This window comes from Pleurodeles waltl, chromosome 3_1 (genome assembly GCF_031143425.1).
Source record: "Pleurodeles waltl isolate 20211129_DDA chromosome 3_1, aPleWal1.hap1.20221129, whole genome shotgun sequence".
NCBI classification, from domain to species: domain Eukaryota; kingdom Metazoa; phylum Chordata; class Amphibia; order Caudata; family Salamandridae; genus Pleurodeles; species Pleurodeles waltl.
In genome coordinates, this window is record NC_090440.1 from 1,395,789,135 (window position 1) to 1,395,933,313 (window position 144,179).

A 144,179-nucleotide genomic window follows, 5' to 3' on the forward strand; every position below is an offset into this window, starting at 1 on the left:
CTTGGTGGGTATTTCCTAGCGTCCAGTTTAGATGCTAGACTCTGGGCTTGAGCAATTCCTTCTCAATCTGAGAAATTGTTCAAACTGTAGGTTCTCTCTTAAATGGCAGGGGTGAGCACTATCAAATAGGAGTAAACAGTTCTTGGCTGTTGGTTTTTCATGGGTGGTTGTTTTAGGAGCACCATTGCTGGCTATAATGTTTAAATCCAGGAAGACCAAATGCTCCTTGCTTATTGTGTGAGTGAATTTCAAGAACTGGTGCTGTCTGTTTAACCACTCTAAAAATGTCACCACTTGTGTCTCATCCCCTTTCCAGATAACCAATATGTTATCAATGTATCTTTTCCACAATACTATGTTGTCTCTGTATGTATTGGTGTCCTTTAGGATTCTCTCTTTCGCTAGATGATGGACATAGAGACATGCTTGTATACACCCGCCCACGCAATCTTCAAGGCAAACCAGAAGATATCAGCTACCTACCACTACCCAATGGACATTATCATTGTGGGAACTGTAGTGTGTGCTGTCTAACAAAGGTCACTAAACATGTCACCTTTAACAACAGCACAACATGGGATATTAGAGACTTCTCCAATTGTAACACTCAGTGAGCAGTATACATGATCACTTGTCCATGCAACCTACATTATGTGGGATGACCACCGCAAGGTTAAGACTCGCATCTGCAAACACCGTAGTAACCTGAGATGTAGACGGGCTACGACTAAAATGTCCACTCATTTTCAAAGAAAAGCACACACAGTGGAGGATTGCCAGTGGGTTATCCTAGAACACCATAAAGAGATTAATTCTGAGTCTACACTGTTCGAAAAAGAACAATAATGGGTTTATAAAATGAGTGGACATTTTAGTTGTAGCCTGTCCACATCTCAGGTTACTAAGGTGTTTGCAGATGCAAGTATTAACCTTGCGGGTGGTCATCCCTACGTAATGTCGGTTGCACGTATAAGTGATCATGTATACTGCTCGCTGAGTGTTACAACTGGAGAAGTCTCTGATGTCCCATGTTGTGCTGTTGTTAAAGGTGACATGTTTAGTGACTTTTGTTAGATGACACACACTACGGTACCCACATGGATAATGTCCATTGGGTAGTGGTAGGTAGTTGATATTTTCTGGTTTACTATGATGATGGTGTGGGCGGGTGTGTACAAGCATATCTCTAAGACTCTTTCCCCGTTTATGTGAAAACATGGGTTTGGGAATATTTAATGAGCCACTATTGAGGATGCGCCAATGTTTGTTGATGATCTTGCTTACTTGATAGGAGGCTATGTTAAATGTTGTGGTACATATCTGTCTTTCTCCTCTTTTTGGGGAGGGGTGTCCAGAAGCGCTTCTCTGTTGTTATTGAGAGATCGCTTCATGGCTTGTTTGATTATTCTTGGTGGGTATTTCCTAGCGTCCAGTTTAGTTGCTAGACTCTGGGCTTGAGCAATTCCTTCTCAATCTGAGAAATTGTTCAAACTGTAGGTTCTCTCTTAAATGGCAGGGGTGAGCACTATCAAATAGGAGTAAACAGTTCTTGGCTGTTGGTTTTTCATGGGTGGTTGTTTTAGGAGCACCATTGCTGGCTATAATGTTTAAATCCAGGAAGACCAAATGCTCCTTGCTTATTGTGTGAGTGAATTTCAAGAACTGGTGCTGTCTGTTTAACCACTCTAAAAATGTCACCACTTGTGTCTCATCCCCTTTCCAGATAACCAATATGTTATCAATGTATCTTTTCCACAATACTATGTTGTCTCTGTATGTATTGGTGTCCTTTAGGATTCTCTCTTTCGCTAGATGATGGACATAGAGACATGCTTGTACACACCCGCCCACGCAATCTTCAAGGCAAACCAGAAGATATCAGCTACCTACCACTACCCAATGGACATTATCATTGTGGGAACTGTAGTGTGTGCTGTCTAACAAAGGTCACTAAACATGTCACCTTTAACAACAGCACAACATGGGATATTAGAGACTTCTCCAATTGTAACACTCAGTGAGCAGTATACATGATCACTTGTCCATGCAACCTACATTATGTGGGATGACCACCGCAAGGTTAAGACTCGCATCTGCAAACACCGTAGTAACCTGAGATGTAGACGGGCTACGACTAAAATGTCCACTCATTTTCAAAGAAAAGCACACACAGTGGAGGATTGCCAGTGGGTTATCCTAGAACACCATAAAGAGATTAATTCTGAGTCTACACTGTTCGAAAAAGAACAATAATGGGTTTATAAAATGAGTGGACATTTTTGTTGTAGCCTGTCCACATCTCAGGTTACTAAGGTGTTTGCAGATGCAAGTATTAACCTTGCGGGTGGTCATCCCTACGTAATGTCGGTTGCACGTATAAGTGATCATGTATACTGCTCGCTGAGTGTTACAACTGGAGAAGTCTCTGATGTCCCATGTTGTGCTGTTGTTAAAGGTGACATGTTTAGTGACTTTTGTTAGATGACACACACTACGGTACCCACATGGATAATGTCCATTGGGTAGTGGTAGGTAGTTGATATTTTCTGGTTTACTATGATGATGGTGTGGGCGGGTGTGTACAAGCATATCTCTAAGACTCTTTCCCCGTTTATGTGAAAACATGGGTTTGGGAATATTTAATGAGCCACTATTGAGGATGCGCCAATGTTTGTTGATGATCTTGTTTACTTGATAGGAGGCTATGTTAAATGTTGTGGTACATATCTGTCTTTCTCCTCTTTTTGGGGAGGGGTGTCCAGAAGCGCTTCTCTGTTGTTATTGAGAGCTCGCTTCATGGCTTGTTTGATTATTCTTGGTGGGTATTTCCTAGCGTCCAGTTTAGATGCTAGACTCTGGGCTTGAGCAATTCCTTCTCAATCTGAGAAATTGTTCAAACGGTAGGTTCTCTCTTAAATGGCAGGGGTGAGCACTATCAAATAGGAGTAAACAGTTCTTGGCTGTTGGTTTTTCATGGGTGGTTGTTTTAGGAGCACCATTGGTGGCTATAATGTTTAAATCCAGGAAGACCAAATGCTCCTTGCTTATTGTGTGAGTGAATTTCAAGAACTGGTGCTGTCTGTTTAACCACTCTAAAAATGTCACCACTTGTGTCTCATCCCCTTTCCAGATAACCAATATGTTATCAATTTATCTTTTCCACAATACTATGTTGTCTCTGTATGTATTGGTGTCCTTTAGGATTCTCTCTTTCGCTAGATGATGGACATAGAGACTGGCCAGACTCGGAGCGAAGGTGCTTCTCATGCTGGTCCCATGTTTCTGAAGGTAAAACAAATTCTCAAATTCAAAAAAGGTTTTGGTTAGGGTTCAGAAACAGCATTCCATAACCACATTCCGGGGTGTTTGGTGGTCCCAATCGAAGTCAAAGATAACCTCCTCAATTATGTGTAATGTGTCAGGGTGAGGATGACTTGTTTGTAGCCTTTCCACATCCAGTCCTATTAGTATCTCATTTGCTGGATCAAAAGGCCTGTCTTTCAAAAGTCACAGTACGTCCTTTGTATCTTTAAGGTAGGTATATGTGTTTTGGACTATGGGTCTTAAAAATGCAGCTGCAAAGCCAGACAGAGGTTCCAAAACAGAATTGATACGATGGGTCTTCCAGGAGACGATTCAAGGTTTTTGTGAATTTTGGGGATAGTGTAGAAATACGAAGTTACTCGATTTTTATTAATTAGGAAATCTCCTTCTTTCTAGGAAATCCAGTTGTACACTGAAGCTTCCTCCACCATTGTGTGGATCTTCATCTTTAGGAAATCAAGAGGGTCCTCCCTGAGTTTTTCATAGTTACCTGTGTCACCCAATAGCCTTAAACATTCTTTACGATAGTTTTCTAAGTTCTGGATTACGATAGCGCCTCCCTTATCTGCTGGTTTTATTACTATCTTGTTGTTAGCTAGTTCCTGTAAGGCATTTTTCCCGTTCTTGGTTTTGTTAACCTTCAAAGTGTTAGGCTTAATCTCACAGCTATCCTTCAGAACTGCTTTTTCAAAGGTGAGGATTTCTGTTGGGATAGAAGTGTTGGGAGATGTGAAGGACTATTTTTTCCATAGACCTGTGTCCCCAGTGGTAGGTTGTCTGTTGGTGGCTGACCTTCAAAAATGAATCTTAGCTTGATCTTCCTAATCAAATCATTTACTTCAATGCACAATCTGAATTTGTCCAGGGGGGCCATTGGGACAAAACCCTAACACTTCTCAAGGACGCCTATCTGTGCGTCAGTCAATGGCACGTCACTGAGATTTACTACTAGACTGTGCCACTGCTTGGGCCTGCTAGGCAAGACCCCAGTTCTCATAGTATGTGTATGTGTTCCCTGTGTGATGCCTAACTGTATCACTGAGGCTCTGCTAACCAGAAACTCAGTGTTTATGCTCTCTCTGCTTTCCAAATTTGTCACTGCAGGCTAGTGACTAAAGTTACCAATTCTCATTGGCACACTGGTACACCCATATAATTCCCTTGTATATGGTACTTAGGTATATAGGGGGTTCCAGGAGATTCCTATGGTCTGCAGCATTTCTTTTGCCACCCATAGGGAGCTCAGACAATTCTTACACAGGCCTGCCACTGCAGCCTGAGTGAAATAACGTCCACGTTATTTCACAGCCATTTTTCACTGCACATAAGTAACTTATAAGTCACGTATATGTCTAACCTTCACCTGGTGAAGGTTGGGTGCCAAGTTACTTAATGTGTGGGCACCCTGGCCCTAGCCAAGGTGCCCCCACATCGTTCAGGGCAAATTCCCCGGACTTTGTGGGTGCGGGGACATCATTACACGTGTGCACTATACAGAGGTCACTACCTAGGTATAGCGTCACAATGGTAACTCCGAACACGGCCATGTAACATGTCTAAGACCATGGAATTGTCACCCCAATACCAATCTGGTATTGGGGGGACAATTCCATGATCCCCCAGGTCTCTAGCACAGAACCTGGGTGCTGCCAAACTGCCTTTCCGGGGTTTCCACTGCAGCTGCTGCCAACCCCTCAGACAGGATTCTGCCCTCCTGGGGTCCAGGCAGCCCAGGCCCAGGAAGGCAGAACAAAGGATTTCCTCTGAGAGAGGGTGTTACACCCTCTACCTTTGGAAATAGGTGTGAAGGGCTGGGGAGGAGTAGCCTCCCCCAGCCTCTGGAAATGCTTTGATGGGTACAGATGGTGCCCATCTCTGCATAAGCCAGTCTACACCGGTTCAGGGATCCCCCAGCCCTGCTCTGGCGCAAAACTGGACAAAGGAAAGGGGAGTGACCACTCCCCTGACCAGTACCTCCCAGGGGAGGTGCCCAGAGCTCCTCCAGTGTGTCCCAGACCTCTGCCATCTTGGAAACAGAGGTGTTGGGGGCACATTGGACTGCTCTGAGTGGCCAGTGCCAGCAGGTGATGTAAGAGACCCCCTCTGATAGGCTCTTAACTCTCTTGGTAGCCAATCCTCCTTTCTTGGTAGCCAAACCTCCTTTTCTCGCTATTTAGGATCTCTCCTCTGGGGAACTCTTTAGATAACGAATGCAAGAGCTCACCAGAGTTCCTCTGCACTTCCCTCTTCGACTTCTGCCAAGGATCGACCGCTGACTGCTCCAGGACGCCTTAAAAACCGCAACAAAGTAGCAAGACGACTACCAGCAACATTGTAGCGCCTCATCCTGCCGGCTTTCCCAACTGTTTCCTGGTGGTGCATGCTCTGGGGGTCACCTGCCTTCACCCTGCACTGGAAGCCAAGAAGAAATCTCCTGTGGGTCGACGGAATCTTCCCCCTGCTAATGCAGGCACCAAAAGACTGCATCACCAGTCCGCTGGGTCCCCTCTCATCCTGACAAGCGTGGTCCCTAGAACACAGGAAGTCTATCCAAGTGACTCCCACAGTCCAGTGATCCTTCAGTCCAAGTTTGGTGGAGGTAAGTCCTTGCCTCCCTACGCTAGACTGCAAACCTGTGTACTGCATGATTTGCAGCTGCTCTGGCTCCTGTGCTCTCTTCCAGGATTTCCTTCATGCACAGCCTAACCTGGGTCCCCAGCACTCCGTCCTGCAGTGCTCAACCCTCTGAGTTGGCATTCGGCGTCGTGGGACCCTCCTTTGTGACTCTGAGCCAGCACCGGTTCACAAATCTTCTAAGTGCCTGTTTGGGTACTTCTGCGGGTGCTGCCTGCTTCTGTGGGGGCTCTCTGAGTTGCTGAGCGCCCCCTCTGTCTTCTTCTCCAAGGGGTGACACCCTGGTCCTTCCTGGTCTCCAGCAGCACCCAAAAATCTCCACTGCATCCCTTGCAGCTAGCAAGGCTTGTTTGCGGTATTTCTGCATGGGAACACTTTTGCAACCTTCAGCACGCCGTGGGACATCTTCCATCCAAAGGAGAAGTTCCTAGCTCTCTTAGTTGTTGCAGAATTCGAAGCTTCTTCCATCCAGAGGCAGCTTCCTTGCACCTTCATCCCGGGTTTCCTGGGCCCCTTCCCCCCCCCCCCCCCGGACACTATCGCGACTCTTGGACTTGGTCCCCTTGCCTTGCAGGTCCTCAGGTCCAGGAATCCGTCTTCAGTGCTTTGCTGATGTTTGTGGTTCTTGCAGAATCCCCCTATTATGACCATTGTGTCCTTTTGGGGGTAGTAGGTGTACTTTACTCCTATTTTTCAGGGTCTTGGGGTGGGGTATCTTGGACACCCTGACTGTTTTCTTACAGTCCCAGTGACCCTCTACAAGCTCCCATAGGTCTGGGGACCATTTGTGATTCACATTCCACTTTTGGAGTATATGGTTTGTGTTGACCCTAGACCTATGTTTGCCTATTGCATCCTATTGTAATTCTAGACTGTTTGCATTACTTTTCTGACTCCTACTTACCTGTTTTGGGTTTGTGTACATATAACTTGTGTATATTACTTACCTTCTTACTGAGGGTACTCACTGAGATACTTGTGGCATATTGTCATAAAAATAAAGTACCTTTATTTTTAGTAACTCTGAGTATTGTGTTTTCTTATGATATTGTGCATATGGTATAAGTGCTATAGTAGGAGCTTTGCATGTCCCCTAGTTCAGCCTAAGCTGCTTTGCCATAGCTACCTTCTATCAGCCTAAGCTGCTAGAAACACCTCTATTCTACTAATAAGGGATAACTGGACCTGGCACAGGGTGTAAGTACCACAGAGTACCCACTATAAGCCAGGCCAGCCTCCTACATTGGTGGTGCAGCGGTGGGATAAGTACTTGCAACTGCTTTACCACTTTGTCATTTTGTACTTTTCATAAGAGAATCATATACCAAACAGTTCAGTATATGTACACTTAACCAAAAAAGTTTACTTTTCTATTCTAACACTTTTACAACGTTCTGAAAAGTTTCTTAAAACTTCTAAAAGTTTTCTCAAAGTTAGAAAAAGGGGTTTTTCTGTGTTTTCAAAAATTCTAAAACTTTTTCTTATTTCACTATCCTTAAACCTTTACTATCATGTCTGTTGTAGAATCCACTCTCAAGACTGTTAATGCAACATATGAGAGTTTGAACTATAAAAGTTTGAGGGGTCTCTGCGTGGATAGAGGTTTGAGTATAGGAAAGAACCCTACAAAAGAGTTTCTCTTTAATATACTTGTTGTAGATGACCAGAACCAGCCTGGACCATCAAATGAGAGGTTAGAAAAGGGAGAAGCTTCCCAGTCTGATTCAGAGGAGTCCCCTGGAGAATCTGGGGAGGGTTCTGACAAGGATCTGCCCCCTAGCAGGGCACCTAGTGATGATGGCAGTGATAGAGGTTCCCATAACAGTAGGGCATCCTTTCTTTCCTAGAGGCCAGGTTACCAGGGTCCAAACAGTTAGGGACAGGTCCCCCTCTGAAACTTCCCATATCTCATCTGTGTCAAAGCATTCCCAACCCACCCACCCTGAGGATAACTTGTTAGAAAGGGAACTCAAAAAGTTGAGGGTTGAAGAGACCAGACTGAAGCTGAAACAGCAGCAGCTGGACTTATATAGGGAATCCCTAGACATAGAGAAGGAAAGACAGAGGTTGGGGTTAGTTCCCCATGGTGGCAGCAGCAGTATTCCTGATAGCAATCCTGTTAGAGAGCAAGATTCCAGGAACCTGCACAAGATGGTCCCCCCTTACAAGGAGGGGGAGGACATTAATAAGTGGTTTGCTGCAATTGAGAGCGCCTGTATGGTACAGTTGGTCCCTCAAAGGCAGTGGGCTGCCATTTTGTGGCTATCTTTCACTGGAAAGGGTAGGGATAGGCTCCTTACTGTTATAGAAAGTGAAGCCAACAACTACAAAGTTTTGAAAGATGCACTCTTGGATGGATTTGGCTTAACTACTGAACAATACAGGATTAAGTTCAGAGACACAAGAAAAGAGTCTTCTCAAGAATGGACAGATTTTGTTGACTGTTCAGTGAAGGCCTTGGAAGTGTGGTTATATGGCAGTAAGGTATCTGACTATGAAAGCCTGTACAATCTTATTCTGAGAGAGCATATTCTGAACAACTGTGTGTCTGACTTGTTGCACCAATACGTGGTGGACTCAAATCTGACCTCTCCCCAAGAATTGGGAAAGAAGGCAGACAAGTGGGTCAGAACAAGGGTGAACAGAAAAGTTCATACAGGGGGTGACAAGGATGGCAAGAAGAACGATAGTAAGTCTTCTGAGAAGGGTGGGGACAAAAGTAAACATTCTGAGTCTTCATCAGGCCCACAAAAATCCTCTGGGGGAGGTGGCTCCAAATCCTCTTATAATAATCAACCTAAAAAGCCTTGGCGTTATTTGTGTAAAGTCAAAGGCCATTGGGCAACTGATTCCAGTTGTCCAAAGAAAAACACCAAACCTCCCACCACCACAACCCTTGCTGCAAATTCTAGTGCCCCTAGTAATAGCAGTGGTGATGGGAAATCTACTACTAATAGCCAATCCAAGGGTGTAGCTGGGCTCACTATTGGCAATGTAGTTGGGGTTGGTCTTGTTAGGGAGACCACAGAGGCTGTTTTAGTCTCTGATGGTGGCATGGATTTTGCCACCTTGGTTGCTTGTCCCCTTAATATGGATAAGTACAAGCAACTTCCCCTAATAAATGGTGTTGAGGTTCAGGCCTACAGGGACACAGGAGCCAGTGTAACTATGGTGATAGAAAAACTGGTCCACCCTGATCAACACCTACTTGGTCAGCAGTACCAAGTGACAGACGCTCATAACAACACTCTTAGCCACCCCATGGCTGTTGTGAATCTCAACTGGGGGAGGGGGGATACTAGTATAAAGAAAGTTGTGGTTGCCTCAGATTTACCTGTAGACTGTCTACTAGGGAATGATTTGGAGACATCAGCTTGGGCAGAAGTGGAGTTGGAGGCCCATGCAGCAATGCTGGGCATTCCTGGGCATGTTTTTGCTTTAACCAGGGCTCAGGCCAAAAAGCAAAAAGGACAGGGTGACTTGGATCCTGGAACAATGGACCAAGTGCTCCCTAAAGCTAGGGGTAAAAAGGGTAAATCCCTACCCATTATCCCTCCCTCTACAGATGATTCCCCTTCTGAAGAAGAGGAATTTGCCTCCCTGTTCAGAACCTACACCAGAGGAGCTGGCAGCAGACACTGCTGAGCTTTTGGATGGAGATGGGCCTGCCAGGGAAGAGCTGAGTGTGGCACAGCAAACCTGTCCCACATTAGTGTGTTTCAGACAGCAAGCTGTCAAGCAGCAAAATTGGGATGTCAGTGACAGTCATAGAGTATACTGGGAAGATAACCTCTTGTACACAGAGTCAAGGGACCCAAAACCTGGAGCAGCCAGGAGATTGGTCATTCCCCTGCAGTACAGAGAGTTTCTTCTCACTCTAGCACATGACATTCCTTTGGCTGGGCATTTGGGCCAGACAGAAACTTGGGAAAGACTGACCCCTTGTTTCACTGGCCTCACATGTCAGAGGACACCAAAGATTTTTGCAAATCTTGTGTGACCTGCCAAGCCAGTGGCAGGACTGGTGGCACTCCAAAGGCTCCTCTAATTCCACTTCCAGTGGTTGTGGTGCCCTTTGAAAGGGTAGGGGTTGACATAGTTGGTCCCCTTGACCCTCCTACTGCTTCAGGCAATAAGTTTATCTTGGTGGTAGTGGACCATACCACAAGATATCCTGAAGCCATACCCTTAAGGACCACAACAGCTCCTGCAGTGGCAAAGGCCCTCCTGGGAATCTTTTCCAGGGTGGGTTTTCCTAAAGAGGTAGTATCAGACAGAGCTAGCAACGTCATGTCTGCATACTTAAAAGCAATGTGGAAGGAGTCTGGTGTTACCTACAAGTTCACCACCCACTACCATCCACAAACAAATGGTCTGGTTGAGAGGTTTAATAAAACTCTCAAAGGAATGATAATGGGACTCCCCGAAAAACTCAGGAGGAGATGGGATGTCCTGTTACCTTGCCTCCTTTTTGCTTACAGGGAGGTACCCCAAAAAGGAGTGGGATTCAGCCCCTTTGAACTCCTCTTTGGGCACCCTGTAAGAGGTCCATTTACTCTTGTAAAGGAGGGTTGGGAACAACCTGTAAAAGCTCCTAAACAGTACATAGTGGATTATGTACTTAGCCTAAGATCCAGAATGGCTGAGTACATGAAAACGTCCAGTAAAAACCCTCAGGCCAGCCAGGAGCTGCAAAAGCAATGGCATGACCAGAAGGCTGTTCTGATCCAGTACCAACCAGGTCAGAAGGTGTGGGTATTGGAGCCTGTGGCCCCAAGAGCACTCTAAGACAAATGGAGTGGACCCCATCTAATTGTTGAGAAGAAGGGTGAGGTTACCTATTTGGTAGACCTGGGCACTGCCAGGAGTCCCCTTAGGGTGATTCATGTCAACCGCCTGAAACCCTACTATGACAGGGCTGATCTCACCCTGCTCATGGCAACAGATGAGGGACAGGAAGAAGAGAGTGACGCTCTCCCTGATCTCTTCTCCACCACTGATGCAGATGCCTTAGTGGAAGGAGTAGTTTTAGCAGATTGTCTCACTGCAGAACAAAAAGACAATTGCATCAATCTCCTAAGCCAATTTCAGACCTCTTTTCACTTGTACCAGGTACAACATCCTGGTGTGAACACACAATTGACACTGGAGACACTAGACCTATGTTTGCCTATTGCATCCTATTGTAATTCTACACTGTTTGCATTACTTTTCTGACTCTTACTTACCTGTTTTGGGTTTGTGTACATATAACTTGTGTTTATTACTTACCTTCTTACTGAGGGTACTCACTGAGATACTTGTGGCATATTGTCATAAAAATAAAGTACCTTTATTTTTAGTAACTCTGAGTATTGTGTTTTCTTATGATATTGTGCATTTGATATAAGTGGTATAGTAGGAGCTTTGCTTGTCTCCTAGTTCAGCCTAAGCTGCTTTGCCATAGCCACCTTCTATCAGCCTAAGCTGCAAGAAACACCTCTATTCTACTAAAAAGGGATAACTGGACCTGGCACAGGGTGTAACTCCCACAGGGTACCCATTATAAGCCAGGCCAGCCTCCTACAACCCCCTACTCCCCAAATGACCAACTTCTAAAAAGAGTTTAGTAGCCCTCGAATCACAAGGTTGTAGGGGGTGTATGAGTTGTAACTCAGCATTCACATGCCTTTGTAGCAATGAAGGCTACATTTCAGTCACCAGTCTGAAAGACCTTCATCAAAAGTAATGTCTTATACTTAACCTCTTACCTGCTTTTTCCAACGTCTGGGAAAATCACTTTCCCTGTCTAAGGGCTACTTCAATAGTTTAACAACTGTTGCATTTTGTGAACATATACTTGATGGTGGGATTGACGTATCTTGGCATGTCCGTATTTTGGCTTCAAAATGTGTGTAGTGGTAAGTTGTTTGTGTAGCTAAGGCTTTGTGAAAGAATAGATCGATTGGTTTTATGTATGCATCATAACAGGCTAGTGTTCCCCTCTGCCAGAACACTTTTTAGGTTGAAGCCAACCAGACAGGGACATGCTGAAAGCTGACCGCAGAAATTCATTTCGCCCATTGCTTACCTGTGACAGGTAAGGTGAGATGCAAGGATGTATCGCCACTTGTACCCCTTACTCTAAATAACCTTCACACCAGTAGGGGAAGATTGCTTGATGTTTGGATTTTATTTATTCTCCTCTGTACTGTCCTCTTATCCAATAAGTGTATATAATGTGAATTAACTCCAAGATCTTTAGTTTATGTAGTAGTAATAATCTCTTCTTCTCCTTGTTTCTGGTCTCTGATTTAGGTTTCTTCTCGTTCTTCTTCCCAGGTAGGTTGTCGTAGTTTCCGGAATCCTCGTCCGAACCCAGAGAGGGAGAGAAGATATGAAGCCTTTCAGGTAAGTGGACAAGTTTGGTACTGTTTCTACTTCTATTCTCCCCCCCCTTTCCCTGTGGTTCTTTCCTATTTCTTTTTTTTCCGTGAGGATGTCGATTAGTAGGCAGTAGCTCTTCTGTACTTATCTCGTTAGTGGGGTGGCTCTTTTTATATATATTTTTTTCTTTTCACTGTGGTTGGTGCTTCACCTCCTTTTTTCTTCCCTCCACCCTGTGCTGCTCTTCTCATAATTTTTTTTTATTTTTTTTTATTTCAATTAAGTTAGTGCCCAGCATGCCGATATCCCTCTCCAGTATTTTCCTCCTTCATCCTTCCTCCCACCTCCCCTTGTATGTGTTCTCTCCTCCTCCCCTGCCCGGTTCCGTACCTGTGTGAGCCACGCTCCTCCAGGAACGTGGCTGGCTTCCTCTTTCCCTCGCCTTCTCCGAGGTCGCTCTCCTCTCCGCGCTCTGTCCTGGGCTCGTCTTCTTCTCTGAAGGCGATCTCCACTCCTTGTCCTGGGCTTGTCGTTGAGAGAGTGTAACATATAATCTATATTAACATGAAATGTTTATGAATTAATGTGTGATAATGCTGCATAGAAACAATAATAATAATTTTGCTTAAATGTGCACCTGAAATGTGACCACAGGAGTGGTCGCCAATGTATACGTAGACTAATAATAGTGACAAAAATGTTTATATTCCGTTTAAATAAGTTCATACTAATGATTGCGTTATTGAATCTGTGCTGAAATCCTCATAGGCCTTAAGTTAGCATGAGCCGAAGCTTAGTAGCTTGGCTCTCATATTAAATGTATTTTCCTATTTTGCAGTGTGCTGACTCATAAAAGGACACAACCCTGCATGTTTTTTTTCCTTCAAGACGAATGTAACCATGTTAGATCTGTTCTCACAGCCTTTTCCTGTTTGCAGAATAAATGTTAAAAACAAACTGAAACAGTGTATATTAATGTAATGTACAAGGTCATTCAAACCACTGAAGACAATGGAACTGCTGACCAAAAGATGTGCAAAGAATTACAGAAAGATGAAATCATACCGGACGTGCCACCTCTGAAGACGTCAATTATGAAGACCAATCAAAGACTTGTAAAATAATATGGGGTGAAGAACTAGGTTACCTAATGTATTTTCTGATAGGTTAAAGATAGTGGCGTATAGCAAATGTCCAATAGAATTTTGGGGGAATGTGCAATGGAAAAGGGATAAAAACCCATGTCACAAGGAGCCAGAGAGGTGGGTTAGGGAATGATATTGATTATATCCAGAAACTCTGTCACTCTGTTTGGTGACTTGTTTTACTTAAAACCATCCTCGCCCTTAGATTTGTCCATGTTACACTTTACCTCCTTATGTGCCCTTTTGCCCCTGAAGTTGAGTTTTGACTGATGGCGAATTGACAGATGTCCTGAAGACGAAGACTGAACTTGTGCGCTGATCTAAACCTTGGAGGGTAAATATGACAATACAATTGTAATTTGTCAGTTTGCTTTTCCTTTCTAGGTACCAACTGCTTACTTTTGACAGAGACCTTAGATAGATGTTTTCCAAATTAGTGTTCTAATTTTTTTTGCATGAAGCCCAACATGCGAATGCTAATTAGTGGTTAGGACAGGTTTTCACTAAACTGACGCAAATAGACAAACGACCGAATCTATGCTTTGTTGAACTGACGCGTTATTGACACTCTGCTAAATTGATCTATGTTTGCGCCGTGTCATGTTCTGATGTTTGTGATTCTTGCTTTAATGAAATCTTACCAAAGTTGCCATATTGTGACTATGCTATTATGTTTCTTGGTTTTGAGATTGACGTATCTAACATTAGAATTGTAAGCAATAGGGAATAAGACTCACAAAATTCTGCTAAGCAAGGTGTGGTTATTCATGGCTGAAAGGTCATGGTTGCGTCTTTGAATTGATTAATGACTTTGACTAAAGTGAAATACATTGTCGTGATTAATATTGATAACATTATTGATGTATTGATTGACACACTGATTAGTTATCTCGTCCTAAGGTGTCTCTCAACTGGGTCAAAAGATGCATTGGCCTAAAACGAGTCCTGATGGATAATAAATTATCATAAAGGGACGCGTTAACATCGTCTTCTCCTCGCGCTGTCTCCTCTTCTTCCCGCAAAGCTCTCCGTCCTCTCTCCTCACCGACTGTTTTTATTTCCTTCCTGGCGTCGTTTTCTGTTCCTCCCACATTGCCACGTACGTCGGGCCGCCCAACCGGGAAGTGCAGATGTCCACTCTTCAGAGTGCCCCCGGGGCACTCCATGTCCACCCCCGTTAGTCCCAGCCGCCGTGCCCCATCACATTACCACTGGCTTTGTGTTTTGTCACTCACAGTTGCTTGCTTTCTATTCATTGGTTATATTTCTTTTAGCCCGTCCAGCATGTGTTTTCGCCCTCTAGTGGAGAATAGCCTTTTTCCCACCTCTCTGATTGGCTCCTTCTGTTCTTCCAAGAGTGCTTGCTATTCAGGAACTCTATTTTTCTTTTCCCTCAAGCAATCAATGAGAGTGCATGTGTTTTTGAGTTGTCTTCCTTGTGTGCTTTTCTTTCCACACCTGCACCATGTTCCTCCCAAGCACAGTGTGATTTTCTGTAACCTCCACTACGTTAGTGTTGGCCTGTGTGCATCTTGAATGTTTTTGGTGCTCATGTTTTGGGACTGGGTGATATATGGGCTGTTTTGATGACCCTATTGCAATGCTTTGAAGAAGTAGGCTACAGTTATGGCTCCCTAATGAAAATAAACATAACAAACCGAAGAAGTTTTTTTGAGTTCCTCTTATCTCTCTGTCTCAGTAAAAGAGGCTGCTGTCTCCATACAGTGCCATTTCAGAACGTCTCCACTCTAATTACCGTTTCCACATATTTCTGTAGTGCTTCATATCCATTTATGGAAGCCTGGGCCCTTCATGTAGATTAATTTATTGTGCTTGTGTGTGAGTGTTAGAAATTGGGTTTATGGTTGACTGGGGTGTGAGCCCTGGTCAAGCAGCACCACAATCCTAGTCAGGGTAAGGCACAATCAAATAACAAATTAACTTGTGCTCACCCTCTCATAGCTTGGCACAGAGCAGCCAGGCTTAACTTAGAGGCAACGGGTGAAGTAGTTGTGCAGCACTTCAAACAGTAAAACAGTGAAAGCACCACACAAAGCAATCCCACATCAGGTTAGAAATAGAGCTTAATTTGATAAATAAAACAAGAACAAAATGTCAAAAATCCAATCAGTAGAACTGGAGTTATAAATTGTTAAAGGATAAACTGTAAAATAGTGCCTAAAGCATAAAGTGCCAACTGCATAAATAGGTCACACTGGACCAGGTGAAGTCGAAAATTCAGACTGGCCTCGATGGAGCACGAGTTAGATACAGTCCCTGATTACTCTCACTTAATTTTTACTATCTCATGTTTTGTGTAAAGAGTCTAGTTTGTATTGGAGAGGCTCACCAGGACCAAGGAAAGCATTGCAGGCGGCGTGATGCAAAGAGCTGGCTTGGTGTAGTGAGCGGGCAGGCTGGAGCTTTGCATTTTCAGTCCTCTGTGGGCTATTGATACTGTTGTGCAAAGAGGCGGGCTGGCAGCAGCTTGCACTGATTTTCAAAGCAAGCAGAGCAGTTCTGCTACGAAGTGGAACTTTTGTGGTCGTGAAGAGCCCAAAAGCTTGATATCAAGAGCTCGAGAGCCACAGCGAGGATCCAGGACCTGAGAAGCACAATTTCAGGGTCAATAACTTGCGGAAGACAGGAGACATTTCTAGTATGTTTTAAGCAGAGAGTACAAGCACTTTAGCACTGGTTAGCAGAATTTTAAAGCCAACAAAAAGTAATTCAGCAAAAAGTGGAGGGCAAATGCAAAATGTTTGGGGATGACCCTGCAGAAGGGGCCAGGTCCAACAGTGATATTTACAGGCATGTGGTTCTTTTGAATGCCAGCGCATGACGCTCTTTTGTTGGTTTCACAAGCTTGTCTTTGGAGGTTTTCAACAGACAAGGCCCATTGGTGGCTTTACAACATCATTAGTATGTCTCTAGGAGCCTCAGAAGCCTTCAATTTGTTTACATGGGACAGTCGCCTGGGGCACTAGAGGACTCTAAGCTTTGCTTTCTCCTCGGTTGCTTAGGTGGTGATGGACTCAGAGGCCCTTCACCCCTTCAAGACCCAGCCCATTTCACACAGTAAAATTATATTCAAAGTTAGCAAGTCTGCACTCGAAAAAGCATCTTTTATGTGACTTAAATCGGCCTTGAGAGCAGCACCCAACAGGCTAAAGGGAGGTGACACTGCCAGCTGACCCTGCACCCAGCAGAGGATATAAGAATATTCCAATGTTGAACTGACACCCCTGATACCCTTTGAAGATGAGGAAAGGCATATCTATGTTTGTATTGTATGTAGGTCCTGGCAGCCCTATAAGTACAACAGCTGCCTATTAATCAGTTTAAGAGTAAACACGCACCCACACACTGCACGTATCACATGAATCACTCCAAACAATACCCTCTGTGCCATTTTACTCCTGTCTATAGCTCTCTACTCTACACTACACCACTCCACTCTATGCCAATCTACTCTATGCTACTCCACTCTATGACACTACTCCACTCTATGACACTCCACTTTACTCCACTTTATGCCACTCTACTGTACTCAGTACCACTCTACTCTAGACCACTCCACTCCACTCTATGATACTCCACTCCATTCCACTCGCTCCACAATCATCCACTCTATGACACTCAACTCTACAGCACTTTACTTCACTCTACGCCACTCCACTCTATGCCACACCACTCTCCTCTTTTCTACTCCACTCCATTGTATGCCACTCTAATCCACTCTATGCCAATGTACATCACTTTACTCTTCTTCACTCTATTCCACTCTCCACAATTCCACTCTCCACTATACTCCACTCTACAACACTATATATCTCTTTACTTCACTCTCCACCACTCACGCTACTCCACTCACTCCAATGTTTCACACTTCACTCGACTTCAATCTACAGCACTGTGCTCCAATCTACACCACTCCACTCCACTATACACTGCTTCACTCTAGGACGCCCCACACTATGACACGCAACTCCACAACACTCTACATCACTCCACTCTACTTTACAAAACTCTGCTCTATGCCACTCCTTTAAGACACTCCACTCCATTACACTCCACTCTACTCCACCCCACCCCACACTACTCTCCTCTACCCCACTAACTTTTACCCATGCTGAACAGCAGCCACTGGTAAACATGGGTAAACACATTGCCAAAATTCAATAGCTCCTGCACAGGTGAGATCTCCTGACTTTGCAAATACTTGTTCTTCTTCCCTTACTTTGTCTCCCCAGATTTCCCCCATCCCGTCCAACCACAATCCACAGAGAAGCTCTGCTCCCATTCCCCACCTGTTCAGAGCAGGTGGTAGATGAGGGCTGAAGCATTAACATTTCACAGGTGGTTGGTGTGGTTGGTTCCTTTCGAAACGACCAGAAGGAAACGCTCATGATCAGAAGAACGACAAGCGCATTTGCACTAAATAATATTAAAATGGAGTCTGTTTGTTACAGTTTTTATGGATTAATCAAGTGTGAGATCAACCTGCGTGTATCAGATTAGCAATGCTAATTCACATTACAGCAGTACGCAGTCATCTCTGAAGGAGAGAACTCCCAGCTGGAGAGAGCATGTCGCAGCTCTCCGCTCCAGTGAAGGCATTGGAATATTTGAATATTAATCTTTTTTATTGACACCACAGTAGGGAATTGTCTGTAATATTTGAGAAAATATTCAGGATATGAGGTGGTGCTACAAATCACCTTTTCTGCTTGCGGTACTGATGTGAGGTAGCCAAGGCCCTGAAGTGTAGTTTATAGTCAGCAGCAGTTTTTTTACTGTTCTTCTATTGGACCGCAAGGGGGTCAGTAGGAGTGCCGCATTCTCATTTACAAACCAGCCCTCCTCCATGTGTGCTACCTCTTTCGGAGTTACCCCAATTGGCCGTATTTCAGAAATTGTATTCTTCGAATTCTTGTGGTGCACATTTCATTGAGGTTTTCAGCACTGCATCCACTGCGGTGAGAGCAGGGCGCTGTGTGGCAATAATCTTAGCTGGAAGGGAGATTACTGTTTAATCTTTCCTCACAGATGGCATCAAGTCAGGCCTATTTCTTGAATGTGTGCCATTTTTTAGGTCTCGCATTTGACTGTGCATGCTCTCTTGCTTGCAAGAAAAATTGGGCCAGATTTACAAGGCTCAAGCGCCTCTTAGCACCACACTAGCATAATTTATTTACGCTAATGTGGCATTAAGGAAGACATTCCCCTTTGCCCTATTTACAAAGTGGTGCAATGCTTGCATTGCGCCCCCTTGCGCCACATTATGCCGGCACCAGGCATGATGTATGCAAGGGGTCATTTCCGTATAGAGGCCTGTAAAAATGGCGCAGTGAAATTCACATTTCACTGCACCATTTTTAGCGTCATTTTTAACTCCTGCTAAGAGCAGGCGTTAAAATGGCCTCCCTTTGCTTTGCAGGATTAGTGCCACGATTTATGGTGCTAATTCTGCAATGTACTACAATAGTGTAATAAATTATGACGCTATTGTCCTAACGTGCACCGTATTGTAAATCTGGCGCACACATGGTGTTGTTAGGGGGTTGCAAGAAAAAAAGAGTGTCACAGCAGCACAGCATCAGTAAATCTGACCCATTGTTTTGCAAGAAGGGACTGGGAGCCCAGCCCTTGTTTACCATTTGTTGGCTTCATTGTCACTGTTATTTACTACCTCATAATTAGCCAGTCTGGTCGGATTCACTTCCTATTCTTTCGTTTGGCGCATGAACCAAGTACTGGTTGCTTCATCTTGATTACAGCTGCTTGGGCTGTGATTGAGGTACTATTTTTCTTTCTTCCCCTGTTGATCTTGTTGATTAGCCCTCTCCCCTAGTTATCCATATTGCTTCTTTCCCTCCCACCCACCTTGTCCATGTTGCTGCTTACCCCAGGCCCCCTTGTCAGGTTTGCTTCTTCCCTCCTACCTTTCCATTGTCCATGTAGTTTTTCCCTCCTACCTCCACACTCCCGCTGCCCATGTTGCCTCTTGCCAACCCTCATCCTCCTGGCGTCCATGTTGCCTCTTCTCTCCCCTCACCCTCCAATTGTCTGCGTTGCCAATCTCCCTTGCCATGACAGGGCAACCAACCGGGTGCGTCATAGCGTTTTGTTTAGCTTCATGTTCCCCTTCCACCCTCCTGTCATTCAGACAACATCTTCTGCAAACACAGGCACACTCGTAGCCCAGGCACACTTTCATATTTAGATTAGCATGGACTCGTGCCTCTGCAGCAAAGGGCCTTGAATAATGCCTGCCTCTCTCCTTATGCTATTGCACTTCAGTGTTTAAAGGCCCTCAGAAGCAGGGCAGGATTTGACTCGGTGTTCTGCTTTGTCTTCTGGACTTCAAAGTAGCCCTCGCTAGTGTACACAGTGTAAAACCCTGCTTACAAGGGCAGCCACAATCCCCGTAATTACAGTTATCTCATCAACACAGGCAACAATGAATTTGTGAAAAAGTTACAACGTTAGTTCAAATTACATTTCACAAAAAAACATGTTGAGGCAAGCATTTTCAACGCCAATATGTCTTTGCAAGTGCTTTTAGCCCTCTGCACAGCTGTGTGAGTGATGTGCAGCATGGCTAAAAGTTATTAAAAAGTGCTAGACATCGTATTGATTTTTTTTAGTAACAGTATCGTAGCGCTTTTTCCTCTTTACTTTCAGCCCTGCTGCACAGCATAGCTAAACACAACTTTGACAAAGCAAATATTCCTTAGCAAAACCGCTCCTGAGTTGCTCGGATTTCGGTTCAGAGAGGATTTGGGCATGCGGCCTGAGAGTATTACTGGTGGCTGAAATTAATGCAAGCATTCCATGCGTCAATTTCTTGTATTATTTAATTAGCAAACATAAGACATTTATGTCTGTGTGTTTATTTTATAGTTCATTAGAGGAAATCATGTTACATATTTTGATCATAGTTGTTTTATGAAAGCGGCTGACTTACACTGCTCTAATGTTTGTATAGCAAACAACTAGCTGTATAAACGTGGGTCTGACTTTGTGCTGCAGATTTCACATTATCTCTCGAAATTTGCAACCACATTATCTTTTTTTTAGGAAAGAGCAAGCGAGCCATGATTTAAGCTCCTTGGGGAATGGACTGGTGCATTACGAGGAATACAATACCCTTTGTTGTATATTGAAAGGATAATGTTAATCACTCCACATTTCGTTGACCCTATCAGGGCTTCAGCCTTCAGGCTCCTTATCTACATGGTCACAAAACTACATAGTGAGATCCATATAAAGTAAGGTAGAGAGTATTTTATTCAATGTATTGGCGCCCTTGCCTTCTTTCTCAAATTAGGCACGCCTTTTTAGTCCCATTAATGCTTTCCACTACTACTAAACTATACCCATTTTCAGGTTTTCAGCCACGTGTAGCACCTCTTGAAACATTGCGGGAAGTGGGAAAACATAGCTTCTGTGAGAAAAATATATTGGCCTCACTGCTGTGCTTAATTTCATGCAGTGTTGGGCTACTAAATTAAACTTAAATGAACGATCCCACTTCAGTGACTTCATCTTGGAAATTAGCTAGAATCCTCAACTCATGCAGGATTACGTGCAGGCAACAGGCTGGGCTCAGTGACTCAAAACATATCAGAAAAGAACAAAATAGATTTCCCATGATAATGTGCACACTTGTGCAGCCCTTTACCAAAGACTTTCTCCTTAGACAGAATCAATATACAGACAAGAGTAAGGAAAATCACATTTCTGGCGCGTGTGGTGTGGTATTTTATGCGATTTGTAATGTTGTGCGGAACACAGGCTTTGCTGTATGTTGACATAGTCGCTGTTTATACATTGATTGCATTGGTGTATATGATGAAAGCATTAGGCCAAGGAAACAGGCCTATTTATTTTTCTATCTACATCCATTCAAGTTGTGCAGACTAATAAAATATTAGGTTTAGTTGTCACAGTTTCTGAGACTCATGTTACCTGGCCAGTAAAGAAAAACATTTATTTACTGAAACTCGTAAGTAAACTTTTAGGATGGACAACCTTCCAAGTTCTGTTTTGAAGGGAGGAGAAGTGATATCAGAGCAGTAGGCTTCTGTGTACCAGAACTTGAACTAGAATATTGTTCACTGTCCTGTGTAGCAAAACGAAGCCAAGCTTGGGCTGCCCTCTTCTCGCTGCATAGAGCACTGTGTATAAGTAAAGGTATGTAAGATGCTGGTGTTTAGGGTGGGGTTAGGTACATAGGCTGGTAAGTGGAGTGGGAACCTATCGAGCTGTTCACAAGTCACACTATGAGCATTGCTTAAAAGAACCAGAAATCTTCCACCCTGTCTTGGGCTATTCTATTATGTGGTCCTGAGTCTTCCTACAAACTCTAGCCCTCTAAAATCCAATTAAGCACATTTTAGTTCCACTAATTGCAGTCTCATAAGCGTATTACTGCACCCGTTGATTTTTATACCTCTAGGATGAGATTCATTACCCCACACATTGATTGTTACACCTCTAGGATGAGATTCATTACCGCACACATTGATTGGTATACCTCTAGAATGAGTTTCATTACTGCACACATTGTTATACCTCTGGGCCTGCAGTTTGATTAGGGGTAGTTGCATTCTGCAAGCTTTGGTTCTGTTACTGGCAGCCATTCAAACAACATCTCCAAGCATCACTATTCATGGTCAAGTTCTGCAAGCTTTGGATCGGTTACCTCCAGTCCTGCCCCCTTCAGCCCTGCAACCTTAAATCTTGATGGTCACATTCTGCAAGGTTTATTTCAATTACCTTCAGCCCCTTTCCCTGCAGTGAATGGCTCAGTGTTGATGGTCACATTCTGCAAGCGTTGGTTCCATCACCTCCTGTCCTCTATAATATAGACCTACAAAGGTTCTGTATTGATGGACACATTCTGCTAGCGTTGGTCCTATTACTGGCAGCTCTTCAGGTTTCAGTACTGCAAGCTTCATCATTAATGATCACATTCTGCAAGCTTTGGTTACATTACCTCCAGTTCTCTAAACTGCAGACCTACAGGATTCCATATTGACCGTCACATTCTGCAGATCTGGCCCCATTACTTCCAGTCATGCATGCTGCAGGCCTGCCAACATCAGTTTTGAGGGTCACCTCCTGCATGCTTCGGTTCCATTACTTCAATTGCCGTATACTCCAGCCCTGTGTTCCTTAGCATTGATAGTCTCATCCAGTAATCATTAGTTCCTGCAACAGCAGTCCTGCAAGATTCAGGGTTGATGGTTGCACTGTGTAAACTTTGATTCTGTTTATTCCACATCTGCTTTACATTCAGTGCTGTGTCTGCTGTTCATTCAGTGTTTGATTTGTAAAAGAATGAGTACCGGTGCCAAAATGTCTGCTCCAGCAGTGCTATTTAAAATCGGTGCACCCAATGCTAAGGCTGGGTAGTGTTAAATTCACCTCAGCCCTCTTTAATCCACCACCAGGCACTGCTGCCTCGTTACCTCACTCTTACAGGTCCCTGCTTTATCCCTTTCTGTCTGTTGTCCTCCCTTCTCTTCCTCCTTCTTTACAGTTTGCATGTTTTTCTCTGAATGCAGCAATGGATACCTACTACATCGAGGGAATTCATCTCAGTAAGGGGAAGGGTGTGACAGTACATCATTTCTATAAACCTCGCATGAGTGTAGCTAGTGCGACCTCGCACGGCTGCTGCTCGCGCTGTGGGATGATGTGCGAGGAAGGCCTGCCAGGCTCAACTCCGGTCAAAAAGCAGCCATGGGAATAGACTTCAATATTTCATGCCAGTTTCACTGCACCAAGGTAACGAAGGCAGCAGCTGACTTTAGTTTCCCTATGTGTTTTTGTGTGTGCTATATACATCAACATTTTCTAAATTTATTGCAAAAAAGCATACGTTTTACGGGCAATTCTGAAGGTGAAATAAAAAATAACTTGATATGTCAGTTCACAGGAGTATATATTTCTTAGTAGCATAAATCATACATGTTCTTGTAATACATTTATATTCCTCAAATAAAACAATGGATGCAAAACAAGGAAATTGATGTGCCTGAGGAGAAGCAATGCCTATCGAATATAGTGAACCTCTCTCAAACACAATTAAAAACGTACCCAGAAGAAATTATGCACGTTTATGGCGCTTGTTTAATTATTCTTTGTACAGTGTTTGGGCCTAAGTGCTATGTAAAAAAATAAAATGAATTGAAATTAAAATTTAATGAAATGCTGCTTGGCAAGACACAGTGGGTATCATTGTATTTAAAAGTACATCAATATTTATGTATTACGATATAAAATACCATCTGAACTGATTCTCTCCTATGCAAAGCTGCTGCCAGAATATTTTACACTAAGTAAGAACAGTAATTATCTTAGCATTACTCAAATATTTCAGTGTGCGGCTTGTAATATTACCCCATATCTACCAGCCTTTTATTTTAAGGCTACTTTTAAGTACTCTAGATTTCTGATCACCACCTGTCAGACCCCAGGAGAAGGCTTCACTCTGAGGCCTTCTCCTGTGATCCAGTGGCTGCAAGATGTAGTATCCAGCGTGGACATTGATATGTACTTCTAGTGACAAAGGGCCACAGGGCATGGACGCTCCAGCTTGATAGTTAAGTTAATCACTTCTTGCACTTTACATTCTCAGGTTAATGAGGCTAAGCACTCCAAGCTTCCGCTTGGAGTTCAAGGAGGCCACAACCTCAGATCCATCAATAAATCAATAAACAATATGAAAATCACCATTGCCATTTTGGTTCCAGCTTGGTACAACGGGATTAGAAACGCCGTTGTCATACCACTAGAACACATGTTACAAGTGCACAGTCACAGCTCAGTTCCCCCCACTCCCCGAGTTTTCTACCTGAGTATTATGGGAAAAATATTGTTAAACGAAAACAAGTAGCTAAGTACTAAGAATAAAAATAATGTGAATGTTGGGGCAGCTCCAAAAAATAGCCCTGCAAGAATTCCAGGGACTTGAGATTTATACCTAAAAACATAAACATTCTGTCAGTCAAAATGGCGCCAGGCTGCAGCGAAGGTGCCAGATCCTACCTAGTTCAAAAAGGAAGATCTCCCTGGAGTCATTCTAAAGCCATCTGATGACTCCATCATGTCTATTTCAGTAATGATCTGGTGAAGTTATTCGAAATCATCCTCAAGTATGTGTATAATATTTGCATGAGATGGCTCCAGAGTCATCACAACGACTACTCCAAGATGATGTGTTCTGATCACTTTATTTGAATATGCATGATGATTGCTTACTACTCTAGGAATACTAACGGACAACTTCATCATAAGTAGCGACTACTCTAGGATGATTCTGAGACAGCATCAGGATAAGTGTGAATTACAGTAGGATGATTCCAGGACAACTTCAGGATAAATTCAGATTACTCTTAGATGATTCTTTGATAACTTCACAATGAGGATGAATTACAATGGGATTATTCCAGCACAACATCAGGATGAGTGCAGATTACTCTTGCATGATTCTGTGACAACCACAGGATAAGTGGGAGTTACTCTAAGATGATTGCAGGGCAATCTACGGATAAGCACACATTACTCTGACATGATTCTGTGACATCTTCAGAATGTGTTTCAATTATTCCATGATGATTCAATAGAAACTTCTGGATGTATGAGTGCTATTCCATGATGATTCTGTTATATTAGGATAAGTGATGCTTACTCATTGAAGATTCCAATGTAACCTTAGGATAGAGTTTAACTATTCCACGATGATTCAACAACTGTTTGTGGAGACTGTCAATTACTTTATCCCTTCCATTCCAGGTCTTCTAAGTGCATTGCAATCACCAACTCCAACCTTCCCAATTAACTCACTCATGTCACACCTTTGCACTGCCAATATTTGGAAGGCACCTCTTTTCCACTTAGAAGAGAACCAGGTTTGAGGATATGGTCAGTGGTGATGAGGCAAGAGGCTATCAAGTTATATTATAATAATTCACATGGATGCTTTAAGCAGCTTTGAGTGGTAGATGTTTGGGGAGAAGCTGTGGAAATATAGGTCTAGATAAACTAAGAATGTGGTTGCAAAAATGAATTGCAATTTGAGAAACAACCTTTTGAGACCCAACCTATGTATGACGATGTTAGTTCACAAAACAAGGAATCTGAGTGCGTAATGATCAAATCTGTCACCTGAATATTAAAGAGATAGTTGACAAATTGTGTCTCACTCCTATTAGTGGCCTTCACTGGTATTGTGGCCTGCTAGGATCAGCAGATCGCCATGTTCAGGATCCCCTCTAAATGAAGAAATCTTTTTTTTAATCTAACGCAGCTAATTTTCCTTCAAAGAAATAGGGCTGCATTTTCAGAAAAACAAGTTCAACTTTTTGTTTGAAAGTTAGTTTAAGTGTTGCCAGTGTTCCCTGTGACCGCTGACTGTTACCCAACACACCTTTTTTTATTTCAGTGTGGACCCCTTTCCTTTTGGCAATGGGTTACCACCCCAATTCGGGACACTGTAACTTGCCAATGTTTTTAAACATGGTTACCACTGCAAAACACTGGTACACTGCTTACTAAAATAGTATTTGGACGCCCCCCCCACAGCAATCCCCTTCAAAATAACTATTCGGTTTTTGGTGTAGCAATCTTATTTTGGGAGTCAGTAAAAGTTTACCAGCTCCTAAAGTGTGATTAGTAAATCGGAAAAAACATTTTTTGCAGCTGTGAATTCACAATCAGAGTATTTGTGGCCATAAAAATAATTTGTACAGCTGATCTACAGTGTGCCAGGAAATAGTGTGTAAGTAGTTGAGATTTAGGGAACTGTAAATGCATGGGCGTAGGTGAACATTTGCAAACAGGGGTAGCTGTGAGTAGCAAGGTGACTATAGGTGATTGACTGTGGAATGCTGTGATTGGTGGACTGTCAGTAGGTAAGTTGTTGAGGGTGGTGGAGGCTGGGGTTCTATGGATGACAGATGGAGTGACAGGAAGCTATGATTGTTTGTTTGACGAGCAGAAATACCTACTTCCTGGGAAGTTGTGAGGAAATGGTTATGTTAATAAGGGAGCAGTTTGAATAAGAGATCTGAGTGAGTGATTCCAAATCAAATATGATTGAGATCGGTGAAAGGAGGAAGCTGAGAGTCACAGTCTGTTGATCAGAAGGTGTGATAAGCTACAAGCAGTTATAAAAAAGTATGCATGAGTAAGGACTGCTATGAGTGAGTGCATTTAAGATGGGGAAAGCTTTATCTGGCTGGGCAATTGAGAGGATTGATGTTGTAAATGACTATGTAAGTAAACATATGTAAATAAGTAAATAACTGGTTGAAGGTGAGTTGCTCAGGGTAAGGAAAACATTTAATTCAGGAAAAGTACATGATGCTGTAAATGAATTAATATTCTTATGTGAGCGTTTGAGGGTAAGCAAATCTATAATTTAGATTAGACAGAGGACTGAGGAAAGGAAACCTAAGTTAGTGGCCACATGTCTGTGGGTTAGGCAATCTAGGGTTAAGAGCTCTGAAAAGATGAGGAGCTATATGTGAGCAGGTCACAGGAGTGGAATTTGTGAGCAAATTCCTGCTGAATAGGTTGGTGATTGATGGCAGTAGAAGATGCAGGTAGATGAATGTCACTAGAGGGCAATTTAGGATAAGGGAAGCTGGGAGTTCCTGTGGTCAGGTGCTAGTAATTCAATACACTGATATTTGCATTTTGATTACTATTGATGTTTAATCCATTATAAAACAAGGCTTCAAATATCACAAAGAAAAGAAACACATCCTTTTCAGAACTGACATTAAATAACCTGGTAACTCTGTATTTGAGAACAGGGAATGTTGTGAGTGGACTAGTGTCAATACTAGGTGCATGAGCAAAGTGGCCCCCTGATTGCCTGCCCAGGCCTTGCTTGGGTTCATGTACGGTCCTGATCCAAATGTATGGATTTTCAAGTTGTGAGCAAGTATCTGTTGTCTGTGTGCAGGGTGCGTAAAAGTCAGGCCTTGGTTGGAAGTCTTGTTTGGGGCAAGGGCAGGGTCCTTGTAGGATGAGGCATAGTTTCAGATGACAGCATTGAGGTTTATCTTTTTGGACCGAGGTGTTTGGATTTATAATCTGGGCTCAGTTTGAAGGAGAGTGAGCCCAATGTCAGGAGATTGTAAATTACGGTCTCAATTGTGTGCTAAGTTTGGGAGTTCAGTGCCTCTGTGGTTGGACAGGGAGGAAATGCAATTCCTGTATTGTGTACCACTACAGAGTCTCCACGTCATGTTTTGAGTGTGGAGAGTGAAAGTTCAGAGCCTGTGTTCTGTACCAGGGTGAGGGTGCAGAGACACTGTTCAGTGTTAGGAGTAGTAGTTCACAGCTTGTGCTATGCATAGGGATGAGTGTCCAGCATCTGGGTTGAGTGTCAGTACTGCGAGACACTGTGTTGTACGGAAGGGTTTGGAGTCTATGACCTGTGTAGTTTATTGGAGTCCAGGTCTGGTTTTTTAATGCCATGGTGTGTGCCCAGGTGTTTTGTTTTCTGCAGGGTGGATGTATGGGAACATTGCTGTGTGTAAGAGTTTGGTTTCAGGGACTATCTATAGCTGAAAGTCCAGAGGCTGTACTGTGTCCTGGGTTGACAGTCCAGGGTATAGGTTGAGCAGCATGGATGGGAGTCAATGACTTTTGTTGTGTGCTGGGGAGTGTTAGTCCAAGGCTGGTGTAGTGTTAGGGTGAGAGTCGAGATCCAGTGCAGCATGTTGCAGTTAGTATTCATAGTCAGTTTTGTGTGCCTGGCCAGTGTTATATAGCATGTGAAAGAGTAATGGCCATGTAGTGTGTCAAGTGCAAGAGTGCAAAGCCCTTGTATTGAGAATACAGCACAGTCATCTGAGTGAAAAGTGTACTTGAGGAATTGCTTCAAGCAAAATAGCTAGAGCTATTGGCTTTGCCAATGTTTTTCAGCCATGTTCAGGGTCACTGGAATTATGCAGAAGGAGAGGGCCAAATTATGAGGCAGGGTTGAATAAATTATGCGTCAAGAAAAGGCAAATTATGCAGCATAATGCAATACATTTTAAGATAGTATTATTTTATTATTTTGACTTTTCTACACTTGCTATTGCTGTCTGAACATTGGTTGCACCAGTTTAAAACCCAAATATAGCAATAAGCTACAGAAAGGTGACAAGTTAAGCTTTGCAAAGGGCCTTCCACTGGGTGGCAACATGTGTTGCTGCATGTTTAGTAGCTTTTGAACCATTTGAGTTAGAAACATTTTTTTTTTGTTAAAATCTGCAGGTTAAGCAGCAGATGATGGCTTATGTGTCAAATGCGGCAAATCCATAATTATGTGATAAATGCTGCAGCCCCACAATTGCAGAATTCTAGTGGCCCAGGCCATGTTGTACACCAGCGTGGCTGCTGTTCAGCATGGCTAAATGTTTGTGGTATGGCATAGAATGGAGTGTCATAGAGTGGTGTTGAGTACAGTGTTGTAGAGTGGAGTACAGTGTTGTAGAAAAGAGTACAGTACCACAGAGTGGAATGTCGTGGAGTAGAGGGGAGTGGAGTGTTGTGGAGTGTTGTGTTGTGGAGTGGAGAGATGTGGAGTGGCTTAGTATGAATTAACTCAGAGTGTCATGCAGTGGAGCAGTGTCAGAGTGGAGTGGTGTGGAGTTGAGTGCCATGGAGTAGAGTGGAGTGGAATACAGTGGGGTAGGGTGGAGTGGGTGATTAGAGTGGCATAGAGTGGTGTAGAATGCAAGAGTGGAATAGAGTGGTGTAGAGTGAAGAGGCATACAGTGGAGTAGAGACATGCCGAGTGGCGTAGAGTAGAGTGTCAAAGAGAAGAGTAGTGTGAAGTGGCATGGAGTGATGTAGAGTGGAGTGCAGTAGAGTGGACTGGCATAGAGTGGAGTAGAGCATTGTAGAGTGGATTAGAGTATCGTAGAATGGAGGGAAGTGTCATAGAGTGGAGTGACATAGAGTGAAGTAAACTGGTGTGGAGTAGCCTAGATTGGAGTATTGTAAATTGGTAGAGTGAAGAACTGTATAAACTGCAGCCTATATGCTAATATATCTGGCTTGCTCAAAAACAATCACCCAGCTCATTAGTACATTGTGCACTGAAGGGGTAACACGACAATTTCACGTCCTTTGTGGTGCCGCATCCCTGCTTGTTTCCAGCATCATCTCTTCATGACCGTGCACAGCTTTCCTGAAAAGCGCTGTTGCATAATTTCCTTTTCGGGAACTAGATCATTCTGTTAGTCGAGGATTTTTTTTTTTTACCAGATATAGCCCTTTGTGTGAACAAGAAGGGAAGGAAACGCTGGTTCTTTTGGATGTCTCTCGTTGCTTTCCCATCATCCGATATGGTTGGCCTTGGTTCAACGATTACCCTCAGTTTTCAGAAAAGGATACTAATACTAAACGCCTTTCTAATTTTTGTATAGTGTTCCGGCATCCGAGCTAAGGGTCAAGAAGCTCCTATAAAAAAAGAAAAATAAAAAAAAAAAAACAGGATTACTCCATATCTCCCTTGTCCTTTTGTAAACTGAACCACAATTTTCTGCATACGCTAGGTAGTTATAATGTACCAATCCGGGCCTATTGTTATTCCACATATTTCATGATTTTTCCTGAGCATTTGAGTGTGACATTTGGCATTGAATGATCGATATAAATATAATTTACAGTAAAAAAAATCAAAAATAAAACTTTTTTTTTTCTTTTCTAAGATTAAGCCCTCCAATGGACGTGAACGATCAGTCCTATGCTCATCCATGCACCCAACTGTTCTCAGCCTTTTCTTGGACACGTTTCCACGAACTATTTTGATTATTGCACAATTCATATCCTTAAAAAATGTTGCTATTTATTTGTTTTCAGGTTCTAGTAGATATGTTTTTCAGCGTTTTTAGTTTGGGGATTCGTTTATCTGTAACATTTCACTTTATTTTTTTCGTTATGTCCTTCTAGGTGCAAATATTGAAATACACTGTAAACCATACATCTACCTCCAGGGCACGGCTCTGCAGCGATTGTACCATTTTTTTTAGCATTCTTGTATGCTGTCACAGACGCTAGTTAAATTGATCAATTCCTGCCACCCGTAAGGACAAGATAATGGCAATCTCTGTAGGGCGTTCATCCATTGCCATATGTCCAATGTACTAGAGTTTCTCCTCGAATTTTTCCTTGTCTCGGTTCAGTTTGAGAGACCTCTTTTCTCTTGATACTCCAACCCACAAATCTGAAGTTCCCTAGCAACACACGTGGCGTACTATACGCCAATTATTCCCACCCTGTAGCCTCGAGAGAGTACTCCTACCTACATTAATCCAGGGACTCAATGGAGGCAGCATGATAAAGGGTTTTTGGTTACAGAAGATGTATCTTGGCATGTAAAATAAGTTCAGTGGCCGGCAGAAAATGGGGCATATTCAAGTTGGTATTATATCAATGTGGATGATCCCAAACATTATGTGCATTGTTTTTGTAACAATCATACACAACAGAGCAATAGTGGACAGAAGACTGGTCGATTTCACTGCTTGTATACTTTTTAATAAGATTGTTCTTAGGTGATGACAGAAACCTTTTGGTATTTAACGATGAATGCAAGCTGTAGGTTGACTACATCTAAAGGATCAGGAAGAGAAGCTCTGCTCCTCTCTTCTTCCTCCTCTCTCAGCATCTGTTGTCTCCAAGTCCTGGTTGCAGGGAATTGACAAGGTTTCTACCACAAGACGCCTGTGAAGAAGCTACTAACTCAATGTCTGAAGTATATAAAAAAGAGTGATAGATAGAATGCTTGAATTAATCTCAGTCACTGGCAATTACTTGAGGTTGCATGCCATTCCATCACATTTTACCACACTATGCCACCTCAGTTGGGACCCACCCACTTCCAAATCAGTCTTGACTCTGGTAATGTATGAACAGCTCAGCCCAAACTGCCAGACCAGGTCCTTCCTGAACTGGAACATTAGCAACCCGAGACCAGTTTCAAACTTATTATGGCTCATCAGTCGGGTATAGCTTAGTTCCAGTGATAAAGTGTGCACAGGATTTATGTCTGGTCATACTTGTTACACTTACAGCGTTGCGCTGAAGTATACGGAAAAGTGATGGATGGAATGCTTTAATTAATCTCCATCACTGCAGTGGAGGCCGGCAGCTTTGGGAGGAGGGCGGGCGGGGCACACACACACACACACACACACAGACACAAACACACACACACACATACAGACTCATTCTTTCACACACAGACACGCACGCACGCTCATCCATTAACAACACTCATTCCATTCAAACATGCACACACGCACCAAACATTAATTTTACAAGATCACACACATTCATTGTTTCACACACGCACGCATGCATATCCATTAACAATACTCATTCCATTCAAACATGCACGCACGCACTAAACATTCATTTTACAAGATCACACACATTCACTCTTTCACACACACACACGCACGCACATCCATTAACAACACTCATAACACTCAAACATGCATGCACGCACCAAACATTCAATGTAATACATAACACACATACATACACACACACATACACGCACACTTACCTTTAGCCTCCAGGTCCCATGAGGGTTGGGACTGCTGCCTTCCCTCATTGGCTGACCTGAGGTCAGCCAATGAGGGAAGGCAGCAGTCCCAGCCTCGTCACAGAGTGGGATGGGGTCAGTGAGACTGCTGACCCCACCCCACTCTTAGACGAAGTGTCACTGATTGACACTCACCCTGGGCGCTTCAGGGCTTAAACTGAAGCACCCAGGGAGAGTGTCAATTAGTGACGCTTTCCTCGTCACCCTGGGGAGGGCCTCGAGGCACCTTTGCTGGGCCGAGGAGGTGATGCCCATAGGAGCTGTGATCTCCTCAGCCCAGCAAAGTTCAGCTCAGGCAGCTAGGAGTCTGCGCAAATCGCGCATGTCTGCTCCTGGCTGCCTGACCTGAACATGAAGAGTGTCTGTCAGGCTTCATGGGGTGGGGAGGGCGTGGCCCCTCCGCCCTAAAGGACGGGCCGCCACTGCATCACTGGGAATTACTTGGGCTGCATCTCAGTCCATTGTTATTGTGAGAGCATGGCACCTTAGTTGGACCCCCCTTGCCTCAGTGTCTACAACACACCTGATATTACATTACTTGTCAGCAGGTCTGCTCAACCAGAATCCTCTGAGGAGGTAAGATCTTCTCCAACCTCATTACTGAGATTTCAGGCTTTGTTGATGCATTGGCACTGCACTACTGCCAATGATTGTGAAAGTAAGCTAAACCTCAGCTCCACTCTATTGAACACCGACATGCATAGATTGTACTGTGGGCTTCTTGAACGTGGAGCTATTTGTTACCTGTTTTTCAAGACTAGTGCTGAGCCTGATATCACGCTACCCTTGCAGTGTGGAAGGCTTGTGCCTGTCCATTTAGGTCAGAGATGTGTTGAAGGAGTGTCAAGAAAACCTTTATACTCTTCACCAGGAATGTGTGAGGGTCACCCAAACAACCATCAATCTTCAATTGCTTTAATAGATCTCCTCCCTATATCGGAAGGAATTATGGGAACATAAACATCAGAAAAACCACAATCTCTGGGCAAAAGCCCTTTTCCTTTGTAAAAAAAACAGAATACTCAGGGTTTTTGGAAAATGGTGAACAATTTGAATAAGGCCCGATCACTCTGACTAGCTCTAACATCTCGGAAGCCGCCTTGATGAACCAAAGCTAGTTGACAAAATTTTAGAAGTAGCCACAAAAAAATCAAGTTCAGAAAAAACGAAATTAAAACCCCTTTACCCCCAAAAGGAAACCAAAGAAATAACTTTTGCAGCAACCAAAGTTATTAATTCAATTAAAAATAGTAGAAGTGGGGGCGCTCCTGGGCCCAACGGGATCCCGAATGATCTACTCAAGCTAGATTCTACTCATTGGGGTGAAAATCTGGCCCCTATTTTTAATCATTGTATAACGTCAGGAAGTATTCCGAAAATCCTGGAATGGAGCGATAATCCACCCAATATTTAAAGGAGGCAATAAAACAAAACCCGAGAGTTACCGATTAATCACCTTAATAGACGTAGAAGCTAAATACTACACCAGTCTTTTATTGGAACACCTCCGCGGCTGGGCAACTGAAAACAGTATTATCCCTCCTAATCAGACAGGCTTTGTGAAGGGCCTAGGCACTGCTGCAAACATACTAACCTTATCTACAGTCATTGACAAATGTAAACAAAAAAAAACAACCCTTGTATCTGTGTTTTGTGGGCTTTTGAATTTGTCTTGCAACATCTTCTAGTGGAGAAATTAGCCTCCTGGGGAATACCTGAGAATTTATTAAAAGCCATTAAGCAGTTACACACAGACATGTGGGTAAGAGTCAAGGTAGGGGATGGCTCTCTCCTTTCAAAGGAAATCACGACAAAACAGGGACTGAAACAGGGCTGCGTGTTGGCACCATATCTTTTTAATCTTTTTCTATCTGATTTGACTCTGGAATTGAACAAGGTTAACACCCACTCTCCTAAGCTCGGCGACATGACCATTTCAAACCTGCTACATGCCGACGATGTAGTTCTCCTGAGTCAGACCAAAGTAGGGCTACAGCGGCTTATCGTTAAGATATTTGAATATGCAGAGCAGAATGGAATGGAAAATAACAATGAAAAAACCAAAGTAATGAGAATTAGCAAAAAAAAAAAAAATACAAGGACCTCACCAAGAGGCCCCTTGGATCAAGTAAACCAGTATAAGTATCTTGGTGTGCTTTTTGATGAACGTGGCTCCTTTCTCCCCCAGAAGCAGGAGCTTTATAGAAAGGGTCATGCGTTATTGTTCGCTTTCCGCACCCTAAAAAGATTCTTTACTGGCCCTAGCTATCGGCCCCTGCTTCAAGTCATTGCAGCCAAACTAATTCCAACACTTGAATATGGAAACAAAGCTTTGTGCGGACAAGATGCCACCATCCTAAATAAAATCACAGGAAAAGTCTTCAGGTCCCTATTTCAGCTACCGGAGCACACCTCATTAGCACAACTTAGGCTGGAGTTTGGTTATGCAAACCAATGCATAGGTAGGGAAGCCAGTTATATCAAAGTTTGGAAACAGATACAGCTAGCAAAGGAAAATCTGCTCTGTCGTGCCCTTTGGAAAGAGATCACCTCAAATACCACAGCTACATGTCGACGGTACCTAGATCAGGCATTAACCAATCTGGAGGCAGAGGAGCTATGGGAATCAAACCTTTCCTACATCGTCTTTAATTTTTGTTTTAATCGGATAGTAAAAAAAAGATCAGCAATCATGGACAAAGGTTTACTAGCCACCAGATCGCACTCCTGGATGACAATTAATGACTATAAACTCTTGAAGTGTCAGTCATACCTGGAGGCGGGGTGGACCAAGTCAGATAAAGACCTTTCATCAAACATCGATTTGGGATTATCCCCGGAAACGCACATTTAGCATCATGGGAACGCCCTGCAATAACTTCACAGTGTAGGCTATGCGGCAATGGCAAAGAAGACATTGGGGGTCATTACAACCCTGGCGGATGACGGAGAACCTGCGGTAAGACTGCCAACAGGCTGGCGGTCTTACCTTGGTGTATTATGACCATGGCGGTTACCGCCATGGTCATCCGCCGGTTCTCCGTCCCGCCAGCCAGGGCGGAGAAGACCGCCGGGCTGGAGACCTGGGTCTCCAGCCCGGCGGCCATCAGTATACTGCTGGCGGTATTTGGACCAGGCTTACCGCCGTGGATTTCCAGCGGTTTCAACCGCCATGAAATCCATGGCGGTAAGCACTATCAGTGCCAGGGAATTCCTTCCCTGGCACTGATAGGGGTCTCCCCCACCCCGACTCCCTCCCCTACACCCCCCACCACCCCTGCCACCCCCCAAAGGTGGCAGGGCCCCCCTCCCCACCCCGACCCCCAACATAACATTCCTCACACACACCCGACACGCATGCAGGCACCACCAACACACACACACACACACCCCGACATACATGCCTACATCCACACACACAGTCAGACACGCACACCCACATTCAAACATACACGCACACATCCATACACACATACCCACAGCCATACATGCACTCATTCCCATACACACAACACCCCGCAAGCATACACGCACTCACACACCCCCTCTACATACACACACGCACACCCCCATGCACGCACACAACACCCAACACCCCCCCACCCCCTCCCCTAACGGACGATCGACTTACCTGGTCTGTCGATCCTCCGGGAGGGGACGGGAGTCATGTGGGCAGCTCCGCCGACACCACACCGCCAACAGAACACCGCCACGACGAATCACAGGACGTGATTCGCTGGGCGGTGTTCTGTTGGCGTGGAGGTGGAGCAACCTCCACTTCCCCACCGCCCGCAAGTATGGCTGTTGGCGGCTCTCCGTCGGAATAACGACGGAGAGCAGCCAACAGTCATAATACGCTGAGCGGCAAACCGCCTGCACAGACGGTCTTCCGCACGGCGGTCCCTCAGCGGTCTTGCAAAAAGACCGCCGAGGTCGTACTGACCCCCATAATCCATTTGATCTGTATTTGCAATAATTTAAGAACTGAACACAAACTTTTACTGAAGTCACTATTTAATCAGAGGGGATTACGGACTTGCCGGCAAGCGGTGATTGCCTGCTTCAACCCCTTTGATGTTATCTTGTATGCTAAATTTACGAGGTTTTTACGCTTAGTATCACAAAAGTTTTTAATGAAGGAGCATAATTAGTACACTAAATATCTGCATAGAAGTAAGGAGCTTTTTTTAGATTCTAGTTTAAAAAAATATATATAATATGAGCACACGCATAGCTTTTTAAATTATTATACGCACAGCAGAATGTAAGATTGATATTCTGAACTGCATAGTTCCGCCTTTCATTTTAAACAGAATGATAAGATGTATTGATGTATTGATTTTTATTAATTACGCATCTAGAATAAACTTGAACTAGATCTCCTCCCTTCCCTCACTCTCATATGTGGAGCCATGAATTGCTAATACCCAGAGTGGATGAAATATACGTTTCTCTAGGTTCTGGCTAGTGGTGGCTGGTGAATTTATAACTAGTTGATGCACTAACATGCAGTTAAGCAAACACATTCTAGTGCACTCTTATTCACATAAGCACATGCTGTTAAGCACAAGTGCACACTTAAATAAGGAGCCACACTTAAATATTCACCATTGCTTCCCTTGCCCCAAATCTGCACCTTCCTCTCTAGTTGCTCGGCTCCTCCATGATGGCAGCATTAGTGTGAATTGGCAGAGGATGCCGGGGCTGCAAGGGGCATAAGGAAGGAGCTGCGAGTCACTGTGAGCATGAGCTCCAGGTCCAGGAGTGCAAGCCACATGTGCTAGTGCTCTGCAGCTCCGGAAGAGAGGTAGCTGATGACTACAGTCCCCTGCCTTCTGAGCCCGGAAGAGTTTGAGCAGCCTAACATCAGGAAAGTGTTTTCTAGGAGGCTGGCTCAGTATATGGTGTACACTCATAGGTGAGGCACCCTTTACTGAGTCCAGGCATCCCTTAATGATAGTGTACGTGGTTCTAGATAAACAGAGCTCTCATAAGAGTAGCTGTGACGAGCAGCTAAGCCTTATCCATGAGGGTTGCAAATACCACAGGTAAGTCAGTGATATACACACAGAAAAGAACCACACCAGTGTTAGAAAAATATTTTATATTGATTGTAACACACACTCTAGAACTAACTTTGGTATATCTCCTAACCGGAGATATGAACTGTGGGAAAATACCATCTTTTTGGCATGGTTGCCCCCACCTTTTGCCTGCTGTCAGTGTGTTTTGACTGTGTTCACTAGCATCCTGCTAACCAGGACCCCAGTGACTGTCCTCTCCCTCTCTACATTTGGTTGCTTAGGACTTTGCACACCCCACAATTGGCATAGTGGTACCCCCATATTAATCCCTAAAATATGATAACTAGGTACCCAGGGCATTGGTGCACCAGGGGTTCCCCATGGAGTGCAGCATGTATTGTGCGACCCATGGGAGCCCATGCTAAATGTGTCTGTAGGCCTGCCATTGCAGCCTGCCTGAAAAGGTGCATGCAGACTTTCTCTACATGTCACTGCACCAGATCACCGTAAGTCACCCCTATGGTAGGTCCTCCTAGCCCAGAGGACACGGTGCAAGTACATGTGTATGAGGGCACCCCTGCATGAGCAGAGGTGCCCCTACAAACTCCAGCTCCATTACTCTGGACTTCGTAAGTGCTGGGAAGCCATTTTACCAGTGTACTGGACATAGGTCACTACCCTGAGATCCTCCAGGTGGCCACTTGATTCTGCCATCTTGGATCCAAGGTGGGTAGAGGCCCCTGGGAGCATCTGAGTGGCCAGGTGAGGTAAGTGATGTCACAGCCCCCTTCTGATGTGTGGTCAGCCTGCTAGGTGACCAATCCCCCTTCCTAGGCTATTTAGGGTCTCTCTCTGGGGTGGGTCCTCAGATTCAATGTGCAAGATTCCAGCAGAAATCCTCTGCATCGTTTACTTCATATTCTGGCCACTGGGACTGCAACTGGACCCTCCAGGAACCGACAATCTGCAACTTCAGCAACTGCTCCCCTCTGCAACATTGTTTCTCCAGCTCCTTCCATCAACTACAACATTTCCTCGGCTTTGCATCCTCTGAGGGCAATGAGCCTTGAGCCTGCAAAAGAAGTAAGAAGAAATCTCCATTGGAGTGAAGGAGTCACTCCTCTGCATCCACAGGCACCAACTGCAATGACGACCAGCTGTGTGGATCTTCTCTCCTCCAGAGATGTGTGGATCCTGCATCAAAGGTGGTGGTTTAAAGTGGTCCACTTTGTCTTCTCTATGAGCTGTCCAACTTTGGAGATGGTAAATTCTTGCCTCTCATTGCAGGACAGTACCCCTGTGCACCATCGCTCTTGCAGCACTGCTGACCTTCTTCGTCCACCATCAACCTGGTCCTGCGTCCACAGAAGGGTGGGTAGTGGCTCCTGCTGCAACCGAACACTCAAACTCGAACTGGACTTGGTTCCCTTCCTTTGCAGGTCCTTTTCTGCCAGGATCCACCTTTGGGTTCTTCCAGTCTTGTCTTGGTCTTCCACAATCATTTTCCAGAGTCCTCCTGTTGGTTTTGCTGTACTTACTTCTGCTCTCCTGGTCGCTAGTGGTCGCTTTAACACTCATCTCTTGGGGTTCCTAGTTCCTCCAGCTCCGTTCTACTGATTCCACTTCCTTGGGTTGGGGGCTGCCTTTCATATTCCACTTTTTAGTATATGGTTTGGCCTTCCCCTAGGGCCCTCACTTTTGTTATTGCTTTTAACAATGCCTACTGCTTTCTATGCTATTTTCTGTTTGCTAATGTATATATAATAGTGTGTTTACTTACCTCCAGTTGGGGTATTGCCTATACAGTATTTTAGTATTTATTTTACTACAATAAAGTACTTTTATTTTTATAACGCTGTGTGGCTCTTTCATGTGTGTAAGTGCTGTGTGACTGTAGTGCTATTGCATAAGCTTTGCATGTCTCCTAGATAAGCCCTGTCTGCACATCCACAGCTACCTCTAGAGAGCACTGGCTTCTTACGCATTGCCTACACTTCACTAATAGGGGATACCTGGACCAGCTATAAGGTGATAACACCATAGGTGCTCACCACACACCAAGCCAGCTTCCTACATGAACATAAAAAATATACTTAGCAACAGATAAGTAAAGACATAAAATAACATTGGCCCTTTAGTGGGGAGGCAAACCATATATACTAATAAAATGGAATGCGAAGATCACTCCCAAACCACACTACCACCCAAGAACCCTTAGGACTGGGGAAATACTAAAACCCTAAAGGTAACTAGGTAGGATTCCCCAGTTGTCCGTGTGAAGAGCTGTAATCCTGGGTCAGTGTCCATAGGATAACATGGGGAAGTCACAGTTAGAGTTTTTGCGTTTTAGGACCCTACCTAGAGGACCCAAAGGAAACTATTTGGGACAAGGGAGGTTAGATAGTGCCACTACCCGTGGATACCCAAAACAGTGGAGTACCTACACCAGGGAGCCCAGGTGCATAGGGGTGATGTTGTGTCGGAACCTCCCTTTGAAGTCAATGGAGACCTCCATTGTCCACCTGCTGTTGTGACTCATGGACCAGGTCGGTGGAACCCAGGCTTGGATTCCTTAAGAAGAGGACCTAAGGAAAGAGGGGACAGAGTCCAGACCACCCGGCGGTGCCAAGGCGGTGCAGGAGGGCAATGCCCACCCTTCTCAGAGATGCTTTCTTGTTGGACGGTGGATGAAGAAGTGCAGCTGTGGAGTCCAGGCGATGCAGGAAGATCCCAGAAGTCGTCTGTAAGCTGTCCCACACCAGTCGTCGAACTGCATAGGGGTCAGTAGTCTGCAAGACAACCAAAAAGCCTTGCTAAATGCAGGGAAACATTGCATAGAGTTTGCAGGATTTGTGGGTATCAGCAAGGTCCAGGTGACCCAGCCTTTGCAGGTAGGTCAGAGTCAACCCTCAGCTTGATGGAGAGCCAGCAGGAATCAATGGTGCCCCCAGCAGGAGCCTCTGGCAGCAGACACCAGAAGTTGCAGGAAGGCCACAGCAGCACAGCAAAAGGGAATGCTCACGTCACAGAAGTTGTAGAGAGGACATCTGTCATGGAGCTGGGGCCTTTTAGAGCAAGGAGGTATTTGGACTTAGTATTGGTATTTGGAAGAGCCAACAAGCTTTGGCAACAACAAGTAGATGTAGTGCACAGGGGTTCCAGACAAGCAGCTCTGTTGAGGGACCACAGACTTCTCAATTGCAAAGAAGACAGGTCAGACCTCTGAAGAGCAATAGAGCCACCAGCTGTGTTGCAGAGCCTTGAAGAGTCCGTGGGACAGCATGATCAACAACCAGATACCGTCATTGAGGTGCCTGCGTGTAGGAAGTTGGCTCTGTATGCACTATTTCAAAGTAAGGAATAGTATGCACAGAGTCCAAGGGTTCCCCTTAGAGGTAAGATAGTGGCAAAAAGAGTTAATACTAATGCTCTATTTTGTGGTAGTGTGGTCGAGCAGTAGGCTTATCAAAGGAGTAGTATTAAGCATTTGTTGTACACACACCAACAATAAATGAGGAACACACACTCAGAGACAATTCCAGGCCAATAGGTTTTTGTATAGAAAAATATATTTTCTTAGTTTATTTTAAGAACCACAGGTTATAGCATATATACTTTTCACATAAATCACATATAGCTATTTTAAAACTAGACACAGTGCAATTTTCAACAGTTCCTGGGGGGAGTAAGAGTTTGTTAGTTTTTGCAGGTAAGTAAACCACCTACGGGGTTCAAGTTTGGGTCCAAGGTAGCCCACCATTGGGGGTTCAGAGCAACCCCAAAGTTACCACACCAGCAGCTCAGGGCCGGTCAGGTGCAGAGGTCAAAGTGGTGCCCAAAACACATAGGCTCCAATGGAGAAGGGGGTGCCCCATTTCCAGTCTGCCAGCAGGTAAGTACCTGCGTCTTCGGAGGGCAGACCAGGGGGGTTTTGTAGGGCACCGGGGGGGACACAAGTCCACACAGAAAGTACACCCTCAGCGGCACGGGGGCGGCTGGGTGCAGTGTGCAAACAAGCATCGGGTTTTCAATAGAAAGCAATGGGAGACCAAGGGGTCTCTTCAGCGATGCAGGCAGGCGAGGGGGGGGCTCCTCGGGGTAGCCCCCACCTGGGCATGGGAGAGGGCCTCCTGGGGGTCACTCCTGCACTGGAGTTCGGATCCTTCAGGTCCTGGGGACTGCGGGTGCAGAGTCTTTACCAGGCGTCGGGATCTGAGGAACAGGCAGTCGCGGTCAGGGGGAGCCTCTGGATTCCCTCTGCAGGTGTCGCTGTGGGGGCTCAGGGGGGGCAACTCTGGCTACTCACGGTCTCGCAGTCGCCGGGGAGTCCTCCCTGAAGTGATTGTTCTCCACAAGTCGAGCCGGGGGCGTCGGGTGCAGAGTAGCAAGTCTCACGCTTCCGGCGGGAAACGCAAGTTGTTTCAAAGTTACTGCTTTGTTTCAAAGTTGCAGTCTTTGGTGAACAGGGCCGCTGTCCTCTGGAGTTCTTGGTCCTTCTAGAGCAGGGCAGTCCTCTGAGGATTCAGAGGTCGCTGGTCCCTGGGGAAAGCGTAGCTGGAGCAGTGTCTTTAGAAGTGGGGAGACAGGCCGGTAGAGCTGGGGCCAAAGAAGTTGGTGTCGCCGTCTTCTCTGCAGGGTTTTCAGCTTAGCAGTCCTCTTCTTCTTAGGTTGCAGGAATCTGAGTTCCTAGGTTCTGGGGAGCCCCTAAATACTGAATTTAGGGGTGTGTTTAGGTCTGGGGGGGTTAGTAGCCAATGGCTACTATCCCTGAGGGTGGCTACACCCTCTTTGTGCCTCCTCCCTGAGGGGAGGGGGGCACATCCCTAATCCTATTGGGGGAATCCTCCATCTGCAAGATGGAGGATTTCTAAAAGTCAGAGTCACCTCAGCTCGGGACACCTTAGGGGCTGTCCTGACTGGCCAGTGACTCCTCCTTGTTTTTCTCATTATCTCTCCTGGACTTGCTGCCAAAAGTGGGGGCTGTGTCCAGTGGGCGGGCATCTCCACTAGCTGGAGTGCCCTGGGGCATTGTAACACGAAGCCTGAGCCTTTGAGGCTCACTGCTAGGTGTTACAGTTCCTGCAGGGGGGAGGTGTGAAGCACCTCCACCCAGAGCAGGCTTTTGTTTCTGTCCTCAGAGAGCACAAAGGCCCTCACCACATGGGGTCGGAAACTCATCTCTCAGCAGCAGGCTGGCACAGACCAGTCAGTCCTGCACTGAACAATTGGGTAAAATACAGGGAGCATCTCTAAGATGCCCTCTGTGAGCATTTTTTAATAAATCCAACACTGGCATCAGTGTGGGTTTATTATTCTGAGAAGTTTGATACCAAACTTCCCAATATTCAGTGTAGCCATTATGGACCTGTGGAGTTTGTTTTTGACAGACTCCCAGACCATATACTCTTATGGCTACCCTGCACTTACAATGTCTAAGGTTTTGCTTAGACACTGTAGGGGCATAGTGCTCATGCACCTATGCCCTCACCTGTGGTATAGTGCACCCTGCCTTAGGGCTGTAAGGCCTGCTAGAGGGGTGACTTACCTATGCAACAGGCAGTGTGAGGTTGGCATGGCACCCTGAGGGGAGTGCCATGTGGACTTAGTCATTTTCTCCCCACCAGCACACACAAGCTGGCAAGCAGTGTATCTGTGCTGAGTGAGGGGTCCCTAGGGTGGCATAAGACATGCTGCAGCCCTTAGAGACCTTCCCTGGCATCAGGGCCCTTGCTACCAGGGGTACCAGTTACAAGGGACTTACCTGGATGCCAGGGTTGTGCCAGTTGTGGAGACAATGGTACATTTTAGGTGAAAGAACACTGGTGCTGGGGCCTGGTTAGCAGGGTCCCAGCACACTTCTCAGTCAAGTCAGCATCAGTATCAGGCAAAAAGTGGGGGGTAACTGCAACAGGGAGCCATTTCTTTACATAGCGGATGCAGGGGAGGACTCCACTCTAAGTGAGATTTCTTCCTGCTTTCCCAAGTGCAGGTAGTGTCCCTGTGACTCTGGACGATGCACAGCAATGGGAGTTTTCACAAGTCTTGCAGAACTTGGAAACAAAGTTGCAGTAGGAGCCCTCCTACTGGGTAAGTTTTGCTCTCAGTTCCAGCGAAAGAACAACTGTAGTTCCTGTGTGCAGGTTGCAGAAGTGTCTTGCAGAGGAGACTTGGAGATGGTTCCTTAATTCTTGCAGATGAATCTGGGGTCCCACCCTCAGGGGAGCCCTTAAGTAACCCAGGAAAGAGATTGGACACTTACTGCAGTGACCCACCTATCAGGGGTCAGAGACAACACCCAGCTGGAATAAACAGTCGGATGCTCCAAGGGGCTTCTGCCCATCTTATTTTCAAGATGGCAAAATCAAGTGGCCACCTGGCAGAGCTCTGTGCACCTCCCTAGGGGAGGAGCTGGACAGGGGGGGTGGTCACTCCCCTGTTGTAGGAAGTTGGCTCTGTATGTGCTATCTCAAAGTAAGGAATAGCATGCACAGAGTCCAAGGGTTCCCCTTAGAGGTAAAATAGTGGTAAAAAGAGATAATACTAATGCTCTATTTTGTGGTAGTGTGGTCGAGCAGTAGGCTTATCCAAGGAGTAGTGTTAAGCATTTGTTGTACATACACATAGACAATAAATGAGGTACACACACTCAGAGACAAATCCAGCCAATAGGTTTTGTTATAGAAAAATATATTTTCTTAGTTTATTTTAAGAACCACAGGTTCAAAGTTAACATGTAATATCTTGTTTGAAAGGTATTGCAGGTAAGTACATTAGGAACTTTGAATCATTTCAATTGCATGTATACTTTTCAAGTTATTCACAAATAGCTATTTCAAAAGTGGACACAGTGCAATTTTCACAGTTCCTGGGGGAGGTAAGTTTTTGTTAGTTTTACCAGGTAAGTAAGACACTTACAGGGTTCAGTTCTTGGTCCAAGGTAGCCCACCGTTGGGGGTTCAGAGCAACCCCAAAGTTACCACACCAGCAGCTCAGGGCCGGTCAGGTGCAGAGTTCAAAGTGGTGCCCAAAACGCATAGGCTTCAATGGAGAGAAGGGGGTGCCCCGGTTCCAGTCTGCCAGCAGGTAAGTACCCGCGTCCTCGGGGGCAGACCAGGGGGGTTTTGTAGGGCACCGGGGGGGACACAAGCCCACACAGAAATTTCACCCTCAGCGGCGCGGGGGCGGCCGGGTGCAGTGTTAGAACAAGCGTCGGGTTCGCAATGGAAGTCAATGAGAGATCAAGGGATCTCTTCAGCGCTGCAGGCAGGCAAGGGGGGGCTTCCTCGGGGAAACCTCCACTTGGGCAAGGGAGAGGGACTCCTGGGGGTCACTTCTGCAGTGAAAGTCCGGTCCTTCAGGTCCTGGGGGCTGCGGGTGCAGGGTCTTTTCCAGGCGTCAGGACTTAGGTTTCAGAGAGTCGCGGTCAGGGGAAGCCTCGGGATTCCCTCTGCAGGCGGCGCTGTGGGGGCTTAGGGGGGACAGGTTTTGGTACTCACAGTCGTAGAGTAGTCCGGGGGTCCTCCCTGAGGTGTTGGTTCTCCACCAGCCGAGTCGGGGTCGCCGGGTGCAGTGTTGCAAGTCTCACGCTTCTTGCGGGGAGATTGCAGGGTTCTTTAAAGCTGCTCCTTTGGATAAAGTTGCAGTCTTTTTGAAGCAGGTCCGCTGTCCTCGGGAGTTTCTTGTCGTCGTCGAAGCAGGGCAGTCCTCAGAGGATGCAGAGGTCGCTGGTCCCTTTGGAAGGCGTCGCTGGAGCAGAGTTCTTTGGAAGGCAGGAGACAGGCCGGTGAGTTTCTGGAGCCAAGGCAGTTGTTGTCTTCTGGTCTTCCTCTGCAGGGGTTTTCAGCTAGGCAGTCCTTCTTGTTGTTGTTGCAGGAATCTAGTTTCTAGGTTCAGGGAGAGCCCTTAAATACTAAATTTAAGGGCGTGTTTAGGTCTGGGGGGTTAGTAGCCAATGGCTACTAGCCCTGAGGGTGAGTACACCCTCTTTGTGCCTCCTCCCAAGGGGAGGGGGTCACATCCCTAATCCTATTGGGGGAATCCTCCATCTGCAAGATGGAGGATTTCTAAAAGTTAGAGTCACCTCAGCTCAGGACACCTTAGGGGCTGTCCTGACTGGCCAGTGACTCCTCCTTGTTATTCTCATTATTTTCTCCGGCCTTGCCGCCAAAAGTGGGGGCCGGGGCCGGAGGGGGCGGGCAACTCCACTAGCTGGAGTGTCCTGCGGTGCTGTGACAAAGGGGTGAGCCTTTGAGGCTCACCGCCAGGTGTTACAGCTCCTGCCTGGGGGAGGTGTTAGCATCTCCACCCAGTGCAGGCTTTGTTACTGGCCTCAGAGTGACAAAGGCACTCTCCTCATGGGGCCAGCAACATGTCTCTAGTGTGGCAGGCTGCTGGAACCAGTCAGCCTACACAGATAGTTGGTTAAGTTTCAGGGGGCACCTCTAAGGTGCCCTCTGTGGTGCATTTTACAATAAAATGTACACTGGCATCAGTGTGCATTTATTGTGCTGAGAAGTTTGATACCAAACTTCCCAGTTTTCAGTGTAGCCATTATGGTGCTGTGGAGTTCGTGTAAAACAGACTCCCAGACCATATACTCTTATGGCTACCCTGCACTTACAATGTCTAAGGTTTTGCTTAGACACTGTAGGGGCACAGTGCTCATGCACTGGTACCCTCACCTATGGTATATTGCACCCTGCCTTAGGGCTGTAAGGCCTGCTAGAGGGGTGTCTTATCTATACCGCATAGGCAGTGAGAGGCTGGCATGGCACCCTGAGGGGAGCGCCATGTCGACTTACTCATTTTGTTCTCACTAGCACACACAAGCTGGTAAGCAGTGCGTCTGTGCTGAGTGAGGGGTCTCTTAGGGTGGCATAATACATGCTGCAGCCCTTAGAGACCTTCCCTGGCATCAGGGCCCTTGGTACCAGAGGTACCAGTTACAAGGGACTTATCTGGATGCCAGGGTGTGCCAATTGTGGAATCAAAAGTACAGGTTAGGGAAAGAACACTGGTGCTGGGGCCTGGTTAGCAGGCCTCAGCACACTTTCAATTCAAAACATAGCATCAGCAAAGGCAAAAAGTCAGGGGGTAACCATGCCAAGGAGGCATTTCCTTACACAACCCCCCCCAAACGAAAGAGGATGAGACTAACCTTTCCCAAGAGAGTCTTCATTTTCTAAGTGGAAGAACCTGGAAAGGCCATCTGCATTGGCATGGGCAGTCCCAGGTCTGTGTTCCACTATAAAGTCCATTCCCTGTAGGGAGATGGACCACCTCAACAGTTTTGGATTTTCACCTTTCATTTGCATCAGCCATCTGAGAGGTCTGTGGTCAGTCTGAATTAGGAAGTGAGTACCAAAGAGGTATGGTCTCAGCTTCTTCAGGGACCAAACCACAGCAAAGGCCTCCCTCTCAATGGCACTCCAACGCTGCTCCCTGGGGAGTAACCTCCTGCTAATGAAAGCAACAGGCTGGTCAAGGCCATCATCATTTGTTTGGGACAAAACTGCCCCTATCCCATGTTCAGAGGCATCTGTTTGCACAATGAACTGCTTGGAGTAATCTGGAGCTTTTAGAACTGGTGCTGTGCACATAGCTTGTTTCAGGGTGTCAAAGGCCTGTTGGCATTCTACAGTCCAGTTTACTTTCTTGGGCATTTTCTTGGAGGTGAGTTCTGTGAGGGCTGTCACAATGGATCCATATCCCTTCACAAACCTCCTGTAGTACCCAGTCAAGCCAAGGAATGCCCTGACTTGAGTCTGGGTTTTTGGAGCTGCCCAGTCCAGAATAGTCTGGATCTTAGGCTGGAGTGGCTGAACTTGGCCTCCACCTACAAGGTGTCCCAAGTAAACCACAGTTCCCTGCCCTATCTGGCATTTGGATGCCTTGATAGAGAGGCCTGCAGATTGCAGAGCCTTCAAAACCTTCTTCAGGTGGACCAGGTGATCCTGCCAGGTGGAGCTAAAGACAGCAATATCATCAAGATAAGCTGCACTAAAGGATTCCAGCCCAGCAAGGACTTGATTCACCAACCTTTGGAAGGTGGCAGGGGCATTCTTTAAACCAAAGGGCATAACAGTGAACTGATAATGCCCATCAGGTGTGGAGAATGCTGTCTTTTCTTTTGCTCCAGGGGCCATTTTGATTTGCCAGTACCCTGCTGTTAAGTCAAAGGTACTTAAGAATTTGGCAGCCCCTAATTTGTCTATTAGCTCATCAGCTCTAGGAATGGGATGAGCATCTGTCTTGGTGACAGAATTGAGACCTCTGTAGTCCACACAAAACCTCATCTCTCTCTTTCCTTCTTTGGTGTGAGGTTTGGGGACTAAGACCACTGGGCTAGCCCAGGGGCTGTCAGAGTACTCAATTACTCCCAATTCCAGCATCTTGTGGACTTCCACCTTGATGCTTTCCTTAACTTGGTCAGACTGTCTAAATATTTTGTTTTTGACAGGCATGCTGTCTCCTGTGTCCACATCATGGGTACACAGGTGTGTCTGACCAGGGGTTAGGGAAAAGAGTTCAGCAAACTGCTGCAGGACCTTCCTACAGTCAGACTGCTGTTGGCTAGAGAGGGTGTCTGAGTAGAGCACTCCATCTACAGAGCCATCTTTAGGGTCTGATGAGAGGAGATCAGGGAGAGGTTCACTCTCAGCTTCCTGGTCCTCATCTGTCACCATCAACAGATTTACATCAGCCCTGTCATGGAAGAGCTTAAGGCGGTTCACATGGATCACCCTCTTGGGGGTCCTGCTTGTGCCCAGGTCCACCAGGTAGGTGACCTGACTCTTCCTTTCTAGTACTGGGTAAGGGCCACTCCATTTGTCCTGGAGTGCCCTGGGAGCCACAGGCTCCAGAACCCAGACTTTCTGCCCTGGTTGAAATTCAACCAGTGCAGCCTTTTGGTCATACCACAACTTCTGGAGTTGTTGGCTGGCCTCAAGGTTTTTACTTGCCTTTTCCATGTACTCTGCCATCCTTGAGCGAAGGCCAAGTACATAGTCCACTATGGCCTCATTATGACCCTGGCGGGCGGCGGAGGCCGCCCGCCAGGATTCCGCCCTCCATTATACCGCTCCGCGGTCAGAAGACCGCGGAGGGTATTATGAGTTTTTCCCTGGGCTGGCGGGCGGTCTCCAAAAGACCGCCCGCCAGCCCAGGGAAAAACTCCCTTCCCATGAGGATGCCGGCTCGTAATCGAGCCGGCGGAGTGGGAAGGTGCGACGGGTGCTACTGCACCCGTCGCGTATTTCACTGTCTGCTACGCAGACAGTGAAATACTAGCGGGGCCCTCTTACGGGGGCCCCTGCAGTGCCCATGCCATTGGCATGGGCACTGCAGGGGCCCCCAGGGGCCCCACGACAATCCCTACCGCCATCCTGTTCCTGGCAGGCGAGCCGCCAGGAACAGGATGGCGGTAGGGATTGTCAGAATCCCCTCGGTGGCGCAGCGAGCTGCGCCGCCTTGGAGGATTCTTACGGGCAGTGGAAAACCGGCGGGAGACCGCCGGTTTTCCCATTCTGACCGCGGCCAAAGCGCCGCGGTCAGAATGCCCAAGGGGGCACCGCCGGCCTGTCGGCGGTGCTCCCGCCCCCGTTGGCCCTGGTGGTAGAGAACCACCAGGGTCAGAATGAGGGCCTATGTCTTGTTTAGGCTCATGAAGAGGTCTCTCCCAGCCTTCTTTAACAAGAGCAAGTGGTCCCCTTACAGGGTGGCCAAACAGAAGTTCAAAGGGTGAGAACCCTACTCCCTTCTGAGGCACCTCTCTGTAAGCGAAAAGCAGACATGGCAGGAGGACATCCCATCTCCTTTTGAGTTTTTCTGGGAGCCCCATGATCATGCCCTTTAATGTCTTGTTGAATCTCTCAACAAGGCCATTAGTTTGTGGATGATATGGTGTAGTGAATTTATAAGTCACTCCACACTCATTCCACATGTGTTTTAGGTAAGCTGACATGAAGTTGGTACCTCTGTCAGAAACCACCTCCTTAGGGAAACCCACTCTGGTAAAGATACCAATGAGGGCCTTGGCTACTGCAGGGGCAGTAGTCGACCTAAGGGGAATAGCTTCAGGATACCTAGTAGCATGATCCACTACTACTAGGATGTACATATTTCCTGAGGCTGTGGGAGGTTCTAGTGGACCAACTATGTCCACACCCACTCTTTCAAAGGGGACCCCCACCACTGGAAGTGGAATGAGGGGGGCCTTTGGATGCCCACCTGTCTTACCACTGGCTTGACAGGTGGGGCAGGAGAGGCAAAACTCCTTAACCTTCTGGGACATATTGGGCCAGTAGAAGTGGTTGACTAACCTCTCCCACGTCTTGGTTTGTCCTAAATGCCCAGCAAGGGGAATATCATGGGCTAAGGTCAGAATAAACTCTCTGAAACCCTGAGGCACTACCACTCTCCTAGTGGCACCAGGTTTGGGATCTCTTGCCTCAGTGTACAGGAGTCCATCTTCCCAATAGACCCTATGTGTTCCATTTTTCTTGCCTTTGGACTCTTCAGCAGCTTGCTGCCTAAGGCCTTCAAGAGAGGGACAGGTTTCTTGTCCCTTACACAACTCTTCCCTTGAGGGTCCCCCTGGGCCCAAGAGCTCAACCTGATAAGTTTCCAGCTCCATAGGCTCAGTTCCCTCAGAGGGCAGAACTTCTTCCTGAGAAGAGAGGTTCTCTTTTTGGTGTTGTGTTGCAGCTGGTTTCCCAGCTGACTTTCCTTTTCTCTTGGTAGGCTGGGCCATTCTTCCAGACTCCAGCTCTACTTTTTCACCCTGTGCCTTGCACTGTGCCCTCGTCTTGACACACACCAGTTCAGGGATACCCAGCATGGCTGCATGGGTTTTCAGTTCTACCTCAGCCCATGCTGAGGACTCCAGGTCATTTCCAAGCAAACAGTCTACTGGGATATTTGAGGAGACCACCACCTGTTTCAGGCCATTGACCCCTCCCCACTCTAAAGTTACCATTGCCATGGGATGTACTTTAGTCTGATTGTCAGCATTGGTGACTGGATAAGTTTGTCCAGTCAGGTATTGGCCAGGGGAAACCAGTTTCTCTGTCACCATAGTGACACTGGCACCTGTATCCCTCAGGCCCTCTACACTTGTCCCATTAATTAAGAGCTGCTGCCTGTATTTTTGCATGTTAGGGGGCCAGGCAGCCAGTGTGGCTAAATCCACCCCACCCTCAGAGACTAATGTAGCTTCAGTGTGACACCTGATTTGCTCTGGGCACACTGTTGATCCCACTTGGAGACTGGCCATTCCAGTTTTAGCTGGATGGGAGTTAGAAGTGGTATCTTTCTTGGGACAGGCCTTGTCTCCAGTTTGGTGTCCAGACTGACTACAGTTTCGACACCAGGCCTTTTTGGGATCAAAGTTTTTACCCTTGTACCCAGGATTGTTTTGTGAAGAGGCTCTGGGCCCACCCTCCTGTGCAGGTTTTTGGGGACCTGTAGAAGACTCTTTACTATTTTTATTTTTGGCTGTCTCACCACCTTTCCCCTGGGGAGGTTTTGTGACCCCTTTCTTTTGGTCACCCCCTGTGGAAGTTTTGGACACCCTAGTCTTGACCCAATGGTCCGCCTTCTTTCCCAATTCTTGGGGAGAAATTGGTCCTAGGTCCACCAGATGCTGATGCAGTTTGTCATTGAAACAATTACTTAACAGGTGTTCTTTCACAAATAAATTGTACAGCCCATCATAATTACTTACACCACTGCCTTGAATCCAACCATCTAGTGTTTTTACTGAGTAGTCTACAAAGTCAACCCAGGTCTGGCTCGAGGATTTTTGAGCCCCCCTGAATCTAATCCTATACTCCTCAGTGGAGAATCCAAAGCCCTCAATCAGGGTACCCTTCATGAGGTCATAAGATTCTGTATCTTTTCCAGAGAGTGTGAGGAGTCTATCCCTACACTTTCCTGTGAACATTTCCCAAAGGAGAGCACCCCAGTGAGATTTGTTCACTTTTCTGGTTACACAAGCCCTCTCAAAAGCTGTGAACCATTTGGTGATGTCATCACCATCTTCATATTTAGTTACAATCCCTTTAGGGATTTTCAACATGTCAGGAGAATCTCTGACCCTATTTATGTTGCTGCCACCATTGATGGGTCCTAGGCCCATCTCTTGTCTTTCCCTTTCTATGGCTAGGATCTGTCTTTCCAAAGCCAATCTTTTGGCCATCCTGGCTAACTGGATGTCCTCTTCACTGGAGTTATCCTCAGTGATTTCAGAGTTGTTGGTCCCTCCTGTGAGGGAACCTGCATCTCTGACTATTATTTGTGGAGTCAGGGCTTGAGAAGCCCTGTTCTCCCTAAGTAGGACTGGAGGGGGGGAATTTCCCTCCAAGTCACTATCTTCATCCTCTGTGTTGCCATCCTCAGAGGGGTTGGCTTTTTCAAACTCTGCCAAAAGCTCCTGGAGCTGTACTTTGGTAGGTTTGGAGCCCATTGCTATTTTCTTTAGTTTACAGAGTGACCTTAGCTCTCTCATCTGTAGATGGAGGTAAGGTGTGGTGTCGAGTTCCACCACATTCACATCTGTGCTAGACATTATGCTTCTAAAAGTTGGAATACTTTTTAAGAAACTAAACTGGTTCTAGAATCTAATTCAAACTTTTAACAAACTTTTAAACTCTAAAAGAAATGCTAACAGGGACTAACACAAGGCCCTAGCAGGACTTTTAAGAATTTAGAAAACTTTTCAAATTGCAAAAAATCAATTTCTAATGACAATTTTGGAATTTGTCGTGTGATCAGGTATTGGCTGAGTAGTCCAGCAAATGCAAAGTCTTGTACCCCACCGCTGATCCACCAATGTAGGAAGTTGGCTCTGTATGTGCTATCTCAAAGTAAGGAATAGCATTCACAGAGTCCAAGGGTTCCCCTTAGAGGTAAAATAGTGGTAAAAAGAGATAATACTAATGCTCTATTTTGTGGTAGTGTGGTCGAGCAGTAGGCTTATCCAAGGAGTAGTGTTAAGCATTTGTTGTACATACACATAGACAATAAATGAGGTACACACACTCAGAGACAAATCCAGCCAATAGGTTTTGTTATAGAAAAATATCTTTTCTTAGTTTATTTTAAGAACCACAGGTTCAAAGTTAACATGTAATATCTTGTTTGAAAGGTATTGCAGGTAAGTACATTAGGAACTTTGAATCATTTCAATTGCATGTATACTTTTCAAGTTATTCACAAATAGCTATTTCAAAAGTGGACACAGTGCAATTTTCACAGTTCCTGGGGGAGGTAAGTTTTTGTTAGTTTTACCAGGTAAGTAAGACACTTACAGGGTTCAGTTCTTGGTCCAAGGTAGCCCACCGTTGGGGGTTCAGAGCAACCCCAAAGTTACCACACCAGCAGCTCAGGGCCGGTCAGGTGCAGAGTTCAAAGTGGTGCCCAAAACGCATAGGCTTCAATGGAGAGAAGGGGGTGCCCCGGTTCCAGTCTGCCAGCAGGTAAGTACCCGCGTCCTCGGGGGGCAGACCAGGGGGGTTTTGTAGGGCACCGGGGGGGACACAAGCCCACACAGAAATTTCACCCTCAGCGGCGCGGGGGCGGCCGGGTGCAGTGTTAGAACAAGCGTCGGGTTCGCAATGGAAGTCAATGAGAGATCAAGGGATCTCTTCAGCGCTGCAGGCAGGCAAGGGGGGGCTTCCTCGGGGAAACCTCCACTTGGGCAAGGGAGAGGGACTCCTGGGGGTCACTTCTGCAGTGAAAGTCCGGTCCTTCAGGTCCTGGGGGCTGCGGGTGCAGGGTCTTTTCCAGGCGTCAGGACTTAGGTTTCAGAGAGTCGCGGTCAGGGGAAGCCTCGGGATTCCCTCTGCAGGCGGCGCTGTGGGGGCTCAGGGGGGACAGGTTTTGGTACTCACAGTCGTAGAGTAGTCCGGGGGTCCTCCCTGAGGTGTTGGTTCTCCACCAGCCGAGTCGGGGTCGCCGGGTACAGTGTTGCAAGTCTCACGCTTCTTGCGGGGAGATTGCAGGGTTCTTTAAAGCTGCTCCTTTGGATAAAGTTGCAGTCTTTTTGGAGCAGGTCCGCTGTCCTCGGGAGTTTCTTGTCGTCGTCGAAGCAGGGCAGTCCTCAGAGGATGCAGAGGTCGCTGGTCCCTTTGGAAGGCGTCGCTGGAGCAGAGTTCTTTGGAAGGCAGGAGACAGGCCGGTGAGTTTCTGGAGCCAAGGCAGTTGTTGTCTTCTGGTCTTCCTCTGCAGGGGTTTTCAGCTAGGCAGTCCTTCTTCTTGTTGTTGCAGGAATCTAGTTTCTAGGTTCAGGGAGAGCCCTTAAATACTAAATTTAAGGGCGTGTTTAGGTCTGGGGGGTTAGTAGCCAATGGCTACTAGCCCTGAGGGTGAGTACACCCTCTTTGTGCCTCCTCCCAAGGGGAGGGGGTCACATCCCTAATCCTATTGGGGGAATCCTCCATCTGCAAGATGGAGGATTTCTAAAAGTTAGAGTCACCTCAGGTCAGGACACCTTAGGGGCTGTCCTGACTGGCCAGTGACTCCTCCTTGTTATTCTCATTATTTTCTCCGGCCTTGCCGCCAAAAGTGGGGGCCGGGGCCGGAGGGGGCGGGCAACTCCACTAGCTGGAGTGTCCTGCGGTGCTGTGACAAAGGGGTGAGCCTTTGAGGCTCAACGCCAGGTGTTACAGCTCCTGCCTGGGGGAGGTGTTAGCATCTCCACCCAGTGCAGGCTTTGTTACTGGCCTCAGAGTGACAAAGGCACTCTCCTCATGGGGCCAGCAACATGTCTCTAGTGTGGCAGGCTGCTGGAACCAGTCAGCCTACACAGATAGTTGGTTAAGTTTCAGGGGGCACCTCTAAGGTGCCCTCTGTGGTGCATTTTACAATAAAATGTACACTGGCATCAGTGTGCATTTATTGTGCTGAGAAGTTTGATACCAAACTTCCCAGTTTTCAGTGTAGCCATTATGGTGCTGTGGAGTTCGTGTAAAACAGACTCCCAGACCATATACTCTTATGGCTACCCTGCACTTACAATGTCTAAGGTTTTGCTTAGACACTGTAGGGGCACAGTGCTCATGCACTGGTACCCTCACCTATGGTATAGTGCACCCTGCCTTAGGGCTGTAAGGCCTGCTAGAGGGGTGTCTTATCTATACTGCATAGGCAGTGAGAGGCTGGCATGGCACCCTGAGGGGAGCGCCATGTCGACTTACTCATTTTGTTCTCACTAGCACACACAAGCTGGTAAGCAGTGCGTCTGTGCTGAGTGAGGGGTCTCTTAGGGTGGCATAATACATGCTGCAGCCCTTAGAGACCTTCCCTGGCATCAGGGCCCTTGGTACCAGAGGTACCAGTTACAAGGGACTTATCTGGATGCCAGGGTGTGCCAATTGTGGAATCAAAAGTACAGGTTAGGGAAAGAACACTGGTGCTGGGGCCTGGTTAGCAGGCCTCAGCACACTTTCAATTCAAAACATAGCATCAGCAAAGGCAAAAAGTCAGGGGGTAACCATGCCAAGGAGGCATTTCCTTACACCTGTTCTTTGTCTGGTTTCTTGCCAGAGTGGGAGCCAGGGGCTCCTGCACTGGAGTGAACCAGTTTATGCAAGGAGGACACCAAATGTGCCTATCAAAGCAGCCTGGTGGCACTTAGAGGCACCCCCACCCCATCCCAGTGACATCTATTACTAAAGGAGAGGTGGTCACAACTCTTTCTTATAGGAAATCCTTTGTTTTGCCTTCCCCTGCCCGAGTTGAGCTCAGCAGCAGGAGGGCTGAACAGTGTCTTGGGTTGGCAGCAGCACAGGCTGGCAGCAGACCTTGCAAGGCTGTCCAGGCAGATATGGGGGATCCCCTAGGGAACCCCCAGAGTACATGGGATCATGCAACTAACACTGGAATCGGTATCAAGTTCACTGAAGCAAAGCCATGTTTCACCAGTACCCAATCACACTCTTAGGAAACATGTCGCAAAAAGCAGTACTTTCTTTTACACACGTGAAAAATTTGTAAACATTTGCATTATGAGTATTTCACTTAAATAAAAAGAGTGGTTTCTTTATTTTGACCAGGCTAGGCGTAAAGTGGTCCTGGCAACCACACGAGGCCCTCCAGTCCATTCTTGTGGTTTTGCTGTTTCATTAGGTCTAGCTTCCTCAATTTTCTGTGTTATGGTTTTTAAAATTCTAAAATTTGAGTGTGGAATGTGAGAGATTTCACACCCTCATGGTCTACGTACTTGGAGATCATTGTTAGGTGGGGAAGCTTTTATTATTGTTGTTAATAATATTATTGTTATTATTATTATTAGTAGTAGTAGTACTAGTAGTAGAAGTAGTAGTAATAGTACAGCATGGTCTTAGAACTTGGGGAACATTATGAAATAGCAAAGCTATTATTATTATTACTATTATTATTGGTATAATAATAAACAGGTTTATACCTGCACCTCAAAGATTTAAATTAAAATAGGGTCAAATATTAACCAGCAGTCTTTGTTTTATTAGCATTTGAAGGATAAAGGTTTGAGCTACTAGGTCACTTTATGGATCTCGTCCACACAACAGCCTCTCATCCAATGCCAATGGTGTCTGCAGTGGCCCCCAACTGCACCCCGATGCAGGGCATCAGGCAATAAGATGCACAAACATGCTGTGGTTCCTTCTAGCCATGAGTGAGCACCTGTAACTTGAGGAAGACTACTTTTTATGCAGTGTGTTTTCTGGCTTTACTTAATTGGATCCCAAAGATTGTGCATTTTAAAATATCTTCCATTGTTAAGGACCCTACTACAGAGTTATTCTAAGGTACTAAACACTGTTGCTATGAATAGTAATACATTCATATTAGTATATACAACCCCAACTACTGTGTTACGGTCTAAATCCTGACTTTATGTTTTTCCACACTAAGCATTCGTAAAACACAATGCCTAGCAGTATGGATTACATGTGAATCCAACACCTTGCATCCCTCATTGTCTCACACAAAGGGGCATATTTAAGAGCCCCTAGCTCCACTGGAGTATCACTTTTTGTGACGCTCCAGTGGCGCTATGCCCGGCACTGTATTCACAAGCCATTTTATGTGCCTTAACACTACCTTGTGGATACGGCCCCTTCACATGCAGCACTTTGCATGAAAAGGGCATGCAATGGGTGTTGCTGTGGGCGTGTCACAGCAACACCCATTGCATTTTGACGCTGCCCCAGATTTATGAGTTTTCGTAAACCTGATGCAGCGCCAAAATCTAACGCCACCCCAGAGGTGGCGTTAGAGTGGCTCAACAAGGAGAAATGCTTTCATTTCTTCTCGTTTTTTGCTCTATCTATGTGTGCTGCATTTCGCATCACACGTAGAAAGAGCAAATCACAATTTAAGATTGTTTTTGTGCAGGAAGGTCTTCCTTCCTGCACAAAAACAATCTCCACCTCAATGCAGCCATCCTTGCATTATGGTGCAAAGGTGTCTGCTTTGGCGCACAGCAGCAAATTTAGAACCGGTGCAGGGGGAAATTCAGGGGTGCGTTGTATTCAATTAAATATGGTGCATCCCTGCCTTGTGAAAATGATGGTGCACAACGCTGCCAAATATGGCACAGTGCCATGCACCGTCATTTTCCATTAAATCTGGCCCAAAAGTTCCTATACATTGGTTTACACACTTGTATCAATCATTGTCTGTGCATAAAACATGTGTGTCATGTAAAGCGCTCTGACAGGGCTAAGTAGAAATCAAGGGAACCCATGGAGGATTGTAATGTGGGAATTAGTGCAGAAGGAAGTAGTGTTGGGGCGCCAGCAAACATTGGGGCAGATTAAAGAGCCCCTAGCGCCACTGAAGTGTAAATTTTAGTGACGCTCAGGTGGCGCTATGCCCTGCACAATATTTGCTAGGTGGCGTTAAGCCACTTTTTGTGGCTTAACGCCCCATTGTAAATATGGCCTCTTCACACGCAGCCATTTGAGTGGAAGGGGCGTGCAAAGGGTATTGCTGTGGGCTTGCCACAGCAACACCCATTGCGTATTGACGCTGCCTCAGATTTACGAGATTTTTTAAACCTGAGGCAGTGCAAGGCGCAACGAGGAGTAATACTTTTATCCCTTCTCGTTTCTTGTTTTCTCTGCAAGGGATGGAAGTACCATTCTGCAGCACACATAGAAAGAGAAAAATGTCAGACATAATTGTTTATGTGCGGAAAGGTGTCCCTTCCTGCACATAAACAATCATTTCAATATGACACTTTTGCACTTCTGTGTGTGTTGCATTTGTCGTAGTTTGACTCTTGCTTTAGGCAAGACTGCTGGTTTTAAGAAAGACAGTACTTATGTTTGTAGGCGACTATGCCAATCCTACAACAAGTCTCAACTGCCGTTCCAGCCCTCCCAGCTCACAAGCAGCACCTCACCAAGAACCCAAACAGTAAAAGGTGATTTTTGGCAGCCTTTACACATGGATTTAAGAGTGTGACATCTCAGGGAGTGTTGTGGTTAAACGAAGATTACCCCTTTCTCACATGAACAACATGTCTCAATCAGACACAGGCAATGAAGAAGATGCAGTAAAGTTTCAATAGATTTTATTTAGCAAAACTGCAATCTGCAATAAGTTGTATTGACTGGAATGATTAGGATAATGAATAATGCAAGAAACAGAATTGTAAAGACAAGAGTCATTAATACAAAGACCCTCACCATCTTGCAATGACGTGAAATGACATGAGATGTGAAATATGTCCTCATACCCTAATAATGTGAACCTAATCTCTAACCTAAAGAGAGCTAGGTATGTTAAACCTAATCTGCAAATGCCATGTCCATGAGAAGAGCCCCCCCCAAACCCTCGTTACCTTGGAATTAGGTCTCTAGCTCAGACTATGTAGGAACACAAAGACTGGGTCAGCGTCAAGACGAAGTGCAGAATCGATAGCAGCGATAGGATCTGGTCGGAATCACTCTATCTGTCTAAGTGAGGTGCATTTATACAGATCTGCTCTTACTCCTGACGTAGGTATATTCCCAAACAATAGATAATAAGACATGCTTGGGATGGCAATTTATGTAAACAATTCCCTCAAAGGTGTGAAGAGTTAACCCCTTCGCTGCCAGGCCTTTTTTTGGCTATTTGGGGCAGTTCGCGCTTAGGCCCTCATAACTTTTTGTCCACATAAGCTAGCCAAGCCACATTTGCGTCCTTTTTTTCCAACATCCTAGGGATTCTAGAGGTACCCAGACTTTGTGGGTTCCCCCGAAGGAGGCCAAGAAATTAGCCAAAATACAGTGAAAATTTAGTTTTTTTTTTTTAAAATGGGAAAAAGTGGCTGCAGAAGAAGGCTTGTGTTTTTTTCCCTGAAAATGGCACCAACAAAGGGTTTGCGGTGCTAAAATCACCAGCTTCCCAGCTTTCTGGAACAGGGAGACTTGAATCAGAAAACCCAATTTTTCAACACAAATCTGGCATTTTACTGGGACATACCCCATTTTTATGATTTTTGTGCTTTCAGCCTCCTTCCAGTCAGTGACAGAAATGGGCATGAAACCAATGCTGGATCGTAGACACCTAAACATTTCTGAAAAGTAGACAAAATTCTGAATTCAGCAAGGGGTAATTTGTGTAGATCCTGCAAGGGTTTCCTACAGAAAATAACAACTGAAAAAAAAAAATATTGAAATTGAGGTAAAAAAACAGCATTTATTCTCTACGTTTTACTCTGTAACTTTTTTCTGCAATGTCAGATGTTTTAAAGCAATATACCGTTACGTCTGCTGGACTCTTCTGGTTGCGGGGATATATAGGGCTTGTAGGTTCATCAAGAACCCTAGGTACCCAGAGCCAATAAATGAGCTGCACCCTGCAGTGGGTTTTCATTCTATACCGGGTATACAGCAATTAATTTGCTGAAATATAAAGAGTGAAAAATAGCTATCAAGAAAACCTTTGTATTTCCAAAATGGGCACAAGATAAAGTTTAGGAACAGTGGTTATTTGTACATCTCTGAATTCCGGGGTGACCATACTATCATGTGAATTACAGGGCATTTCTCAAATAGACGTCTTTTTTACACACTCTCTTATATTTGGAAGGAAAAAATGCAGAGAAAGACAATGGGCAATAACACTTGTTTTGCTATTCTATTTTCCCCCAAGTCTCCCGATAAAAATGATGCCTCACTTGTGTGGGTAGGCCTAGCGCCCGCGACAGGAAATGCCCCAAAATACAACGTGGACACATCACATTTTTTGACAGAAAACAGAGGTGTTTTTTGCAAAGTGCCTACCTGTAGTTTTTGGCCTCTAGCTCAGCTGGCACCTAGGGAAACCTACCAAACATGTGCATTTTTTAAAACTAGGGACCTAGGGGAATCCAAGATGGGGTGACTTGTGGGGCTCTGACCAGGTTCTGTTACACAGAATCCTTTGCAAACCTCAAAGTTTGGCTAAAAAAACAAGTTTTCCTCATATTTCGGTGACAGAAAGTTCTAGAATCTGAGAGGAGCCACAAATTTCCTTCCACGCAGCGTTCCTCCAAGTCTCCCGATAAAAATGATACCTCACTTGTGTGGGTAGGCCTAGCGCCCGTGACAGGAAATGCCCCAAAACACAACATGAACACATCACAATTTTTGACAGAAAACAGAGGTGTTTTTTGCAAAGTGCCTACCTGTAGATTTTGGCCTCTAGCTCAGCAGGCACCTAGGGAAACCTACCAAACCTGTGCATTTTTTAAAACTAGAGACCTAGGGGAATCCACGATGGGGTGACTTGTGGGGCTCTGACCAGGTTCTGTTACCCAGAATCCTTTGCAAACCTCAAAATTTGGCAAAAAAAACACGTTTTCCACCCATTTTGGTGACAGAAAGTTCTGGAATCTGAGAGGAGCCACAAATTTCCTTCCACCCAGCGTTCCCCCAAGTCTCCCGATAAAAATGGTACCTCACTTGTGTGGGTAGGCCTCGCGCCCACGAAAGGAAATGGCCCAAAACACAACGTGGACACATCACATTTTTTCACAGAAAACAGTGCCTACCTGTGGATTTTGGCCTCTAGCTCAGCCGGCACCTGGGGAAACCTAGCAAACCAGCGCATTTTTAAAAACTAGAAACCTAGGGGAATCCAAGATGGGGTGACTTGTGGGGCTTTGACCAGGTTCTGTTACCCAGAATCCTTTGCAAACCTCAAAATTTGGCCCAAAAAAAACTTTTTCCTCTCATTTCGGTGACAGATAGTTCTGGAATCTGAGAGGAGCCACAAATTTCCTTCCACCCAACGTTTCCCCAAGTCTCCCAATAAAAATGGTACCTCACTTGTGTGGGTAGGCCTAGCGTCCACGAAAGGAAATGGCCCAAAACACAACATGGACACATCACATTTTTTCACAGAAAACAGAGGTGTTTTTTGCAAAGTGCCTACCTGTAGATTTTGGCCTCTAGCTCAGCCGGCCCCAGGGGGGGCAGAAATGGCCTGAAATAAATTCCCCCCCCACCCTCCCAACCCACCCCCCTGGGAGCGACTCTTGCCTATGGGGTCGCTCCTCTTGCTTGACATTGGCGCAAAAAAAAAATCCCCGGTGCCTAGTGGTTTCTGCCCCTTAGGGGCAGATTGACCTAAAATCGGCCGATCTGCCCCCAAGGGGGGCAGAAATGGTCTAAATACAATTTGCCCCCCAGGGGAGCGACCCTTGCCTAATGGGTCGCTCCCCATCTCTAAAAAAGCAAACAAACAAAAAAAAAACACACAAACAAAATTTGCCCTGGCGCCTAGAGATTTCTGCCCCCCGTGGGGGCATATTGGCCTAATAACAATAGGCTGATCTGCCCCCAAGGGGGGCAGAAATGGCCTAAAATAAATTTGCCCCACACCCCCCCAACCTCCCTCCGGGAGCGACCCTTGCCTACGGGGTCGCTCCCACTGCGTGACATTGGCGCAAAAAAAATCCCCGGTGCCTAGTGGTTTCTGCAGATTGGCGTAGCAAAAATTGTCCGATCTGCCCCCAAAGGGGGCAGAAATGGCCTAAATACAATTTTCCCCTCCAGGGGAGCGACCCTTGCCCAAGGGGTCGCTCCCCATCTGTAAAACAAACAAAAATAAAATCCCCGGTGCCTAGTGGTTTCAGATCGGCCTAATTAAAATAGGCTGATCTGCCCCCCAAGGGGGCATAAATGGCCTAAAATAAATTTTCCCCCAGGGGAGCGACCCTTGCCCCTTTGCGTGAAATTCACGTTAAAAAAAAGAAACTCCCGGGTGTCTAGTGGTTTCTGTCCCCCTTGGGGCAGAAATGGCCTAAATATAATTTGCCCCCTAGAGGAGCGACCCTTGCCTAAAAAATTATCCCAGGTGCCTAGAGGTTTCTGCCCCCAGCAGAAAAGGCCTTCCAAAAAAATGCCCCCCCGGGAGCGACCCTTGCCCAAGGGGTCGCTCCTTAATGCCAATTTCTAAAAACAAACAAAAATCCCTGGTGTCTAGTGGGCGTTTCAAAAGCTGCATTGCTTTGCAATCCGGCTTTTGAAACGCTCAGAGAGACTTGAAAGGGAAGGAAATTCCTTTCCATCCCTTTGAAGCCTCTCCGGCCTCCTCCACATGATCAAAAGAGAAATGCTTTGCATTTCTCGCGCGATGGGAGGAGTCCCTCTGCGATTGTCAGCGCGCAATGCACGCTGACGTCACGGGGGTGGGGGGGTCGGGGGGGGAAGGGGAAGGGCTTCCCCTTCCATCCACAACCAGGGGGGGTAGGGAGCCCATGGGGGGAGCACTAGCGCTCCCCCCAGTTCCCGGGTGTAGGACCAGGTGATCTCATCCAAGGCACTCGGGAACCGGTGCCTTGGACTAGATCACCTCGTCCAAGGCACCGTAGCGGTTAAGGAACCTAATGTGAACACCTACAGTTTGTTTATCTTTGTCGCTTGATATTGACGCTTTAGCGCGGTGGGACTGATAAAGTGAAACTAAAACATTGGCCTAACTAGAAATAAGGAAGCCATCTTAATAGATATAATTAAATAAATGAGCTAAAACAGAGCAAGCTAACTAGGGTAAAAGTCACTAGGTGGCGGGGGCATGAGTCTGCAACCCAAAGTCTAAGCTAACTCTTTTTTCCCATTAAAACAAACTAGGATTCACTACACATTCTGCACCACACACAGATGTGCCACATTGCCATTAGTGATTGTTTATGTGCAGGAAGGGACACCTTCCCAAACATAAACAATCAAACCCCTTAACGCAGACATCCTTGTACAATGATGCAAGGATGCCTGCGTTGGCGCTAGGCCGCTCAATTTAGCTCCAGCACAGGGGACAACACAGGGGTGCACAAAATTCCATTGCGCCACTTCTAGCATCATTTTTAATGCCTGCTTAAAGCAGGCATTAAAATGAGGCTCCCATTGATTTTAATGGGGCTCTTAACACCATATGGGATTAGTATTTTTTTTTACGCTAATCCAGTATAGCGTTACAATAGCATAAATAAAATGAAGCTATTGCCCCTAATATGCGTCATGGTGTGCCATTTTGTAAATACGGCGCTACCAAGGTGACGTTAGGGGACGCAAGGGGAAGCAAGGGGGGGCGCAAGAAAAGTGGCGCATCACTAGTGATATGCCACTTTCTTGTAAATATGGCCCGATGTTTGAGAGTGTGTGCTTCAGGCCGAAAGAAGTATCCTTGTCTAGACAACCATAGCAGAGGAAATGTACATCACCTCGATGAATAGTAGAAGTGCAAGAGGATCTGGCGGCGTAAAAGAGCGCGTCGCAGGTGATTAGCAGGTTAGATTATTGGGTCGTGCTATGAATGTTATTTAGAAGTTTTCTGTAAAAAAAAAAAGGTGAAAAAAATTATTTAGGTGAGAACGTATGATACAAGCAGAATTTCCAATAGTTGTCAGTGGGAAAACGTTCGAGAAGTTACTTCGTGCTTTTTGCCCACCATATTAAAACAAAATCAAAATAAGAGATTTTAAACAAAATAAGCCGATATAACCATTTCTAAAAGCCATTTGCTACTTTCTAACTACTGATCTCATTTTTTTTTTTAAACTTTGGTTCGTTATTTTTACTGTTTATTAGTTATAATATTGATAACTTTTTACCAAACGGAGCCTGCTAGTTTTACAACCTACAAATAATGTTTCACAAACTATTTTTATTACTTTATCAGCCATCAATATTTAAATAAATAAATTAAGGTTGAATAGTAAATAAATACCAAATCTATGTACTTTTAAATTAACCACTACATTTTTTTTACTTTATCAGCAACGAAAGGGGATTTCATCCTGCCTGTTCGATTGTTGCATTCATATTTTAATTACAGGTATATAGTTAGTTCTGATTTGTATCCAGTATGTGTACATGCATTATAATTATTGTTACATTGATAACATTTATATAGACGGCTGCTATGCTCAGTTTAAAAACATATCCAAGTATTTTTACACTTTTATCACAGTTAGACAAGTGAAGCAAATCATGGCTGGTGGATACCTCCTTTTACTGCGCTTCCTAATACCTAGGCCCATATTTATACTTTTTGACGCAAAACTGCGCTAACGCAGTTTTGCGTCAAAAAAATTTGCGCCGGCTAACGCCATTCTGAAGCACCATGCGGGTGCCGTATTTATTGAATGACGTTAGCCGGCGGCGCCGTCTGGTGTGCGTTAAAAAAAACGACGTACACCAGGCAGCGCCGGCGTAGGGGAAAATGGAGCTTGGGCGCCAAAAAATGGGGCAAGTCAGGCTGAGGCAAATTTTGCGCCACAACCCGATTTGCGCCATTTGTTTTTTTACTCCCAACCCCCATAGAAATGACTCCTGTCTTAGCAAAGACAGGAGTCATGCCCCCTTGCCCAATGGCCATGCCCAGGGGACTTCTGTCCCCTGGGCATGGTCATTGGGCATAGTGGCATGTAGGGGGGCACAAATCAGGCCCCCCTATGCCACCCAAAAAAAATAAAAAATTATACTTACCTGAACTTACTTTAGTGTCCCTGGGATGGGTCCCTCCATCCTTGGGTGTCCTCCTGGGGTGGGCAAGGGTGACAGGGGGTGTCCCTGGGGGCATGGGAGGGCACCTCTGGGCTCCTTCCGAGCCCACAGGTCCCTTAACGCCTGCCTTTTGCAGGTGCTAAAAAACGGCGCAAAAGCGGCCGTACGTCATTTTTTTTGACCCGCCCACTCCAGGGCGTGATTTTTGCCCGGGAGTGTAAATACGGCGCACATGCCTCGGAGTCGATTTTTTAGACGGGAACGCCTACCTTGCATATAATTAACGCAAAGTAGGTGTCCACGCAAAAAAATGACGCAAACTCCATGGACTTTGGCGCTAGACGCGTCTAACGCCAAAGTATAAATATGGAGTTAGTTTAGCGTCGGAATTGCGTCAAAAAAAACGACGCAATTCCGGCGCAAACGGAGTATAAATATGCCCCCTAGTATCAAAACAGTGTCATTTTCTGTTCTTTATTAAGTTCCTGTAAATTGTTTCAAAATGTTTCTTTCCGAATGCCGTTATCTCACAATAGCGTAACACGTGTCATTTCAGTTCAACAATTACACTTTATGTGGAAATAAAACAATATTTTTCCAACTAAATTTTATTTAAAAATCCAAAATGCATTGTCTTTTTCCAATAAGGCAATGTGAATGTGTTCTTCTAGTGTTATCTTGCCCTCTAGTGGCTATTTATATTAGTTACTGGAATAAAACAGCATTAGGCGGCGGCCCAATTTTCTAGTCCATAAGGGTCAGACGCCCCAACTTGTTATTATTCTAAAATAACGCCTGTGTTCGTCATAGTCATTTATTTGGCTCATGAGGATGTCTAGGGAGCAAGGAAAGAGCAACAGTATACTGTTCAGCTTCCTATTTTCTCCAATAACACACTTCTTTACTATTTAAACAGCATCTCTCATTTAACAATACAATTATTTCACATTTTTGAGTAAAGGTGTGGGATGTAATACCTTTCACTTATATTGATTTGTAGTTACTTTATTCAAAGTTGTTACATTGTATATTGGAGATTGAAATAAATAATAGTATGTTCCCCCCACCACCACCCTGTATTACAGTCACTCATAGATCCTCAATTGAGGGAAGATCATAACATTTAGGCCGATATGTGTGACCTACGGCCAGAGCTACTGACTGGAACTGGGGAAAGAAGGCTTATGTTTACGTTTATTTTTAAAATTGACTTAGACCGCTACACATCAGCTCTTCGTGGCAAAAATATTAAACTGCACTGTTAAATGATATAAAAACGCTTTGCAATACCATTCAAAGGCGGGAAGATATGAAATACGTGAAACAAATTTTGAAACACTACGTGAAACACTCCACCTCAGTCTTACGGTATTCAGCGGAAGATTGCCTATCCGTAAAAGCATTAATTGTATGCAGCGTTTGATAGAAGAGTTTCGGTTGTACATACCCAAAACTAGTCATAAAAATACAACTTCTGTATAATTTCAGGTTCTCGTAATGATACCAATCATGTGAAAGGCTTAATTTCTCGATGTGAAATTTGAGAGAACGGCTTAACTGACCTGGAGACCGTATTTTTAAAAAGTTTCTGCTACAGTTAAAATTCTTCATTGCATTCATAAAATTACTGTGGAAAGGCAATTTCTTGGCCAGTCCTAAATCTAAACTTCATAGAAGTCGAACCTTCAGAAACTTAGGTGGCACACGAATGAGCTTGTACCCCCAACAAATTAGGGGGCTCAGTTAGAAGTCTCTGTAGAGTCACTTTTTGTGACGCTGCGGTGGTGCGAGAACTCCCCACCCGCGCCGTATTTACAAACTGCCACAATGGTACCATTGCACCAGTTTGTAAACCCTTGCGCTGCATTATACCTGCGCAAGGTGTAATGTATGCAGGGGCGCTCCCCTGCAAGGAGGCCCAAGATTTCAAATTGTCATTCTAGCGTTATTTTTTAACGTCTGCTCAGGACAGGCGTTAAGGGACGCTGTGCTTTATTCTGTGGGCCTCCCCACGCTATGCTGAACTGGAAATTCTGATGCAGCTGTGCTATCGATACAGTGCTACCATGGAGTCGTTAGGGGCGCAGGGCGGCACAAGCAAACTGGCACATTGTGAGCTTTGCACCAGTTTGTAGTAAATGAGGCCCTATGTTTGCTAGGATCTTGAATTGTGATTGCAGAACTCAAACACCACAATTTACATAAAATTAAATCTTCTCTTCTTATAGATGGAAAAAAGATCAGCAAGAAGGTGGAATGTAATCCAGTACATATATAAGAGTAGGGGGAATCTTTAAGGTATAAATAAGTAACAAATGTTTAAAATGCCTTTAAAACGCAGAAAGCTCCAGGGAATCCTTCCAGAATTTATTAAAGTCCAATTTGTTGGAAAGATTGCTGGTAAAATTCTGCCCAAATAAACATAATTGTCCACAACCTCTATTCTTTACTGTCCAGTATGACAAGAGAATGAACCCCTTCTTTCTGTAACCAAGAAAGTCACCATAGTCGTTTTTGCAGTGTTTATTTTAAAAAAATGTCTACCCACATATACCCTTCATTCCTGAAGATTTCGCTGCCAATCTAGTTCTGTCAAGCCAAATAAATTTATATTATCGTTATACATAAGAGTGTGCATAGATTAAGACTGTCATCTTGGGGGATAAATTATTCACCAGCAGAACTGCTGAGTACAATCAGACATATGAATTGAATACACCAAAGAGGATGATAGGTACTCATGTTTTAGCCTGTTAAGGTTAGGTATGACTAAATACAGACCTTTAGGGGCATATTTAAGAAAAGTGGTGCTGCACACTTTTTTGCGCCCCTTAGCACCCCCCAACACCACCATGTGTGCACTGTATTTAAAATATGGCGCACCATGGCAGTAGTTGGGAAACTAGCGTCAGAATTGTTGACGCTAGTCCGGCGCTTTGCAGGATTAGCGTGAAAAATTCTGACGCTAATCCTGCAAAGCACCCAGAGGCCCAATGTAAGCAATGGAAGCCTCCTTTTAATTTAACGCCTGCTCTCAGCAGGCGTTAAAAGTTCCCAAAAAACGGAACAAGTAAATCTCTTAGAAACGCCCTCTTTGAATACATTATGGCCCTCATTATGAAATTGGTGGTAAATCCCGCTTACCGTCATGCCGACTGCCACTAACATAACATGGTGGCGGCGTACAACCGCCAAGCATATTATGACACACACATACCAATCCGTCACTATACAGCCAGACGCACAAGTCTGCCAGCCCAAAGGTCAGCGATAAACTGGCGGTAGCAAAACCCACACCGTTACGCCAACAGAACTACACCCACAGCATTATGACCCACCAATCACCGCAGCAGACATTCAATGGCGGTAAACCATTGGCGGCACATACCGTTGCGCTCAAAATACACACACAAACAAAACAACACTACATTGGTCAATTCAAACTACACACACCTGACACCCATACACACACCACACCCACACCACTATAAAACACACACCCACACTACCCACAACAATTTACGACTAGAAAGAATTGCCACCAGAGAGAGACAGCAAGAGCACACACACAACCAGAGCCACATTACAACATCACCTATACACCATCCACGCACCTTACATCACACACCTCAACACATCACCCCACACACCCTCACCCACACCACTCACACTGCACCCATGGCACCACAACAACACCCCAGATTCTCTGAGGAGGAGCTGAGGGTCATGGTGGAGGAAATCATCCGGGTAAAGCCACAGCTATTTGTATCACAGGTGCAGCAGACATCCATTGCTAGAAAGATGGAGCTATGGCGGAGAATTGTGGACAGGGTCAACACCGTGGAACAGCACCCCAAACAAGGGATGACATCAGAAAAAGGTGGAACGACCTACGGGGAAGGTACGTTCCACAGCAGCAAAACACCAACTAGCTGTACAGAGGACTGGAGTTGGACCCCCACCTCCTCCCCCACACCTAACAACATGTGTAGAGCAAGTCTTGGCAATCATGCATCCTGAGGGCCTGGCAGGAGTGGGAGGAGGACTGGACTCTGGTAAATCAAATCTTTATTACTACCACCCCGCCTACCTGCATGCCATCACAAACCCCCACCCATACCCTCACTCCCATCACATCGCCACATACCACACCATCACAACCCACTCATCCCAATACCAAGCCCTGCATGTAACACCAATGCATGGACATCCCGCACAGACCTGCATGGACACCTATCACCACTGCATGCACACTGGAGAGAATCACCTAGCCCACCAAATAGCTACTCACTCAAAGGCAAATCTGCCAGGGCAAGAACAACCATAGAGAGCAACACACCCGTACACATGATGTCACACGCAGAAACAATAACACTGAATTTACATGCCCACAGGTCCCTCAGCCAATGTCATCGGAGATGAGATGCCAGCAACATCCAGTCCCCCCCAGAAGAGGTTCACAGTGAGGACAGCAGCTCTGCTCGCCTGGATCTGGATGACCAACCTGGCCCATCAGGGATCTCCAGACAGTTGGTTACCCCGGCACACTCTCACACCACCACAGAGCCTCTCCCCTAAGGAAACACCACCACAGCACCCACCCAGCGGGCCCATACCTCTGTTCCCAGGACACGTCAATCAGCAGTGTGTCTACCACTACAGGGACCCCAGGCCACCCCACAAACACAAGACAATCAGGGACCTGGGGTCAGTGGCAGTGGGCACACGGTTCAAGGGACAGAGGCACAGGACAACAGGGAAGCTTGGAGGACTTCTGTGCCAGAGGGGGAGGAGAGGCCCAGCAAACCAATGCTCCAGGAGGCACTCACCGCGATCCTGGGAGCATACCACCATTCCCAGGAGACGATGGGTCAGATACTGAACAAATTGCAGGAGAACATGCAGCTGCAAGAGGGACAGTATCTAGGGATCAGGGAGGACTTCAAGGACATCAACACCACCCTGGTCTCGGTTGCAGGGGTGTTGGCAGACATGGCCAACACTCGAGGGAGGCAGTGGCACCCCACCGGGCCTCTGCCACTTGCCAAAAAGATGAACTGCCCTCCACCTTTGCTGCCGCTAGTCGACAGGCGGCCCTGCCACAGGACCAACAGGCCACCAGCACCCGTCCCCTTGCAGAAGGTGAACCCCCCCACAAACGTTCCCTGCGATCCAGGCAGAAGCCAGAGACTATTGCCTAGACCCCGCCAGGAAATAAGACTCACCTGATTGTCACCCTTGTGTCCCACTCTGCTACCCTGTCCACCTTGAACTGCCATTGCTCCCCTTCCTATGCCCCCTTGGACAATGCACCTGTGATACAAATAGACTGGACTCCAACCTGGACTTTCCTCCATCACCCCCCCAGCCCATTGCACATCCCCCTCTACCTCTTGACTCTAAAACAAACACCCTTTGAAAAAATGCAAGTATGGAGAATGTCAAATCATTTAAGTATGTATTTGTTTTTCCAGGTTTAAACATTGAAAATCAACTGTACAGAAATGTGTACATAGGAATGACCTTTAGTTTGCTGCTGTCAACACACCAGGAGCGATAGTGGGGCACAAATATCTGCAAATAGAGATGCCAAAGGCTACAGTGAGCGACCATAGAAGTGGGAAAATCAGCCTGCCAGTGACAATGTCAAACACAAAACTGTCAATTAAATGTGAAGTTACACTGTCTTTCCTGTGTGTCATTGGAAGTATTGACAAATTATTGCACTTCTGTTGTCCTCATCCTCATCATCTGCCTCCTCATCTTCACTGTCCACAGGGTCCACTGCTGCGACACGGCCATCTCCAGGCTCATCCTCCTGCAGAAAAGGCACCTGGCGACGGAAGGCAAGGTTGTGCACCATGCAGCATGCCACGATGATCTGGCAGACCTTCTTGGGTGAATAGTACAGGGATCCACTTGTTAGATGGAGGCAGCAAAACCTGGCCTTAACAATGCCAAAGGTCCTCTCTATAATCCTTCTTGTTCACCCATGTGCCTCATTGTAACGTTCCTCTGCCCTTGTCCTGGGATTCCTCACATGGGTCAGTAGCCATGTGAGATTGGGGTAACGAGAGACACCTGCAAATATCGAGGGACAACTGTTAGCCACACACCAACCCTTAGGGCCCACACCATACCCATCAACCAACATCCATTGGGTGGGAACCAGGGCTCACCTATTAGCTACACCCTGTGCCTCTGGAGTTGAGCCATCACAAATGGGATGCTGCTATTCCTCAGGATAAAGGCATCATGTATAGTCTCAGGATGTTTTGCATTGACTGGGAGATGTACTGGTCCGCCAGGCACACCATCTGCACATTCTAGTGAAAGCTCTTTCGATTTCTGAACACCTGTTAATTTCACCGGGGGGGGGAAACAAAAGCTATATGTGTACCATCAATTGCCCTAATAATGTTGGGGATATGTCTCATTGCATAGAAATCAGCTTTCACTGTGGCCAAATCCTCCACCTGGGGAAATACGATGTAGCTGTTCATGTGTTTAATCAGGGCAGACAACACTCTGGTCAGCACTATTGAGAACATTGGCTGAGACATTCCTGTTGCCAAGCCCACTGTCACTTGGAAGGAGCCAGTTGCCAGGAAATGGAGCACTGATAGCACTTGCACAAGGGGGGGGGGATCCCGGTGGGGTGACGGATAGCAGAGATTAGGTCAGGCTCCAATTGGGCACACAGCTCTGTGATTGTGGCCGTGTCCAGTGTATGAGTGGGGATAATGTGCCTGTCCTCCATTGTTGCCAAGTCCACTAGGGGTCTGTACATGGGGGATGTCTCCATCTCCTATTCATCTGCAGCGGTTGCAATCTATGGGGCAAAACAGTGAGTAGCTTGTCAGTATCTCATATTTCCAAACACTACACTTCAATGCATGTCGTGATTGTAACAGTATTGTTTTGGAGCGGTCCAAATGGTGCATATGTGTACTGTGATGGAGTTAGGTGCCATTGCCTGCACCCCCCCTTGAAATGGCATCTGCCTGTCCTGTGCGGAGGGACAGGTGGAAATTAGGCAATTCCGCTGACGTTGTGCGCCGTTGCGGGAGGCGGTCGAAAACCGCTGTGCAACACCTCATTGGGTAACATTGGGCTCTATGGGGTACAGTGGCCAATGGTGATGTATGTCGCCGGTGACGGTATGCACCGCCGCGGACGTCACCGTCATTTTTTATCTGTTCACTCACTTGCTACCTGAACTTTAACAGGAGAGGACCTACACTGCAAGTGCTGCTGTGACCTGTGTCTGGAACTGACCATTTCTCGTGTCACTGGGGAAAGGGCCCCTGCCTTCACCTCAGCGAAGTTGGAGCGACTGGTGGATGGGGTCCCACCACAATACCGAATGCTGTATGGGCCTCCATACCAACAGGTGGGTACACCGTGAGTACGATGCATGGGGCGTGAATGCATGGAGTGCTGTGTGTGAAGGCCTCATGTAGAGGGGGGTTGGTGGATGGGCCCTGGGCAGCGTGCTGCATGTATGGTCGGCCATGTCTGTGCTAATGAGGATGGGAAGGGGCATGGTGGGCCATGAGTGCAACAGGCAGGAAGGTCGGACTAATACCTTTCCTTGTGTCCTTTTCCCTGCAGGTCAGCACCCATCAGAAAAAGGGAATATGGCGTGCCATCGCCAAGGACGTGCGGACCCTGGGGGTCTACGGCAGACGGAGCACCCACTGTCAGAAACGGTGGGAGGACCTGAGACGCTGGGCACGGAAAACGGCGGAGGCCCAGGTTGGGATGGCCTCCCAATGAGGAAGGGGTGCATGTCGAACCCTGACCACCCCTGATGGCCCGCATACTGGCAGTGGCCTATCCGGAGCTGGATGGAAGCTTAGGGGCATCACAGTAGCAACAAGGGGGTGAGTACAGTGCCTTAATATACAACTTGCGCCTGGGGGGGTGGTATCTGTGTGGGGGATGTGGGCCTGTGGGTGCCCCTAGGCCAGGCCTGACATTGCAGAGTAGGTCCCTGTGGGGGTGGGATCAGGGCTACAGAGAACACGGACGCAGATTTCAAAACCCTTGACAGGGATTTTACGTGATTTATTTGAGTTATAGGGGAGGTGGAACAAATAATATAATGGTAGCTCTTCTTTTTCTTCCTTTGTTTCTCTTCTGCGTGAGCTTTGGGTTGCTAAGGTCTTTAATGGTTTTCTTTACTTCCTCTCAGGTGGCGAGCTCCAGGTGTCCTCCTCTTGGTATCGCGGTTTTCTCGGAAGAACAAAGAGGACACAGCAGGTAAGTGGGACGGTATTTCCTTATCTCTTAATTTTAGGGTTTAGTGTGGGGAGGGGAGGAGGTGTGAGGGGAATATGAAGTGAACAATCAAGAAAACAATTAATACAGGTGATGTTTTAGTGGGGAAGATAGGAGCTTGTGAGGGTAGGTTGTTCTGGGCTCTATTTAGGCTAAAGGTCAGGTGGGAGGGTGCCCTGGTAGTTCCCCAGTCCCTGTCTTCCCCTTTCTACCTCTCCCCCCCCCTCTGCCTCCCCTTCTCCCTCCTTATTGTGGCTGCCCTTGAAGAGGGCACGTACCTTGTGCAGCCACGACCCTCCTGGGCCGTGGCAGGCTGTCTCGTTTCCTCTCGGTCGTTCCGGCACGGGCGTCTCCTCCCGGTCGGGGTCTTTCCTCGTCTTCTCTTCTCCCCTCGATGGGGATCCGTGGCATCTCTCCTACTCCTTCTTCCTCTCGCCGCCCTCGATTGCGGCGTCTTCCTGTTTTTGCTGCTCGGCAACCCGGAAGTCCGGGGCCGATTGTCATCTCTGCCCCCACGCGTCTCCTTGACGACGTGGACGGAAGCCGGAGGGGGCGTCTGGTGATCGCCAATGTTGTGTAAAGGTAGGCGAGCGACGCCCGCCTACAGTCCCATGTAGGGTTCTGATGTAAAATTCCTCCAAACAAGTTAGCAGGCATCCACTACTGGGCAGGGGTCTGTGGGTCTCAGGTATGCTGCAATTGGCGTTAGGTGTCCCTATCCATGGCCTGGTGACTAGCATTGTGACTGGTAGTGCATTGCCTAGTGCGTAGGGCTGTTCCCTGTGTGTGTTGTGTACGCCAACAGTGGTGTTGTTGCCACCATTGACCAAGTGCATCTTTTGTCCCTTCCCCCCCAATCCACTGAGGGTGAGGGCACCAGTGAGACAGAGGGCGAGGGGAGCACCACGGCAGAGACAGGAGGGGACAGTTTGGACACGGATTCCTCCTCCGATGGAAGATCCCTGGTGGTGGCGGACACCTCTGTGCCCACCCTAGCTACAGGTACAGCCACCCCCATACCAGCACTGCCCTCTCAGGAGCCCCTCAGCATGTTTCCCGTGCCCGCTCACCCAGGAGGGTGGGCATCTCCTTCGCCCAGACACATTAGACCCTGCCACAGTGAGCCCTGCTACCCTGAGTGAGGAGGATTTTGACCTCCTGCGATCCATCTCTGTTGGGCAGTCAACTATTGTGAATTCCATCCAGGGACTGGCAGCCCAAATGCAATAGAGAAATGCATTCCTGGAGGGTATTCACACTGGCACAGCAGCCCAACATAGATCAGTCCAGGCTCTGGCCTCCTCTCTGATGGCAGCCATTGTCCCTGTTTCTAGCCTCCCCCTTCCAACTTCCTCTACCCAATCCCATTCCCCTCAACCACAACCTATCCCAAGCACACAAGCAGACGAGCAGGCACTTAGGCACTCCCCTCCCCTGTGTGCTAGGCGGCAGTACTCACTGTGGTCATCTTCACGGCGTTGGTGTTCGTTTGGGAGCAGAAGGTAGAAGAGCATGGGGAAGACATGCAACTCGGGCTCCATGGTGGCGTGGTTCTTCCTTGAGTGTCCAGAGGTGAGCTGTTTCCCTTCTGTGCAGTGTTTCAGCCAAGCTTTTGATGTCATTGGTACCGCCCCGGAAAAGGTGGCGGATTGGACTGTCAGTATACGGTGGGCGGTACATTGTCTTCCGCCTGGCTGTTGGCGGTTTTCGCCGTGGTGCCTGTTGGTTTCGCCCTGGTGGTCGGTGTGTGAAAGTGGCTGTCTGTCTGAGGGGTTTTCGCTGTGGTCATAATTTCATATTTATGACCGCTGGCCTGTTGGCATTATTACCGCCGCTTTATCACCGACTGCCAGGGTTGTAACGAGGGCCTATGTCTGGTGCAGGCATAATGTAGTGCAAAGGGTTACAAAGTGACGCAATTCATGCATTGTGCCACTTTGTCAATATAGCACAGCGTTTTTGGCCTTCTAATGCCACATAAGCATCATAAAATAATTCTAATAGACATAAATATCTACATATATAGAAACATGTATAAAAATGTCTCTTCATTTAATCTTCTTGGCGCTTTGATCTGTTGACTTGATCTCGTTACTGGAAGCTATAAATGGTTGTCTGCAATGTCGGAAATTGCCAATGATGGTAAGGAATCAGCAACAGTCAGTGGGTTTTCAAAATCAACCTTTCTTTCACCATTTTGAGTTGAAGACCGATGAAACACAGGCCTGAAGTAAGAAAAGTTTCTGGTAAGGGACTTCCCAAGTCATTAGGCAGTCACCATGTATTCTTTGGTAGACTCTACTTGAAAAAAAGGTTCAGAATCATAAGAAACATCAGGTTTTTTTCTGTACCTGTCAAGTGATCACCAAATCTCCTTTTCTGAATGTAAGGCCTTTCCTGTGTCGCCTCTTGCTGCATACACTTAAAATTTTTGTTTTTGAACTAAGTCCTTTGTATTAATTAGGTTTTCATTAGCGTGCATTCACTCGGGGCCAACTAATGAAACCCATGTGGTATAGCATTTAAATTTCATGTTTGAAGAATCAATTTGTCTTCATGTTACATTTTAGAGTGAAAGCTAGCAGTCTATATTAAAATAATATTAGATCTCTTGTTGGAAATGTTTGAAAACTTGTACGCAAAGGTAGAAAAATGTAGTTCTGCAACATATTAACAGAAATGTATTGACAGAGTTATTTAATTCAAAAGTTACCGTAACATGAACGCTAACAGAAACATGAATGCTAATAGACGTTTATAATGTTGATCTTATAATTGAGTGTTAAAATGTATTTTGCATAATCTATTGTGCTTTTTTAATCTATTTACATTTGCAAGTGAGGTCTGTTACGCCCTAAATTTATGACTGTGCAGAAAAAGTTTAGTCATCTTGTTAACATGAACCTTTCTTCCATATTTTGTTCTCATGAGAATGCTAGCTTGGTAATAGATGTCTATTGTACTACATATAGTGTGCCTGAAAAGTTGATCTTGAGTACAGTACATTCAAGACATTCGACTTGCAACAAATGAGAATGTTATAATTCACATGGATGTGACCAGATGGAAATGTTCACTACCCGTTGGTAATGGGAATCTTTATGAATGTTGCAGTCTGAATCACATGCTCATTTCCTATTGGATGTTACATCTTCAACATCATGTGGAGTGAAGGATAGATGAATCATCGTGTCCTACGAAGTTTAATATATAATTCCTCATTTGCACTTTGATCAGAAGAAGAATCCTTTTTCCTTTTCTCTGCTGCATGCTGAAACCCTTGGACTCTGAGAGGTATAATCCTCTCTGCCTTTGCCCCTTTGAAAAGCCTTGCTGAGACTTAGACATTTTCCACTAAACCCAAAGAAGAAGACTTCTGGCAGATCATCCCTCTTCTTGCCCACTTTAGTTAGTGATTTTTTGTCCCAGATTTCCTTTTTCCAAATTCTTTTTGTCCTTTTTTGTCTTTTGTCCACATGTATTCAGCCCAGCACATATTAATCCCTGATTGGCTAACCTGTAGGGTTTCCCTTGCCCAAACTAGCTAAACCCAGATGGTTTAAATTGCCTTAATGCTTATTGAAGGTGAGCAAAACTTGTTTTCTGTACATCAGGTTATTCTTCTGATGTTCTGTATTGTATTTGTTGAATGTTTAACTCTTCAAACGTTAGTTGGTTTTAATCTTTTCTGATGCCATGGGCAAGCCTTAGTGATTGTGTATCTTTATAAATTTGTCTTGAGAGTTCTATACATGACTTTGAGTCTAAGCTTGTACCCCTTAATTTTATTTCTGACTGCAGTGTTCCTGGCGTAGCCACACTGGCCATACTGTCTAGTTGGGTTGATTGTTGTAACATTTAATCACCTTTTCTCCACACCTTTAGGCTGGGTCAAAAGGTTCATTTACCCTGTCAAGCATTGATTTCTTTGAGGGAAAAGTGTGTTATCAAATCTGGTAGCAGAGGTCTGGTTCACTCCATGAGGGGGGAGACCTATTTAGACATACTATTAGGGAAATAGGATTGGTCCCATGCGATTGCCGCTCCAAATTTTGCCCAGCCTGAATTCTGTCCCATAGTTTGCCCTGAAAACTGATGAAGTTCTGGCGTCATTCCTGTGAGAGATAGATGTGTGTGTATTATTAGTGGTTTGTGCTTGCATTGCTTTTGGCCTGAAGATTGCAGTAAAGTATGATGTTGTGAAGTGTTTTGCTGAGTTTCTGAAGGTGTGTGGTGTGGTGCTTTTTGATAAAAAGTGTCTGTAGTTGTTGATGTTGTTGTTGGTGGGTCTGTCCTGACCTAAGATCCTGGGTTAATGCACAAGTGTAGAAACCACTTGGTTAGTTTGTCATCTGCAGTGGGTATTGTTAATGAGATGCCATAGAGAGTACCATTTGTATTTCCTTGAAAGACTGTGGGCTTGGTTGGTATTAAATGAATCCTGAGTGCAAATGGAGGATTTGTATCCACCGAAGTGAAATTCGCAGGTTGAGTCATATCCATTGTCTAATTGTGAAAGCTATAGTCCGAAAAGGTGTAACCCCATGCTGGTTTGAAGTGTTTGATTCCTATCCTCTAGTATGCAGACAGGTTGTTGATTTTTGCTCGCAATATTTTTACATTAGGTGTGTATGAGTGATTCTGTGAAAGACAATTGCAAAGCAAATGCGTTGCTGAAGGGAGGGAGTTTGACGTTATCATGTGCTGTGCTAACTTCTGTTAGTGTGAAGCCATGCTGGTATTGGTGGACAGTGCCATCTTGCTATTGGCTCAGAATATTTAGAGAAAATTATTTTGGGATTGAAGTTACTTTCTGATTCGAATGGAAAGTATTTGTGACTTATTGAATTTGATTGAAAATGAAGTTCTTTAAAGTGTTAAAAAGCACATTAAAAGGAAATGTATTTATTCTAGTTAGAAAGGGAGTAGAAACCCCACCAAAAGCTACTCAGTGCATTGTATCATGTCTGAAAAAGGTTTTCATACCTGCATGCGTTTGGCTTGAACAGTGGTGCAAGATTACTGAGAAAGAAGGTGCATTAGCATTTCCCCATTATGGAACTTTTAAAATAAGAATTCTAAATAATCTGAGGCGAGGGCTTTATGAGATGAAACCTGTACAATTTGAAGCACTTAACATTTGGGAACACATAGCTCGACAGAAACTGAAAACCAAATATGAGAATAGAAAGCATAAAGCCTTAAAGACAATTGCTGATACAAGATGGGATGAAGAGCAAAAAGCTTGGAGCGCAGCACAGACTTAACCCAAGGAACTGGATTGTATCCATTTATTTCCAGTGAAGGTGGGGAAAGCACTAAACCCAAGAACAAGAGAAAGACAGGAAAAACAGAGTTGATAATAGATACTGAAGATAAAAAGACAGTGACATATGAGAGTGATTCAGATGATGATCTTATAAATCAGATCTAGTTAAATCATCTGCCTCCATATCATTTTGTTGAATGAGGAGCAAGAAGAAACTCCACAAAATGAAATCCCTGATGTCCTTACTGCTCAAGTTGCAAAACCCTGAATCAGATAATACTAGGTACTCCAGCAAATTTAATGACAAAAATTCCTGAAGTGAATCAACCAGTTCAGAGCTTTAGCATAGCCTCTACATAGTCCTATTGTGAACCAGAGTGTGTCGAATTCTAGTGTGAGACCAGTCGTGCAGACACCTTATGTGAATCATCCAGTGCCAAATTTTATTCCAAACCAATCTGTGTAAATGTTCAGGCTAGGTCAGTCAATTTCAACTTTTTCACCGACACAAGCTTGACAAAGTTTCAGTACTGTCTTGTCAGCACAGAGTTTAAGAGTGACAATTCCTCAGAATCAGACAAATCATATTGGTCCCGATGCATTAACAGTTCCTGTAACCATCGCTCCAGTTATTCCTTTGTGTGCTCCAGATATTGTCTGGAAGTAATGCACATTCATTCAATGTTCCTGTTACGCCAATTATATCTAATGGGATGTCCCCCCATGATCTGCAGACATCAATATATTCCAACATCTCAGAGATGGAGTAAATGGGTTGTTTTGTGAGACCATTAACCCCTACACCAATAGCAAATCCAAACCCAATGACAAGTCAGACCAGATGTAGTCCTGATGTGAAGTTTCCTCAGAGATCCTCACCTTATTTTGTGCCCAGACCAGAGCAGATTCTAAATGCAAATTGCAGTATCCCACAAGGAGGAATACGTTTTAACACTCCTGAAGACTGTCTATTGCAAGTACCCCAAATCAACCAGTTGCAGGCCCTTCAAGAGCAGATGTTTTACAGAATAATCCCCTAAGTCTGAGAGGTTTCACTGCAGAGCGATTTAAATGTCTGGCTAAATAGTCCAAAAGGTGTAAAAGGTATTACAAACAGCAATGTAAGAACAGAAGATACCCCAGATAAAGAGAGATTGTTGAATGTGTCCAGACTGAAATTGGAATTAAATGAAATGATATTAGGAATGTTACACACAGCGAAATTGGAAACTTACACAGAAGATGAACTGGGGCTGATGTGTAAAGACATTACTCAATGTGCAGGACAAGCTTATGAAAGATTAACCAAAGTAGCCGAGAAATAGGAGGTGAATTTAGAGAAATCAAGGCCCTAAAAAAGAAGTTACAGACTGGAGTTTAGCATAAAAGACTTAGCTAACACGAGATTCCATGGAATAAAATTGCACATTAAGGAACTGGGGAAGCGCGTTGTTTGGAGACTTCATTGAGGGGCAGGAGCCCTTTAAATTTCTTTCGCGCTCCCGCCGTCGCGGGAAGCGCGTTGTCTGGAGACTTCATTGAGGGGCAGGAGCCCTTTAAATTTCTTTCGCGCTCCCACCGTCGCGGTAAGCGCGTTGTCTGGAGACTTCATTGAGGGGCAGGAGCCCTTTAAATTTCTTTCGCGCTCCCGCTGTCGCGGGAATCGCGTTGTTTGGAGACTTCATTGAGGGGCAGGAGCCTTTTAAATTTCTTTCGCGCTCCTGCCTCACGGGACGCACGCGGGCGGCGCCCGGGCGAATCCCGGCCCAAGGGCGGGCCCGTCATTGCCAGGAAGAGGCAGGGCAGGGCCACCCCCCTGACATTTTTCCTAAAAGACTTCTGGATTTCTGGACTAGGCACCTTACAAGTGTATGGCTGCCTGAAGGTACTGTGTTGGTGATTTGTTTGCTCTCCTTTCTTTCCTAATTTTCTCTTCCATCTGTCGCGCTGTGTTGTGCTGAGGGGGCAGGCGCTCTTTAAATTTTGTCATCCCGATCGGACTGGTCGTGAGGCCTATTTCACGTAAAACATGGGTAAAAGGAAACACTCAAAATTAAATAACTCAACAAATTTAAAAGACAGTTCATCTATATTAAAATACATCTCTGGGGTGATGGGAATGATAGATAAGCAAATCGCCACCGTTGAAGGGAAAATGTCATTACCTAAAGAGCGATCTCACGAATCATTAGGGTCTGTACCATCGCAACATAACTCCCCATCTAGTGAACTTGGGGATGGACATTCAAGAGTAAGGCTTACAAATGGTTGTATTAAAGACTCTTCGGATTTAATCTACGCCGTGGATGAAATATCCCCTGTTGCTAAGCGGCCAAGGAAACCGGAGACGGCCCTAGTGGACAAGACCTTAAAAAAAACGCCAGTGATAGACTTAATAACTACCCCAATTAAAAACACACTAAAAAACGAACGCGGAAGAAACCCTCAAGCTCAGCAGGAGACACCATTCGATAGCTCCTTATAAATCTCCACGAGATAGTAAATTCATTGAAATCATCTATGGGAGCCACTTTGGACTCTATGTCGGAGCGCCTAAAAGGGATGGAGTGTAGCCTTGAGGCAGGTCTTGAAATAATAAAGTCCTTACAACGGGAAGACACGCATTTTGAAAGTAAGGACCCCAGAAATACATTGCGGTCCTCAGAACATGAGAATAACACACAATCTATCCCGTACAATAGGCCAATCAGTATACACCGGAACGTTAACTTCCAGAATGAGTCACAATCTCAACCAATAGCTCCTTCTCTGAACCAATATACCCAACCTTCTTTTTCACCTATTACACCACATAACCTTTCTCCAGATAAAAAAGTTCTAAATCCCACACCATGTAAAACAGCAAGTTGTGCTTTGCGTAGGGCAGCGACTACCTATCCCCATTTAAATCCAGGGAGAAATACAACTAGTAGGACTAGATCCCCGAATCCCGCCTACCTCCCTAGTGACCTGTTACATCTTCCCCCGGAGGCTACACCATATGTTGTGGTCTTGGCCAATGTCCCACCGATAGATGGTCAACTACGAGAAACATGGACGGCCTTGAGAAACAAGGCCCTCAATTGAATCGGGGCCCGAATGGGCCCTGGAGCGGTGAGGACCCTTTTTGATGATATAAAAATGGTCAGAAGAATTAAATGGATAGGAAACAGCAAGAAAGCGCTGACTGGAGATTGTGTGGTCCTCTCTTTTGGCTCACCGAATTTAGTGAATAGAATTATTCATGACTTAGGAGCCAGACAAGTTACTTTACAAGGAATTTCGTTACTACCCCTGGGTTATTTCTATCAAAGACCAGTGGGGAATAACTCCATTTATCCACAGAGTGCTGTAACACCCTCATCCAGCCCAGACTTATCTATAACGTGCAATAGATTCTATCCCCTTTCAACGCTGGAAAATATAGATTGACTCGATATGAAACAGTTAGCTCTCTCTGATAGAGTAGCCCAGATAATACATATACAAGGGACGGACCTACAAAAGGAAGGCACATCACATACAATGGTTCCTATAAGGAATGAGATATTACCTCATTTAAGGCAGTGCGATGATCCCAGAAATATACCAAACACAACACACGGCGATATCCCCCCTCCTTCCCCAAAGGACCAGCACTGCAACTTTAAACAGAATCTTAACCAGAAAGCGGAAATAGTCTTACTATTTTGGAATACTGCAGGTCTAGCTAACAAGTTAGGCAATGAGATCTGGGCTAACTTTTTAGAAGACTATTCATGTGTTTGCCTACAAGAGACATGGGTCTTAACTCCCGTCCATCTAAATGGCTACAAAACATTTCATACTCTTGCCGTGCAGTCCAGGTATGGTAGACCCAAAGGGGGACTGTGCACATATATTTCCAATAAGTTATCCTTACAGAATTTAGAGATGCAATTTATGAGTCCATACTACCAAATGATAGAAAGTAACTTGGACCACAAGACCCACTTAGTCATTATTAATTTTTATAACAATGTTGTTCCAGGAAAATTCTCCAACATTTTAGTGGAAATGGGAAATGACCTAAAAAAAATATGTGAAAAAAACAACCGTGAGATCCAATTGATTTGGGGTGGTGATTTTAACGTCCATCTGTGTAAAGAAACTTCTGATAAGATATGTGGATGGGTCTCGGAAGGTGTAGGAGCAAGCCTCCATTTCTCTCATAACACTCAAGGAGATTAAATGAATCTATTGGCTCAAACCTATAACCTATCCTTTGTAAATGAATTATTTTTGGACGAACCACAGTTTAAACCAACGTATAACGGAAGGGGCGTAAATACTGTGATCGATTATGTCCTAATGTCAACTCACTTCGCACATCATCTTACAAATTACACCTTGCATGACATCGCAATTAGTGATCACTACCCCCAGAGCATGAATCTCCTACTATCCCCCTTTTAGCAGCTAGGGAAGATAGTATTACACTGGTAGACGATATTGAATTGGTGCCGCGCAATGGATACACTATGAAGTGGTCACAGACAGACCCCAAGTCTTTGTTAAAACAGTTAATATGCCAATGTAAACCTGCTTTCGCAGACTGTTTAAGAGAGAACCCACATCCAGGGCAATGTCTAAGTGCGTTTACGATGATTACTCAAACCATAAAAGAAGCCCTCACTATCAGTAGTAAGATAGAAAAAAAAAAACTGTGCGGATGGTTTGACCATAACTGCACTCAAGCACATAAGAGACTGAAAAAGGCTCTAAATGCCCCAAAAAGATGCTTAAGTGATATACGTAAACACAGACAGGAATATAAGACAGCAATAAAGGAAAGGAAACTGACCATGAAAACAACCTTGTGGGAAACTCTCCACATAGCAAGTTGGAAGAAAGATAATATACTCTTTTGGCAGACAATAAATTCCCCAGTGCTAGGGGAAAGAGACATTCCTAGGATGGAAATTGCCATCTCTGAAGAAGACTGGGTTGCACATTGCTCTAAAATATATTCATTGACGTGTTATACAACAGACCGTACACATGATCATGATTCACAGGAAGGTCCGCGTCTGGTTATAACCCCCCAATTTAGCCTTCAGGAGGTAGAGGAAGCTATAATAATAAGCAAATCAGGGAAAGCGCCGGGCCCTGATGGTGTTCCGATTGACATATTCAAGGCCAATATTGAGCTGTGGGGGCCTGTACTGACGCAGACATTGAGGGCTATCTGCATATGCGGACCCCTACCATCTTGGAGAGATTCCAATATTATTCCAATATACAAAAAGGGTGACCGCCTTAATCCAGCCTGCTACAGGCCAATCTCCCTGCTGGACACAACAGCTAAATTAGCAGGGAGAATAATTCTGAACAGGCTGCAAACATGGGCGGAAGAAAAGAATGTTTTATCTCCGGTCCAGTATGGATTCCGGAAAGGAATCGGAACAGTGGAGCAAAGTTTCAATTTAAGTCTCATTATTGGAAAGTATACTAAGATCAGAGCAGGCAATCTGTACCTGGCCTTTATTGACTTATCATCAGCTTTCGACTGTGTAATTCAGGATAAATTATGGGACATTTTAAATAGCATGGGGGTAGAGCCGGCCTTAATTCAATTTATTCGTGAAATGTATACAGGGTGCAGAGCAAGAGTGAGGTATGGCTTAAAAGGGGAATGTACTCGCCCCTTTGGTTTATACAGAGGAGTGCGCCAAGGCTGCGTTCTCGCTCCGTTCCTGTTTTCAATGTATATAAATAACTTAGATAAAGAACTGGCCACTAAGTGTAAAGATCTACCCCAAATAGACAACCGACCCGTTCCGGCATTACTTTACGCAGACGATGCAGTATTAATGGCCAGGACCCCAATAGCTCTCCAGAAACTCCTAACAACCTGCATCACATATATGTCACAGCTGGGTCTTACTGTCAATCGCTCCAAAACTTTTATCATGAACTGTGGAGGGAAGCGCAGTAAGACTTATAACACCACTATTGCGGAAACCAAGGTCGAAATCGCGCAAACCTTTTCGTACTTGGTCATAATGTTCGACAAGCTGGGTTCCTGGGCCAACTGTAGGAAGACGAAGAGAGTGCACCTGATCAAAACGACGATGGCATTACGACTCTTCTCCAAAAGGCTTGGGGGGATTACACCGCCAAACATGATAAAGATCTATAAAGCCAAGTGTATCCCGGCTGTCATGTATGGGGCAGGAATTTGGGGACATACAAATTGTGATTTAGTGCAGACAGTGGAAAACGATTTTCTAAGACATCTGCTGAGGGTACCAAATGGCACTTCATCATATGTCATTCATTCGGAACTCGGGGTTCCCTTTATTGTAGACTTGATAAAGATCCAGCCACTGTTATTATGGCATAAAGTTTAGACCTCGGACCACACCGGTTTTAATAAGGTTATCCTGACCGATTGTACGAAGTCATTATATACATCAAGGGTACCATGGTTAAAATACATTATGACCTTTTTCGAAAAAATGGGCAATAAAGACTACTATACAAACCCAGTTTCGCTGGGGAAGATATCTAGTAAGGACCTGAGTATCCTGGCATTGAAGTATCTAGAAGACATACGGTGGGGGGCTGAATAAAAAAAAAACACCGTCATTCATAACCAAATAATCTTGACGGTTGAGGGCATGCAGCCGTACTTGGCAAACGTGGTACACCCTCACCATCGTTACGTTCTTACTAGATTCAGGCTAGATACGTTTCATCGTCTAGTTTCATTTTCAATTATGAACGATTGGTCCACCTTGTTAAAACCATGCCCCTGTGATGCAAAGACACCTCAATCCACAATCCATGTGGTTTTATTCTGCAATTTTTATGCCTACCAGAGGAAGCGCCTAGTAGTTCCACTTTTAAGGTCAATCAATCTCGCCCAGTGTCGCACAGCTTACGCCTGCCTCCAGTCACTATCTTCTTTAGAGATGTGCGGAACTTTGGCTAACTTTTTATGTACTGTATTAAAAATAAGGAAATCTATGGGGGCGGTGATATAATTGCAATTTACTGTGATAGGGTCTCTTTTTATTTTTCTTTTATCGATACACTAGACAGTTTATTGTTGTGTGTTTTTTACTTTTTTACTACTTTATTTATTCAACTTCTTATTATATATTGAAATGTATTATCATTGGAGATCTTTTATGACTTTTATGACTTGTTGAAAGTCGGATAAAGTTTTGTATTATTATTATTATACATTAAGGAACTGATTATGTACATTACGAAATGGGGAGCTATGGATAAGTGGGAAGGTAGATGGGTAAAGAAAAGAGATCAGAAGAAAGCAAAGCCAAACGTGCCTTTGGCAGGAGCAAATCAAGCAGAGTCTATTGTGAAAATGTTTCCTTAGAGCAAAATACCAGGTGGAGGTTCACCAAATGATTTCCCTATGATTGAGAGAGAAGCCAGTGGAATAGTACAAGCGGACAGAAAGGTTTGTGAAACTTTCAAAATGCCTGTGGAAAGAATTGAACACGTAGTTTGACATTGTGGTTCCAAGTGATTTGTGGACAGAGTGTAAAGTTTCAGTTGATTGACCTGATAGGGAACCTCCACGAGACCCAATGACGGGTGTACCATCTGAAGAGGTGATGAAAAAGTATTTCAAGGTAATTGACTTTTTGAATACAAGGTGTTCCTTAAAGGCATTGATTGGCTGAGGACTGACAGGACGACACAGGAATTGAAGGAGTCAATTCATGCATATTATGAGAGATTGTTGCAGGCTTTCAAACATTTCAGTGTTACAGAAACAATAGAAGCTAAAGATATGGGTCATTTTGTGTTTCGATTTGTGCAAGGACTAAAACCAGAAACAATTGAAATGGTTCCGCAGAATCTGATTTGTTAGCAAAACAAACTTATTGGTGAAATCTTGTGTTACCTAAAGTATTGTGGTGATGAATTGGAATTGAAGCAGAAGAAATGGAAAGAGAAGGATGTGGTTATGCAATTGAAAGTTGCATAGAAAGCTAGTCAAAGTCCACAAATGATGGTGACCACTGGTGGTATGCAAGTAGTGCAACAGCAGGGAACTAGTGTTATCCAGCCTAGAGGTAGAGGATGTCATGTTCAGGTAGATCAGAGTGGTGATGTTCAGACTTTGAAGAGAACTAATCCGTGTCATGCTTGCAGAGATTTGGGCCATTAGAAAAGGGAATGTCCCCTTCATACTGTGAATACAGGCACAGAATAATGGAGCTGCTCAAGTACAATTCAAAGTGTTCAAGGACCCTGAGTGCAGAATATAAATGTGCTCCAAGGACAGCAGATGCAAATACCACAAGCCGAAATGACTCAACAACAATAATTTAAATCAGATTGCAAATGCAGATGTGAATCAGTTAGCATCGCAGTTTCCCCTAATGCATCTGAGTGATGAGGAATTTTCAAACATTCTTCAGGTGGATAGCTCATATGATGAGGGTTGCACATTATGTGCATCCTTAGAAGTAGACTGATGTGGTCCCTGTAGGAAGCTGGCCTGGGGTGTGGTGGACACCTATGGTGTTGGCACATTATACCAAGTCCAGGCAATCCCTATTAGTGAATGTAACCAGTGTCTTGAAAGCCAGGGCTCTTCAGAGGTAGCTCTGGATAAGCAGAAAAAACTTATCAAGGAGACATGCAAAGCTTATGCAATAACACAATAGTCACATAGTAACTTATCACATATGAAAGGAACCACACAGTTTTACAAAAATAAAGGTACTTTATTATAGGAACACCACACTAGATTACTTATAGACAGCCCCCCCCCCCCACTTGGAGGTAGTACACACTATATGTATACACAGTAATAATTAGGAATTGGCACAAGAAACAACAAGCATTGGTAAGAATTAATGAAAAATAGTTAGGACCCTAGGGAGGACCAAACCATCTACTAAAATAGTAGACGGCAAAGTGAAGTCCCCCACCTAAGGATATGTAGTCATTAGAGGGAAGAGTGAAGAACTAGGGACCCCAAGAGGTGAGCACCTAAGTGACATCCCAGGGACCAGGAGAGCAGAGGTTAGTATCTGATCTTCCCAAGGACTAGCAAGAGGACTTAAAAGATGGATTGTACATAAACAGGACAAGTCTAGAAAAAAAACAAAAGTGGATTCTGGAAGCAGAGTACCTGCAAAAGAAGAAGACAGAGGCCAGTCGAGGATGGGGAGTATAGTAGGGGCAGGAGCTTCTACCCACCATTCTGTGGATGAAGGTCCAGGTCAAAGAGGGAAGAAGAAGACGAGCTGTGGAGCCCAGGAGATGCGCATCTTGGTTTCAAGATGGCAGACTCGAGTTGGCACCTGGACGAGCTCTGGGCACCACCGCTGGGGTGGTGATGGACACGGGAGTGGTCACTCCCCTTTCCTTTGTTCAGTTCTGCACCAAGTCAGGGACCGGGGGTCCCTGGACTGGTGCAAACCAGTTTATGGAAGGAGGTGATGAAATGTGCCCTTAAAAGCAAACAGGTGGCTTGGGGAGGCTACCACTCCCAAGCCTTGTAACACCTACCTCCAAGGGAGAGGGTGTTGCCTCCCTCTCCCACAGGAAATCCTTTGTTCTGCCTTCCCCTGCTTGAGTTGGTCAGGCAACAGGAGGGCAGAAACCTGTGTGAGGGGTGGCAGCAGGTCTGGCTGTCTGGAAGACCAGAGAAGACTGGTAGGAGCAATACTGTAGGATCCTCTAAGGAACCCCAAAGTGCGTGGAATCATACAACAGATACTGGCAACAGTATTGGGGTATGAATCCGATGTGTTGATACCAAACATACCCAGGTTCGGAGTTATCATTATGTAGCTGGATATAGGGAGTGACCTGTGTACAGTACAGTACATGAGTAAGATGATTTCCCCGCACTTAAGAAGTCCAGAGCAATGGAACTGGAGTTCGTAGGGGCACCTCTGCTCATGCAGGGGTGTCCACACACAAAGGGACCTGCATACTGCCCTTTGGTTTGGAAAGGCCTACCATAGGGGATGACTTACAGTGAGCTGGTGTAGTGACCTGTGGTGAAAGGGTGCATGCACCTTTTCATGCAGGCTGCAATGGCAGGCCTGCAGACACATTGTATGGGCACCCCTGGGTGGCATAATATATGCTGCAGCCAATAGGGGATCCCTGGTGTCCCAATGCCCTGGGTACCTAAGTACCATATACTAGGGACTTATAAGGGAACACTAGCATGTAAATCGTGGAGTGCACAAAAGTCACAACCAAATTTAGAGGGAGAGAGCACAATGGAAAATACTGCATAGTCCAGGACCTTAGAAAGGTTAATGAAATAGTTGTCCCATGTTGTCCCCTGGTACAGAATCCAGCAGTGATTTTATTCCAAATTAGATATGAAGCATAATGGTTCACCCTAATTGACATTTGCCAAGCATTCTTCCCCATACCTTTGCATGAGGAGAGCCAGTGTCCCTTTGTGCTTCAGTTTGGCAGATGTGTTTTGACATGGTTCCAAGTTCCACTAGGGCACATTGAGAGTATGTCAACTTTTAACCAGATCTTGAAAACGAATCTGGAGTCACCTAAAATGCCCTGTCATTCAGCCTTAGTTCAGTATATTGTTGACCTGCGTGCTCAAACACTCACGAAACATGCTGGAGAGACAAAATTGCTTTCTTGCATGATTTAGGAGAAAATGACATAAGGGGGCATATTTAAGAAAAGTAGTGCAGCACCACTTTTCTCGTGCCCTTTACCACCCCCTACCGCCACCATGTGTGCGCCGTACTTAAAATCCACCATGGCGCAGAGTAGGGGGCAATAGCATAATTTTTTATGATGCTGTTGATGTACTCTGCAGGAGCAGTGCAAAATTTTGGTGCTACTCCTGCATACATATACATAATAGTATGCGCCTTTTTAATGCATGCTCTGAGCAGGCGTTAAAAATGGCAAATAAATGGTGCTAGGAAATCCCTTAGATTTCCTTGCACCATTTTCTCTGCCCCCCTAAAGGGGGAACACCCCCCTTTCATACATTATGGCTGACACAGACATAATATGGCAGAAAGGTTTACAAAGTGGCGCAATGCATGCATTGTGCCACTTTGTAAATATGACGCAGGGATTTTTGCCATCTAACGAAACATTAGCGCCAAAAAAATGTTGCTAATGTTTAGGTTGATGGCACTAGGGGCTCTTAAATATGCCCCAACGTTTCCTAGACAAAAATACAGTATTGCAATAAAGAAGTCCTGTACCTATGTCACCACATTGAGAAAGGTGTGCAGAAGGTCTCACGAAAAAGAATAACAGAAATTTTGAAAATGAATCCCCCTACTACTGCATGTTCCTAGGAATTGCTTGCTACTGTCGTCAATGGATTCCAAACTTTTTCCTTTTGGCCAAGCCTTTACAGACGCTGACACACAAAGATGTGTCTGATCTGGTATCATTGGATGAAAAGTGCATATAAGCTTTCACAGAGCTGAGAGAAAGCCTATGGCATACCCCAGCTCTGGGAATGCCTGTTTAGAATAAATGTTTTTCTTTATATTGCTGTGATAGGGAGAGACATGCTCTCTCAGTTTTCACTCAGTTGCAAGGAAATGCAAACAAGCCTCTGGTTTATTTTTCTGTCACTCTTGATCATGTGGCCTCTATACTGCCTGGTTGCTTGCCTGGCTGCAGCCTTGAGCATCAGCATTGAAGAGTGCCAAGGCATTGGTATGGTATTTGAAAGGAGCATAGGTCCCTAATCGACAAATGAAACTACTTATTATACATAGAGATACAATTAAATCTACATGTTAATTCCAAATTAATTGGCTTTTCTAAGTATATAGAAAGCATGTTAAAAAGTGGGGAAACAAACAAACAGAAAACCAAATGGACTTGTCAAGCTCAAGCGGGTAATAGTGACAAAAATGCAACACAACGGTTAAGTCACATCCTGTCCGTACCAATGTTCAAATACAAAATACACATGTATAGATATTGAGTCAATGTACACCAGTTGACGACATTTCTCTCAAGGAAATAAAGAGATCATCACCAGGACAGTTAAATTGCATCTGAGACAATGGCAAGGATTACAACAATTGTAACCCAATTGTACTTCATGCAGATGAAGTGGCTTGATATTGCACACTAAGCTGCACTTCCTTTAATGGAGAATGGAACAATGAGTCGAATGATGAAACAAGTCAGAATTTCCTGTTGACTGCTGTTACTACCTGGGAGGAAGTTAAGAGACTGCAGGGAGATGTGAAGGAAGAGGAAAAGCAGAGTTGGGTTAGAGCAGGATGTGTCAAGATAAATGTGGATGATATCTGGGTTTCAAGTGATGGAAGAGCTGTGCTGCCAAATATTTTGTTGTCACTCAGGTCTAGACACTATCTTAGACAGGCACATATAGGTCGAGCAGCAGTGACCAGAACTTTCAGACAGACATGGTTTGACCCCAGATTTAGAGTGATAACAGAAGCCGTGTGTCTAAGGTGTGTCACATGGCAACAGATGAATGTAGTAAAATGCACAGTAGTTACACTGAGTAAAATAAGCAGATCAGGAGGACCGTTCAACAGGATGCAGTTGGATTTCATAAAGCTACCTGAGTCAAATGGACTGAGATTTGTTTTGGTCATTGTATGCATTTTGTCTCGTTTGAGTGGAAGTTTACCCAACCAGGAGAAATTACAGTCTCACAGTAGTGACGCTGTTGCTACTGGAAATCAATTCCTAGATTTGGCTTCCCGATTTCTCTAGAGTCAGACTGCAGGACACTCTTCAACTGTGTTGTCCTGAAATTGTTATGTGCGGCTTTGCAAGTTGAGCAAAGACTACACTATAGTTACAGATCCGAGTTTCCTGGTTTGTTGGAGCACGTCAATGGTACTCTGAATGCTAGATTGGCAAAGCAATATACACCCACCACTTTGAAATGACCAGATCTATTGCCTCTTGATTTGATGAGTATGTGCAGTGTGCTTGACACAAAGACTGGTTTGTCCCCACATTAAATTATCATGGGGAGGGCCATGAGATTGCCAGCTGTGCCTGCAAATGCGCTTGTGAATATTACAGATTTCTTGGTGCTGGATTATTGCAAAGTACTGACTGACATGGTTGGTTCTTTGTCTCATCAAGCTGAAGAAGATACAGTACAGCTGCAGCAAGAACTTTAGCATGACCTACGTCCAGGTGACTGGGTCATGGTTCAAAGCATGTAAGGAAATCATGCTTTGAACCACTTTGGAAAGGTCCCCATCAGGTAGTTTTGAACACTATCACAGCTGTGAAGTGAGCTGGTCTCTCTAACTGGTTGCACACTAGCGGCAACCTTTTACTCTAACAATTTGGACCCGTTTAAATATTCTTAAGTCTGTGATCATGCTGGAACTGATCTTTGGAATACCACTGCTGCTTGATGAACAAAGACATTACATTTTGGAAGTGATTATTAGTGATTATGAGCTCTGCTTTCACTAGAGACAATTGAACATTTATTAGAAGCCTTTGGAACATACAAGTAGAAAACACTTGATAGAACCTTCTAGAAGATAAAGAATATTATTGTAAATAATTTTAATTTTTGGAGAAAGAGACTAATTTTGATATCTGCTATGCTCATAAATAAAAAAGGACTGGAAGAGAAAGTGATACATTGAAGCCGCTTTGCAATTTTGATTTATGAATTTGAATTTTGGTCTTAAATTAGAGAACTCATGGAGTTGAATAGGAGTAGAGGTAGTAAGTGTAAATACATATGTGTAAACTTGATAGTTGTGACAGTTATCATGATTATATTGCTGCTCATTGGATTGAGCATACCAACACCAAATGATTCTGAGAAAGTTAATTCCTCAAGTGCCCTGAGAGTAGCAAATCCCATAGCAGATCAACATCCCTCATACAACAAAGAGAAATATTCACACACTGATTGTTCTAGAGGTGATTTGTCTGGAAATGTATATTATAAACTGTTATATGAGTATGTAGATACCATGGAAGCTAGAGACTGTTATGTGTGTGAAAACAGTTGCCTTCATCAGGGATTAAGGGAATCACCTATCATGGTTTACCCACAACCTATGGAATTTCCTGTAGCCTGTTGTTAACTCATTTGTATCAGCAGGAATAATATCAATATTAATGCTTCAATTATGATCGCGTGTTTTCAGTTGTCCCAATCATGAAACATTTGAGCAACATTGCTAAAATGAAAAACATTGATACAGTGGGAAGATTCTTTTAGCCCACATTGACATTTGATACAGTTTATGCCCATTAAAATAATCTATCCTGTATTCTTACCCCAGTAGAGAGAAAAAATAATTGGACAAGTTGAAGAAAGGGGAATGGTTATGAAGGCCAAAGTAGAAAAAGGAATAGTTCTACAAAGCTGGGGAAAAGAAGAGACACACTAATTAGGTAGAAATTAAGGCTCCCTTGCTTTAGATTGGCAAAATGTAGGTAAATGATGTGCAAATACACCCAAATCAAAGACTGACACACATTTTGCACGCACTAGTGAAATTAGACGTGTTTTTGTTTAAGAGTGTTTGGACCTTTCTGTTGATTGGGCAAGACCCCGCTATGCCAGGTGTTTATTTCATTTGTGGAAAGAACACCTAGTACAAGCTGCCAAAAGGCTGGTATGGTACATGTTATCTGAGAGTAGTGTTTCAAAAGACTTATCATGTGGACTATTTTAATGATCCAGATTGGGATGAGAGCTCAAACCCCAGAATCAAGAGAGGTACTTGTCTTTCAAAGATTGTAGGCGATATCTTAGGTGCCATAATTCCATCAGTAGGTGTGATCTTGAATGATATAAAGATAAGGAAGTTGTCAACGATAGTGGACAAGCTATCTACAGATACAACAGGTGCATTCATGTTAATGGACACAGAAATGGTTGCCGTAAGATCAATGGTTTTAAAAAATCATCTTGTGTTAGATATTCTTCTTGCAAAGGAAGACAGAGTTTTCAAACTGTTGCAAGCACAACAGTGCTACAGGTATATCCCTGTTAATAGTAAGGAGCAGAGGAAGTACATTTTGAATATGACAAACCTGAGGCAGGACCTGAAGGAGTAAGAATTGACAGGTGGCTAGGAAGCAATAGGAAAGGGGTTTGGAAGTCTAGGGGGAGGATTTGTTAGATCCATTTTGAGACTCCTATTGATGATAGCCTTGTGTGTCCTAGTTCCAGATGATCTTTACAAATTGCTCAAGAAGCTGAAAGAAAGGAGAGTAAAAGGAAGAAGGAGACAGGAAGAGATAGAGATAGTGACTAGGATGAGCATAAACTATAGTAATGTCAAACAGTTAGAGGAGTCCAGAGAACCTTGTCTGGAACGACCTCTAAAGTTTTGAGCTGTCTCATTGAAAATGAGAGTTTGGAGTTTTGTGTGATGGCTTGATTTGCCATCAGGGGGCTGGTATAGCAGAAGTTTTAGTATTGTCTCTCATGTCACAGTGATCACCTGTATGTGACAGTATATGCATTATGTTAACCAAAGTACCAATAGTTTAGTTGTAAAGTGATTTCCTGAGAAGCCATATAAGCATGCATTCACTCTAGGGCAGCTAATGAAACCCATGTGGTATAGAATTTAAATTTCATGTTTGAAGAATTAATTTGTCATCATGTTATATTTTAGAGTAAAAGTTAACAGTATGCCTTAAAACAATATTAGATTTACTGTGGCAAAAGTTTTAAAACTTGTATGGAAAGGTAGAGAAATATAGTTCTGCGCCAAATTAACAGAAATGTATTAACAGAGTTATTTCATTCAAAAGTTACTGTAACATGAACGCTGATAGAAGTTTATTAATGTTGAACTTATAATTGAGTGTTAAAATATATTGTATTTGCAGGATTAATTGTGCTGTTTTATCCATATGCATTTCCTTAAGTCAGGCCTGTTAGGCCCTGTATTCGTGACTGTGCAGAAAATGTGTTGTCATCTTGTTAACATGAGCCTTTCTTCCAGATTTTGTTCTGTGAATGCTAGCTTGGTAATAGATGTCTATTGTTCTACAGATAGTGAGCACGGGAAGTTATTCTTGACTACAGTACATTCAGGACTGGGGACTGCAACATATAGGAATGTTACAATTTGCATGGATGTCACCAGATGGAAATGTTTGCTACCTGTTATTAATAGCAATCTTCACCAATGTTGCAACCTGAATAGCATGATCATTTCCTATTGGATGTTACATCTTCAACGTTATGTGGAGTGATGGATGGATGAATCATCTTACTCTATGAACTTTAATATATCATTCCCCATTTGGACTTTGATCAGGAGAAGAATCCTTTTCCTCCTTCTTCACTGCATACTGAAACCCATGGACTCTAAGAGATATAATCCTCCCTTCCCTTGCCTCTTTTAAATGTCTTGTTGAAATTTAGAGATTTTCCCCTAAACCCAAAGAAGTAGACTCTTGACAGAGCTTTCAGAATGCTGATGCCATCCCTCTTTACTTACTTTTTGCCCGCTTTCATTAATGATTTGTTGCCCCAGATTTCCTTTTTCCAAATTCTTTTGTCCTTTTTGACTTTTGTCTACATTTGCTCAGCTCATCACATATTAATCCCTGATCGGCTCATTGTAGGGTTTCCCTTGCCCAAACTAGCTAAACTTAGGTGATTTAAATTGCCTCAATGCCTATTAAATCTGAGCAATGCTTGTTTTTTGTACATCATGTTATTCCTTTATGTTCTGTATTATATTCGTAGAATATGTATTTCTTTTAATGTTAATTCTTTTGAATCTTTTCTGATGCCTTGGGCAACCCTTAGTGATTTTGTATTTGTATAACTTTGTCTTGAGAGTTGTGTACATGACTTCGAGTCTAAGGCCCATATTTATATTCTGTTTGTGCCGGATTTGCATCATTTATTTTGGTGCAAATTTGGCGCAAGCCTAACTCCATATTTATTCTTTGGCGCTAGACCCATCTAGCGCAAAAGTTATGGATTTTGAGTCATTTTTTATACGTGAAATCCTACCTTGCGCTAATGACATGCAAGGTAGGTGTTCCCGTGCAAACACGGACTCTAAGGCATGTGCACCTTATTTATCATCCAGCATCAAAATGACGCACAGGAGGAGGCGGGCCTTAAAACAAGGCGCCCAGTCGGTTTTACGAAGTTTTTAACGCCTGGGTCAGGGCCGGCGTTAAGGGACCTGTGGGCTCATTTCCATGGTAGGAGACCATGGAAGCAGTCCACAGGTGCCCTTCCCTGCACCCAGGGACACCCCCAGCCACCCTCAGCCACTCCTGGAGGACACCCATCGATGGGGGGACCCATCCATGGTGAGTGCAGGTAAGTGCATGTAAGTACATTTTTTTTTTTATTATTAAGTGGCATGGGGGGCCTAACTTGGCCCCACTACATGCCAATGCGCCCAATAGCCATGCCCAGGGGACAGAAGTCCCCTGGGCATGGCCCTTGGCCAGGGGGGCAGGGGGCATGACTCCTCTCTTTGCTAAGACCGGAGTCATTGTCATGGGGGTTGTGCATCAAAAAATGGCTCTAGATAGGTTAGAGCCAATATTTTTTACTCTAACCTGACTTGCACCATTCTTTGGCGCACAGCCCCCAATCTTCCCTTCGCCTCCCCTGCCCGGTTACCGTCATTTATTTTTATGCTAACCAGGCTGCAGCGGCGGCTAACGTCATTCCATAAATAAGGCGCCAGGCTGGCGCGTGAATGGTGTTAGCCGGCGGTAAACTTTTTGACGCAAATCTGCGCTAGCGCTGATTTGTGTCAAAAAGTATAAATATGGGCCTAAGTTTGTAATAAAACCCTTTAACCTTGTTTCCAACTGGAGTATTCCTTGCGTTGGTCATATTGTGTAGTTGAACTGTTTGCTGTGAAATTTAATGACCTTTCATCCACCCTTTTATGCTGGGTCCAAAGATTAATTGACCTCGACAACCATTAATTCCTGTGAAGGAAGAAATTTATTAACAACTCTCACTTGTGGTTGAGTGGGGTGCTGAATCATAGGTGCGTTAAGTAGAGTTCAGTACTGTTATTAGACTGAGCTTCTCAAGGGTTACATGCTGCACTGCTTTTTTTAGAGTACTCATAAAATGTTTAACAAGTCCTTTGGCCTGTGGCCATAAGGGTGTGATCTTTTGATGTTTTATGATCAGATATTCCAGAAATGTATTTGCTGTTGGAGGGTGGACCATTGTCAGACTTCACAATGGCTGGTAAGACCCATTTTGCAAATATGCCATCAAGTTTTTCGATTACTCGTTCAAGTAATATGGATGAGAGATTTTTGATTAAAGGAAAGCGTGAATATTCATCTATTACCATCATTAAATGATGTCCATTGTCAAGTGGACAAAATAAATCAACAACTATTCTCCCCCAGACATGTTTAGGGAGTTCTGACATGTTTATTGTATGTTGAGTGACTTTAGTTGACATGCAATTGCATATGTTGCAGGCCTTGAGTTCCTTTTCAACTCTTTCTTATAGGCATAGAAACCAATTTTGGTGTAGGGTGGCTCTCTTTGTAGCAACAATACCACAAGGTCCTTTGTGAGCCACTTCTATCACCTTCTGTCACAGACTCTCTGGAATCAGGATCTTCGAGCCTTGCAGGATAACTCCTTCCTGAGGTATGGAAGTTCATCCTTTATATTATTGTTCTTTTGATATTTAACATCATTATTGAGAGGTCAAAAATGTTTGTTCCATAACTGATGTGTAATTATGTCTCCTAAATTTAGCAGGTCACTATCATGACTTGTAGAAGTGACAAACTGGACTAAGATACAGAAGCTGGTATACTTGACTTGACAATGAAATTGATGTAGACCTTAGTTGCTTTGAATGGAGCACCATGACCTTCAATGCGCATTCTCAAAAAGTGGTCAGCAGGATTTTGATCTTTTCCTGGTTGATGCACAATTGAATAATCACGCTCTTGCAATCAGTCCCCATTGTTCAACTCGAGGAGGCATCTTGGCTTTTGGATTGCTGAAGATGGTCAGTAGAGTTTGATGAGCTGTTACCAGAGTAAAAAACTTTGAGTACAGGAATACATGGAAATTGTCACAAGCCCATATTACAGCCAAACATTCACTTTCAGGCTGTGATTAAGCAAGTTCTGTTTGAGATAACCTCTACTAGCATATGCCACAATATGTTGTCTTGCAGTTGGCGTCCACTATGCTGTGCAAGTATAGAGCCTAACTTTACGGGCCTAGCATCGACCACAATCTCGCTACGGAGCTTCGGATTGTAGCAATCCCATTACTGTAGCATTTTCTATGGCATTTTTGGTTTGCTTGAAACACTTCCAAAGACCATTTAAAAGAAAAAAATGTATTTGTTAACTCTTGTAATGGAGCACTGACAGTGGCAAAGTCCTTTATGTATTGTAAACAGCAGCCGGCCATTCCAAGTGGGGGTTCTGCATTTGTCAGAGCTTGTACTTTTGCAGGATCAGGTGTCATGCCCCCATCAGAAAAGATATGGCCAAAGAATTTCAATTTTGTCTTCTTAAACTCACACTTGCCTGTTTCAAAGTCAACCCTGCAACAATACACTATGGCCCTCATTCCAACCCTGACGGTTGGTGTTAAAGTGGCTCTAATACCGACAACAGGCCAGCAGTAATTACCGCCAAATTATGACCATGGCGGTGTTATCTCCCATAGACAGCCAATGTACTTCACTGACTGCTAGGGTGGAATCAACAGCCACCACGGCGGTAGCTGCCACAGCAAAGCAGAAGTCAATGTTCCTCCCACCATATTAAGACACAATATTCCGACACCTTTTCCGGGGCGGTACCAACGACATCAAAAGCCTGGCGGAAACACTGCACAGAAGTGTAAGAACTAATCTTTGGAGACACAGGGAAGAACCACGCCGCCATGGAGCCCAAGCTGCATGTCTTCCCCATGATTTTCTACATGCTGCTCCACCCCGAACATCAACGCTGGCGAAGACGAAGATGGTGAGTACAGCCGCCTAGCACACAAGGGAGGGAGGGAGGAAAAAGAGAATGACACACACACGCAACACCCCTCTCCCCCAACACCACACACACAACCAGCTGCATTACCAAAACATTTGTACCCCGTACCTCGGATGAATAATGCAAGGACAAATTGATTTTGAGAAAGTGAATGTAATGAGAGAAACACATCATGATAAATAAGTCAGACAAGACAAGAGATATATACATATGTACACAAAAAGTGATACAGTCCATCCCACAATTTACGTAGTCCACATGGCCACAGGCCAAAGTACAAGGCCAAACATGGAACCTACCTCAACACGGAGAGAACACTGCAGGGGCAACTTTTGGTAAATAGGCAGTCACCTCAGGGGGATGGGGGACAAGGGGGCACCTCAGCTGGGAGATGGAAAAAACCCACTTGCTCCGGAGGGGACAACATGCCCTGTGCTTGGTGCTGGGGAGTAGTCTCTTGAGTACGTGACTTGCCCACTGGTTCTGGAGGGGGCATGCATCATGCCTTGTGCTTGGTCCTGGGGAGTGCAAGGCCACAGTCTCTTGAGTGGGTGACTTGCCCACTGGTTCTGGAGGCGGCAACATGCCTTGTGCTTGGTCCTGGGGAGTGCAAGGCCACAGTCTCTTGAGTGGGTGACTTGCCCACTGGTTCTGGAGGGGGCAACATGCCCTGTGCTTGGTGCTGGGGAGTGCAAGGCCACAGTCTCTTGAGTGGGTGACTTGAAGACTGGTTCTGGATGGGGCTTTGTGCCCTGTGCTCTTGATACAGGTGAGTCTTGGCTATGTGGGTGTCCTACCCACTGGTTCTTGGGGGGGCCCTGTGCTCTTGATCCTGGCGAGTCTGGGTTAGGTGGGTGTCCTCCCCACTGGTTCCTGAGGGGGCATCGTGCCCTGTGCTCTTGATCCTAGGAAGTCTGGGTTAGGTGGGTGTCTTCCCCACTGGTTCTGGAGGAGGCATTGTGCCCTGTGCTCTTGATCCTGGGGAGTCTGGGGTAGGAGGGTGTCTTACCCACTGGTTTTGGAGGGGGCATCGTGCCCTGTGCTCTTGATCCTGGAGAGTGCAAGGTCACAGTCTCTCAGGTGGGTGTCATAGCTACTGGATTTGCAGGGGGCAGGCTGCACAGCAGCCCATGGAGGCAGGATTACATACCGTCCGCAGGCGGTGACAGCTGCTCAGTGGTGGTGCTGCTGTTGGTGGGGGGATGCTCCTGCCCATCCCCTGCAATCTCGAATGGCTGCACGGTGGTGGTGCTGCTGGTTGGGGAGGCTCCTGCCCATTCCCTGCAACCTCGGACGGCTGCTCACTGGAGGTGGTGGTGGTGGTGCTGCTTCTGGTGGAGGGAGGTTCCTCCCCATCTCGTGCCACCTCGAAGGGCTGCACAACCATGGTTGGTGGTGGGGGCTCCATCACAGTTCCTGCCCCAGGCCCCTTGCTCTTCCTGCCTGCTGGTGCAGTCTCATCAAAAGGATAATGGACGGAGTGCTGACAATGCAAACACTCACCCCCAGTCACAGATCTGGGTTTAATCCATCCAACTGGCCTGGCAGTTTGGGCAGGACTGTCCCAAAAGGAACAGGGTCAAGACTGATTTGCATATGGCTGGGTCCAAACTGGGGTGGCATGGTGAGCAAAAGAACAATGGATTAAACCCAGATCTGTGACTGGGGGTGAGTGTTTGCATTGTCAGCACTCCGTTCATCATCCTTTTGTGTTGCTAAAGTTGCCCCAAGTGGGAAGGGTACGCCCAGACGTGGGTCCCTTGCTCACTGTGTCACTGGAATCAAGCTAGCCGGCTGAAGAAGGGTGATACCCTGAGACCGGTCCCAGGATGCTTGTTTCCGGTCCAGGAGGACCTGGCCTGGCAGTTCGGGCTGGACTGTTCCGATGAGGAACAGGGTCAAGACTGATTTGCGTATGGCTGGGTCCAAACTGGGGTGGCATGGTGAGCAAAAGAGCAATGGATTAAACCCAGATCTGTGACTGGGAGTGAGTGTTTGCATTGTCAGCACTCCGTCCATCATCCTTTTGTGTTGCTAAGGATAATAGAATGCACCTTTGGCCTCCTGAAGGCCAGGTTCCGGTGCCTCCATCTAACAGGTGGATCCCTGTGCTACTTACCCAAGACGGTCTGCCAGATTATAGTGGCATGCTGCATGGTACACACTATTGCCTGGTATAACATGTGCCTTTTCTGCAGGAGGAGGAGGCTGGAGATGCCTGTGTGGCAGCAGTGAACCCTGTAGACAGTGTGGATGAGGAGGCAGAGGATGAGGACAACAGAACATCAGTCATCAGACAGTACTTCCAATGACACACAGGTAAGGCAGTATTACTTCACAGTTCAATTACATTTGTTTGAATTTCTGTGGCACTGGCATGCTGTTATTTCCCACTTCTATGCCCACTTACTGTACCCTTTGGCAATTAATTTTACAGATGTTGGTGACTTTACATGTGCTCCTGGTGTGATCACTGCAGCCAGCTACAGGTCATACACCTATGCTAATTTTCTGTACAGTTGAATTGCAATGTCTGTACCTGTTGAAATGAATACATACTTTAAAAAGTTGACATACTCCAAAATTCTATTTTTAGTTGACATACTCCAAAATTCTATTTTTTCCAAGCGTGTTTATTGAAGTGCTAAAATATGGAGGGGCAAGTGCAATGGGATGGGGTGATGATGGAGGAAAGTCGAGGGTATAGTTCCAGTCTATTTGTAACACAGGTGCATTGTCCAAGGAGACATAGGAAGGGGAGCAATGGCAGTTCAAGGTGGACAGGGTGACAGAGTGGAACACAAGGGTGACAATCAGGAGAGTCTCATTTCCTGGTGGGGGTCTTGGCGAGTGTCTCTGGCTTCTGTCTGGATCGCAGGGAATGTTTGCGGGGTGGTTCTCCTTCTGCAGGGGGAGAGTTGCTGGTGGCCTGTTGGTCCTGTGGCGACGCCTCCTGGCCACTAGCGGCAGTGGAGGTGGAAGGCTGTTCAGATGGCTGGCTAGTGGCAGGGGCCCGCTTGTGTGAGTCTGTCTCCCTCATAAGGTTGGCCAAATCTGCCAGCACCCCTGGAATGGAGATCAGGGTGTTGTTAATGGTCTGCAAGTCCTCCCTGATCCCCTGGTACTGTCCCTCCTGCAGCCGCCTGTTCTCCTGCACATTGTCCAGGATCTGGCCCATCGTGCCCTAGGTGGGTTAGCTGATTCTCTCTAATGTCCATGCTTTAGTGATAGGTGTTCATGCAGGTCTGTGAATGGTACCCATGCATTAGTATGGCATGCAGGGCTTGGCATTGGGATAAGTGAGATGTGATGGTGGGGTGTGTGGGAAGTGGTGGAGTGATGGGAGTGAGGGTGGGGGTATGTGATGGCATGCAGGTAGTGGGTTAGTAGTAGTAGAGATTTGATTTACTAGAGTCCAATCCTCCTCCTACTACGGCCAGGCCCTCAGAATGCATGATTGCCAAGACTTTCTCCTCCCATGCTGTTAGTTCGAAGGTGCCACCAGCGAGGTGGGGTCTTGCTGCAATGGAACGTACCTTCCCCCTTAGGTCGTTCCACCTCTTCCTGATGTCATCCCTAGTTCTTGGGTGCTGTCCCACGGCGTTGACCCTGTCCACGATTCTCCGCCATAGCTCCATCTTCCTAGCTATTGATATCTGCTGCACCTGTGCTCCAAATAGCTTTGGCTCTATCCTGATGATTTCCTCCACCATGACCCTTAGGTCCTCTTCTGTGAATCGGGGGTGTCTTTGTGGTGCCATGGGTGTTGTGTGAGGTGTGTAGGTGAGGGTGTGTAGGGTGATATGTTGGGGTGTGTGATGTGGGGTGGATGAGTGGTGTATGGGTGTAAGTAGTCTGTGGCTCTGGTTTTGTCTGTGGTCTTGGTGTCTGTCTCGTGCCAATGATTTGTAGTCGTAAAGGGTTGTGGGTAATATGGGTGTGTGTTTTACAGTAGTGTGGGTGTGTATGGTTGTCAGGTGTGTGTTGTTTGAATTATCCAATGTGGTGTTGTTTGGTATGTGTGTGTGTATTTTGAGTGCGACTATATGTACAGCCAATGGTTTACCGCCATTGAATGTCCACCGTGGTAATTCTTGGGTCATAATGTGGTGGGCATTGTTTTGTTGATGTAATGGTGTGGGTTTGGATACCGCCATTTTATCACTGACCTTTGGACTGGTGGATTTGTGTATGTGGCTGAATAGTGACTATAGGAGGCTGGCCTAGTTTGTAGTGGGTACCTTGGGTACTTACACCTTACACCAGGTCCAGTTATCCCTTATTAGTGAAATGTAGTAGTGTTCTAGCAGCTTAGGCCGATAGAGGTAGCTGTAGCAGAGCAGCTTAGGCTGAACTAGGAGACATGCAAAGCTCATGCAATACCACTTCTAGTTACACAGTACTTATACACAAGTAAAGACAATACTCAGTGTTACCAAAAATAAAGGTATTTATTTGGGTGACACAGTACCAAAAATATCTTAGAGACAATACTCCTTCTGGAGGTAAGTATTATAAACAATATATACACTAGACACCAGAATAAGGCAAGAAAGTAGACATAGGATCTTGCAAACAATTGGAAATGTAATAGAATGCAATGGGAGAAAATGGGTCTAGGGGCAATACAAACCATATACTAAGAAAATGGAATGCGAATCACGAATTCCCCCTAGACAAGTGTAGTGTGTGCAGAATCACTGGTAGAGTACGAATACAGTAAAGGTAAGTAAATGACCCCCACCTCAGAGTCCAGAAAAGCAGGAGTAAAGTACTGCAGGTTTCCTTAGGACACACTACACCTCATGATTGGAATTATTGCAATAACCAACCAAGCCTGCAACCAACAACTGCTGGATTCCTGGACCTGATGACTTGCAAAAGAAAGGGACCAAGTCCAGAAGTCGAAAGAAGTTCCAGGAAGGGGAGGAGCCCCTGCCAACCCAGAAGAGGGTGGAAAAGAAGAGTCCCCGTTGGACGAAGCCTGCAGAAATGCACCCTAGGAAGATACCAGTGGGTTCCTGCATGATGCAATGGATGTCCCATGACGTGAAGATGGTTGCAGATGTGATTTTGTGTTTGAAGCCAACAAGCCTTGGTTACAACAAAAGTGTATTTTGTGTCAAAATAGCGCTGGCTGGACCCAGGAGGGACCTGGGGGCCTCAACTCTGTGTGAGGAGGAAGAGGGAGCTCTCAGCACTTCAGAGAGCCCCCAGGGCACCAGACAGCACCCATGGGAGTCCCAGGACACGAGGACAAAGGAAGTGCAAAACCCAGTTGGTGCAGCACTGCAAAGAAGGGTCCCACGCCGCTGGAGGTCAACTCAGTGAGTTGAGCGTCACAGGATAGAGTGCTGGTGACCTGGTCCAGGCTGTGCACAAAGACATTTTGAAAATAGTGCACAGAGGCCTCAGGAGGTGAAGAAGACGCGGTGCACAGGGGTACTGTTGCTCTCAGGGAAGGCAAGGTCTTACCTCCTCCAAATTGTGTCAGCAGGACCTCAGGACAGTCTGTGTCGATGGGATCCACCCTCTGTGTTCCAAGGAGCATGTTCGTTGCTGTGAGGGGAGTCCAAGAGAACCGGTCATCGACTTAGAAGGTGCCTGCATGAGCAGGGGAGTGACTCCGTCACCCCATGGGAGATTTCTACGGTCCTTCTGGTGCACGGTGAAGACAGGGAGCATGCACACAATGGAAACTGTTGCAGTTGCTGGCTGGAGCTGAAGTTGCAGAAGAAAAGTATCCCTTATGGATAATTTTTTGTTGTTACAGCGGTTCCTGGAGCAGACTGCGGTTGATACGAGGTCAGAGGATGAAGAAGTAGTTGTAGAGGATTCCTGCTGGAAACTTGCAAGTAGAATCTGAAGAGAACCCACAGGACAGACTCTAAATAGCCCTGAGAGGGGGATTGGCTACCTTATCAGGTAAGGACCTATCAGGATGGGTTTCTGACGTCACCTGCTGGCACTGGCCACTCAGAGCCCTCTAGAGTGTCCCCACACCTTGCAAAGCAAAATGGCTGTGGATGAGCTCTGGGCACCACCCCTAGGGTGGTGATGGACAGGGGAGTGGTCACTCCCCTTTTCTTTGTCCTGTTTTGCGCAGAGCAGGGGGCAAGGGGTCCCTGAACCGGTGTAGACTGGCTTATGCAAGGAAAGCACCATCTGTGCCCTTCAAAGCATTTCTAGAGGCTGGGGGAGGCTACCCCTCCCTAGCCTGTAATACCTATTTCCAAAGGGAGAGCGTGTAACACCCTGCTCTCAAAGGAAATGCCTTGTTCTGCCTTCCTTGGACAGAGCTGCTCAGACCCCAGGAGGGCAGAACCCTGTCTGTGAGGTGGCAGCAGCTGTAGCTGCAGTGCAAACCTCAGAGAGCTGGTTTGGCATAACTGGGGGTCCATGGTGGAGCCCCCAGGATGCATGAAATTGGCTCCCCAATAACAGATTAGTGATGGGGGACAATTCCATGATCTTAGACACCTTGCATGGCCATATTCGGAGTTACCATTGTGAAGCCACATATAGGTATTGACCTATATGTAGTGCACGCATGTAATGGTGCCCCCGTACTCACAAGGTCCCAGGAAATGGCCCTGAACTATGTGGGGACACCTTTACTAGTGCAAGGATGCCCTCACACGTAGTAACTTTGCACCTAACCTTCAGCAAGTGAAGGTTAGACATATGGGTGACTCATAAGTTACTTAAGTGCAGTGAAAATGGCTGTGAAATAACGTGTGCATTATTTCACACAGGCTGCAGTGGCAGTCCTATGAAAGGGTTTGTCTGAGCTCCTTATGGGTGGCAAAAGAAATGCCACAGCCCACATGTATCTCCTGGAACCCCAATGTCCTGGGTACATAGGTACCATATACTGGGGACTTATAAGGGGGATCCAGTGTGCCAATTGAAATTGGTAAATTAAGTCACTAACCTATAGTGACAACTTTAAAAGCAGAGAGAGCATAAGCACTAAGGTTCTGATTAGCGCAGTGACACAGTTAAGCACTATACAGACACACACTTAGGCCATAAACTATGGGCACTGGGGTCCTGACCAGCAGGATCCCAGTGAGACAGACAAAAACATACTGATATACAGGTAAAAATGGGGGTAACAATACAAGAAAGATGGTACTTTCCTACAGTGATGGATTGGTGTGTGTGTGTCATAATATGGTGAAAGGGTTATCTGTGGCGGTTGCGGTATGTTGGCCTCAGTCAGTGTGGCGGTAAGTGGGATTTACCGCCAGTGTCATAATGAGGGCCTATATTTCCAAAGGCGCACTCCTTCTTTCACACTTTCAATAATCTTACACATTTGTGCTGTCAAGCTGTGTGCAGTGTCTCAACCTCACCTTCCCAATGACAATTTTCATGTGGTGGTGGTGACTAGCACTCATCAGCTGCCTGAGGCACTGTTAACTAAATCTCACTGGATTAATCCACTATTTTGTGTTCAAATATATTTGACTCTTCAAATGAATTGATTTGATTGTTTATTTTGGCAATCCTCAAAGTACGACTTTCAATTCAGTCCTTTTACATCCTTTAACATCCATCATCAGTGTTTGAACTGCGTTCATTGCAATAATGTCGTCACTGGCAACATGGTCACACATCCAACCAAAGGCAACAGTATGCAGTTATTACATTCCAAAAACGGACACACCAAGAATGTAGTGTATACATTAAAATGTTCTTGTTGAAAAATGTATGTTGGGAAGACTGAACGAAAAATTAAAGTATGAATAACAGAGCACAAGAGCAATATACAGAATAAATTAAGATCATCTAGCGTGACCGCACACTGGATGGAAGCTGGCCACAACATCACACAGTTGAGGTTTTAAATACTAGAAGTAGTACCTGTGGAGGCAGATACTGACAATCAGAACAGTTTTTTGATATCAGAGTGTTTTTGGATAAAACATCTACACACAATGCAACCTATAGGATTGAATGACATCCTTGAATATGCATGTTTCCTATAGTTAAGTATTGATAGTTCCTAACATGTTATGACGACCTTAAGTTCAAAGACTGGGTAGGTGTTCCTAGTGTTCACCTACAGAATAATATGATGCTTGATATGAGTCACTGTTAGGATTATTGCACATGGACACTTGCTACATCATTTTAAGTTCTGGGCTGCAATCGGTGTGTTTCATGGTCTTAGGGAGGGGAGTATTCATGGAATTTATAATTTTATTAATTTGTAGTCCACCACGGAGCAGTCCATTAATCTGTGCTATTTTACTTTCGTGTCAATAGCAGTTGAGAGCATTCCTTTTTAAGACTACAGTGGCAGGTCTGCTGTTTGTATACAATGTGTGTTCGGCTGCCACTTATCCTGTTATACTTCACAAAGTCTGTTTTTCATTTTCATGGCTTACATGGAGTGGAAGGAAGAGAGTGGCTAGCACCCTCTGGCATACATCAGTTACATTTCTGGGTGACACTGGAAAAGTGTTCTTGCAAATGCAGGTGGTATTCCATGCATGGCTACGCCATACTGAGCCTGAGGAAAGTAAGTATTCATGGCTGACACCGGTACAACAGTACTTGTAATTTGTTATGTCATGCATTGAGCTGGTGTGACTAAAAGGCACGAGCTGGCTGCTGCACTTCAATCTGATTCTCATGTATTGTCGTAGAGTACTTAGGGTCATATTTATACGCTGTTTGTGGCGGCTTTGCGCTTTTTATTTTTTACGCAAATCCGGCGCAAACTTAACTCCATATTTATACTTTGGCGCTAGATCTGTCTAGTGCCAAATTTATGGAGTTTGAGACATTTTTTTACAGTGGAAACCTACCTTGCGTTAATGAGATGCAAGGTAGGCGTTCCAGGTCAAAAAATTACTCTAAGGCCTTTGCGCCTTATTTATACTCCTGTGCATGGCCATTGGGCAGGGGGGCATGCCTCCTGTCTTTGCTAAGACAGGAGTCATTTCCATGGGGGTTGTGCGTCAAAAAATTACGCTGGTCAGGTTTGAGTCAATATTTTTGACACTAACCTGACTTTCACCATTCTTTGACGCACAACCTCCATTCTTCCCTACACCTCCGATGCCCGGTTAGAGTCATTTATTTTGACGCTAACCAAGCCACAGCGCTGGCTAATGTCATTCCATAAATAAGGTGCCCGGCTGGCCCGTTGGAATGGCGTTAGCCGGCGGTAAACTGATTTGCGTCAAAAAGTATAAATATGGTATAAATATGGGCCTTAGGCTCATATTTATACCTTTTTAGCGCCACATTTGCGTTTCTTTTTAATGCAAAAGTGGCACAAACGTACAAAATACAATTGTATTTTGTAAATTTGAGCCGCAACTTACAAAATACAATTGTATTTTGTAAGTTTGAGCCGCTTTTGCGTCAATAAATGACGCAAATGCGGGGCTAAATAAGTAGAAATACAGCCTTAGGCTCGCGGCTAGTACTGCGTATAAAGATAACAGCACTGCATGTGGCTTGTTTTTTTAAAATCTCCTAGTGGGTATAAGTGTTGACTCCAGCATTTGTGTAAAAGCATGTTGACCATGATTGCGGTTGATCTCAGCACTAGAGCACATTGGGCCATATTTATACTTTTTGATGAAAAACTGAGCCGGCCCAGTTTTGCGTCAAAAATAATACCGCCGGTTAACGTCATTTTGGTGTGCCGTGCGGGTGTCAAATTTATACTTTGACTCACGGCGGCGCAAACCACAGGTGTGAGTCATTATTTTTGACGCACACCGCAGCGTCAAGTCGTAAAGCAAAACGACGTTAATGCGGCGGAAATGACTGTGGGTCGATTTACGACACCGCAAACCGGATATGCAGCGTTTTTTGACGCAATAGCGTTTTTTGATGCAATAGCGTCAAAACTCCCCACGAACACAGCCATTTCAGCAGAGGAGAGGCAAAATGGATCTCAGATGCCTCTACAGACCCCAGGAAGATGACAACAGACCAGGAACCAGTCAGGAGGACCCACACAAGAACCAGGACACTTTTAAGAAGAAAAGAAAGTGTCGCTTTAGTGCAGAGGAACAGGAAATTTTGGTTAAAGAGGTGACGGAACACCAGCACCAACTGTTTGTCACCTCAAAATTGCCAATCAGTAGGAGAGAGGCAACAAATTGTCAAATTGTCAACAAGATTAACAGTGTGGCAGAAGTACGCAGAACAGTCATCGAGTGCAAGAAAAGCTGGCATGACTGCAAGCGCAGAACCAAGGAAAAGATGGCCAGGAACAGGAAGGCAGCACTGCAGACTGGAGGTGGGAGTCCAGCACATCAGGAGGCCCTGGACCACATGGAGGAGATGGTCGCAGCCGTCATCCCTGAGGAGATCGTCACAGGGATTCAAGGACAGGACAGCGCAGACTACCACATGCAGGGTAAGTCGCATGGGGAATTATAATGCACTAATGTCAACCGTAAGCGGGGGGGATACTGACCACAAAATGCATGGAAGTCATCATATACATGGAGTGGCATGGGTAAAGGGGGATGGCATGGGGGCAAGGCCTGCACAGACAGAAGCTGGGGCACACCATTACACTACACCAACAACAGTCCGATGGGGGCATGCTGCCATGCCAATGATGGAGCAAAGGTAAAGCCACGCCAGGAGGGAAGGGCACAATGTCAAACTGACATCCCGGCACATGTCAGCCACCATACCCCCTACATTAACTAGAGCCCTATTAACAACCTCTAGCCATACCGACAACTGGAATGTAACTGCGACAACAGTTGCCACTACCACCTCTGCTCTGTGTGCAGCTCAAGTAGCCAGTGGCAGTAACTTCCCCATGGATCATACACACCTAAATTAGTGGGTTGATGATGACAACTCCAGTAATCCTCTGAAACAAAACAAAGGCCCCAGTCCTGTCAAATGTCAATGCCCATAGTTGTCGCAAACAACAGCCAATGTCAACAACAATAGGAGCTACACAGCACTAAGGACATACCCATGCTGCATATGTCAGGGTCCATCCTGTGCCTGGGTCACAATGTAACATCCCAAATGTCATACTGCTCAGACAACAGCATTGAGGGGGAGGACACATGTAAATGGTCACTGAAATACACCTGCACAGTCAGAGGAGGAAATAGGACACTGCTACGATTATCAGGGCAATCCAATGTACCACTTATTCCCAACATCAGCTGTACACATTACCAATGCCAACATCCATATTGTGCCATAACAATGCTATGCATAGGATATGCTACATGTCATCTACAAATAAGTGGATATGAAAGATCAGAGACTGGGGCAGGTCCAGATTGTCAAGTGTGCTGCCAGTGCCATCAGAGCACCCACAGCCAGTAAAAGGCCTCACCATGAGAATGGATGTAGACGGAGGGTTGAGTAGGACAAGAAGGTGGCAATTCACTATTTGGCCTAAAACTACACTAGAGGAGATGATGCTGAGAAGTCCAATAACTTAATGCTATACATGTGACATGCAGGTGGGCCATAGGCCTGGGAGAAGGCCCATCTGAAAGACTGGAGCAATGAACAAGAAACATGATCACAATGTGAAATCATCACAAGGCAGGCATGTCACATCACTAACGCCACAACACAGACCCACTAATTGTACCCCATTTCATTGCAGAGGAAGATGGATCTCCTGCGGATATGCCTTTCCAGAATACCCTGATGACATGGATGACGAGCTCACAAACATTCCCCAGCAGACCATCCAAGATGTCCTTGGAACCCTCCAGGCCCCACCTTCAGTCACAAGGAGGAGCACGGAACAAGCAGCCATCACAGAGGACCCACCCACCACACCAATTGTAAGACCAGCTCCAATACAGCTGAGGACTCAGACGACACAGGCACCAGCTTTGAGAGAACTGTAGTTGGGGTACAGCGGGAGCTGGCCAATGAGGTGCGGGTAGGGATGCAAACTATGGCAGCCAGCCTAGAGGTGGTACGTTCGTGCATGATGTCATCTGCAGATCAGGCAGCAGCCATGCAGGCGCTAACATCCATCCTGCAGGAACAGCAAAAAAGCCTGAAGGAAATCAGCACAGCTGTAATACAGTTGACCCAACACCTACAACAGCAATCCAGTCAACACGTGCACAAATGCAACATTGAACCCCTCAGGGCCGACCTGGCTGCCTACCATCTTCATGTGGCTGCTATTCTTAAGAATCAGCAGATCCTCCTTGCTGCAGTACTGCCCTTAAGACCTTCATAGGTACCAGCTACCGGGTTGTCTGACTCCACGTCTTCTAACACTGAGGTGTGTGTTGCCCCTTCACAACCACCACCAACAAGGACAGAGGAGGCAACACACACATCAGAAGAAGAAGACATGGAACAGATCACATTCACACGGAAAAGTACCCGGAAGCAGTAGTCCCTGCCACATGGCCAACTATTACCAAGGTCCTGCATTTTGTAACATGCCAGTCTTACAACAACTCTACTCAATGACTGTTCTGCTAACCACTGTATATCTTGTCAGCCTGCCCAGTGATTGTCTCTCTCTTACTCATTGGCAAATCCTGTCCCTCTGCACTGTCTGAAACATCACCCCAGCATGTCAAAAGCATTTCCTTAACCCCTTGTGTAGGATCACAATGTAAGATGTCACCATAATGGACTCACAATCATGGGCAATGTACATATAGCATTACAGCACTTTTCAATACATAGCACTTACACAACAAATCTGTCTCAGGGTAATGTGACACATCAATTGTGTAGTAGATAACTGAAATGTGCCTACTGTCAAATAACGTAGCTTGTCAATACAACTGTCCTGAAATGATGTAGTCAGATAAATCCGCACAGTGGCCAGGATTGCATCTTACTCTGCCCTTCCCGAGGGTAATATCTGATGAAGTGAGAAACCATACACCATCATGCTGTGTTGGACAGAATAATGCTTCCTCAAGGGATATCTAAATCATCAAATAGTGGCAGCAAAATGTTGTCACCATGCAATACTAACACATATAACAGTGCACACAAATCTAAGCTAACACTACAAAAACTGCATGAATGAAGCTGTCTGAGTTTACATCCAAATAGGTCACAGTGTCACAAATGATCTATGTGAGTCATGAAGACAAGACTACAAGAGTGCTTACGACAACTCATCTTATAAGAGTGTACTTGAATATCACAGTGCAGCCAAACCTAAAACTGTTCCCCCAATACCAAGTCTGGAAGCACTGTTTGTGATGTAGAAAACATACTTATCGACAAAAACACGTTGGGATCCATATTAACTGTGATTGGTGGTTGCAACAAATGGTGGAATCTTTGCAAGGTAGCTCTGGGGTAGCTGCCAATCTTACATCTCAGTTGGGATTTGTTCGTAGCATAGGACACAAATGTAATAGAACAAAATTCATGTACACCAATTTCAAGGCCATGATCAAGTAGCAATTAACACATACTGTAAAGGGTGAACTATATATTTAATAATGGTAATCACAGAAGAGGAAACTGAGGGAAAAGTCTTACCTCCCCTAATCTACCCTGACTACTCATTACCCACAACTGTCCCCAACTAACCTAAACTAAACTTACTTATCACATGTAACGAAACATTCTAAACATCAAACCTCCAACCCCCTTATGAGACGGGACACATGGAGGACAACACACACTAACCTAAACACATACTATACTATCCTAAACAAATATATATTATTTTGTATATTTTTTTTTTATAATTTTCTTTTTTTTATTAAACACACAAGAACCCCAACATAGCCACCAAGCACACACTTAATAAGTAAAAATAGAAAGAATCAGGACCCTCCCACCCCCCACCCACTAACACTAACTAAACAGAATATACTAATCTAACACTAAGGCCCCTAAGCCCACTAAGTATGAGAACAAGGAAAGAGGAGGGAGGGAATCATGTCCATTGTCTATAAAGTCTAGAGGTTGGCTCTCCGGAGGGTCCGCTTGATGGACTTTACATGCCTGTTAATATGGCGAACATCCAGGCTCAGATTACTGATCTTCCGCAACACACAGTCCATCTTACGTTCCATTTCGTGGAATGCTGCAGGGTCAACTGTTGGAGCTGGGGCAGTCTGGGTACAGGCGGAGGAGGTTTGTGGGCGTGTAGAGCCAAGGCCAGTGGGCTGTCCTGAAGCTGTTGCAATGCTGGGGCCTGGAACTACAGCAGACGTTGGGACAACAGTCCCAGCTGTGGGTGGTGCCACCTGGGTTGAACTGGTGGTTGTGCTGGTGGTGGCTGTGGTGGGCAAAGTAGGGCCACCCTGTGGGAAAGCCCTCCATGCTCCAGAGGCCCGTTCATGGCGGTATCGACGGCCCATCCTCCTGAACCCCGACTCTACCAGCAGGATATGCTGGTATCTCATGGCCCACCGCTGGAACTCACTGACCTGGTTGGGTGTCATGTTTGCAGCTGTGAAGACAAAGACAAATCATTGACATTAGGAACTGCATTGTCTGAAATGGCACAACAAGCAAATCAGACAATACATCTACTGTACTTGTAACAGCTCATATCACCATACAGATCATTGAATGTCCCCGAGGAAGTACATGGCAGGGCAGCCTACAAAGGTCACATCACACATAGCACATCCAAAACCTACGAGATGGGTAACAACTGGCATTGACTTGCCAACTGAGTTCTGCCAGTTATCAGCTATCAATCATGCTGCATATCCTCCGCCAATACCTGGGCTACAGATGTCAGTGTACGGAATGCAAAACTAAAGCCACATGGTCTGCAAGTTGTAACTGGACTTGCCAGTGTAGTACCCATGTGCCATACCTGAGTGTGTATACTAGGTTCCGACCAAACAGTCACTTATTCACATGTATGTGTAACATACTGGTAGCATCAGTCCTAGGTACCCTATGCACAAACCCATGCCTGTGTTAGGGGGGGGGGGGGGGTGGAGAAACAAAGAACACTTCCAAACAACCAGGACACCCAGGAGTGTATAGAAAACTCCACACATGTTTGGCTCTACACACACACCACAGGTAAGGCCCATCAACAATTAGGAGTCTGCAAACTCTTGACCATTCATAGCGCAACACATGTCAGGAAATGCAGAGCCTGGTACACAACATATACTTCCAGTAAGGCATGACTTACACCAGACACAGAGTTGCAAGAACACCCATGATCATGATTAGCATGCACACCTAGGCCATTGCACTCAAGTTCCACATACCTGTGGCACTACATGTGGAAGTACATGCTGCTAGGAAGTTCTACCTACAGTTTAAGAAGTACTTTGGTGAATAGGGAAGCAGACGTCTGTTGGAAAGCGATTTGCAGTACCAATCTGGGAGAATGAGGGTCTGACAGGCTGACTAAATCTGAGCTGAGTCCCAGTGCGACTCTTGTTGATACAAGTGTTATCCACATGACTCACCGCAGTACTCATTGTGGGGCCTACAGGAATGACCTACAATCCCTAGATAATACAATCAGATAAGCATTGGCCAACTCAATACTTTTGAGAAACTGAAATCCCACTCATGGAACAAGACAAATGATTGGCCAGCGCATCACACCTTGCTATGTGTTCAACACACAGGAGTCCAACACACATCACCAGCAAACACAACACATAACAGACATATCAACACTTACTGGAGTGGTCGGGGTCCTCAAATGAAGCAACCTCGCCCACAGTGTAGGGTGCTGATCCACCTGTAAGTCATGGAAGGAAGAAATGTGCTCAAAATCTGTGCACTGACCAACAATTTCAAAGACATATACAATGTGTAAGCTGAATAAGGAAATGACAGCCATTCAGACATGATGATACTGCATCTGATATATCACGGCCAACATGTACATAGCATGGGTCTCCTATGACAGTTACACACATATCTGCACACATGCAGTGGCCCTAACTATCATGTGGTGGCAAACATGCTCCGTCATTAGTGATCAGAAATAATAATGGAGTGTAATCGTCTCATCATGTGCATCCAAGAGAGACATCCAAAGCCTGGTTACGTGAGTACTGCATTACAAGTCAAACAGCCCATGTGGCCATGGCACATTTATTACACATAGGTACAATGTACAGAGGGGCAGGGACTTTTGTAAGCCCTCCTGTTGTTACAGTTTCTTCATTTGATGTGGGCCAGCAATGGTGATTTGCACCAACCATGGAGATGTGAACCTATGTGCATACCTTTGGACTGCCACCCATAATTGGAATGTGGCACAACTAACTCCAAATACCAATCTAAGATGTTAGCTGAGGGCACCTTACACTTTTTCAAGATTTTTTCAAATCCATATCTGACATGTATCCAAAAAGATGAAGGACCACAATAATCCCTAACATTCATAGAACTTCCATGAACACTTTCCTTCCACACTCACCAGACTCACATGAGAAATATGTCTGGGCCACTTTGCTATCACCAATTGACGTTAAGCCAGCACTCATTTTCTGCATCATGTAGTGTTTCTAAAGTCAGTCTAGCTATTGCGTCAACAAAGTTAGCCAATATTTTAGTACATCTTTACTTCTCTGGCAAATGTGACCTATATAGACATGATTGGCTCCTATTTTTTTTGGTTGTCTGACACAAAGGTGGCACCAATTTACTTAACGTAAAAGTATCCTGTAACTTTGCAGAGTACGTGCTTCCTGACAGCTAGCAATTGTGATCCTTCACATAGTGCATCAATTACCCTGTATGTTTCCCCAGCATTACACACATTCAGCAACTTAGCTGGCAGATATTGTAGAAATCATCTGATGTCACTACAGAGCATTCAATTGTGCACATTTACATGATTAGTACTCACCAACAGGACCACCAATCACTATTCCCAGGTGGTCCAGCAGATCCCTGGTGATGAGGTCAGCCCACTGGTGCTTCAGCTGGTGGTCACTCCTCTGGCTGGCATACACACGCTGCAGGTGATGCAGCACCTTTCCCCACCGGATTCTGCGCGCCTCAGTGTGATACCCTGCCTCGATCATGAGTGGTAGGAAATGGCACACAAGCCGCATGAAGCCCCCCAACTCCTCCTCACCCATCCTGGCAAGACGTGGCCTACCAGACATCTCGGTAATGAAAAGGGGAATAAGGGATAAAGAAGTAGAAAGGGGGAAAGTAGGGGTACAAAAATAGAAGAGAAGTAAACTTAACCACTAAAAGAGCCCAACTATCCCCAAACTAGCACTACCCACAACAGACTCCCACAAACAACAAAAACACTAGAATACTGGACAAAAGTAAACAAAACACACTAGGACACTATACAACAACAATATTTATTTCACAAAAAGACAATTGAGATAGCACACAGGACACAAAAGCACAAAATCACTGGACACCACTCTGAAAACAGCCACACAGTCTAAAAGATTCACAGACTGCAAAGTGAAAGTGAAAGTACACCCACTGTACATAATCTGTAAACAGGATATCCTATTACATCACTTCCTGCATAAAATGGCCGCTGTTTTCTGCATTATGTGTCATATGTTTTCACGCATACAGTTTGTGCGTCATATTTTTCGAAGCACAGGAGTGAAAATTAGGCCGCATCCAAATAATAGTAAATAGTCTGTACAATTATGTGGATGCGGCCTAATTTTCACTCCTGTGCGTCAAAAAATATGATGCACAACCTGTATTGGTGGGAAAAAAATGACGCATAACGCTAGCAACGTCAACATTTAAGTGCATGAACTTGTTTTGGGCTTTTTTTCAGTTTTTATGTTATGTTACATTTGGGATACCTCAGAGATAGGCTGATTGCACCCACTATGGTGTTGATGGTGTATGTTCACATGTGAGACATCATACTGCAGCGGACCATGACCCACTACTTCATTAACAGGATTTTGACGGTTGGCTGACGCACTAGATGGCCATATGTGTGGCCTACATATATGTATTGCACAATTTGGGCATGTTTGGCATCAGAAGAGGATAGCAAGGTGACGCACATAAATACAATTCCTCAATGCCTATGGCTCAATGTGTGTGCAGTGGCAACTAATGTAGTTGTTGGCCGAGTGTGTGTGCATCGCAGGATGCATTATTGAACATATGCTTGTATGAATGTAAAGTTAATGTGTACATACCTTAGATGCAAGTCATTGTGGAAATGAGAGAGGACATGTGTTAGTCATACATGTAGCAACATCCGTTATGTACACTTCCAAGATTTTGGGTAAAGTAGACACCACAAATGACAAAGCATGCACCAGATAGATGTCAGACGCTTGTTCATGTCAATGGTCCACAATTTCACCATCCTATGTCCTAGATTTTAGTAACAGCTTCCTAGGCACTTGTTGGTGAATCCCATAGTGAGTCAGACACATGCAATGAGGAAGTGGGTACCATGTAGTTGGCCCAGACAGCCAAAGGTGAACCACAAATGTATGATGATGCCACAGTTGAGGTCATATTACTGAGCCACAACTCTCCAGTGGCTGTGGTGGACCAGCAGACGAGGCAGCACATGTCCACATATTTCCAGTGATCAATTGCACAGAGGTGTCTTGTTCATGTGTGTGGCCCAATGTTGATCCTGTATATTTTAGGGGTGTATGTTGTCACAGTTAGGTCCAGGTCCCATCATGAGTCAGTGGCAGCTATTCCTGTATCTACTGAGTATCCTTTGCTGATCAATGTGAGTAAAGTGGATGAGGACATGAGAACCTACATGGGGATGGTCCCACCCTGTCACTGAAGGCGTGTAATGAGACTGTCAACAGGGCAACCTTGGTGTGCTGAGTGAGATAATGTCTCAGGTGTCATGTTCTGGCAGGTGTCATTATAGCATTTGTATACAGGCTGGCCTCTGCAATTCCCACTGCATCTGGGAACATCATAGCCTCTGTGCTGATTATTCTCGCAGCTAATCACCACACACGGCCCATCAATATGTTGTGAGCAATGTAATTCTGTGTGTGAACTGTCAGGGTCCTGACATGTGTGGACTTTTCATGGCCATTATCAGAGGTTGCTGGTTCTGCTGAAGGCCCCGTACCCAATACCTGCATACGGCCCTGGGACACTGTCACACTTTGTCGTTCATGCACAAATGAGACGCAGGCAAGGGATGGGCCATGAATTTTTGTTTTCACAGAGGATTTAACTGTGTGGGCTGCATCAGTTTATCACAAGTCCTATATGTGAGATTTGCATTCTAATGGCCAACAGACGTTTTCACACAGGAAGCAATCTGGAGGTGCTAACATGGCTTAGAAACTACAAGCCAGTGTATTGATTGACCTGACGTCCATGCAGTCAGATGTACTATGACAATGGTATACCATAGGAAAGGGTGTAGCACACTGGATTGCTATTGTCAGTCTGTGTGTGTAGAGGAGGGAATATCGGGGTACACATCTTACTATTCCAAGGTCCTCTTCGGACAGGTGGGTTGTGACCAGGTGCATGGGTGTGTCAGGAGTCAGGAAATGGGCTGACATGTACATGGAATGTCATGTGCGCAATGCTGCTCATATGTGTGGCACTTGTGCTGTCTATGTCCTGCTTATATGGAACTCTAGTCACAGATAGTCCTTGCAAAGATTGGATGCATTTGGACTTACTGCTGTCAAGGGTCTGGTCATACATTCCTGTTACTGATGCAAAAGCACATCAACTGCCTCATGTATGGGGCTTGTTTTCCCCTTATTAAGTGATGGTGTCTTAGTTGTGAGCCATATGCTGCGATGAACCACGTTTCCAACATGTATGTGTGAAATAGGTGTGGTCCTCTGCTATTGTCCTTCAAAGGTGAAATGTACAGGATGTATGTCATTTACAGTGTTTGTGCATGTGACTGTTGTATGATATGCATCACATTTGCTCTGGGATTTTCAGTGTCCTAATCGATATATCAGCAATGCTCCATGAGGCAACACTCTTATTCTGATAGTTAGAGATAAAGGTGTGCAAAAATGAATAGCCAAACCATGATATGGTGATTATTAGAGGTGTTTATTTAAATTAGTTCATAAAGTGGTGATGGTGATTATATTTAAAATAAATTGTTCACGATATGTTGCCGCCTACGCAAACCCGCGGCCGTGTTTTGTTCTTCCCCTTCATGTTGCAGGCCACCATCCTCCTCTTCCTTCTCTTCAGGCATGTGTGGCTCTGGTTCCAGGAGGGGAATGTTCCTTCTTATGCAAATGTTGTGCAGATTGGCACATGTTAGAATGATCTTACAGACCATTTCCGGGGAATATAGGAGGCTACCACCAGTATTGTCGAGGCACCGGAATCTCGACTTGAGGATGCCGAAGGTCCTCTCGACTATGGTGCATGTCCTCCTATGTGCGTCATTGTAGGCACGCTCTGCTGCAGTACTCGGGTTGCCAATAGGTGTCATTATCCATGGCTGGATGCCATACCCCTGATCAGCTGCAAGAGAAAATGAATGGGATCATGTTGATGTAGCTAGCCCCATTGAAATCACCTTGCATGGCAGTAGTTGTCTTGTGTTGTCTGTGACTCTTTTGTGTTCTTGTGTCGCATCCTAGGCTTGTGGGATGTATCATCTACATTGTGTTGTTTCCTTGGCTGGATGAGTGTTTGGCTGCTGACCAGTTGTCAGCAGTATGTTTTGGGATTTGCAGTACAGTGTGCTCTCCCTAGCATTGTGACTTGTGATACAGGTGTCCCTGTGTCTTCACTGGGGGTGAGATGATAGTTCCATACACAGGTTAAAATTGACAGTGTTGTTAACACGGTCATATCAATGTACCCTAGACATCCATTACCTTCAGACTGATGCAATGGATTAATGTAAACATAATTGAGACGCTTACAATTTGCAAGGTGACATTTAGGCAAAACACTCCAAACGTTGTGATGATTGACGACTTAACATTAGGCTGTATACTAATTTCAGATGTGTGACAGGTTCAATGGTGACCTAAGTAACATGGCTAGCGATGTCACAACCTCAGTGTGATCCTGTCGACATGTTGCTGTTGTGGTGTATGTGCTGTGTGTCTTAGAGGGTTGCTGTGCAGTGTGTATATAAGTAGGTTTTTGTACTTACCAACAAGTAGTCCATTGTCATACCGTCCATCCTGGAAGTGTTGATTGATGGTGCTGTGACGGAAGATGAATGAGTCATGGACACTCCCAGGATATTTAGCCACTATGTTGGTGATCAATCCTTAGTGATCGACAATGGCCTGCACATTGATGGAATGTGTGTGCTTCCTGTTGCAGTGGATTTGTTCAGTTGCAGCAGGTGGCACAAGGCGTACATGTGTGCAGTCGATTGCACCAAGGACGTGTGGGAAGCCACTAATGAGGTAAACCCCCTGTTTTGTTTCCTGCTGCTTCTGCAGTGTGTTAGCGAAGCAGATGTGGTGGGGTGTGAGTCCAATGATGGCATCCAGTACTTTGGGCAAAAAGGCAGAGAATGCAGGCTGTGATATTCCAGCAACCAGGGCACCAGTTGTTTGAAAAGAGTCACTTGCCAGCATGTGAAGTATGGCAAGCTGCTTGGTTTCTGTTGGGATGGTGCGGGGTGTCAGCAAGGTGGGTGCCAACTGTGGCTCTATGTTTCGCAGCAGCTGCTGAATGGCCTGCCAGTTCAACCTGTACCTCTGGATGATGTCATGTTCCCTGAGGCCATGAAGGGTTGTTCTGGGGCGGAATATCCTCTCCTGCCTTCTGCGCTGCCTTTGGGGTCCCTGCTGGTGTTGTGGTAGCTGCTGTTGTTGCTGCTGGGCTCTGCGTCTGCGTGCATGCTGGATGAGAAGCACCACCATGTCTCCCTTTTGCTGCTCTGCTGCATTGCTGTTGCTTCTGTGTGTTCTGATTAAATACAGCTGTGTTTGCCCCATTTTAACGCCTGCCCTGACCCAGGCGTTAAATTTTGACACAAATCAGGCTGTGTGTCATTTTTCGGCTCCACCTCCCGGCCGTGCATAATTTTTGCCCGAAAGCATAAATACGACGCACGGCCGTTTAAGTAATTTTTGGGACGGGAACGCCTACCTTTCATATGATTAACGCAAGGCAGGCTGCCGCATCCAGAAAATGACGCACACAGCAGAATTTTGTTGTCCGCGGGCTTGGGCGTCAAAGTTTAAATACGGGGCATGGTTTGTGCTGAATGTGCGTCAACATTTTTGACGCCCATTCGGCGCAGACGGAGTATAAATATGCCCCATTGTATCTGTTATGGGCACTCTTACGCATTTGAGTTGGTTTGAAAACAGTGCGAGCAGCTTGTCACAAAATCGGGTTGTTTCAGTCTGAGGTGCATGATTCATTGCAGAACACTAAGGGCCAGATGTAGGTAGCAAAAAATTTGCAAGTCGGAAATTGCGAGTCATTGCAACTCGCAATTTCCAACTCGCAAAATGGTATCCAACAAGAAAAAGCGACTTCATTTTGCGACTCGCAAATGAAGTCGCACCGCAGATTGCGAGTCCGCTGTTTGCGAGGTCGCTTTTTGCGACCGCGCTAAAAACGAACACGCAAATTGCGAGTGGGTGTCGCAAATTGCGACTGTGCTGCAAATTGAATGCAGGTGCAGCAGAACACTCTGGAAAACACTTCCTGGCTCTTGATGATGACATCACAGCCAGGAAGTTTACTAATACACCTGGGAGGAGGGAGGACCACACCCATTTTCAACTGCTGAACAGCCAACAGGAGGAACAGCAGCTACAATGGAAGAAACAGCCAGGAAGAGAAAGCTAAAATTTGCAGAAAAAGAACTGGAGGTGCTGACGGAGGAATGCTGCCAGCACCACAATCAACTCTTTGGGAGAGCAGCCCTCAGTGTACCAGAGCAGGAAAAAAGGAGGATTTGGAGTGAAATCCAGGACAAAGTAAATTCAATGGGTGTGAGCCACAGGAGTATTGAGGAACTCAAAAAAAGGTGGTATGACCTGTGCTCCCGGACCAAGGAGAGGGTGGCAGAGCACCTCCGGGAGATGAGGGGCACTGGAGTAGGACCATCTACCATACCACCACCCACACCCTTGGAGGAAAGAGTGGAGGAGACCTTGGAGCCAGAGGCAGTGTCCGGAATAGGAGAGCTGGACACGTCAGCGCCAGGACCATCAACCAGTGAGTACCATGAGACATGCATGTACACCCATATCTGCCATACCCCCACCCACCTAGTACACAGCAGCATGCACAACCAGAATAGCTCCATTTCAGAGTAGCAACCACCTGCATGGTGCATTATGGGCAATGTAGTCAAGTAGGCAACAGTTTATTAGGAAGAATATAACAGATGGTAGATACTGACAGTGTGTTCCCTATGTCCCACAGGTCTCCCACACGACACCACCTCCAGCCACACCGTCCAGGGGCCACAGGTCAGCCACCAGGCAGCACAGGACCCAGGAGCAGCCACCACAGGGACCTGCACCACCCAAACACAGTCCCCTCTAGATGCACCAGTGGTCATACTGGATATTGAGGCAGCACCCGGTCCCAGCCACAGTGCCAGCGTACAGGACACAGAACCACCACCGCATCGCAGGCAATGTCTCAATGTCCCTCCAGTGTCACGGGGTGAAGTAGGGGACGCCTCCATATCCACCGCCGAGGCTGCACTCATCCATGGTCAGCGCCTGCAGACAAGGGAAATTAGAGTTATTTCAGGGGCCATGCGGCGCATGGAAAGAAACCAAACAATAGGGCTGCAACAGGTCCACACAGAGCTGGAACATCTAAACAGCAATGTAGGTGACCTTGCCCTCTCAATCAGACAACTGGTGGCTGAACTTGTCACGGAGAGAGAAGGTGCAAGGCGCCGTGACCGGCAGCTCATCCACCGTCTGGACCTCATGGCTGCCTCCATCGTCAGGCTGGCTGTAAACACCACTGGGCTGTCACGCCCCACAGTCAGCCTACAGGTGGACATGGGCCACTTTGCCAGCGATGTGGCTCGTGGGCTGGGACGCATTAGCCACGCAGTCTACATGATGGAGGCACGACAGGTGGCTAGGGGCGCGGCAGACATGCCGCAAGACAGTGAGGAGGGCTCTAACATAAGTAGTGCATCAGCCACAGACACCAGGGTGTTGCGCAGTGGAAGTGCACGGCAGGGCACAGCAGACACTCCAGGAACCAGCCATGCTGGGCGAGCACGGCGTAGGGTGTGAGCTACGCACTGACATAGACTGGAGGCACATGAGATTAATGTGTTCTCATAGCAGGTGGACTTTTACAGCCCCTGATCAGTAGTTTCTGTAAATAGTTTATTGGTTCACATCATTAAAGTTCTTGTTTGTTCCACTTCACACCTGGACTCTTTGTGTGTGATATTCGTGTGTGTGGTGACAGTCAGCATGTACCTACCAAAGTATTGGTTTGCAATGTGGTCCCGTCTCTGTCTGCCTTGATTTGCAATGCTTCTATCCCCATGATGGCGATGTGGTAACTCTTGCTCGTCATCCTCCGAATCTCGGTCTTCTGGGGTGAGAGGTAGCCCACGTCTGGTGGCAATGTTGTGCAGTATAGCGCATGCGCCAACGATCTTGAATGCTGTTAATGGGTCATACTGGAGGGCACCTCCACTTCTGTGGAGGCATCTGAACCTTGCCTTCAACAGTCCAAAGGTCCTCTCTATAATATTTCGGGTCCTCCTATGTGCACTGTTGTATCGCCTCTCTGTCTCATTGTTGGGTGTTAAGTATGGGGTAAGTATCCATGGTCGTAGTGCATATGCACTGTCACCTGTTTGGCACAAAATGTACAATGTTAGCTGTGCATAGATGGGTACCACACTGACCTGTGTGTATGTCTGCAAGGTGTATTCAGCTATACCTAGGAGGTATCCGTCTCCAAACTCCCCACGTTCTAGGCGTTGGTGTATCCCACTGTGCCTGAAAATGTAGTAGTCATGTGTACTCCCTGGGAATTTGGCAACCATGTCAGTTATTACACAATGGGCGTCACATACTGTAGGAGGCTGGACTGGCTTGTAGTGAGTACCAAGGGGTACTTACACCTTGCACCAGGCCCAGGTATCCCTTATTAGTGTATAGGGTGTCTAGCAGCTTCGGCTGATAGATAATGGTAGCTTAGCAGAGCAGCTTAGGCTGAACTAGGAGACGAGTGAAGCTCCTACAGTACCACAAGTGTCATATGCACAATATCATAAGAAAACACAACACACAGATATACTAAAAATAAAGGTACTTTATTTTTATGACAATATGCCAAAAGTATCTCAGTGAGTACCCTCAGTATGAGGATAGCAAATATACACAAGATATATGTACACAATACCAAAAATATGCAGTATAGTATTAGAAAACAGTGCAAACAATGTATAGTTACAATAGGATGCAATGGGGACACATAGGGATAGGGGCAACACAAACCATATACTCCAAAAGTGGAATGCAAACCACGAATGGACCCCAAACCTATGTGACCTTGTAGAGGGTCGTTGGGACTGTAAGAAAACAGTGAGGGTTAGAAAAATAGCCCACCCCAAGACCCTGAAAAGTGAGTGCAAAGTGCACTAAAGTTCCCCAAAGGACACAGAGGTCGTGATAGGGGAATTCTGCAGGAAAGACACAAACCAGCAATGCAACAACGATGGATTTCCAAATAAGGGTACCTGTGGAACAAGGGGACCAAGTCCAAAAGTCACAAGCAAGTCGGAGATGGGCAGATGCCCAGGAAATGCCAGCTGTGGGTGCAAAGAAGCTGCTACTAGGCAGTAGAAGCTGAGGATTCTGCAGGAACGACAAAGGCTAGAAACTTCCCATTTGGAGGATGGATGTCCCACATCGTGAAGAGTCGTGCAGGAGTGTTTTCCTGCCAAAAGACTACCAACAAGCCTTGCTAGCTGCAAATCGTGCAGTTAGGGTTTTTGGATGCTGCTGTGGCCCAGGAGGGACCAGGATGTCGCCAATTGCATCAGGGGACAGAAGGGGCACCCAGCAAGACAAAGAACCCTCTCAGAAGCAGGCAGCACCCACAGAAGTGCCAGAACAGGCACTACAAAGTGGAGTGAAACAGTGCTCACCCGAAGTTGCACAAAGGAGTCCCACGCCGCCGGAGGACAACTTAGAAAGTCGTGCAATGCAGGTTAGAGTGCCGTGGACCCAGGCTTGGTTGTGCACAAAGGATTTCTGCCGGAAGTGCACAGAGGCCGGAGTAGCTGCAAAAGACGCGGTTCCAAGCAATGCAGTCTGGCGTGGGGAGGCAAGAACTTACCTCCACCAAACTTGGACTGAAGAGTCACTGGACTGTGGGAGTCACTTGGACAGAGTTGCTGGATTCAAGGAACCTCGCTCGTTGTGCTGAGAGGAGACCCAGGGGACCGGTGATGCAGTTCTTTGGTGCCTGCGATAGCAGGGGGAAGATTCCGTCGACCCACGGGAGATTTCTTCGGAGCTTCTAGTGCAGAGAGGAGGCAGACTACCCCCACAGCATGCACCACCAGGAAAACAGTCGAGAAGGCGGCAGGATCAGCGTTACAGAGTTGCAGTAGTCGTCTTTGCTACTTTGTTGCAGTTTTGCAGGCTTCCAGCGCGGTCAGCAGTCGATTCCTTGGCAGAAGGTGAAGAGAGAGATGCAGAGGAACTCTGATGAGCTCTTGCATTTGTTATCTAAGGAATTCCCCAAAGCAGAGACCCTAAATAGCCAGAAAAGAGGGTTTGGCTACTTAGGAGAGAGGATAGGCTAGCAACACCTGAAGGAGCCTATCAGAAGGAGTCTCTGACGTCACCTGCTGGCCCTGGCCACTCAGAGCAGTCCAGTGTGCCAGCAGCACCTCTGTTTCCAAGATGGCAGAGGTCTGGAGCACACTGGAGGAGCTCTGGGCACCTCCCAGGGGAGGTGCAGGTCAGGGGAGTGGTCACTCCCCTTTCCTTTGTCCAGTTTCGCGCCAGAGCAGGGCTGAGGGGTCCCTGAACCGGTGTAGACTGGCTTATGCAGAAATGGGCACCATCTGTGCCCATGAAAGCATTTCCAGAGGCTGGGGGAGGCTACTCCTCCCCTGCCTTAACACTTTTTTCCAAAGGGAGAGGGTGTAACACCCTCTCTCTGAGGAAGTCCTTTGTTCTGCCATCCTGGGCCAAGCCTGGCTGGACCCCAGGAGGGCAGAAACCTGTCTGAGGGGTTGGCAGCAGCAGCAGCTGCAGTGAAACCCCTGAAAAGGTAGTTTGGCAGTACCCGGGTCTGTGCTACAGACCCGTGGGATCATGGGATTGTGCCAACTATGCCAGGATGGCATAGAGGGGGCAATTCCATGATCATAGACATGTTACATGGCCATATTCGGAGTTACCATTGTGAAACTACACATAGGTAGTGACCTATGTGTAGTGCACGCGTGTAATGGTGTCCCCGCACTCACAAAGTCCAGGGAATTTGCCCTGAACAATGTGGGGGCACCTTGGCTAGTGCCAGGGTGCCCACACACTAAGTAACTTTGCACCTAACCTTTACCAGGTAAAGGTTAGACATATAGGTGACTTATAAGTTACTTAAGTGCAGTGGTAAATGGCTGTGAAATAACGTGGACGTTATTTCACTCAGGCTGCAGTGGCAGGCCTGTGTAAGAATTGTCAGAGCTCCCTATGGGTGGCAAAAGAAATGCTGAGCCCATAGGGATCTCCTGGAACCCCAATACCCTGGGTACCTCAGTACCATATACTAGGGAATTATAAGGGTGTTCTAGTATGCCAATGTAAATTGGTGAAATTGGTCACTAGCCTGTTAGTGACAATTTGTACAGAGAGAGCATAACCACTGAGGTTCTGGTTAGCAGAGCCCCAGTGAGACAGTTAGGCACCACACAGGGAACACATACATATAGGTCACAAACTTATGAGCACTGGGGTCCTGGCTAGCAGGGTCCCAGTGACACATAACAAACATACTGAAAACATAGGGTTTTCACCATGAGCACTGGGCCCTGGCTAGCAGGATCCCAGTGAGACAGTGAAAACACCCTGACATACACTCACAAACAGGCCAAAAGTGGGGGTAACAAGGCTAGAAAGAGGCTACTTTCTCACACAACCCCCCCCCCCAAACGAAGGACAATAAGGCTAACCTTGGCCAGTTGAGACTTTATTGTCTAAGTGGTGATAAGTAGAGAGTAGCTCTGCAATAGACTGGTTACTCCCTTTATCATCCACTATATGGTTACTTCCCTGTGGGGATGTAAACCACCCTGTTTGAAGTTTTTTAGCTAAGCAACAATGTGAAGATGTATTTTCAGAGTTTCTATCAGTAAGTTTTAGTTTAGAGCAGTGGGAATTGTCCACTGAACCTATTTCTAGTGATGAGAATGCCAGACAGGGATGCTGTCTCAGAAAAGCCATAGCTGGGCAAAAACTTTGTCCATATGGCTGGAAGAGAGAACAGGGATGCTTTTTCTCTTGAGTTGCAGCAGGGCAGTGATACTGTCCTATGAGCTCCACACTAGGGCAGGGATGCTGTCCTAAGTGTTGTGAGGCAGTGCAGGGTTTCTGCACTAAAGTTTCTCTGGGAGGGTTGGAGGGATGCTCCATGTTAACTAAAATGGTGCTCTTTTTCTCACCAATGTTAGTTATCCTACAGAGAGGTACTTCCACCTCAGGGAGTACAGCTTTGCCAGCTGATGATTCCCTTGGAACAGGTGCCACCCCAGGAGAGGTTTCTCCCACCACAGGAATGGTATCCTGAATGGTAGGGTGGTTAGGGGATACAGTGATACCCTTTTTACCTGTTGTTGGAGAGGGATCCTGAGTTTTCAGGCCTTCTCTCCTTTGCTTTTTCATTTCAGTAGAAATGAGAGGAAACAATTCCTCAGGGATGCCCAGCATGGCTGCATGGGCATAAAACTCTACATCAGCCCAACCTGAGGCCTCTAGGTCATTACCTAAGAGACAGTCTAGAGGTAAGCTAGGTGATACTACCACCTGCTTAGGGCCAGTAACTCCACCCCAACTAAACTGAATTATAGCTAAGGGAAGAAACTTAGTGGAGTTATGGACATCAATAATCTTATACTGTTGTCCAATGATGTGTTGTTCAGGATGCACTAGGTTTTCAGTCACCAAAGTGATACTGGCACCTGTGTCCCTGTAGGCCAAGGCCTCAACACCATTTATTGAAACTGTCTGCCTGTACTCATCCATTGTAAAGGGACAAGCAGCCAGTGTGGCAAGGCCAATGCCACTAGGTGTGACAGAAACTGTCTTGGGAGTGACTACCCCAGTTTCTATTATGGACCCATAAGTGAACCCAACTACACCTTTAACTTGACTATTGCCAGCAGTCCCACCACTAGTACCACTACTGCCTGGGGCACTAGAGCTTGATGTATTAGTGGTGGTAGGCTCAGGGGGTTTACCTGGACAGGACTTCTCCCCTGGCCTATGGCCTCTGTTTTTACACACAAAGCACCAAGGCTTTTTAAATTGTGTAGGTTGAGAAGAAGAGGAAGAATTTGTTTTATCCCCACCCCCTGAAGAGTGTTTAAGATTTGAAGTGGGATCTTTGTTTTTACCCTTATCCCCATGCTTATCTTGAGATTTTTCACCATCTTTCTTCTTGCCATCCTTGTCACCACCTGTATGAACTTTTCTGTTCACTCTTGTTCTGACCCATTTGTCTGCCTTCTTTCCCAATTCTTGGGGAGAGGTCAGATCTGAGTCCACTAGATACTGGTGCAACAAATCAGACACACAATTATTAAGAATATGCTCTCTCAGGATCAAGTTATACAGGCTTTCATAATCAGTAACTTTACTGCCATGTAACCACCCCTCCAAGGCCTTCACTGAATGGTCAACAAAGTCTACCCAGTCTTGTGAGGACTCCTTTTTGGTCTCTCTGAACTTCATCCTGTACTGTTCAGTGGTTAAGCCATAACCATCCAGGAGTGCATTCTTAAGAACTGTAAAATTATTGGCATCACTTTCTTTCACAGTAAGGAGCCTATCCCTACCCTTTCCACTAAATGATAGCCATAGGATAGCAGCCCACTGCCTTTGAGGGACATCCTGTACAACACAGGCCCTCTCAAGTGCAGCAAACCACTTGTTAATTTCATCCCCCTCCTTATAAGGGGAAACTATCTTGTGCAGATTCCTGGAATCATGCTCTTTTGCAGGATGACTATGGGGAATACTGCTGCTGCCACCATGGGTTTCTAAACCCAATTTCTGTCTTTCTCTTTCCACTTCTAAGGACTGTCTATCCAAATCCAGCTGTTGCTTCTTGAGCTTCAGTCTGGTTTGTTCCACTCTCAATCTATTGAGCTCCCTTTCTAACACTCTGTCATCAGGGTGGGTGGGTGGGACATGCCTTGAAACAGAAGTATGGTGAGAATGAACAGAAGGAGACCTGTCCCTAACAGAAGGCATCCTAACAGCTTGGCTAACAGAAACATCACTTCTACTATGATGAGAAGGAATACTTTTGCTATGATGTGAGACAACACTATCAGTATGGTGTGACTCTACATCAGTACCAACTATGCTAAGTTGTCTGATAATGGGCAGGCTAGGAAGTTTCTTTTCTGAATCTTTTTCTAGGGGTGTCCCAGGGTCAGATTGGGAACTATTAGCTACTTTTTCAACACAAGTGGCACCTCTGGCCTTATCCTGTTCAACAAGCATGTTAACTAACAGTTCTCTGGAGGGATTCTTCCCTACACTTAAACCTCTTTCTATGCAGAGACTCCTTGCTCCTTTCCAGCTAAGGTGATCATAAGCAAGTTTGGACAGATCAACAGTTTGGCCTGTGCCAGACATTTTAGAAAGTGTTTAAGTGATAGAAAAAGTGAGAAAAAGTTTTCAGAACTTTTAGAAAGACAGAAAAAAAAAAAAACTTGTAAAACTTTTTAAGAACTTTTAGAAAGTTTAGAGGTACTTTTCAGCACTTAGAAAAGAAGTGAAAAGAGGAAATGCAAACCTTTTGGTTATGTGTACATACACTGAACTTGTTTTGTATATTTTTCTCTTATGAAAAGTACAATGACAAAAGTGGTAAGTAGTTACAAAGCACTTATCCCACCACTGCCACCAATTTAAGAGGCTGGACTGGCTTGTAGTGAGTACCAAGGGGTACTTACACCTTGCACCAGGCCCAGGTATCCCTTATTAGTGTATAGGGTGTCTAGCAGCTTAGGCTGATAGATAATGGTAGCTTAGCAGAGCAGCTTAGGCTGAACTAGGAGACGAGTGAAGCTCTTACAGTACCACAAGTGTCATATGCACAATATCATAAGAAAACACAATACACAGATATACTGAAAATAAAGGTACTTTATTTTTATGACAATATGCCAAAAGTATCTCAGTGAGTACCCTCAGTATGAGGATAGCAAATATACACAAGATATATGTACACAATACCAAAAATATGCAGTATAGTATTAGAAAACAGTGCAAACAATGTATAGTTACAATAGGATGCAATGGGGACACATAGGGATAGGGGCAACACTAACCATATACTCCAAAAGTGGAATGTGAACCATGAATGGACCCCAAACCTATGTGACGTTGTAGAGGGTCACTGGGACTGTAAGAAAACAGTGAGGGTTAGAAAAAGCCCACCCCAAGACCCTGAAAAGTGAGTGCAAAGTGCACTAAAGTTCCCCAAAGGACACAGAGGTCGTGATAGGGGAATTCTGCAGGAAAGACACAAACCAACAATGCAACAACAATGGATTTCCAAACGAGGGTACCTGTGGAACAAGGCGACCAAGTCCAAAAGTCACAAGCAAGTCGGAGATGGGCAGATGCCCAGGAAATGCCAGCTGTGGGTGCAAAGAAGCTGCTACTAGGCAGTAGAAGCTGAGGATTCTGCAGGAACGACAAGGGCTAGAAACTTCCCCTTTGGAGGATGGATGTCCCATGTCGTGAAGAGTTGTGCAGAAGTGTTTTCCCACCAAAAAGTCGCCAACAAGCCTTGCTAGCTGCAAATTGTGAGGTTAGGGTTTTTGGATGCTGCTGTGGCCCAGGAGGGACCAGGATGTCGCCAATTGCGTCAGGGGACAGAGGGGGCACCCAGCAAGACAAGGAGCCCTCTCAGAAGCAGGCAGCACCCGCAGAAGTGCCGGAACAGGCACTACAAAGAGGAGTGAAACAGTGCTCACCCGAAGTTGCACAAAGGAATCCCACGCCACCGGAGGACAACTTAGAAAGTCGTGCAATGCAGGTTAGAGTGTCGTGGACCCAGGCTTGGTTGTGCACAAAGGATTTCTGCCGTAAGTGCACAGAGGCCGGAGTAGTTGCAAAAGACGCGGTTCCCAGCAATGCAGTCTGGCGTGGGGAGGCAAGGACTTACCTCTACCAAACTTGGACTGAAGAGTCACTGGTCTGTGGGAGTCACTTGGACAGAGTTGCTGGATTCAAGGGACCTTGCTCGTCATGCTGAGAGGAGACCCAGGGGACCGGTGATGCAGTTCTTTGGTGCCTGCGGTAGCAGGGGGAAGATTCCGTCGACCCACAGGAGATTTCTTCGGAGCTTCTAGTGCAGAGAGGAGGCAGACTACCCCCACAGCATGCACCACCAGGAAAACAGTCGAGAAGGCGGCAGGATCAGCGTTACAGAGTTGCAGTAGTCGTCTTCGCTACTTTGTTGCAGTTTTGCAGGCTTCCAGCGCGGTCAGCAGTCGATTCCTTGGCAGAAGGTGAAGAGAGAGATGCAGAAGAACTCTGATGAGCTCTTGCATTCGTTATCTAAGGAATCCCCCAAAGCAGAGACCCTAAATAGCCAGAAAAGAGGGTTTGGCTACTTAGGAGAGAGGATAGGCTAGCAACACCTGAAGGAGCCTATCAGAAGTAGTCTCTGACGTCACCTGCTGGCCCTGGCCACTCAGAGCAGTCCAGTGTGCCAGCAGCACCTCTGTTTCCAAGATGGCAGAGGTCTGGAGCACACTGGAGGAGCTCTGGGCACCTCCCAGGGGAGGTGCAGGTCAGGGGAGTGGTCACTCCCCTTTCCTTTGTCCAGTTTCGCGCCAGAGCAGGGCTGAGGGGTCCCTGAACCGGTGTAGACTGGCTTATGCAGAAATGGGCACCATCTGTGCCCATGAAAGCATTTCCAGAGGCTGGGGGAGGCTACTCCTCCCCTGCCTTAACACTTTTTTCCAAAGGGAGAGGGTGTAACACCCTCTCTCTGAGGAAGTCCTTTGTTCTGCCATCCTGGGCCAAGCCTGGCTGGACCCCAGGAGGGCAGAAACCTGTCTGAGGGGTTGGCAGCAGCTGCAGTGAAACCCCTGAAAAGGTAGTTTGGCAGTACCAGGGTCTGTGCTACAGACCCGTGGGATCATGGGATTGTGCCAACTATGCCAGGATGGCATAGAGGGGGCAATTCCATGATCATAGACATGTTACATGGCCATATTCGGAGTTACCATTGTGAAGCTACACATAGGTAGTGACCTATGTGTAGTGCACGCGTGTAATGGTGTCCCCGCACTCACAAAGTCCGGGGAATTTGCCCTGAACAATGTGGGGGCACCTTGGCTAGTGCCAGGGTGCCCACACACTAAGTAACTTTGCACCTAACCTTTACTAGGTAAAGGTTAGACATATAGGTGACTTATAAGTTACTTAAGTGCAGTGGTAAATGGCTGTGAAATAACGTGGACGTTATTTCACTCAGGCTGCAGTGGCAGGCCTGTGTAAGAATTGTCAGAGCTCCCTATGGGTGGCAAAAGAAATGCTGCAGCCCATAGGGATCTCCTGGAACCCCAATACCCTGGGTACCTCAGTACCATATACTAGGGACTTATAAGGGTGTTCTAGTATGCCAATGTAAATTGGTGAAATTGGTCACTAGCCTGTTAGTGACAATTTGTACAGAGAGAGCATAACCACTGAGGTTCTGGTTAGTAGAGCCTCAGTGAGACAGTTAGGCACCACACAGGGAACACATACATATAGGTCACAAACTTATGAGCACTGGGGTCCTGGCTAGCAGGATCACAGTGACACATAACAAACATACTGAAAACATAGGGTTTTCACCATGAGCACTGGGCCCTGGCTAGCAGGATCCCAGTGAGACAGTGAAAACACCCTGACATACACTCACAAACAGGCCAAAAGTGGGGGTAACAAGGCTAGAAAGAGGCTACTTTCTCACACATACCACCTGGATGTTCAGTGAGTGGGTACACTTCCGGTTGCGGAACAGATATTCCAGATTTGCAGGACGGCATATTTGTATATGCGTCCCATCTACACACCCTATTACATGCGGGAAGTTGGCAATCCTGTAGAATTCCAACTTTGTGCTGTTGATTTCTGCCTCATTCCTGGGTAGGTATGTGTATCTGGACATGTGCGTGAGTATGGCATCGAGGAATGATCTGAAGAACCGTGAGAGTGCACTTTGGGATACCCCACCTGCCATGGCAATGACCCCCTGATAGCTACCCGAGGCCAAGAGGTGCAGTGAGCATAGCACTTGCACATGTGTGGGGATGGCGCTGCCGCGCACAGTCTGGCGTTGAAGCTGCGGATTGAGTAAATCTATTAAATCTAGTATTGCTACACTGCTAAGTCTGTATTTATCATATATCTCCTCCTCAGTTTGTTGGAAAAGTGTCTGTCTGGTTCTGTATATCTTCTCCTGTCTCTGGCTCCTCCTCCTCATCTGCTGTACAGCGTGGGCTCTCCTCCTCCTTGCTATCACATATATCTCCGCCATCTTCAGTAACCCAAGTGCCTTCTGGGTCCCCTTTTATACTTTGGTTATGGTTACCACCTGCTCTGATTTAGTGGTAAATTGGAACTGCAAAATGGGTTATTTGCTAGTAGTCGCAATTTGCGAGTGGCTATTTCATATGGTCTGCGACTCGCAAATTGCGACTTCCTATTTGTGGGTCGCAAAATGGGGTCGCTATTTTTGCGAGTCGGTAATGGCTCGCGTCGCAATTTGCGATTCAGAAATGGGATTTTTTCATGCCATTTCTGATTTTGCAGGGTCGCAAATTGCGATTCGAGCCATTTGCGACTTGCAAAAGTTTGCTACATCTGACCCTTAGAATAGCAGCCAGTATCGTGTAGGAAAACAGTGGCACTGCATGTGATGTATTCTACAAAGCACCCAGCACTGTAAGGTGTTAACTTAGGTATATTTCTAAGACATAATGGCATTTATTCGGGCAGCATAGATTGGTGAATGATGGACGCTGTTTACTAACGATGATTATTGAAACCTGCGTGTGGTGATCTGTCATCCAATAATCTGCATAAGGTTTTGCGAATGGGTAATTCACATGATGACAATACTCTTAAGTAATGAGTAAATTAACTTTGGGTCTATTTTCAATATGCTCCATTAACACACTTAGGCCCTCATTCTGACCTTGGCGGTCGGCGGAGAGACGGCGGTCGGACCGCGAACAGACCGGCGGTATTAAAAATGGCATTCTGACCGCGGCGGTCCCCGCCGCGACCGACCGCTACTTCTCCACTCCGACCGCCGCGGCGGTCATGACCGCGGGGCTGGAGTTTGCGCACTCCGGCCCCGCGGTCGTCCCAAGACCGCCAAGGGTATTATGACCCTGCCTACCGCCGCGGTTTCTTGCGGGCGGGAACCGCCGTGCGAACCATGGCGGTAAGCACTATCGGGGCCAGGGAATTCCTTCCCTGGCACTGATAGGGGTCTCCCCCACCCCCCACTACCCACCCGAGTCCTCCCCCCACACCCTCCACCCCCCTGCCACCCCCCAGAGGTGGTACGAACCCCCTCCCCACCCCCACCCCGACATGTACATACATGTACCCCGACATGCACACACCCCCAACATGCACATATACACACCCCCTACACACACATACACAACGGGGACACATACCCGCACACATACATGCCGACATGCGCACCTGCCGAACAGCACACATTACCCATAGACACAGCAGCACCCCTCTACACACTCACACGCACACCCCCATGCACGCACACATCACACAACACCCCCCCACCCCCTCCCCTCACGGACGATCAACTTACCTTGTGCGTTGGTCCTCCGGGAGGCGACGGGAGCCATAGGGACGTGACCGCCAACAGAAGACCGCCAACAGAAGACCGCCACACAGATATGTGGGTCGTAATTCTGTGGGCGGTGTTCTGCTGGCGTGGCGGTGGAGGTTGACCAGTCTCCACTTTCCCGCCGACCGCCAGTGTGGCTGCTGGCGGTTTTCCAGCGGAACGCTCCCAGCGGTCAGAATGCGCACAGCGGCACACCGCCGCGGTCGGCGGTCTTCACCGCGGCGGTAACTCGGCGGTCTTGCGAAAAGACCGCCAAGGTCAGAATGAGGGCCTTACTCCTGATCTGTTGATCAGGCACAAGATGCATGAAGGCAACTGACACACCGTCACTATTCTTTTTTGCATTATATGTCTTAAACATTATTTTCAGTTTTGATGTTGTGTAAATTGCCTACGTTCCTTGAGGTGACATTAAGCTTGTTGATTTTCAGATACCCCTGATGAAGAGTCATGAGACCCGAAATGCATTGGGCCTTTTTGAAAGCATGGCTTTAATGAAGATATAATATGTATTATGCATTGAACTTACTAATGGATGATAAATGACTGAATTGAAAGTCATACGTTTAGCAATGTCAAAATAAATAATCAAACCAATTCATTTGAAAAGTCAAGAATATTTGAACACAAAAAAGTGGATAAAGACTGTGGGATTTAGTTAACACTGTGTCGGACAGCATGGTGAGTGCTGGTCACCGCCAGCACATGAAAATTGTCATAAAGTCAAACCTGCATCATTGAGTAGTTGACATACTTGTGTGAGGGCTATATTGTGTTCCTTCTTTGTAGCTTCAAAAACCAGTATGTCATCACCATAATTAGATGCATTCACAACAGGTTGTATGATGCGTCGTATGATGTCATGGAAAAGTTCTGCGGCAGATGATACACCAAAACTAAGGCCCTCATTATGACATTGGTGGTAAATCATGCTTACCGCCGCGGTGATGACTGACAAGATACCATAGCGAAGGCGAATATTTGTTCGCCATATTATGACACAAACACACTAAACCGACAGAATACTGCCACAAACACAAATCCGCCAGACCAAAGTTAAGTGGTAAAGTGTTGGTGCGATCACCCATACTGTTACGCCAACAAAATAACGACCACCACATTATGACCCACAAATCACCATGGCGGACATTCAACGACGGTAAACCATTGGTGGTACACACCGGCACGGTCAGAATGGCCACTCAAATACAAAACATTGGACAAAATGAAAACCACACACCTGACACTCATACACCCACCGCACCCACCCACCCACAGCACTATAAAACACACACCCACAACACACACAATCCTTTCCGAACATGAAAAATAGCCAAGGCATAGCCACGCAATTCTCAGAGACAACTACACACACAAACCACAAACACCCATTCATCCGTCACGCACCCCACATCCCACACCCCACCACATTACTCAACACCCTCTGCACAACATGCACCACACAACACTGATGTCCCCACTAAGGCACCCCGTTTCACAGATGAGGAGTTGCGGGTCATGGTGGAGGAAATAGTCAGGGTACAGCCACAGCAGTTTGGAGCACAGGCACAGCAAATATCTATTGCCAGGAAGATGGAGCTATGACAGAGAATCGTGGACAGGGTAAACGCCATGGGACACCATCCAAGAACTAGGGACGACATCAGGAAGAGGTGGAACGGCCTACGTGGGAAGGTATGTTCCATGGCAGCAAGGCATCAGCTCTCCATCCACAGAATGGCGGTGGACCTCCACCTCCTCCCCCAGAGTTGACAGAATGGGAAGAGCAAGTCTTGGCAATATTGCATCCTGGGGTCTCACTGGAGTAGCCAGAGGACCTGCATGACATCTCACCCCCTCACCCTGACTAACATCACTCCACTCCATCCCACACAGAGCACCTACACATGTGACTAACCCCAATGCCAAGCCCTGCATACCATACCAATGCATGTACATCCCTCCCAGCCCTGCATGTACAACCATCACCAAAGCATGCACAGCAATGAGAACTAACAGTCCCACAATATATCACCATGCTCAAACAAAGGTGACAGGGCAACAGCAACGATAATGGGGAAGCTAGGGATGTACAAAATGTCACAGACATGAAGCATAATACATCACTTACATACCTGCAGATTCCCCAGCCAATCCCAAGGAGGTGCCACGACTATCCAGTCCCCCACCAGAAGATGCCCCCAGTGATGACATTAACTCTGGACTTCTGTATATGGATGAACTACCTGGCCCATCAGGGGCCACTGGTCAGTTGGCCACCCAGCCCACTTCCAGTCCACCACAGAGCCTCCCTCCTCAGTATCCAACAAACACAGCACCCACCCAACGTCTCCACACCTCTGTCCCCAGGACACATCAATCAGCAGTGTTCCCACGTGTACATGGACCCCAGTCCACACCTCAAAGCCAAGACAATCAGGGTCCTGGGGTCAGTGCCAGTGAGCACACCATTCAGCGGACACAGGCAAGGGGGACAGGGACACATGGAGGACAGCTGTGTGCCGGGGGAGGACAGGCCCAGGGAACCGACTCTCCAGGAGGCAATCACTAATGTCCTGGGGGCTTACCAACATTCCCAGAACAAGATGGGTCAGAACCGTAACAACATGCAGGAGAACAAGTGGCTGAAGGAGGTGCTCCATCAGGAGAACAGGGAAGATTTGCAGGCCCTCAACACCACCATGGTCTCAATAGCAGGGGTGCTGGCTGATATGGCCAACACCATGAGGGAATGGACAGCACACCAGCGGGCCACTTCTACTAGCCAGTCAACAGAACAGCTCCCCACATCTGCTGCAGCTAGTGGACAGGAGGCCCTGCCACAGGACTCACAGGCCACCAGCACCCGTTCCCCTGCAGAAGGTTAACCACCCCACAAACGGTCCCTGTGACCCAGACATAAGCCAGAGACACTAGCTAAGACCAAGACCACTGCCAGGAAATTAGACCCTCCTGAATGTGCCCCTTGTGTCCCACCCCGTCATCTTGTCCACTTTGAACTGCCTTTGCTCCCCTTCCTATGGGCCCTTGGACACTGGACCTGTGCTACAAACAGACTGGACCAATACCCTGGGCTTACCTCTACCATCGCCCATTCCATTGCACTTTTCCATCTATACATTTCACCACAATAAACACCCTTGAACACAACTTATGTGAGAGTGTTTTATGTGATGAAAATGTGCAAATATGGAAACAGTCACATCTTGTGCAAATAACTTGAACACTGTGATAGCATTCAAAGAATGACCTGTACCGGTCTGTAGTCATCACATCAGTACACAGTTGTTACAACACCAACATCTGCACAATGAGAAGCTATAGGTGACAGTCAGTTGAGATGCAAAGGAAGTGAATGTCGTCCTGCTACAGCCACACTGAAAACATAAATAATCAGAGGAATGCCAGTTCCACTGTCTCACCTGTGTGTCATTGCAAGTATTGAGATATAACTGATGTTCTGTTGTCCAAATCCTCATCTTCTGCCTCCTCATCCTCACTGTCCTCGGGGTCCACTGCTGCCACAGGGACATTTCCAATCTCCTCCTCCTGCAGATAAGACACATGTCGTCTGAAGGCCAGGTTGTGCAACATGCAGCATGCTACTACTATCTGGCATACCTTCTCAGGGGAGTAGCACAGAGATCCACCGGTCGGATGGAGGCATCTGAACCTGCCCTTCAAGAGGACGAAGGTATGTTCTATGATTTGCATGGTTCGCCCATGTGCATCATTATACCGAATCTCAGCACCTGTCTGGGCATTCCTCACAGGGGTCAGGAGCCACAATAGGTTTGGGTAGCCAGAGTCACCTGCAAGTATTGAGGTACAAACATCAGCCTTATATAATGATATGGGGTATGACTCCTGAAGGCATACACTGACATACAGTGGGTGGGGACTCTGTCTCACCTATTAGCCACACCTTGTGCCTCTGTAGTTGTGCCATCACATTTGGGATGCTGATATTCCTCAGGATAAAGTGGTCATGCACCGATCCAGGATAGTTGGCAGTGACGTGGGAGATGTACTGGTCAGCTATGCACACCATTTGCACATTGAGTGAGGCGAAACTCTTCCGATTCCTGAACACCTGTTCATTGGCCTGGTGGGGGGGGGGACAAACGCAATATGTGTTCCGTCAATCTCCCAAATAATATTTGGTATATGTCCCATTGCAGGAATCCTGTCTTCACAGTGGCCAAATCTTCCACCTGGGGGAAAGCGATGTAGCTGCACATGTGTTTGACCAAGGCAGACAAAACCCTTGCCAGCACAACTGAGAACATTGCCTGTGACATTCCTGCTGCCAAGCCTACTGTCACTTGGAAAGAACCAGTTGCCAGGAAATGAAGCACTGACAGAACTTGCACAAGAGGGGGGATACCAGTGGGATGACGGATAGCTGATATCAGATCAGGCTCCAATTGTGCACACCGCTCTGTGATTGTGGCCCTGACCAGTCTATAGGTCAGTATTATGTGCCTGTCCTCCAGTGTAGCCAAGTCCACAAGGGGTCTGTATACGGGGTCTTGTCTCCTCCTTCTATCCATACACAGTGGTAGGTTTCTAAGGTACACAAGAGTGAGTAGGGTGTTACAAATTGAACAATGGAACCACCACCTCAGTGTACATAGAGCATTTATGTGATGGGACAATGTGAATGGCAATGTATGTGCAATTTACAGCAATGGTGCAGTTCTCTATTTTCAAAAGGATGTTAACCACCATGAAATGGCGACCGCCTGTCCTATATGTAGGGACAGGTGGACGTGAGGTAACTCCGCCGGCGTGGGCATCATGGCGGAAGGCAGTCTTTCACCTCCGTGCTACTCCTCATTGGCTAAAATGGGCTGTATGGATTACAGTGGCCAATGGGGATAACCGGCGGCGGTGACGGTGTACACCACCATGGATGTCACCGCCAGGTTCTGTTCCTCAACCTCATCTCCCATCCCTCCTCCCACATCCCGCCCCAAAGTCCCTAAGAAGCTTTTCCTAACCCATCTTGACCTCATCCCTCCCCCTCCTCCCCATCCCACCAGTAAGAGCAGGGTCCCAACGACCCAGCCTAGCACCTCAGCCAAACAGTCTGCCACTGCTCCCATCAAATCCACAGCTACTGGCACAAAGGGGCCCCAGAATGTGATGGATGCCACTCCTACTGTGAGCATGCCTCTGTCTCAGAAAGAGAGGACTAGGGTGGTGAAAACCAAGGGACATGAGACGAGGACAGTGGAGGCACCTCCTAGTCGTGGAGGGAAGAAATGGAAGGATCCCACTCCACCACCCATGAAAGGGAAGGATCCCACTCCACCAACAAAGAGGCTCAAGAGGTCCCCTACACCATCAGTGGGCAAGGAGCCCTCACCTCCAGCGGAGGCAGCCAGGGTCACACCTCCACCAGTAGTGGGCAAGGAGCCTTCACCTCCAGCAGAGGCAGCCAGGGTCACACCTCCACCATGCATAGGCAAGGAGCCCTCACCTCCAGCAGAGGGCATGTAGGCCACCCACCAGGGACAATTAGGCAAGGAGCCCCCTCCAGAACCAGTGGGCATATTCCCCACTTCAGAGACTGTGACCATATACTCGCCACCAGGGGAAATTGGGCAAGGAGCCCCCTCCATAACCAGTGGGCATGTTACCCATTTCAGCTGAGGTGTCAGTCTGTTGGCGGTATTACCGCCACTTTAACAGTCACCTCCAATGTCATAATGACAACCTAAGTCTCTTGTATCTAAACAAGCTAACGTTTTGCAAAAGTTGTAATATATTTGCAGCTTTCTTCTATTTCTAACTGATGAAAACCTTAATTCAAATCAAGTTGAGAGAATTTTGTCACCATTCAATTGCTTGATCATGTCAGCAATGTGTGGCCCTGGATATCTCGTTCAATCACTTTGTTTGCCTGGCACATGTCAACACATATGCGCCCAGCTCTTTCATGGTTCTCTTTAGGCATTACTACTATGAGAGAAACCCATGGTGTTGGACCAGTGGAAATTTCAAAAATGTCATACTTAAGTAATGATTCAAGTTCTTTTTCAGCAGCTTCTTGCAAATGAAAAGCAACTCATATATGTCGCTGAACAACAGGACAGACATCCTCATTAAGATATAGTTTCACTTTCATAGTCTTTAACTTTCCTAAACCATGAAAAAATGAAGGAAATTGACTTACTATTTTGTGATGAGCATTTATATTGTAATTCACTGAAATCAGTCCCATGTCAGCAGCTGTGTTGAAACTAAGCAAGCAGGCACTTGAGGCTGTTCCTTGATGTACATAGATTGGTGCTTGTACTTTTGATTTCTTATGTTTTATTGTCGCCATTAACTAACCTCTACTCTTCACGGGCATCGATGCAGCCCAAGTGTACACTTTAGTCTTTGACGACGTAAGCTGCAGTATGGAGACAGTTCAATGTACTTTTCTTCAGGCATTACATTTATCGAGGCACCACTATAGATAATGAAAGGCATTGAACATCCACTTATTTTCAATGTTATCTTTGGATAGTGCTCTCATAATTTTGTTGTTCTGACACGTGAACTTTTCTTTTACTGATTTATTTCCTCACAGTCGACCAGTCCAATGTGTGCACATTTTTCTGAGCTAAGCATTGACATGGCATGATCACTTTCTTCACTTCCACTTATTACTGAGGCTGAAGAGCTGTTTGACGATGATTTAGATGACGATCGACTTCTTTTATTATCTATTGGCCTCAATTAATGTTGTCACTTGGCCTTGTGGGTGAGTGTCAAACGTTGGTTCTGGAACGTTCTGGTGGCCATTTGTAGGAAAGTAGCATCTTTCTTGGCATGTTACCTCCAATTTCTGACTGTTTGTCAGTGTGATTTTACTGTCTCACTGGGATCTTGCGAGTCAGGACCCCAGTGCTCATAGTTTGTGGTCTATATGTCTGTTGTCAGTATGCTTGACTGTGTCACTGTAGTTCTGCTAACCAGAACTCCAGTGCTTATGCTCTCTCTGTGTACCAAATTTGTCACTATAGTTTAGTGACTCCGTATTCCAATTCTGATTGGCACAATGGACCTGCTTTCTAAGTCCCCAGTATATGGTACCTAGGTACCCAGGGCATTGGTGTTCCAAGAGATCCTTATGGGCTGCAGCATTTCTTTTGCCACCCATAAGGAGCTCATACAAACACTCCTTCAGGACTGCTACTGCAGCCTGAGTGAAATAGTGCACACACTATGGGGGTCATTCTGACCCTGGCAGCCGGTGGCCCCCAGGGCCACCGACCACAGGAGCACCGCCAACAGGCTGGCGGTGCTCCCACGAGCATTCTGACCGCGGCGGTTCAGCCGCGGTCAGAAGCGGAAAGTCGGCGGTCTCCCGCCGACTTTCCGCTGCTCGGGGGAATCCTCCATGGCGGCGGAGCGCGCTCCGCCACCATGGGGATTCAGACACCCCCTACCGCCATCCTGTTCATGGCGGGAAACCCGCCATGAACAGGATGGCGGTAGGGGGTGCCGCGGGGCCCCTGGGGGCCCCTGCAGTGCCCATGCCAATGGCATGGGCACTGCAGGGGCCCCCGTAAGAGGGCCCCGCAAAGTATTTCAGTGTCTGCCTTGCAGACACTGAAATACGCGACGGGTGCAACCGCCGACTTTCCGCTGCTCGGGGGAATCCTCCATGGCGGCGGAGCGCGCTCCGCCGCCATGGGGATTCAGACACCCCCTACCGCCATCCTGTTCATGGCGGGAAACCCGCCATGAACAGGATGGCGGTAGGGGGTGCCGCGGGGCCCCTGGGGGCCCCTGCAGTGCCCATGCCAATGGCATGGGCACTGCAGGGGCCCCCGTAAGAGGGCCCCGCAAAGTATTTCAGTGTCTGCCTTGCAGACACTGAAATACGCGACGGGTGCAACTGCACCCGTCGCACCCCTGCAACTACGCCGGCTCAATTCTGAGCCGGCGTCCTCGTTGCAGGGGCATTTCCTCTGGGCCGGCGGGCGCTCTTTTGGAGAGCGCCCGCCGGCCCAGAGGAAATGTCTGAATGGCCGCCGCGGTCTTCTGACCGCGGTGCGGTCATTTGGCGGCGGTACCTTGGCGGACGGCCTCCGCCGTCCGCCAAGGTCAGAATCAGGGCCTATTTCACAGCCATTTTCACTGTACCAGGTAACTTATAAGTCACCTATATATCTAACCTTCAGTTACTGAAGGCTAGATGCAAAGATACTGTGTGTGAGGGCACCCTTGCAGTAGCAAAGGTGCCCCAACATTGTGCAGGACCAATTCCCCAGACTTCATGAGTGTGGAAACACCATCATAAGCGTGCACTACATACATGTCAATACATATATGTAGTTTCACAATGGTAACTCCAAATATGGCCATGCGAGGTGTCTAAGATTGTGAAATTGAACACCCAATCCAAATCTGGTATGGGGGTGCAATTCCATGCACCCTGGGGGCTCCACAATGGACCCCCAGTTCTGCCAAACCAGCTCTCTGAGGTTTCCACTGCAGCCCCAGCTGTTGCCACCTCACAGACAGGTTTCTGCCCTCCTGGGGATTGAGCAGCTCAATCCCTGGAAGGCAGAACAATGCATCTCCTTTAGGAGAGGGGTGTTACACCCTCTCCCATTGGAAATAGGTGCCACAGGCATAGGAGTGGTATCCTCTCAGAGCCTCTGGAAATGCATTGAAGGGCACAAACGGTGCCCTCCTTGCATCATCCAGTCTACACCGGTTCAGGGACCCCCAGTCCCTGCTCTGGTGCGAAACTGGACAAAGGAAAGGGGAGTGACCACTCCCCTGTCCATCACCACCCCAGGGGTGGTGCCCAGAGCTCCTCCAGAGTATCCCTGGCATTAGCCATCTTGGATTCCAAGGCATGTGGACCTTCTGGGAGCATCTGAGTGGCCAGTGCCAGCAGGTGACGTCAGAGACCCCTCCTGATAGGTGCATACCTAGGTAGGTAGCCAATCCCCCTCTCAGGGCTATTTAGGGTGTCTCCTCTGGGTGTTTCCTCAGATTCGGTTTGTAAGATTCCTCCAGGACTACTCTACATCCTCTGCTTCAGCTTCTGACCGTCGGATCAACCACAGACTGCTCCAGGAACTGCTGTAACTGCAACAAAATATCCAGGAAGGCTCCTGTAACCTAAAACTTCAGCTCCAGCCAGCAACTGCAACAGTTTCCAAGTTGTGCATGCTCTGGGGACTTCCTGTCTTTACCCTGCACCAGAAAAACCAAAGGAATTGCCCCTGGAGGGACGGAGTCACTTCTCTGCTTCAGCAGGCACCTCTCTGCGATGACAACCCTTAACCTGGGACCCCTCTTCTGTTGACGAGCGTGATCCCTGGAACACAGGCGGTGGAACGAAGTGACCCTGACTGTCCAAAGGTCCAGCTGTCCAAATTTGGTGGAGGTAAGTACTTGCCTCCCTGTGCCAGACAGTACCCCTATGCATCGCATCCTCTGCCGCTCCTTGGGCTTCTGTACACTTCTTCCAAACATTCTCTGTGCACAGCGTAGCCCAGGTCTCCAGCACTCTATCCTGCAACGCTCAGCTACCTGAGTTGTTCTTCGTCAGTGTGGGATCCTTCTGTGTAGTGCTGTGACAACCACACTTTACAACTCCTTTGTCCCCATATCCTGGGACTCCCTTAGGTGCCTGGTCTTCTGAGGGCTCTCTGAAGTGCTGAAAGCCCCCTCTGTTTCCTCAGTCTGAGTTGAGACCCCCAGATCCCTCCTGGGGCCCGGCAGTTCCTCTTTGATGCAAAACGCGTTCTTGCATGAACCAAGGCTAGTTGGCGGAATCCAATGATGCAAACAGCCTGCATCCAACAACTCGACGTGGGACATCTCTTGCACCAAGGAGGAATCTGCAGTTATCTTCTTTGGTGCATTTCTGTACTTTTCTTCCAACTGGAGAATCCAATTTTGCACCTTCTTCTAGGTGGGCAGGGGCTCCTGTTCTTCCTGGTCTCTTCATCAACTTCTGGACTTGGTATCCTCTCTCCACAGGTCTTCAGGTCCAGGAATCCATTGTTGGTTGCTTGCAGTCTTGCTTGGTTCTTGCATAATTCTTCATCATGACTTGTAGTGTGTTCTGAAGAATCTTGCTGTACTTTACTCCTGTTTTCCTGAGCTCTGGGGTACTTTACTTATTATTTCACTGTTTGCACTATTCTAGGAATGTTTACTTACCTGTTTTTGGTTACTAGTGTATAAATTGTGTATAATACTTACCTCCAGAAAGAGTATTGCCTCTGAGATATTTTTGGCCTTGTGTCACTAAAATAAGTACCTTTATTTTTGGTAACAATGAGTATAGTCTTTTATTGTGTATAAGTACTGTGTGACTATAGTAGTATTGCAAGAGCTTTGCATGTCTCCTAGCTGCTCTGCTACAGCTACCCCTAGACAGTCTAAGCTGCTAGACACTGCCTAAATTTCACTAATAAGGGATAACTGGACCTGGTATAGGTGTAAGTACCTTAGGTACCCACTACAAATCAGGTCAGCCTTCTACATTGGTGGTGCAGCGTTGGGATAAGTACTTGCAATTGCCTTATCATT